This window comes from Mya arenaria, chromosome 12 (genome assembly GCF_026914265.1).
Source record: "Mya arenaria isolate MELC-2E11 chromosome 12, ASM2691426v1".
Classification (NCBI taxonomy): domain Eukaryota; kingdom Metazoa; phylum Mollusca; class Bivalvia; order Myida; family Myidae; genus Mya; species Mya arenaria.
In genome coordinates, this window is record NC_069133.1 from 23,205,849 (window position 1) to 23,350,027 (window position 144,179).

Genomic DNA, 144,179 nt, shown 5'->3' on the forward strand with positions numbered 1-144,179 from the left:
TTTAGAAATTGACATATTGACGAAGAAACACTGCAAGGAACCAAATAATTGAACCCACACCATTGTAAACTACATAAATCTTTCTATGTCCCATCAACTATTATATATTTCCCGCAACTTCAGAAAACAACAGAGACCCTCTACTTATCAGGTAAAGTCTATATGATGTGATACTTTAAAGTTATGTTTTGGGACCATTCTGATTGTATTATTCGTCTTTTTTTCGGACGAAAACATTCTTTGTGTTGTGATAGGGACATTTTCTATCTTCGTAGTGCTTCAAAAACTTTGCTAAAAAAAGTTTAAAATATTCAAATGAAACTTGCTACAGGTGTTTCCTTAGCCAAGATGCTCATAGCAAGTCCCACAATTCTGGTTTTAATAATTGTCGAGTTATGCCCTTATTTGACTGAAATAAAAAACAACAAGTTTCTGTTAACCCCAAAGTGCTCTTGTTAATTTACTGCTGGAATGTAACGCAATTGTTGGCATTTTATGTATCATAACTTTACATGACAAAGAAGTTTTATTAAAGGTAATCAATCACTTATATCATCAATATAATTAAATAAAAGGTACACAAGTTATTTAAGCAAAATAATTATTTTGTGTATAAGCGTACACTTTGTTTTTACATAAAAAAGAATTTTAATTATTTAAGTTTTAATCAAGTGCAGTAATCCACAGGGGATCGTGATACTAGTAACATCATCATTAGCAACATCATGCAACCCCTTGGCATTTGATGGGAAAAACAACAAATTAAGATGTATGTATATGTTTATTATCGATTGTGATTGGACATGATTTGTTTTGATTTTTTTTTCATTTTCAGATATGTTTACTGTCATCCTCAGTGCTGATTGTGTCAGAGATAAGAAAACGTATACAGAACGTTTGAGACAGGCGAAGGAAACAGAGAAACACGGAGGAAGAATCCTACTTCTTTGTTTGATGATGGAACACTAATGCATTAAGGTCTGAGGAAAATAGTTCCCTGATTCTCATTACTACTTTTGAAAATGGGGGCAGGTAGGCAGATTTTCTTTTGAATGAAAACCTATGTGGTATTTTAAAAATGTTTTTTTGCTAGTCTGGGTTTTTGTGGAAAAAAATACAGCATTGTGTTTGCCCTGGCGTATCTAGTAGGTGATTAATAATATATATAAAATATATTCAAATGAAGCATGTGAACAAGGGTGGTCTTGAATGAAAAACTGACAATTATTTTCTCTGACCTCTTCTCATACATAGTATGTCATTCCAAATGAAGTTGCACCTCATAAAAACGATCAGGACAATTTTAATTTATTAAATGTTATTTTTCATTTTAATAACATTTGGAGACTTTATCATACCTATGTTTTCAATTATTTTTAATAACCACAGCTGAAATAATTTCATGCTATATTTCATGTGTTATTTATGACTTGATATTTGTGGCTATTTATAAAGTGTACTGGTACTTTTAAATGTAGACATTTCATAGAAATGCTATTTATATTTCAGTTTCTACGCGTACTTTTTTGTGAATCAATGCTCAATTTTCTTAAAATGTTTATTAGAAGAAACAGTGCTGTTAATTTAATGTTAGCTTTTATCCAAATGGCACTCTTTTCAACAGTATTCAATTAAAACTACCATATCAAAAGTCTATTGAAACGTTTGATGTTCATATAGATTACTGCAGCACAAACACAAATCCCTAGCAGACAATTGAATAACAATGGATAAGATGTCATGTGGTTATCTTTTGAATAAACTCGTCAAAAAAGCATTTCAATTGGTCGTCAATAATTATTGAATAAATACTGACCAATCAATACTCATTTCGGATAACTTTAACCAAATCAAAGGATTAACCTTTTTTATATAATTGCCTGCAGGCGTACAACTTAACATGCTGCTTTAACGAGGTTTTCATTAGAACGTTAAAATGGAACAGTGCCATAAAATCATACAATATATTATCATGTTCGCACTTTTACCATATTAAGTGAAATGTTAACGTTTATACCGTACACAAGGTGAAATATAATGACATCTTACTCTGAACAAAGCTCTCTTTTCTGTTTATGTCATGCTTTTAATTCATTAAAAAGATATTTAATTGGAAATTGCGCTTTATTTTAGCCGAATAAAGTTGTGCGCTAAAATGATATCATAACCGTAATTTGTTACTGATGTGTGTGTTGTTGTTTTTTCACAGTGAAACAGCATACATTACATTCAAATGGTGACTTTAACAGGATATAACCACAGCTAAATTTCATTAAATCAAAGAAAAACATAAAATAAATTGTACATATTCATATGTATATATTATATTAAGGTGTGCCTGCAAGAAATGATAACTGTATTATGATTGTTAATTATTATTTTATATGTATATTTTTTTATGAAATTAACACATAAATAGTGCTTACTCATTTATAGTACTAAGAAATTTTATATTAGTAAATGTTATCTTACTTAATTATATGTAGTTTAATTCATGATTAGAATATGTTTTTGAGGTTTCATGATTTGATATGAAAACATGTATTCTTTGTCCCATTTCTATTCATTTAACGTATGTAAATCATTTAATGAAAGTTTATAAAGTTAAATAAAAATATTTAACTGATGCAAAGCTATTGAAAGATAATAAATGACATATATGAAAAAGTTATACCTTGGCTTTGATCTGCCTAGTTTTATTTCCATTGGTATTACTGACTTATTTTTTTGTTTCTTACCATTTCAACACAAAGAATGTCATATTTTAAAAAAACAGGACAGGCCCCTTTTCCTTGCAGAGCCATGCCGCTTTTAAGTATAGAATTATTATATTTCTGTGTCTTTGGAAATCTTCAATTTTCGTTCTTGATTTTAAAAATAATGTAACACCAGCAATCATCTATTTCTCTGGGAAAGCCATCATAAAAGTGCCATGCAGCATTTCAGAATAAGCAAAAATTATTTTTTATTCATGTTTATGTTAGGTTATTATTCAAATTTGTTGTTCTTAGACCAAGGGGATCATTATTTCTAGCCACAGTGATAATATTGGCATGTAGATTTATTAGTTTACTATTTATCACAGTTCATGATGCTTATTGTAGAAATCTCTATTTAGGGGTATAATTATAATGGATATCTTTCAATAAAATACAGGTGTTTGTCGTTGACCCACTCATTGTCGGTGTGCATTGGTACATTTCATTCCTTATTTTAATGGTTATCAGTTAAACTGAAAATATCCACCTCTTTTTTAATTATTTATTCATATGTTTTGTATGTTGATAGAATAATCAAGTAAAACGTAACTAACTGTATCAGAGTCCTTAAAACAAAAGTCAATATCTATTTGCCATCCAATAAAGTAAGGGTACATTACAACTATCACAAATCCACATGCAATACATATCGCATAATACAGAAGACCGTATTCCACTCCAGTCCAATACAACCGTATTAAACTCTGCTGATGTCATTTCAAAACAGATATCGTTGCGCGATGTTAAAATGAAGTTAGAAAACGAAATAGTGCGTCATCAAAATGACATTTATTATAAAAACATGTGATATATCCAGTAATGTTTAAAATAAAAGGGTTATAAATAGTGCATTTTGATCCTGAATGTTGTTTTCGATTTTGATTTATCTCGGCTTGGAAAACCGAATGTGCAAATATCCAGTCGACAGTTGCCACACTTGATTTCGTCTTATAAGAAAGTGCATTTTACAAAAACATGAGCGAGCCTCGTTAATTATTAACATCCACATACATTGTGTCATAAATATATTAACAGTATTTTTGAAACATTTTAGAACAATATATCCTGATTATTTGATTATAAATGCATAATGATCAACATTTAGTCATCTGAAGTCTTATGAAGTCACTTATCATGATGTACATCAATGGCTTAGAACAACACCTGTAATGCCGTCTTTTTTACTTTATTGAGTTACAACGTTCTTGCATTAAGCCTGCGATTTGATATGTTACTTTCAATCTATTCTCACTGGCTGTTTTGAAAATATTCCATAAATCATGTGATCTATGTAAGTGTTAGTTATACTTCATGCATATCCACCCAAACAAATATGTCAGACACAATGCAGTCACTGGCTGTTTTGAAAATATTCTATAAATTATATGATTTTTGTGAGTGTGTGTTATACTTTATGCATAGCAACCCAAACAAATGTGTCAGACACAATGCAGTATTTAAAGGAGCTCGTCCACATTTTATGAAGGGTCATATGCAAAACAGTATGAAATGTGAAGACAATGTTTTTTTGATGATAAAACCAAAATCAAAAGTTCAGATAGAGTTATGTTGTTAAATAATTCATGAAATGTATAAGCATAAGTCACGGTATTGGAAATTGATTGATTTTATGATTTTGCTTTTGGATGATCGTTATTTAAATCAAGTAAATTAACTTAAAGATCATGATTTATGTATCGCTATCTAAAACAAATACTGGTTAAACCAAATTTACTCAATTACAGCAACATTTGGAAACAAAATAATGCCACAATAACATCTGTTAACAAGACCCTTTAGACAGAAACGACGCGCGGAAAAGTATATAGAATTTCCAGTTGAAAATGGAGTAAAAAATTCATTTGGAGGAATCGCCATAGTACGAAAAATAAACTCGACCCGATAGTTTTTACCATACACATTGTGATAGAGATTGGTGTACTTTCGCTCAAGAAAGTAAGCGGACACTGTTTATTCTGAAAAAAAAATCAATTCAAAGACCATCTTGTTCTTGTAAGAATGGCTAAGTTTTTTTCCCTGATCGAAAGTGAATATTGGTGTAGAAGAGCGGACAGTTGTTTAGGACACCCAACAGCTCATCAGTACGACCAAAGCGTTTGTTTCAAAAATAGAAAGCTAAAAGGATAATTTTAGTACATAAGGTGAACGATAAACATCTCAGGAGAACTTTATAGCGACAAACAGATTTATATACAGTTAACAAACCAGAACATATCAACAAATTCCATCTATTAAGAGTCTAAGTTCACCATATTATTTGATCATGATATTGAAACTGATAACTTCTTAAGGATTATACTATGGCACCTAGAGCTATACCGGAGGGATTTAAAAATGGGAGAAGGGAGAGGTAAGATAAAAAGAAAAGGGAAAAAAATGATGAAGGAAAAGAGGTAGTAATATGGGAGATGGAAAGAGGAAAGGGGGAGCGAGGGTATATGGAAATGGATGAGCGGAGGGGTTGGGGGTTGGCGGGCTTACAAGGGAAATTGGGAGAGCGAGGGTATATGGAAATGGATGAGCGGAGGGGTTGGGGGTTGGCGGGCTAACAAGGGAAATTGGGAGGTAGAGGGATATTAAAAGTGAAGGAAAAGAGGGGGGGTGGGGAGAAGGATAGGGGAAAAAATGATGAAGGAAGGAGTGGAGTAGTAATAGTGAAGATGGATAGGGAATGGGGGACTGAGAGGGTTATGGAGATGAGAGAGTGAGAGGGAATATGGTGAGGGGAAGTGGGAGTATATGGTAAAGAGAAAGGGAAATGGATATGAGGAGTCGGAAAGTGAGAGTATATGGAAATGGGAAAGGGAGGGTGAGAAGGGAGATGGATATGGGGAGTGAGAGAGTGAGAGTATATGGTAATGAGAAAGGGAGAGTGAGAAGGGATATTGATTTGGGAGTGGGAGAGTGAGAGTATATTGTAATGTGAAAGGGAGATGGATATGGGGAGTGGGAGAGTGAGGGTGTATGGTAATGAGAAAGGGAGAGTGAGAGAGGGGATGGATATAGCGAGTCGGAGAGTGAGAGTATATGAATATGGGAGAGTGAGAAGGTAGATGGATATTGGGAGTGGGAGAGTGAGTATATATGGATATGAGAACGGGAGAGTGGGAAGGATGATCAAAATGGGGAGTGGGAGAGTGAGGGTACATCAATATGAATATTGGAAAGGGAGAGTGAGAGGGTAGATTTATATGGGAAGTCGGGGCATGTGGGAATGAGAGAGGGGAGGTAGGGTATGGCAATACAAATGTGGAGGTAGATGGAATATGGATAGGGGTAAAATAGAGTAGAAAGGCAGAGAGGAAAATGGTTACAGGAAAGGAAGTGTCACATTGCGGGCGTTTTGGTATGGGGGGGGGGGGGAAATAGGGATACAGAGAGGGGAAGATAATGATATGAAAAGGGGAGATGAGAGAACTATGGGAAATTGAGAGGGGGAGCGAATAGCGTTTTGGTAGATGGACATAGGAAAGGCAGAGTGATAGAACATATTAGAATGGGCGGAGAGGAGGTGAACTGGGAAGTGTAGAATAAACGGGTATGGGAGAGAGGCGCATAGAGAGATGCGTCTACCGTTCGATGTTGATACAAATGGTGTGGACTTTTCATATAGCTTAAAGCTGCACTCAGCTCAGAAATACTATTTTTACAACTTTTTTATATTTTGTTTTGGAAGTGAAGCCCAGTGAGATTTTAGGTATTTACAACCTATCACTTCCCATTGTCCAATTATCTCCCTTTTTGTAAATTGACCAATTACTCCAAAACCAGTTTTGGTTGGACACAGCTATTTTTATAAAACCAGTTTGCTGAGAGCCTTTGTCCAGAACAGGTCATTGTTGAAGACATGTTTGTTTTATAAGTTTTTAATAAGGATCTTGGATCATTTTATATTTGGTAAGTATTTACTTATGATTTGATATTATCATAAATGATAACCATTGTGTTGCATTTATTCTGAATTTGTGTTTTGGACATATCCAACTTAATTACATATTTCTTGAGATGGTTAAAATGGCAATTACTTTGACACCCAGTTTCGTGCATGATTTGGTTTATGCAATGATTAACTTGCAGTCCATAACAGCACTGTGAGAGATTTAGCGTGGCAGTGAGAGCCAGAGATGTTGCTGTGCTGAATTGTTGTTGATGACATTTGATTCCATAAATCTGTAAGTAGGCAATGTTTATTGTATTGTGTGATATGAATTGTAATCTGAATCGTGTTTTATTGTTTTATCCATATTTATGTTAACTGGCCACTAGACACATAAATACATTATTATGAGACTATTGAATATAAGGATGTGTAATAACTGTTATTAAATAACAACAGTAAGATATGTCAAGTATTATAATTCTCATTTATTTATTATTGTATATTGTCTATTTTCAGTGTGTTGACTATTCGACTACGACTATTTGACGATTCGAGTGTTTTATTACTGCGTATACTGTTATAACATACACACATTGATTGGACATTAAATATATGTGAACTCTGGACACCTTGTGTGACTTTTCCCCTTATAAGTAACTATACATATAAGTGCTGCGGGCCAACAAAGGTTATAGAAGGAGAAAATGTTTGCGCAAATATCTGCAAGCCAATGATTAAAGATTGCTGTCAAAAGATCAGATTACAGGTTTTCATATTTCCGTTCGAAAATTAATGTTTTAAGGCTTAAACCGTTTCTAACGGTTTAAGAACAATGCATAAAACATCAATTTTTGAATCTAAATTTAAAAAAAATCTGCGATCTATTTTTGTCAGCAGTTTTATGGTTTTTAACTGGTTTCCATTGATTTTCGCAAAAATTGGCTCGTTCCAAGACAAAATATAAAACAAGTTGTCAAAACTTTCAATCTGTGAGAGTGCAGCTTTAAGAACAGTTCATGCAATTTATAGCTGGTTACTTTTACGCAACACGATTTTCACTCCTGACTGGAACAGATATGCTGAAATTCGTCAAATATGGTTGTTTATCATGAATGTTTTTTAAGTAAACAGCCATGTAGGAGTATCTGGAGCACGACGTCGACGGAGTCTGTTGCCATATGGTGTGCATGGTTTCTAAAGTGTGACTGCAATTGTGACTGCAATTATGCTTCTTTAGAGCCAAACATGTGTAGCTCTAATTAAGCCTACTCAGTTTCCTAAAGATACACATTTGGCAACCATTAAGCCCATTTAGAGCCAAAGAAATTCATGCGCAGCTCTTAATAAGCTCACACAGTACCCATTAGACCACATTTTGGCAACTATGAACCCAATTTAGATAAAAACAAACCCTTGTGCAACACTGAGTAAGCCTACTCAGTGTCAAATCGACCCAATTTTGGAAATCATAAAGCCCATATAGATCAGGCATACACTTTGCCCTTAAGTCCACATTTTGGAAACCAGCGAAGTCCATTAAGATCAAAACAGTAAGTCAGTAAGTAGGCTACTCAGTCTCAAAACGACCACATTAAGAAACCATTAAACTAATGTAGAGCCATTCAAACCCATGAGTAGCCCTTAGTAAGCCTACTCAGTGTCAAATAGACCACATTTGGAAACAATAATGCCCATTTAGAGCCAATCAAGCCCATGTAAAGCTCTAAATAAGCTAACACAGTACCCATTAGACCACATTTTGGCAAATATAAAGCCAATTTAAATCAAAACAAACCCATGTTCAGCACTGAGTTAGCATTCTCAGTGTCAAATAGACCCCATTTTGGAAACCATAAAGTCCATTTACATCCAAACAAATCCATTTGAAGCTGTAAGCTTACTCAGTGTCAAATAGACCACGATCTGGAATATACTATTGACTTAGAGTGTAACACTTGCACAATTTGCTTTATAATTAAGACTCTTACAGCAATATCAACATTGAAAAAAACTTTGGCACTCTGTAATTTTTCGGGTACATTTGACCTTCAAAAACATTTGACCTTGACTTTGAAGTAGTTAAGGTTGTATGTCAATTTGAAGAACATTATCAGAGAAATTATATCCACGAGAATTTTTCTCCTTATATACAAAAATTACATTTTTTACTCAATTGGCAATTTATAATAGCCATCTGTTTTTATCATTTTTAGCTTATTCTGAATATTGACTGTTTGTACGCCATTTTGAATATCTCCATGGTAACACCATATAGGGTGCATTCAAAATAAAGTATTGAAAGAACATACGTAGCAGTTAATTTTGGTACATATATATAAGATTGATACACTTAATATTTTTTAAATGAAAAATGAAAGAAGCCAGTCCGATAGTGTATTGTTCTCAAAATAAGCAGTTTGACCTCTAATATAACCTTCACCTTGAAAACATAAAATGTAAATAAACTTGAATCTGAACAATAGTGAGTGTATGTATATATTTAAAAGTGATTTGGTTTAAATATTCACCTCATAATATCTGAACAACCTATTATTCAATTATTTCTTATATTACAAATTTTGGCGGTAATTTTGAACGCCATCTTGAATAAAGCAAATTCGCAAGAGCCGCCATGTGGCCAAGGTCACTTTTTATAAACAATAAACATTCTCCTAACACAACATATAAAAGTAACTTGTATAACATGCTGAATTTTTTTTCTCAAAAATGAACCCTTCGAACACGGACTTCGGGGAAGCATCGATTTCAACCAATTCTTCATTTAAGAAAGTGATGTAACATGTTTATGACGAACTGAAAATGAAAAGCGCGTCATTGATGACGACAGGAAGTTGACGTTATAGATTTGTGAGCTTAGTTGCATTCCCAGGCAAAACCTGCAAATACTGGGCGAGAATGAAATTTGAAATACAAACACAATAAAAGAATGTTACCTTAACAGCAAGTGATATTCCATGCTATTTCTAGTAAGCTCAATTGCGATAAAAATGTAGAATTACCATATATATCCCAACGCTAAATATCAAGTAAGGAATTAATGAATTACCTACAGCAATGCATTCAAAACGTAGTGTGAAAAGTATGATGGCGTAAGTTTCTCGTGGTTGAATATTGCGATTGTTGTATTGTTTATCACGATATAACGGATAATAATGACTAAAATGATGATTTTGCTGGCATTCTTACGTTTTTGCAATTTCAACAACCATAAAAAATAAAACAATCATCACACACTATTTATAATATACTAGTTGAGAATAATAAAGTTTATATCTAGTATTTAAAATAAAAACCAAAAACAGATCCATTCTGTGCCATCTGTGTTTCGAGATTTGAATAACGAATAAGAGTATTTAATTTCAAAATGTATATCTACTTATTGATTTGTGTTATATGCATTAATTCATAAGGTTCGGGGTTAATTATTATTATTATTATTATTATTATTGTTATTATTATTTTTATTATTATTATTATTTTTATTATTTTTTATCATTATCATTTTTCTTCATTGTTCAGAAAAAGTCCCGAGTCGGTTTGAAACAGTTCCTTTAATGTTGAATAATCATGTGAATCGATACAAGGTTATCTATGCAAATGCGCAGTGGAAAATATCAAGGTACTTCCTTGTTGGTTTTGAAGATCAACTCAATTCTAGGTAAATGTTGCTTGTATTTCTTTATTGTTTTGTTTGATATATCTGATATTAAAGGCAAACTTTTATGGAACAATAACAATATAACACATTTGAAAGAATTGCAATTCAACTCTATATTAGTACTTTGATCACTACTTTCGTTTTGAAATATATACATATCAATACAGAGCATATTGCTTGTGTAAAATCCGTTATTTGACTTGATTGTACACTAAAGTTTACTTTTTCATTTTTTTTTCGGTTAGATAGATTGAGGTACCGGGAAAGAAGCGTGACCGTGACCTTGACAAAGGTTCCGCTGACGCCACAATCTACTGCCAGCCGTGTGGAGAGGGCGGTAATCGCGCTGTTGCCCAGGGCTTCTGTCAGACATGCGAGGACTACATGTGCGCTCCAAGTATCGAGTACCATACGAGATTGAAGATGTCCAGGAACCACACGTTGCTGCCCAAAGACAAGATGCCCTCCTTTAACCCATCTACAAAGAAATCAACTGTCGCCGACACGGAGTATTGTAAAGACCATCCGAAGTTGATCAAGTTTTTTTGCCCGACCCACGGCGACCTTGGCTGTGATGACTGTGTCGTACTCGACCATCGCACCTGTAAAGTTGATAACATCGCTGATGTGGCTAAAGAATTTGTTAAAGGAAATGAATTCAGAGAGCTGGAACCATCGATTAAACGAGTTGAAGATCTTCTATCCGGGTACATAAGTAATGTCAAGGAACTTTTTGGCGAGGTTGAAAACCAGTCTAAGGATGAGATGGACAGACTCAGGAAGTTCCGAGCAGAAATCAACACCTACCTGGACAGCCGCGAGAAGGAGTTGCTCGACAACCTTCACTAAATGAAGAACGAGGATGAAAACGTGCTGCATACTTTAAAAACTGATTTTTAGTTGATGAAAATCGGACTTGAGGCCTTGAAGACGAATCTAACTTCCGCTGATGTCTCGGTGAATCAGCGGTACGTGACGGCAAGGCGAGCTAGGAAGGAGCTGCGGGGGTTGCATGACGAGATGTGGAAGATGGATGGTAGGATAAAAGCCCGGAAGTACCGGTTTACTAAGGACGCGGACACGGAGCGGCTGCTGGAATCGAAAATTGGCCTTGGAACACTGGACGTGGCGGGAGAACTTCGATGGGATAGTAAGTATAATTATCACTTTACCCTAAACAAAGATTGCGTTGTGGTTATTCGAGTAAGATTCGAGATAATCTCTCAATATTTTGTCATTCAAAACTATTACTTAAATAATGGAGCAACAGTTTGATACATATATAAAACGTGCCAATACAAGTGTGCTGATCAGTAAACAATTTATGCTGGTCAATTAGGGAAACCAGCCTGGTTGCATGAATACTGTAAATAAACACAAAAGGGGACGCGGATCGAACGCCGACGCCCGTCTGTTTTTTCCCATTCCGAATAACTTGGAATATATTATAAAATCCATTATTATTGGGCTTACTATTTATGTGCATATTGTCACTTGCAACAATATGTACTGTCAGTTAAATATATACGAAGCCCGACCTTTTCGATCAATAAAACGAACTTAATATAATTATTTTCCATCTGTGTGAAATAATGTTTGAAAGACATGTGTCACCGTGTTTTCAAGGGGATAGAGATAAGTGCTGCGTGTATATGCTAAACATTTGCTTCCGGGGACAAATGGATATCCACGCGATGACAATTTGCCTTTGAGCTATGTTCTGAACCATTGAGAACAAAAGTAATTCTTATAAAAAAAATATAAATTGCTGACGAATATCGACAAGCGTATATATGTTTTTTTATATCAATTGCCTTTCCATTATTGTTTTATCTCGAATATTAATTGAAAGAAAAAAAAATAGAAATAAAACAAGGTACATGATGCAAATTTACCCCCGAAGGTATTTTTTGTGTTTGAGTTTATGTGCACACATTTGCCCCTGGGGTAAATCTGATAGAAATAAATAATGATTTGCTTAAATACTCACCCGGTTAAATATATTGCTATGTTACACGGAAACAAAACAATAATCCTTTTTATAATTTATATTTACACCGGGTGTCCGTGTTTTGTGTGTTTAATTTAAATTTACTCATTAAAATACTGCGTAGTGAAGTTGTAAATTTTATAAAAGCAAATTTGAACTGTTTTTTCATTTAAATTTATTAGATAAAAGTGAAAATGGTCTGTTTGTTTAATTTGTTTCAGTTCCAGTTCCTGACCTCTCCACTGTGACATGGAAGTATGAGGCAGACATTGACGTCAGAACGCCAGAGGACAAGAACACCTGCTGGATCATCTGCTCCGCCATGCTGTCTCCTTTTGTCTTCCTACTGGCTGGCTACTGGAACAAGACTGTCAAACTGGTGGACATTACCATCCGCACCGTCACGTCCCGCCTCCAGCTGCCACAAAACAATTTGGACGTAAGTGTGCTCCCTGATGACCAGGCCGCCGTCACTCTTCATACCATAATTCAGCTGCTGTCTACACAAGGACAGTTGTCGTGTGGAAAGACAATAAGAGTGTCATCCTTGTGTCGTGGTATTGGGTATTACTACGAAAGATTATACGTTTCGTACTTATCTAACCGGCGTATTGAAGTGATAACATTGGATGGTGATATTATAAGTACATTTAAAAAGGATGATGGAAGAGAACTTTTCCAACGCCCACAATATGTGACTGTGTCAGCATCCACACCACCGACCCTGTTCGTGTCTGATATAGATGCGCAAACCGTCCTACGAGAGTACAAGGACAAGAAACTCGAATTTCCCATGTCCGTGGTGCAGGTAGGTCCGGGTCAGCTACTCGTGTGTGGACAGGATAGCCACAACGTGATGTTGCTGACGGAGAGGGACGGCAAGATGACGGAAATACAAAAGGACGGACTGTCCTTGCCCCACTCTGTGTCCTTCTGTCCTTACACACTTACCATAGTTGTAGGGATGTACCAAAATGACTTATTGAAGGTACTTTATGCAAACTGACAGTGTTTCCTCGTCATTCGTGATGTGTCTGTCTTTGGCAGAATCAACAATGTATTAAATTGTTTTTGAAAAAAAAGAATAATAAATACAATAACATTAATTTTACAAAATAATATTTCATTATTTATTCAAATTGAAAAGTCATCGATGACATGTACATATATCTGATAAATGTTAAGGATATATTGCAGCTATGTTTAGCAAAAAATAGGATAAAGAATTAGTGTTAATATTATATTACTATCATATACTTTTTCATTCAGGATTGTTTGGTGTTTTGTAAATTTGCTTTACATGTTCAATAAATATTGTTATGATTTGACAACATGACCATAACCTTATCTCAAAATACTGTATAAAATATCATATATACGTGGATATGTAAACAACTTCCTCGTTTAAAAGTTTGAATTGGGTGTTTCATGTACTGTAGAACCATTGTTTTGGATGAAAAAGCTTTGATGTTTCATACAAATGATATATTCATTATCAAAATGGACTTAAATGTAATAAACCTGAAATCGCAAAAAATATGATTACATTTTAAGTTGAAGAAAATAATTTTGAAGTAACTATGAAGTATGTTTTAAGCGGAAATTTCCAAGAGTAACTCGACCCTCATTTCAGAGTAATCTTTCTTTAGAATTTTGACGTAATGTTAACTTGTTTTAGAAAATGTATGCAGCTTTTTCATAATTAAGACATGGAATGAATATAACTGAAACATTTTTAATTAAAAATGTTAATGCACATATGTGTCTTGAAGTGTCGGTTAAGACATCCCGTAAATATATATGATTTGATTGGGCTCTGTTATTAAGTTAAACGACCATTTTGTAATTACAATGCTATTCTTAAAGATGTTCATCTCGGTATCCATACTGTTTCCAATACAGGAACATAATTGCATTATAAACAAACATACATTTATATCTCATTCAACAATGCTCAACAATGCTACAGTTTATACTTTGTTAATGGAATACAAAATCTATGCTCTTAAGCACTTACAATGTACATAAATTTACCTATATTTTATCATTATAATTATGTGTTTAGACGATTGACCTATGAATAAGTCTTAACAAACGGGCATTATATTCTATGGCTGTAGATACATCTTATCGAAATTTCATTATTATTAAGGAGAAAATTGTAAATGGCCTGCGAAAGACAATATTACATGTAATGTTGCATAAACAGTTTCAAAATGCAATTTCCTTGGAGTACAGCTCAACTTTTCGATGAAATAAATCACATTTAAAAAAGGTAGTGGTAAAAAGTATCTACTTCTTCCCAATTAGGTTATAGTTCTAGATGGGCGATGGGGAGTCTCATTTGTTCCTTGGAGGGAAACTATTTGTAGGAATAGGGTGTAATTACTTTTACAACCAGAATTACTTTATTTTCTCCCTTTTTGTTTTATAACTTAAAAATAAACTTGTTACATCTAAATTTAAATTTGTGCTATATTAAAAAACAAGTACAGATGTAACTGTGGTCTCAAATATAGTTAGGAACTAAATCAGTGTCAATCAGGCAAAATATGATCTCTAATTGTTAAAAATTGTCAGTATCTACTTATAAAAAATGCTTGATGCAACACAGTTTTATTTTGTGTATATACATACTTACATCTTAGTTTCAAGTGATCTACATTATATTGTGTAATTTACCCACTAACTGTGACAGCCACTGTTTATAAACAGCTTCAACTGTAATAAAAACCCAGCTGACTACTGGTTAAGTAAAATAAATATTATGGAAACATGAGAAATACTGCCTTCATTGGACAAACTATCATGTTGATCCTATTAATTGGTTATAATTATGCAATTGCCAAATAAATAGGCCCAGTGTGTGACACTCTATGCACATTAATTTGGTAAATACTCACTAATAACCTCTAACTATTACTTTACAGGAACTCGCTCATGTTTTGGGACCAAACATTTGTATTCCCGGTAATTTATCTAAAAAAGACATACTCATTTTATTATTATTTCACTCCATGATATCAAAATTACAGAAAAACAACAACGTTTATGCATAGTATGCATGCAGCTAGTATAAAAAAAGGCTACCAGAAATTATGCAAAAGGGATGAAATATTTTGACTTTTTAAAAATAGATTGATAACATCACGTGATAATTTAAATTAACTAATCACGCAACATCGAATCGCTGAAAGCTGTTGTCAACGCTATTTTTTTTTATAGTATTCAAAGCCGATTTCAACATTGCTGAAGGTTTCCAGCGTTTGATATCATAGTTTTAACACTCAACTAACAAACTATGAATGCATACTGATTAACATTCAGTTTTCTGTGGTGTTTTAAAGCCCCTTATCATGATGTTTATCAATTGCTTAACACAAGAATTGTTATGCCTTCTATTTTACTATATTGAGTTACAACGTTCTTGCACTAAGCCCGCGATATGTAACTTTCAGCCTGTTCTTACTTGCTGTTTTGAAAATATTCTATAATATGTATAAATGATATGATCTTTGTGAGTGTTTTTATACCTCATGCAAAGCAACACAAACAAATGTGCCACACTCTATGCAGTATTGAAAGGGACTCGTCAACATTTTTTGAAGTTTAGAAATGTGAAGAAAATGCTTTTTGGATGATAAAACAAAATCAAAAGTTCAGATAAGAGTGTTTTTTTAATAATTCATGAAAGGTGTGATAAATTTTGCTCTATTTCACCTATAAGTATTAGGTACGGTATTGGAAATTTAATGATTTATGATTTTTTTCTTTTTGGATGTCTGTTATCAAAATCAAGTAAAATAACTCAGAAACTGTAAAATGTATACTATTGATAGCAATATGTTTTGTAATATTTGTATTCACTATATATAATTACTTTATAGTTATTTATCGGTATCAAAGCTCATGATTTATGTTTTACTATCTGAAACAAATACTGGTTTATAACTCAATTACAACAGCATTTGAAAAGTAAATGTTGCCACCATAAAAGCTGTGAAAAATCCCCATTAGCAGAAACGACGCTTGGAAAAATGTATCGAATTTCCCGAAACAGTTAAACATGAAATAAAAGATTATGTCGGAGGAATGGCGCCAATACAAAACATAAACTTATACTATATGTTTTACCAAACAATTTGTGATACAGACTGGTGTACTTTAAATTCGTAAAAAAATCGATTCAAAGACCATCTTGCCCTTAAAAGAAGGCTTAGTATTGAACCTTTTATTGAAGTACATAAAAAGTGAACGATAAACATCTCGGATGAGCTTTTATAGCGACAAATATATTAAAACACAAATTACAAATCAGAACATATCAACGCAATCACTCTTATTCAGAATCTATGTTCAGCATATTATTTAATTATGATGTTGAAATTTAATACGCCTGAACGATGATAATATGGCACCTGGAAAAAAAGGGAAGAGGAAGGATAAGAAAAGGTAAAGAAATGACGAGGAAGGGAATGGGATATGTTACCTTATAGGGGAGATGTTATGGGAACGTGGAAATTGAGGGTATATGTAAATGGAATAGCGGTGGTGAGTGTGAGTGTGTGTGTGTGTGTGGGGGGGTGACAAGGAAAAATTGGAAAGAGGTGGAGAGAGATTGATAGGGGAAGAGAGAGTCGTGGATTTAAAGATGAGTGAAGGGAAAGAGGTGGGGGAGAGGGATAGAAAAGGGGAATGGGAGGGTAGAAGTATGTAGAGAAAGGAAAGGGAGAGTGACAGGGTAGATGCAAATTGGGAGTGGGAGATCGAGGACATATGAAGATTGGAAAGGGAGGTTGAGAGGATCAGACTGGGTAAATGGGGACTGGTATGGCTGTAGAGACTGTGCAGTGATAGAGGAGATGGATATGGGGAGTGGTAGAGTGAAAGTATTTGGAGATGGCCCGGAAGTACCGGTTTACTAAAGACGCAGACACAGAGCGGCTACTGGGATCAAAAATGGGCATTGGAACGCTGAACGTGGCGGGTAAACCATTATGCTACATGGAAACAAAACAACAATAACCTATTTTATAATTACCGAGTGTTAAATATACTCCTTAAAATACTGCGTATTGAAGGTGTACATTTTCTTTATACAGATTTGAACCGTTGTTTCATTTAATTTTATGAAATGAAGGTGAAAATATTTTGTTTTTATATTGTTTCAGTTCCAGTTACTGACTTCTCTATTGTGACATGGAAGAAGGAGGTAGACATTAACGTCAGAACGCCAAAGGACCAGAAAACCTGCTTTATTAACGGCCTTGCCCTGCTGTCGCCCGGTATCTTTCTTCTGACTGATTTCGGAAACGCATGTGTCAAGTTGATGAACGTCACCACCCGCCCGTCATGTCCCGCCTCAAACTGTCAGTGGTGCCCCATGACGTATGTGTGGTCCCTGATGACCAGGCCGCCGTCACTCTCTCGAATAACTCAATTATACAGCTGCTGTCTACAAAAGGAGGGCAGTTATCATGTGGCAAGAAAATTAAAGTATCATCTGAGTGTCGTGGTATTACGTATTACAACAACAGATTATACGTTTCTTACGTATCAAACCCGCGTATTGAAGAGATGACATTGGATGGGCATATTATAAGTACATTCCAAACAGAAAGTGGAAAACAACTTTTCCAAAATCCACATTACCTGACTGTTTCAGCTTCCACACCACCGACCCTGTACGTGTCTGACTACACTACACACACCGTCCAGCTGTCTCTAGACGGGAAGGCCCTACGAGAGTACAGTGACAGGAAGCTCAAATATCCCGCATCCGTGGTGCAGGTAGGTCCGGGTCAGATGCTCGTGTGTAGGCCGGGCAGCCATAAAGTGATGCTGTTGACGGAGAGGGACGGCAAGATGGCGGAAATACTTGGACAGAATGATGAAGTGTCATGTCCCTTCTTGGTGGCGTTCTGTCCTTACACACGTACCATAGTTGTCGGGAGTACATTCTCTGACTCACTTAATGTATTTAATGCAAACTGACAGAGTTTCTACATCATTCCTGATTTTTCTGTCCTTGGAAGTAACAACCTTGTATAAAATCATGTTTGAGAGATTGCATGATTAAATCAATATCATTCAGTCTACAACATGAGCTTACAGTATTGATTCAAAATGAAAGCTACTGATGATTAATGACATGTACATACATCTGATAAATATCAAGCGCATTTTGCAGTTATGTTTAGCAAAATGTAGGATAACGGATTACCGTTAATAAAGTATTTATATTTTATAACTTTTCCTTGCGAATTTTAGGTGTTTAGTAATTTTGTTTTACATTAAAGACTCGTATTTGAATTCTTATTTAAATTATATACAAGTTATTTAAATAAACTTCAATGTGTTAAATTTGACATCGATAATTCATGACTACATTTTATTCCAAATGCTCAGAACTTTGCTAACGTTAAGAACGTGATTGACGACATCGTTGTTAACTTTCAAATTGTAACCGACTACAATGACCAATTGATACATTTGTGATTTGCAGTGTTCCTATTTTTCAAACCAATGCTCAATCTGTACTTGGTTTGGCTTTTAAATATAGCATGTCATCATCAAATATTTAATTTCTTTAAAGTTAACAACGATGCCGTTAATCACGTTGTTAATTGAAAAAAGTTCTTAACAATCGGCCCTTCAAGTTAATGAAAACAAGATTTAAACGGAAATGTGCAATAGTAATTTGAGTCTCCTGTAAGAGTGTCTTTCTTTGAAGTTTGACGAAATGTGAACTTGTTTTAGAAAATGTATGTAACTTTTTCTTAATTTAGACATGACATGAATATAACCGAATATTGTGAGCGTCTTATCAACAATAGTTAATCGTATCGTATTTAACGATCGTAAACACAAGTTACGAAACTTGCGATTTTAAGTTGCGACTGTCTTATCAAGCGCATCGTAAATTCGATAGTAGATCGTAACCTACTATGTCGTAAACAGAATAGTACGCATGCGCACTGTATTTGTTTTGATCTTCAAAAAGGAGGTTTTACAGCAAAATCGTTATCGTCTGTAAACAATCCCAATGGCGACATCAAGAAAAAGGTCACAGAATTGGACTGAATTAGAGCGAAATGCTTTAATCGACATGATTATGTCCGCGAAGACTACGCAGTCGGTATCATGGAAGGAAGCGGCTGAAATGTAAGTCCTTTTCATGTAAAGTGAATTCAAAGTGATAGGTAAACTTAATATGTGATTTCATCCATTGTATGTTTCGAATATTTTATACAATGCCTTAAAGCTGCAATCTTACAGACAATTTGATTTCTGGAAACTAGTGATACAATACTAGTGATATATTCAAACATATATGTTATTTGGTTTTAAATTACCTATGATGTTGGGTATCCTGCACTTCCTGAAAAATCCCACTTTTGTCCTTAATACCTCATCTCTTGTGGATGGTAACCTGTTAAATATTTTTGAAATGTATCTATACATGTACAACATTATGACCATATTCATGTAAGTAATTTGGAAAACTGTAATTGTTACTTTGTTTAAAGCTGCACTCTTGTAGATTGCCAGTTTGGTAATGTTTGTTCTTATGTTTTGTTCCAGAACCAGCTGATTTTGGCATCAGTGCATTTAATTCAGTCATAGGCAAAGCAATCACGATAGAGTAGATCTGATTTGTTGGGAAAACTGCTTAAAATTCGTAGAGCTAGTAATTAATGCTTTTAGCTGTAAAAAAACACAGTTTCCAACGTTAGTATGGAAAACTGCGCCCTGATCATTTGTCTGCAGAATTATATCACTAGAATTTGCACAAAAATTGGCTCATTTGAAGACAAGAAAATAAAACATTTTTGAAAATATAATATACTTTTTTAAAAATGATCTGTGACAGTGCAGCTTTAAAGTGTCTCAATCAGATAGTTTATGGTGACTGCAATGTATAAGATTTTAGTTTCATTTTGTTTTAGACAATTTTCTAACAAAATATGGTACCAATTTATAGCCTATTTACTATTTGTAGCAATGAAATAAAACCTTTTTTCGAAAATCCATGTCTAAAACATTTTACAACCATTATGAATAACAATAGAAATTCAAATAACTGTATCCTAAGAAATATTTATCAATGTTATTGATAATCACTAGTGTTGATGATGTTTTGTCTCTGAACAGATAATAAACCTTTAAATGTGGCAGTGGTTACTTTCTGTTATTATATGTTCAATCCATTCCTTATGTTATAGACTGCATTAGCTTCAATGAAAATGTCAATATTACAAAATTACAATTACAGAAGAGATTCTCATATTCTTTGAACTAATAGAGTGTATATATAATATACAGCTTGATCAGAAGTTCCTGATTTCAATATCCATTTGAAGATTTGTAATATATTCATGGTTTTCCTAAATTTTAACCCATATATTACCTTACATTTCCAATGTTTCTGATAACTGCATCCAGAAAATCATTAAACACCCTTCCAGCTGTAGCTTTTGATATGCCATGAATGTCTGCAGACTCTGACAAAAAGTTTCCTTTTGAGAGCATCCTCAGCCCTACAAGGACCTGAAAACTCCAAACATATTACATATGTATTTGACGGTTAATTTTAGTATTTTAATAATGGTCAACATGCCATATTTAATAGCTAGATTGAGCTGATAGGTAAAGAAATGTAATTCAATACAATAAATATTTTTGCAAATAAAGTAATACTGTCAGTCTGTGAGAGTGCAACTTTAACCAAGTGCAATGTAAAGACAATGAAATGAAGAAATATAAAGATAATTATATAGCACCTGCTCAGAAATTACAACCATTTACACAATTATTTACTTGATAACAGAACTTAACCAATTTTACCTCACACACACACACGCACGCACGCACGCACGCACACACACACACACACACAGCCGACTTCAAACAAAATAAACAAAATCAATCTTATTTAATTCTACAGTACATTTAGTACTATTGATATCATGAAAATACTATATGGTTATTCACCAGTCAATTGTAACCACGCACCGCCCCCCAGGTCCGGCGAATAGCAAGGACTTTGACTTTTGGTCCAGCCAACCCGGCTAAAAACAGAGGGACAAACAGATGGTAAAATTCCCCCCAAATGCCCCTGCACCCCAGGGACACTAGGTAAGGCCCATTCCCCGCTATATTTAAAGCGAATACAAACTACCGCATTCACCCGGCACTGTGGGGCCACCTGAAAGGTAAAAACACGGTTCATTTCCCCGATGTATACCCCGGACCTGGGGGGGGGGCGTGGTTACAATTGACTGGTAAATTACTTTAATTGAAAACAGTTATCACTTTCCTTTCTGTTATGACATAGTTTTATGTTCCATCTGTAGTACATGCATAACCATGAGAAATCATGTTCATAGTAAAACATGTTTTTTCGTGGAAAAGCTTTTAGATCTACTCCACAGAATTTCCACTTTCAGCACAGTATTTTGTTCAATAACGCCATTTTTTCCTGTGTTTGCCTCCATCTTGGTGTCATGATATGTCCATAAGATAAATGCATAGGCGTTTATCAATATCCATCAAACACATACACTTAATAATTATCAGAATATTCGACCAAGAATATTTAACAGTGTTTAATATTAAACTTTCATGTTTCAACTCTTGATCTGAAGACAGTGAACTGTGACATATTAACTCAAACGTATGTTACTGTAGTAAATTTTTAGTACGATGACAAGAAATATTTTAATTCCTTCTTGAATAAGCACATCATTTCAGGTATAAACATATTTAATGTTAAACCGCCCAACGTTAAACTTGTTGAACTTGTGATGTTTACTTTCTTTTCACTGACAAGTTAGGTCAAGGTCACTGGATGGTACAGTAAAAAGATAAAAAGGTTACATTATACTTTTACATAATAATATAACGGAGAGATACCACTATATACAGTTGGAAGACCCGTTTGTTAAAAAACAAACATTTTTTAAATTATAATATACCTTCGTCATTGATGACACTGACATAGTTCTATTCGTGGAAGGCTCCAAATCAGCGTGCAGTGCTGCCTCCAGCCGTAAAATGGCGTCTTTCGTCAACCTGTAACGCCCAACGCATTCCCAATCGGGCACATCGGCGATAGCGACCACCCTTTCCTTAAAAACTCGCGGTCGTCGGGCATTTTGTCTCCTCGCAACGAACAGGGCGGCCATTTTTAATATACTTACGACAAGGCTAACCCAATCGTAAAGTTACAATCGCAAGTTACGAAATCGTAACGTTACTATTACTTACGATTCTTAGTAAGACGCTCGGAAAATCGTAACATGGTGTTACGATGCGTTTACGATTACGATTTACGCTACGACCGTTGATAAGACGCTCCCATTGTTATTTCTTAAACATTTTTAATTGAAAATGTAAATGCACATGAACATGATGTGTCGGTTTAGGCATCCTGTATATATATGTGAGCTGATTGGACTCTGTCACTATGTTAAAGAATCACTCTGTATTTGTATAGTTGTTTTTTTTAATCATTCATCTTAAACATGTTCATCCTGGTTCCTTACTGTTTTCTATACTGCAACATCACTGCATTATAAACAAACATATAATAATATTTCATACAGCAATACTACAGCTTATAAATTGTTGATGTAATACAAAATGTATGCTTTTCCGTTTTACAATGTACATACATTAAAATAATTATATGTGTTTAGACAATGGAGATATGTATAAACGGCTATTTTATTCTATAACTGTAGACATATTTTATCCAAATTTCATTTATGATTCAGGGCAAAAAAAATGTCAATGTCAAACAAAGAAACAAAATATAACATTCAATTTTACATGCATAGTTTCAAAACCTTTTTCGCAATTGTGTCGGAGTGTAGCTAAATGATTCGATGAAATAAATTATATTTAAAGCTTGCGGTAAGAAGACTAAGGTCGTATTTCTAGGTGGGGGGGGGGGGAGAGGGAGTCATTTATTTCAGTGATTGATGGCAATTGTAAGGGGCAGGGAGTCATTACTTTTGCAACTGCTTGTAGGTCACCGATATCATTATATCCTCTTATATGTAAAATATTTCCCCCCTTCTTTTCTCCACAAATTGCTTTCCACTAGTGGATCCAGGTTGGGGGTGCGCCCCTTAGATATGCCCCCTCCTACGTCTAATTCTGGATCCTCACATACTTTTAAGATATTCTACCCAAAACATGTTTTATTTTTCATTCTCTTTCCTTTTATTTCATAGAAGTGCTGTTTATTTGTCGGTTTAACATGTGTTTTGTTTGTGAATCATCTTAACAGTTTATTTGAAAAAAATGTTTTGCTGTGAATTATATGTTATTTTTTATCCAATGACACTCTTTTCAACGGGATGCAGCTAAAAACACCATATTAAAAGCATGTCATTTCTTGTTACTGACCGTTCCAAGGCATTGTGCTGTTTATGGAGTTTTGTGCTGTTCTTCCATGTTTCTTGTTTGTGATTTTTTGTTGCTGTGTTCTATGTCTTTGGCGTGACCCAGTGCCATTAAATCAGGTTTATGTTTTAACATTTTGCTACTGAGCTTGTTTCTGTAGTTTTTCACATAAGTTTTAGTATATGTCAAATTCAAAGCCCATTGAAACGTTTGATGTACATATATTTTAATTACCTGCAGCCACTCGCAGATCCCTAGCAGCCAATTGTATAACACTGGATAAGATATCTTAAAGTTTTCTTTTGGATAGTTTCCACAAAAAAACATTTTGATTGGTCGTCAACAATTATTGAATAAAATATCGACCAATCAGTAGTCATTTTTTTGCCAACTTTAACCAAACCAAAGAATTAACCTTATACAATTGCCTGCAGATGTACACATTTACATGCTGCCTAACTAAGGTTTTCAATGGAGCTGTAAACTAAACATTTACATGGAATTACACAAGTAAAATATGTACGTTTGTTGTTGACAATATGAAATATATTGACATCTTACACTGAACAAAAAAATTCTTTGTATTTCATGGTTTAAATGTACGTCATTGATGTGCGTTTATGATTTGTTTTTCACAGTGAAACAGGTTGACATAAGAAAAAGACCAAAATTTTATTTAAACGGTTGCTTTATCAGGATATAATACACATGTTACTATAAATAGTAACATTTTGCTATAGAAATTCGTTCCCGCAATAATGATTATCGTCTCCGCCCGTGAGATTATCACGGCACGGCAGGGCAATTATGGCATAATTGCCTGACGAAGACAAAAACGTGCACACTCACGTCATTTTGACAAAAATAAAATGGCCGCCGTAGTAGGCAAACATTTAAACATTAAGAGCTTTAAATTAAAGGGATTAAAATGGAACTATCGGTGCAATAACAGTGAAATAATGACATCATCCGTGTTTCAGTAACGAGTACTACCCGAAACCGTACCGGATGTTTACATTCGGTAAAGGTCATAAGGCAGTGAGACAAGGAAATGTTTTGTTGAAACGATTTGTTTTACTTTATTCGCTGAGAAATGTTAATTGTTCCAGTGAAATGGCTAGGGTCATTCAAGCCGAGATTCTTATGAAACTGACCTATGCTTGATCGACCCTAGCTGTGCTCACCTATTGAAATAAACATCGAACATCACAATCAGCTGATGTAAAACAGGAAATATTTGAAGAATGGAAAAATTGCAGGCTTATTCCGAAAACACGTGAAAAAAAGGTTTGCTATTTTGATTTCCAGTCACTCGTAATATTTCGCAGCTAAATGTCATTCAAAACCATTTTGTTATATCTCATTTTTATGAGTTTCAGACTGCATGCTAATTATATAAAATATCCTTCATTACTCCACACAATCATGTTTTTAAATCCATTTGAAATCATTGACAAATGACAAAACATTTGTATTATACAGGATAATACATGGTTGACCATGGCTTTTGGTTGATAATTGCCCCAGTGAAAATAATTGCCCTCGGGGCAAATATTCCTTCCACTGGGGCAATTATTAACTTAAACTTCCGACACAACAATGTCTGATGCATTAAAGGGTAAAAAACTGATAGTTTTCAGGCCCGGGTCTTTCGGCCTTGCAGAAACAACACTTCTCTAAAGCATATATATTTTTTTTGTTAATTAGTAAATCATTTACATTGAATAAATAATTATACACTAACATATATTTATTTACCTGATGAAGACACATCAACATGTGCCATGCAGCATTTCAGAATAAACAAAAGTATTGATTATATCATGTATATAAAAGATCATTTCTGGTGTTCTTAGACTAACAGTGTCAATATTTTTATTAACAATGAATATAATTAAAACATTAATATATAACATTCTTATTTTAATGGTATAGTCAGCAAAAAAGAGGGTATCCCACGTTTTATTATAACTTATTGATGTATTCTGTGTGTTGATAGAATACCAAATTTATAAAATGAAACGTAACTAATTATACCAGGATGCTAAAAACCAAAGTCAACTAGCCCTCCCATAGCGTCAGGTTACATAACTCTTTTATGTGTAAAAAAGAATCACTTATTCAACTAATTTATTAAATCATTTTGTATTTGGCCTTAAAGTCACGTACTAGTAATCTGCTTTGACCTGTATATTCTGTTTATTTCTGCTTCTTACGCAATGAATCACTGACAGCAATTAGGCATCTTCTTTTAACCTTTGGACTTATTGCGAAACATGTCGACAAACGGAAAACTGGTTTCAAAAGTCTGTTCGAGTAGTTTAAAGAACATAATCATCATGCAAATTTGAAAAAAGCAATTTTCGCTTAAGTCTTTACCAATTCTCCAAATTTTAAAATTTGTGTTTACCTAATAAAATTAAGCCATATGCAGTCATCTATCATGGTGGTGCGGTAAAAATGGCCCCTGTGTGCATATCCTGATGCGATCCGTGCTGCCGGCACAACATTTTTATTTATTTAGTAATTTCATTTCTTTTTTTGTAAATAATTTTATGAACTTATTTTCATAAAACAACATATAACATTGATTTGTTTTTCCAATTTTTCAGATAAATTTTGTGTTTGATTTCATCCAAAATGCAGGGAAATGACCTTTTAATTATATGTCCAACACAATATTGAAAACATATTTGGCATTGTATTGGCAAGTTTTATGTTGAGTTTATCAAAGCAGAAATGATGTAGATTGGATAAAAAATCTCATCATACTTTTGGTATTAACGAGGTGAAAGATATTGCTATCCTACACTAAAACACACTATTTTAACACTATGCAAAAAGTTCATTTATAATAACAATTTTATGATATTGAATAAAAAATCCGGGCCAAATATTATCCAAATAAAGTAATGTTGGAAATAAAATCCGTGAAGTCGGCAGCCTAGCAGCCCGGCAGCGTTAATTAAAAGCACGACAGCATGGCAGCTTGGCAGCGTGAACATAGAAGCATAACAACTTAGCAGCCAGGCAGCGTGAACATAACAGCATAGCACCTTGGTAGCGTCAAGTTAGCAACCTAACATCATGGTAGACTGGCAGCGTTCAATTAGCAGCTTGGCAACCTTGCAACCAGGCACCGCAAACACAGCAGCATAGCAACGTGACAGAGTAAAGTAAGCAGCCTAACAGCATGGTAGTCTGGTAGCGTGAAGTAAGCAGCCCAGCCGAATGGCAGTCTGCAGCGTGAATGAGCAGCCTAACAGAGTTTTTAGCAAAGATAAGATGTGAAATATTTCATTACACCAAGTTATTTTCAAACTTCTTGAGAATCGGCGAAACTAATGGCCCAATTATTAGTAAATGCAAACTTATAACCTTTAACAAATACTACCTTGAGTATTTACATTTACTTACATTGGGCCGAATGTTCAGAACTTCGTTAAATTTAACAAAATTGCTACTACTTTAACATCTAATCAGTACACATATGTTCACATATTGACCCATTTGGTTATTTATTTCAATGGTAATATAGCAAGATGAAGTTCATTGGCATTATGCATTATTGTTGAAGATCTCAAATTTGGTTTGTAAGATATTCCATCTATTGATACCTTTCCTGTATACATGTTGAATCAAATTCTTCTGATCCACCGATTCCATCCATGGCACAGCCATCCCTGCCAATAACATCAATGACAGCATTTGTCAAATCTGACAAGGAGGCTGTATTTTGGCCATTTCCTGAAGAAAATAATGTTTTGCTTCCATTAACATTTGATAAATTATTTGTGACTTTTGTACAGTATTATCATTTCTATTTTTAATTACTGTTTGTATATAATATGAAAATCACCAAGTGTGGTGGAAATAATGGCAAGTTGAGAGTTGAGTTGAGTCATTACATTTCATTTCAATTAATTCTTAATGTAATCAAGAGTTCATTAAGAAAATATTTATGTACATACTAAGTATGTGAAAGTGTCAAAATTCACTTTTTAAATTTATCAATATGTCTAAAAAAGGGAATCAGTATGTAGTTATAATATTAAAATTACTATTGAAACTGCAGTACAGTTGTGATCCTAATTGATTACCTCATTTAATAAATAAGATGAATTGATTTAACTTTTTATTTAATTTCATAGATATATGTAAAATGAGAAAAATATGAACCTGTCAGATGAAGCTGCCTTTTGTAGTCCATGAACTTAGGGCGGTGGACTTGGGTCAAGTTGTCCCACTTCTTAGTTAGAAGGTCTACAGTTCTATGTATTCCTGTAGATTGGACATTGAAGCTTCTCTCAACAGTCTCCCACATTTTTCTTTTCGTCTCTGAGGTGATTCCTTAAGGACAATTTGTTTTATAAAAAAATGAATTAACGGTACATGCATGATTTTTCATTATTAATTATCAATAAATCCAAATGTCATGACCAGGAATCAATAACTAGGGGAGAAGGAGGAAGTTTCAGGAGCATAAAATATTTGCATGATTATCTCCTTTTCATTTACAAATTATATTGACATAGAAATTATTTTAAAATGCCTATAATTTCCGGGCAACAGTGTTTGTGTGTGTTGGGGGTTTTTTTTGTTTTTTTGTTTTTTTTTTTTTTTTTGGGGGGGGGGGGGGGTCGCACGGGAAAACCTGCAACTGGATTACTACAACTAGGCAAAAAATTTGTTCCAAATAAATAATTTGCATATATATAATTAATCTATCGTTCTCTTTTATTTGTAATGTGTTCAACGTAAAATGAATATCAATGAGAAAGCGTGATATTGGTTATGAATGATCATTTTTTCTTCATTTCAAGGATAATTTTATCTTTAGTTTTCAATTGCTTGGCAAATAACAAGATGTACTTACTTGAAGTATAGCCTTTCTTATATAAGGCGTGTTTTGACATGCCGTGGCCACTCTCCCCCCCCCCCCCCCCCCCATCAGCTTGCAAATTAACAAACATTCTTCTTTTGAAAAGTTTGGATTTCTCTTTTTCTCGTTATTCGCGGCCATCTTTGTTTACATCGTCTGCATAACTTCTACAACGTCCGCGCATTTTTGTTACTATTTTTAACGCTGGGAAACTACAGAATATCTATATTTAGAACCGCGTGCTTGGGAACGAATCTGAGAGTGGTTCTAAGAGAGGATCTTAGAATAAGACTTAGATTTCGATCTTAGTTCACATTTTCAATCTAAGGACCGATCTAAGATTTTAAATTAAGATAAGGATGAATCTAAGAGAAAATCTCAGATAGGTATTGAATACGGCCCCTGAGCATCTTCTCAGGCGTTACAGTAATTGTATACGTATTTATAGTGTAGCGTATTAAATCGCAACATGAATTTAATATGAAAGTCGGATAAATATGAGCACATGACTAAGTTATAAAAAGTGCATAACATAATTATCATACATGTAGTTCGTAATGTGGACGTAAAATTTGATAGGGGTTGCAAGACTAGGGCTTGGCCAAAATTTAGAGTCCAGGCCGTGTACTTGTCAAGAAAAAAACTTGAAGGTATTCACTAATAGTGGTATACTGTTTATCCCTAGATAGTATGGATTACCGTCCGTCATTCCGTCCATCCGTCCAGAGTAAAAAATGTATGGAATTTGGTGAAACTTATAATATGAAAGTGTTCAGTTTGGACGATCTATAGAAAATGTAACCGGGTGCAGTGATCAACAAAAAAAACATGAAATAAAAACACAACAACATAAATTCTGATTGATAATTATATTCCTTATAAGATGCGGAAGAGACATGCTAATTGAGTTTATGTTGATGGTTCCTTTGTACAATGACATGCTCTTCGCGCAAAATATCCCTGGATTGAATCATCCACATACTATTTATTCCCGGTATGTTTTGATGTATAATAATATTGCGCTAAACCCATGTCACTCGTGGACAACGAATTTATATTAGTGATTTATCAATATGCAATAGGCTCAAGACACTTGGCTGAAATTACTGAGATAAACTGCACACAATTTCTGTTCCATTCAGCATTACATTACTCTACTCGCAAATTGTAGCAGGTCGAAAGCCTGTCGACGCTTTAGGCGCTTGGATTTTAATTCTGTTAGTAGTGATGAATATGTATTTAGCATGGGTTAAAGGCTGTTAGTATGTTAAAAGAAAAGAACATGGTTTAATGCGATAAAGTCGCCTAATTATTTATTTTTGTAAGTAAATACTTACAATCTTATTTTAGATATTTCAAGTCAGAACTGAGTTAGGCTATTTTAAACAAATAAACTATTTTAATGAATTTATCAATAACAAGCACCAAAAACCTGATCATAGAATAAAATGAAATTTCATAATTTCACTTAAAACAATTTGGTTTTGATATATTACGCCAAATGAGCATTTAGATGCATCTGCTATACGATCCATGTTTTTTTTCGGGTTTTAACGAGTTATCAAAGTCCAGAAAATATACCTGCCCGAGTCTAATGACCCAGATTCTATTATAAACCAATAGTTTCTTGTTCCCCAGCCACGGCCAAAATGTAAACACAGATATATACATGTATTTATTTTGATTCAGTACGCGTTTATTTTAAAACTATTTGCAGATGTTGTTTTTTATATTGCGTTTTGTAAGTCGTCGATATTAAAATAATTCCGTTTTCTATGATGTCAATTGCATAATCATGAAAAAACCAGCTTATACGCACTATTTTAACACAATAACATACCATGAAAACTCATTACAGCGCATTTTTAGCAAGCTACTAAATACTCAGAACGAATCTCCGTAGCTTATAGAGCAGATTGGCAACTAGGTAAATAAGATGTAAATTAGTTCCACCGCAGTTCTAACTGCGCTTGGATTGATACGCCCGTCATTTGATGTATCGATGTATGGTGTTTGGCCGTATGCGCCATTAACCTTTTAATAAATAAATGTACTATTTTATGTATTATGCGAGGTGGATGTTCGTTTTTTATTAGTACTGCGTTTTGATCCGGGAGGACTCCATGACAGTCGAATACGAACGCCTGGATGAAAATGCTGTACTAAAACCCTTTTATGATATACTTAGTATATTACCAGGCCTCAATTTCTCGAAACTGCTTAAGCTTAACAGGCTTAAGTAGCTGAATTCACTTAGCCAAAATACATACTTAAATTTGATTTTGATGAATGGAAATTTGTTTATTGTGACTATCATAAACAGTATTCCTATTTAAAGTCTAAAAAATCTAACACAAATATTATATAACACAATTTTTAGGGAAGATAGTGAGATAAGCTTAATCGTGTTATAAATGACGTAAGAACTTTCGAGAAATTGGGGCCTAGTTTAGTCACATAAAATATATTTTTATTTCATAATAAATTTCATTTTAATGCCAAACTTTTTTTGTTTTATAATGTCATGTTTAAACTGTTGTAACTTGACAACTGGAATACGGACAAACGATGTTTGCGATATGTATTGCTTGCAGATAAATGATCTGCATATACGAGGGGTGATCAAGAATTAACGGGATTGAGTTAATTCCTTTTTTTTAGAGATGCAAACGAATGGTAAAATTGATATTCGAATATTCGGTAATTCTTTCGATCGAATATTCGAATATTCGATAACCAAAATACATCTTTTCAAAGTTGTATTAAACTATTATTATCATTCGCCAGTAATAACCAATTCATTTTGATCCTTCTTTTTCGTAGCAACTACGCACGGCGGACCCTGATTTCCCCATATGAGTCTCTGAAATTCCCCATTTTTATATAGAAAACGGTAATTCATTATGAACAATCAAAAATCAAAATCGAATAATTCCGCTGCCTTCATATTGTGAAACAAAGTGATGGATTCCTAATCATATGGCGTAATGAGCCAATGGAGGGTCTTTCCGTAGGACGAGCAGTCTCGTTCTGGGATAGACCTCTACCTTATATACCAAACCAACTCGAAACATATATGAATTTGATTCTTCTACATCAATAGGGGCAATATATCCTAAAACGCTATACTATACAGTAACATTTCAAAGCAAGAACAGTGCATCGAAACATGGAAAACAGTTAACAGCACGTGTATCTGCATTATTGTAGCAAATGCCCTACATAGTATCACGGCAATTTGAGCAATGTTGCATAGCTTAATCTGCAACCAAGACAGCGCATTAGTGTGAAGGCCGTTTCCTTAAATCCTTAATTGGCAAAGGCATTGGTGTCACTTGTCCAATAGCAAGTTGTAAAATTACAGGGACTTTTTATAGCACCCGGCGATATGTCCCTAAATGACAAATGACGCTTGTTTAGTGTATTGTCATCACATTCACACCTCTGGCATTAGGGGCCAATCATTGTAAAAACATGACAAAAGAACTAAATACACAATTGCAGCCTTGTAGGTCAACGGTTTTTTTATTTTATTTATTCAACATTTTTTTCGAATATTCGAATACCGATTTTGCCATTCGAATACCAAACGTTTGATCGAATATTCGAATATTCGAATATTCGTTTGCATCCCTACTTTTTCTAGTATACGTGCGAGGGTAAAGAAATTCGTACAGTTGTATTAACAATCTTTACTGGATTATATCCGAAAATTTCAAAAGAATATCACAATAAATATTCATATTACGTTAATAAACATAATGTATACCAGCAACATGCGTGGACAGTCAACGTTCACAAATGACGTCGTCCGGCGTCGTGTAACAGGTGGTTTCATCAATCATTTTTCAATATAATCTTCCTTGACGGAAATGCATTTTTGATGCCTTGAGATCCATTGGTCAAACATGTCTTTATACCTCTGAGTATCTAAATCCGAAACAACACGATGTACTGCATGTGACAGTTCAACAAAAGTATCAAATCTGGTACCCTTTAAGGTAGCTTTTACCACTGGGAATACACGAAAATTCATCGGAGCTAAGTCCGGAGAATAAGGAGGGTGTTCCACTGAATCGCAACCAAGTATATTTATCTCCAACCTGGTGGATTCTGCCGTATGAGCGGGGGCATTGTCCTGGTGTAACACTATATTATCCATGGTAACGTCGGGCCTCTTCTTCATCAACGCACGTGGCAAATCTATGCGCAGAACCTGAATACAGAAAACATCAATGTCTTAGAATAATTTTAAAATCTACTATTTATTTGACTACTTTCATATTGAGTGCCTATAATTATAATATTTAAATAGTGTGTTATGATTTGTTTTAAATATTGACCATACCATTATTAAAGAAATACTTTTTATATTCTTAATTCTCAACAAACCTTTCCATAGTAAGCAGCTTTAACCGTCTGTCCAATCGGCACTGTGTGTTGTAGAATCATCATATGGCGGTCGGCAAAGAAAATGTACATTTGCTTGCCTGCTGTTCTGATAACTTTGGCCTTCTTAGGTGTCGGTGATCCCGGAGTCTTCCACTGACGAGACTGCTCCTTAGTCTCAGAATCAAACAGGTAAATCCAGGTCTCGTCACAGGTGATAATGCGGTTCAAGAAAGCCTCCCCTTCCCTTCGATAACGTTGTAAAAACTTCCTGGAGGCATTAATCCGTTTTGTCCGGTGTTCATCTGTTAGTAGGCGGGGTATCCACCTAGCACAGACCTTTTTCATGTTCAGTTGTTCAGTAATAACTCTCTGGACTGTACCGAAACTATAACCAGTTATGTTACAAACATCTCGTATTGTTGTCCGCCTATTTCTGTAGATGACGTCCTTTACGGATGCCACTAACGTTGCGTCTACGGAACTCTCACGACCACGCCCCTTTTCATCTCCCACAGACGATCTGCCGTCACGAAAGCGCCGATGCCAATCAAAAACCCGATTCCGAGACATCTTCAGTCCTGCAGACGTCTTCTGTATCATTTTATAGGTTTTCGTCGGCGAATAACCAAGCTGACAGCAAAATCTAATGACAGCGTGAGTTTCTAGCGGATTTTTTGACGCCATAATTTTAAACAGGTAGTTACGCTTGAATTGCTGTTGTTTTTAAACGGAAACAACAATGACGTCGAAAATTTGTCAGATGACGTAAACTACGTCTAACGTTAATCGTGCAATTTGGCGCTGAAATATCTCTCATTATTATGAGGAAAATGACTTGCACATTTTGTGCGATTAGTTGTTAACGACAGCGTCCCCGGTTTTACGTCACTTGTTTGCTATAGTGATAAATAATATGGAACAACATAAATCTGCAATAAAAGTAATTTCATAAATATCGTTGCCGTAGATAAAAGAGTGTATTCAGAATTTTTTATATTTTTTTTAGTAAAATAAAGGAAATATAGGGACAGTCCCGTTTATTCTGGATCACCCCTCGTATATGATAAAGTTGTTATCTTAAAAATTCATATCAGGCCAATGACGTTTTCTGGTTGTATCATGCCAGTTTATGTGGCAATTACCCGCAAGTGGAGGTTCGAAAATGATTGGCAAAAGCGCAAACAATAATAAAGTTAATTTTTGTTCCGCCGGTTGGACCCTTTTCGTCCAGCTGCTTGAAGCATGTCCGCCCCGACACTTAGATGCTTTTTAACCAGCCATGTGGTGGCCATGAGCCATTTTCACATTCTCGTCCTTTCGCCGACAATTTGCATAAACACGTCGAAATGGCATGAATCACGCATCATATATTACAGCCTATGCAACAAAGTGAAATCAAAACCACAATTGATAATTACGTTATGCAACTCAATTATTAATTATAAATTGAACGTGCCTTGATTGATGGCCTGTATGACGCAGTTATCTTATGTATTAATATGCGGTTCTAAGCATCTCCTATGACGTTACAGCTCTCTTGTACTAAACTGTAATCATTGCTTAATATATTAGTCAATTACATGATCTTACCGCGGATTTTTTTTATGAAAGCCGGATATACATGTGAGCTCATCGCTGCGTCATAATAAGCGCATATTACAATTATTTTAGATTCGAAATGTGGACGTATATGTTGATAGTCGTGGGGCTTGTAAGAGTCGGGCTTGGCCAAAGTTTGGAGCCGGGCCCGTGTAAGTGGCAGGAGACAAACTTGAAGGTAAGATATAATAACTCCAATTCAAATATTTTTTTTTATTCCCTAGGGGGGCGGGGGGCGACTTTGTTATACCATCAGGAATTACATCAAGCCGTTCGGAATTTGGTGTACTCTTATCATATTTAATATGCATTACTATAGAATTTTGATGTACGCGCGCGTTTTGTTCGAAAAGAGTCAATAATTTAAAATAATATTAACTTGATTATCAAAGCAAGTAATGTTGCTTCATCCGTGATTTGAGAATTTGTGATGAACGACACCATGGCCATGACAATACTTGGACTTTCTACCCAGACCCAAACAGACCAGTTTAAGTAATATAATTATAGTCTCCGTTACCCGAGTTCTTAAAATTATACACGTGCGTGGAGAGCGGGTTTTTTAATTACCGTTAATAAGTAGGCGGATACTAACAGCGTAAACACTAGCGTGGAAAAAAACAAAAACGTTTTATTCGCACGAAAGTTGAATTATTTCCTAGACATCATGGTACAAAATACTAAGGTTACCCCCAACACTAGAGGTTTAAATTATGCAGTGTATATATTTATTGAGCATGTTGCATATATATACGTATAAATCACTGATATAAATTAATTCATTTTGTTCAGAAGTGACATAGGATGAGGTCAATATTTAGATACATCAGCACATTAAGGGAATAAAAAGTACGTGCGTGATTCGATGCTTAGGAATTTTGCGCGATGATCCTGTCATCAAAGAAAGAAACATTAAACATAAATTTAATTAATATATCCGATGCATGCTAATGAATGAATAACAATCACCAAAAAAGAATATACCATTAAATGAAATAATATTATTTCATTTAAAACAGATTGATTTGATATGTTACGCCAGATGAACATTTAATTGCATCTTCAATACGATTTTTTTCCGGGTTTAATCGAGTTCTCCAGTTTATTAACTTATTATCAGGGAATAAACCTGTCCGAATCCGATGAACCAGATTCTTTTTAACCGATAGTATCTAGTTCCCCGACCGCGGCCAGAGTGTAAGCACAGCTATAATTTAAACCTGTATATATTTTGATGATGTACGCGTTGATTTTGAAACTTTTTGTTTATTATGCTTTTATTATTGCTTTTTGTAACTCGATTTTTAAATAATTGCGTGTTTACTACATGCTTTTAATTACGTAATTGCGCAAAACGAATTTTATTTGCACTATATTAACTGCATAACATATTATGAATACTCATTACAGTGCTACATGTAGCAAGCTACTTAATATGCAGAACGCAGTTACGTAACTATAAGAGCACATTGAAAACTAAGTACACTACCAACCGCACGTATTTTGCACAAAAAAAACGCATTGCCACCACGGGAGAAATTGCGACATCGCGAGAAATCGCGGTGATGTATTCCACGGTAGCCATCGCCGTGTTCATCTGCTGCTATCGCGTACGACTTCGGAAAATCATTCTCGTTCAAGAGAGTGATGATACTATGCGTATCACATTTTAAATAATTTAATTTAATTTATATATTATTTATTTACAATAACACAAGCTTAACGAGAGCATTCGAAATTTAGAAAAAAAAATTGGAACAAGGTTACTCTAGCGTCTGAGTACTTTTACAGATGCAAAGCATAATTTTCAGGGAACAAACTACCTTTTGACTACGAACCAAGATTTGTAGATTACGGTTCGAGTGCGTATGAAGTTAATAAAACTGACAATAATTATATGTGTAGGACGAGAACACAGAAAAAGCCTTCAGAGAATTGACAGCTACCTTAACTACCGTTAATTATTACTCCGGAACGCCGCGTATCGCGGGGACTCGACGTGGTGGTGGAACGCGGGGTAAATTATAGGCATGCAGGCGATGGGCAGTATACTTCAATCGCGGCGTATAGTGAAAATTTGATCAAAAAGATAACGTCCGGGGTAAAGAAAAATCGCGGCCTTGTGCGAAAAGTGCAAAAAATAAAACGCGTGGTTGGTAGTGTAATTATGATGTAAATGTAAATTAGCTCGTTGACCAACGCAGCTTTTAACAGGGCTGGTGTTGACACGCCTGTGTGCGCATTAATTCGTCAAATGTCAAAAATGTTATGTCGATCTGCCGATGGTAGATTCAGATTTAATGTATTGGAAATCTGCTGGCCTATCGGTTTACAGCCTAAAATAGCATTATATGGGTCATCAGTTTGGAACAAGTTAATACCCGGCAATAAACGCAGAAATTACATGGATCGGGCTGAAGATGCAATTAAATGCTCATTTGGCGTAAGATATCAAATCAAAAAGTTTTAATAACCATTGAGAAGTGCCGTTGTAGTGGTTGTATATACTGAGTCATAATTATTACGACCATCGCGATCCCACACTTATATTTCTCAATTGCCCATGAAGATTAAAACGCGACATCTGTTTGTTACATTTTCGCATCTTTCATTTCAAATTGGTAGTACTTTAAATAGGAAAACATTATTGTGTGTTTTTGTTTCATTTGATATTTGATTAAAAAGATGCGAGGCTTGGCATTTACTTTATTTGGTTATTTAAGTCTAATTTATTTCTGAATTGGCGCAATCTTTTATTAACTAAAACGAAAGGTTTAATTATGTAAAGGACTTAATTATTAAAAAAAGATGGCTCTTATAGGAATCCGAACAAACGTTAATGGCAATAAATTTGCAATCCTTAAGCGACCCACGTTCACCTCGAATTGTTTATGTAAACTTCCTGGGACATGTACCCTTGTCATTTGTCTATTGTTTAGTACAGCATCTTTAGATTCCACAAACATGAAATACTGGTTTATCCATGTACTGATTTTTTTTAACACAGATTGTTGAACGACTAGCTATCCTTGAAACGAAGCAGACATTTCTCAAAGAGACAATATCCAGACAACAACATTTTATCGATGGTAAACATTGCTTCCAGTAATATTTTATTACAACTACGGTACTATCAAAATTTCATTTCTGTTAACATGTCAAAACACACTATATTTGAATATTTAGTTCAGTTTGGTATAAAACTCGCAAAACTTGTTCTTTCGGCCATTTTGCAAATTTAAGGTTTTTGATTGGTTAATAGTTATTATTGGATAGATATTGGCAAATCAAAACGTTTTGGTTAACTTTGACGAAACAAAAAATATAGTAAGGTATAATATAGTAAAAGATTATACAATCAGCTTCAGGTTAACTAAACACTTTTCATTTCACGTTTGAGCTCTTTAGGTGAAGTGTCTATTCAAGTTAAAATGATATCTTCTTTTTACACCAGATTTGATTAACATTGTTATGAAGCAATGGGGATCTTGGTCGGAGTGGAGCGCATGCGAATTCAAGTGCAGTGGAAGTGACGTAGATAATGGACGCACCCAAACCAGAACGAGGCTACTAATAGAAGACAATGTCGTCATGCAAAATGAAACTGAACGACGGCCGTGTAACGCTGTGCAATATGCAGGTGCGTAAGCTTGTAATTCCATATCTTAGATCTAACTTAAATAATTTAACTTATTTAAACACTGTTTAGGATGTTGTGTTTTTCAAAATACTTTTCCTTTTTGCATTTATATGTGGGCAAATTACAATTGCGAATTTTCAAATTTTCTATTAGTTAATTTGGCGTAGATCAGTTCTGACGAAAGCACCATAAAAAGTCATTGTTTTTTCAGTAAGTCTAGTGTTCCTTTAAAGCTTACTAGTTAAACTAGTGTCAGTATTAAAATGTAGTGGTATTTCTATGTTTCCGGATATGATTTTTATTAAACTGAATCCGCTAGAGTGGACAGTCATGTCGCTATCGGTATGTCCGAGATTTGAAAGATCTACTAAGAATGTTGTTGATTGCTAAAAACGCAGGAAATTTATAAATTATACATATAAATTATATTAAAAAGGATTATATTCAGGATGTGAGGCGTCGACCGGTCCAGACGACCAATACGGTGTTGCCTATGACTACCGTGACCAGATGGCTCAGGCAACATGCACCTCGTTAATGGAAAAAGGCGGGCATGTGTACGCTGTAAGGCGCGATTGTTCTAAGCTGAGTGTCCCTTGCACAGAAGTCTGCTCAAGCCTCAGGTATTTTTTTTTCAAATTTGAGGTTATTGATTTATTTATGTTCAAGATGTACATGCTAACTAAGTATTACCATGTGGTTAGAACTTTAGGTCTGAGAAAAAGTTAAACTGCCATCAGTCGATAAATATATATAATATAACATATAAATATATGTATATAACCCTCAAAACAAAGTTGATGACCATATACAGAAACAAAGACATGTTGATAAGTATAGGGAGTTTTTCGTTACACTTGAATTAGTTTCACACGTACAATATTCTGCAAAGCATTTACAAACGAACAATAAGAACAATAACATACCTAGATACTACAAATAAATAGTAAGTGCGCATAATGTCGCTAAATCGTTAAATTTTTATTTGTTCTAATCTCACTGTGTGTATGCAGTCTCTTTGTTCTTTAAAAGCAAGGTATTTTCTTTGCTCTAGTCGGACTTTTTCAACTGCATGAGTGCATTTCCTTGTGTTCTTAAAGGGGCTGTCTCACGTATGATAAAATAGCGAAAAAAAGAGAAAATTGTCGAAAACTGACATAAACTTGGCGTCGATGTGTACAATGCATTGAAACTTACTAACTGAAGTACCACATAGTTTACAATTTGTTTAAGTTTAGCCGTTATTTCGTATTTTTCCATTAAAAAAGATTACTGTGTATGTCTACCAGGTAGAATTCATTCCTTGTGCGTGAATGGCTAGTCGGTGGTATCACGTGATATTACCGAGGTATGTGTATAGCTTAATTATGTCATCCGATTTGTGTAAGCCTTTGTAGCTCAGTTTAATAGTAAGACGCCGGTCTTCAATTTTGGCGCCGCGGGTTCGTACCCGGTCTCCGACACATTTTTTTTTTACATTTTGGTACTTTTTTACAATTAAGATATCAAAGCGTAACACATTCTATTAGATAATTGTCCTGAGATTCGTTACGGAAAAAAACTTTTTTTGGTGCCAATCTGTGACACAGTCCCTTTAAATACAATTACCTTTTTTATTCTAGTCTAGACTTCTTTCATATCACTGCACGTATTCAGTCCCCCTGTTCTTGAAAAGCAAACGAGTTTTGTTCTGGTCTGACGACTCGTTTCAATGGTTCCACGTATGCCTGTGAATTTCAATTACAATATACATTTGTATGTTCTGTGTTCTAGTCTGACCTGTTTCAACACATTGCAAATGCGCAGTCCCTGTGTTCTTTAAAAGCAATGGATTTTCTTTGTTCTAGTATGACCTGTTTCAACACACTGCGCATGCGCAGTCCCTGTGTTCTTTAATATTAATGTATTTTCTTTGTTCTAGTCTGACTTGTTTCAACTCACTGCGCATGTGCAGTCCCTGTGTTCTCTAAGAGCAATGCATTTACCTGGTTCTAGTCTGACCTGTTTCAACACACTGCACATGTACAGTCCCCTGTGAACTTTAAAAGCAATGTGTGTTTTTTTTTCTTTGTTCTAGTCTGACTTGTTTCAACTCCCTCCACGTGTACACTCCCCAAACTTGGCTACCATGGGGCGTGACGGGACAGAAAAGTGCCCATGTGTATCGTTACAATGGCTGTGGTGGAGGCTGTGGACCAAACTTCTGCTGCTGCTGCAGCTCATAAATAAGAATCGAATGGATTTTTTGGATATGTTGGTGCAATCTTTTATTTCGAAAGAACTTGCTTTTTTATTCGACCCACACGCTGCAGCGTCTGTGCGCGCAAAATGAATAATAAATTTAAAAAAATGTTTATATTACATTTGTTCTGTAGTGTTATGGCTATACATTTCTCTGATATTAAATAGAAAAATACAGCAAGTCGGCTAAACAAGCCTAATGCACGCTACTGAGAGCCTACACTTCGGTCCAATATCACGCTACTGAATCTCTACGCTTGGTGCTTAAAACATGCTTATTCAGCCGTGCGCTTGGTCCCCTAACACGCTACTGAGTCCATGCGCTTGTTCCCATATCATGATTACGCTTGGTCAGCTAACATTCTACTGCGTCCATATCTTGCATCTGCGATCGTGCACTTTGTTTAATATCATGCTGCTACGTCTCTGTGCGAGGTCCAATTTCATGCTACCACGTTTCTGTGCGAGGTCCAATTTCATGCTACTACGTTTCTGTGCGAGGTCCAATTTCATGCTGCTACGTCTCTGTGCGAGGTCCAATTTCATGCTACTACGTCTCTGTGCGAGGTCCAATTTCATGCTTCTACGTCTCTGTGCGAGGTCCAATTTCATGAATCTACGTCTCTGTGCGAGGTCCAATTTCATGCTACTACGTCTATGTGCGAGGTCCAATTTCATGCTTCTACGTCTCTGTGCGAGGTCCAATTACATGCTACTACATTTCTGTGCGAGGTCCAATTTCATGCATCTACGTCTCTGTGCGAGGTCCAATTTCATGCTACTACGTCTATGTGCGAGGTCCAATTACATGCTTCTACGTCTCTTTGCGAGGTCCAATTTCATGCTACTACGTCTATGTGCGAGGTCCAATTTCATGCTTCTACGTCTCTGTGCGAGGTCCAATTTCATGCATCTACGTCTCTGTGCGAGGTCCAATTTCATGCTACTACGTCTCTGTGCGAGGTCCAATTACATGCTTCTACGTCTCTTTGCGAGGTCCAATTTCATGCTACTACGTCTCTGTGCGAGGTCCAATTTCATGCATCTACGTCTCTGTGCGAGGTCCAATTTCATGCTACTACGTCTATGTGCGAGGTCCAATTTCATGCTTCTACGTCTCTGTGCGAGGTCCAATTTCATTCTACTACGTCTCTGTGCGAGGTCCAATTTCATGCATCTACGTCTCTTTGCGAGGTCCAATTACATGCTACTACGTCTCTGTGCGAAGTCCAATTACATGCTTCTACGTCTCTGTGCGAGGTCCAATTTCATGCTTCTACGTCTCTGTGCGAGGGCCAATTTCATTCTACTACGTCTCTGTGCGAGGTCCAATTTCATGCTTCTACGTCTCTGTGCGAGGTCCAATTTCATGCTTCTACGTCTCTGTGCGAGGTCCAATTTCATGCTTCTACGTCTCTGTGCGAGGTCCAATTTCATGCTTCTACGTCTCTGTGCGAGGTCCAATTTCATGCTACCACGTTTCTGTGCGAGGTCCAATTTCATGCTACTACGTCCCTGTGCGAGGTCCAATTTCATTCTACTACGTCTCTGTGCGAGGTCCAATTTCATGCATCTACGTCTCTTTGCGAGGTCCAATTTCATGCTTCTACGTCTCTGTGCGAAGTCCAATTACATGCTTCTACGTCTCTTTGCGAGGTCCAATTTCATGCTTCTACGTCTCTGTGCGAGGTCCAATTTCATGCTTCTACGTCTCTGTGCGAGGTCCAATTTCATGCTTCTACGTCTCTGTGCGAGGTCCAATTTCATGCTACTACGTTTCTGTGCGAGGTCCAATTTCATGCTACTACGTCTCTGTGCGAGGTCCAATTTCATTCTACTACGTCTCTGTGCGAGGTCCAACTTCATGCATCTACGTCTCTGTGCGAGGTCCAATTTCATGCTACTACGTCTCTGTGCGAAGTCCAATTACATGCTTCTACGTCTCTTTGCGAGGTCCAATTTCATGCTTCTACGTCTCTGTGCGAGGTCCAATTTCATTCTACTACGTCTCTGTGCGAGGTCCAATTTCATGCATCTACGTCTCTGTGCGAGGTCCAATTACATGCTACTACGTCTCTGTGCGAAGTCCAATTACATGCTTCTACGTCTCTTTGCGAGGTCCAATTTCATGCTTCTACGTCTCTGTGCGAGGTCCAATTTCATTCTACTACGTCTCTGTGCGAGGTCCAATTTCATGCTTCTACGTCTCTGTGCGAGGTCCAATTTCATGCTTCTACGTCTCTGTGCGAGGTCCAATTTCATGCTACTACGTCTATGTGCGAGGTCCAATTACATGCTTCTACGTCTCTTTGCGAGGTCCAATTTCATGCTTCTACGTCTCTGTGCGAGGTCCAATTTCATTCTACTACGTCTCTGTGCGAGGTCCAATTTCATGCATCTACGTCTCTGTGCGAGGTCCAATTACATGCTACTACGTCTCTGTGCGAAGTCCAATTACATGCTTCTACGTCTCTTTGCGAGGTCCAATTTCATGCTGCTACTTCTCTGTGCGAGGTCCAATTTCATTCTACTACGTCTCTGTGCGAGGTCCAATTTCATGCTTCTACGTCTCTGTGCGAGGTCCAATTTTATGCTTCTACGTCTCTGTGCGAGGTCCAATTTCATGCTACTACGTTTCTGTGCGAGGTCCAATTCCATGTTACTACGTCTCTGTGCGAGGTCCAATTTCATTCTACTACGTCTCTGTGCGAGGTCCAATTTCATGCATCTACGTCTCTGTGCGAGGTCCAATTTCATGCTACTACGTCTCTGTGCGAGGTCAAATTTCATTCTACTACGTCTCTTTGCGAGGTCCAATTTCATGCTTCTACGTCTCTGTGCGAGGTCAAATTTCATTCTACTACGTCTCTGTGCGAGGTCCAATTTCATGCTACTACGTTTCTGTGCGAGGTCCAATTTCATGCTTCTACGTCTCTGTGCGAGGTCCAATTTCATGCTTCTACGTCTTTGTGGGAGGTCCAATTTCATGCTTCTACGTCTCTGTGCGAGGTCCAATTTCATGCTTCTACGTTTCTGTGCGAGGTCCAATTTCATGCTACTACGTCTCTGTGCGAGGTCCAATTTCATTCTACTACGTCTCTGTGCGAGGTCCAATTTCATGCTACTACGTCTATGTGCGAGGTCCAATTACATGCTTCTACGTCTCTGTGCGAGGTCCAATTTCATGCTTCTACGTCTATGTGCGAGGTCCAATTACATGCTTCTATGTCTCTGTGCGAGGTCCAATTTCATGCTTCTACGTCTCTGTGCGAGGTCCAATTTCATTCTACTACGTCTCTGTGCGAGGTCCAATTACATGCTACTACGTCTCTGTGCGAAGTCCAATTACATGCTTCTACGTCTCTTTGCGAGGTCCAATTTCATGCTACTACGTCTCTGTGCGAGGTCCAATTTCATTCTACTACGTCTCTGTGCGAGGTCCAATTTCATGCTTCTACGTCTCTGTGCGAGGTCCAATTTCATGCTACTACGTCTATGTGCGAGGTCCAATTTCATGCTACTACGTCTATGTGCGAGGTCCAATTACATGCTTCTACGTCTCTTTGCGAGGTCCAATTTCATGCTTCTACGTCTCTGTGCGAGGTCCAATTTCATTCTACTACGTCTCTGTGCGAGGTCCAATTTCATGCATCTACGTCTCTGTGCGAGGTCCAATTACATGCTACTACGTCTCTGTGCGAAGTCCAATTACATGCTTCTACGTCTGTTTGCGAGGTCCAATTTCATGCATCTACGTCTCTGTGCGAGGTCCAATTTCATTCTACTACGTCTCTTTGCGAGGTCCAATTTCATGCTTCTACGTCTCTGTGCGAGGTCCAATTTTATGCTTCTACGTCTCTGTGCGAGGTCCAATTTCATGCTACTACGTTTCTGTGCGAGGTCCAATTTCATTCTACTACGTCTCTGTGCGAGGTCCAATTTCATGCATCTACGTCTCTGTGCGAGGTCCAATTTCATGCTACTACGTCTCTGTGCGAGGTCAAATTTCATTCTACTACGTCTCTTTGCGAGGTCCAATTTCATGCTTCTACGTCTCTGTGCGAGGTCAAATTTCATTCTACTACGTCTCTGTGCGAGGTCCAATTTCATGCTTCTACGTCTCTGTGTGAGGTCCAATTTCATTCTACTACGTCTCTGTGCGAGGTCCAATTTCATGCTTCTACGTCTCTGTGCGAGGTCCAATTTCATGCTTCTACGTCTCTGTGCGAGGTCCAATTTCATGCATCTACGTCTCCGTGCGAGGTCCAATTTCATGCTACTACGTCTCTGTGCGAGGTCCAATTTCATGCATCTACGTCTCTTTGCGAGGTCCAATTTCATGCTTCTACGTCTCTGTGCGAAGTCCAATTACATGCTTCTACGTCTCTTTGCGAGGTCCAATTTCATGCTTCTACATCTCTGTGCGAGGTCCAATTTCATGATTCTACGTCTTTGTGCGAGGTTCAATTTCATGCTTCTACGTCTCTGTGCGAGGTCCAATTTCATGCTACTACATTTCTGTGCGAGGTCCAATTTCATGCTTCTACGTCTCTTTGCGAGGTCCAATTTCATGCTTATACGTCTATGTGCGAGGTCCAATTTCATGCTTCTACGTCTCTGTGCGAGGTCCAATTTCATGCCTCTACGTCTCTGTGCGTGGTCCAATTTCATGCTACTATGTTTCTGTTCGAGGTCCAATTTCATGCTACTACGTCTCTGTGCGAGGTCCAATTTCATTCTACTACGTCTCTGTGCGAGGTCCAATTTCATGCATCTACGTCTCTGTGCGAGGTTCAATTTCATGCTACTACGTCACTGTGCGAAGTCCAATTACATGTTTCTACGTCTCTTTGCGAGGTCCAATTTCATGCTTCTACGTCTCTGTGCGAGGTCAAATTTCATTCTACTACGTCTCTGTGCGAGGTCCAATTTCATGCTTCTACGTCTCTGTGCGAGGTCCAATTTCATGCTTCTACGTCTCTGTGCGAGGTCCAATTTCATGCTACTACGTTTCTGTGCGAGGTCCAATTTCATGCTACTACGTCTCTGTGCGAGGTCCAATTTCATGCTTCTACGTCTCTGTACGAGGTCCAATTTCATGCTACTACGTCTCTGTGCGAGGTCCAATTTCATGATTCTACGTCTTTGTGCGAGGTCCAATTTCATGCTTCTACGTCTCTGTGCGAGGTCAAATTTCATGCTACTACGTTTCTGTGCGAGGTCCAATTTCATGCTTCTACGTCTCTTTGCGAGGTCCATTTTCATGCTTATACGTCTATGTGCGAGGTCCAATTTCATGCTTCTACGTCTCTGTGCGAGGTCCAATTTCATGCTTCTACGTCTCTGTGCGAGGTCCAATTTCATGCTACTACGTCTCTGTGCGAGGTCCAATTTCATGCTACTACGTCTCTGTGCGAGGTCCAATTTCATTCTACTACGTCTCTGTGCGAGGTCCAATTTCATGCATCTACGTCTCTGTGCGAGGTCCAATTTCATGCTACTACGTCTCTGTGCGAGGTCCAATTTCATGCTTCTACGTCTCTGTGCGATGTCCAATTTCATGCTTCTACGTCTCTGTGCGAGGTCCAATTTCATGCTACTACGTTTCTGTGCGAGGTCCAATTTCATGCTACTACGTCTCTGTGAGAGGTCCAATTTCATGCTTCTACGTCTCTGTGCGAGGTCCAATTACATGCTACTACGTCTCTGTGCGAGGTCCAATTTCATGCTTCTACGTCTCTGTGCGAGGTCCAATTTCATGCTACTACGTCTATGTGCGAGGTCCAATTTCATGCTTCTACGTCTCTTTGCGAGGTCCAATATCATGATTCTACGTCTCTGTGCGAAGTCCAATTTCATGCTACTACGTCTCTGTGCGAGGTCCAATTTCATGCTTCTACGTCTCTTTGCGAGGTCCAATATCATGATTCTACGTCTCTTTGCGAGGTCCAATTTCATGCTTCTACGTTTCTGTGCGAGGTCCAATTTCATGCTACTACGTTTCTGTGCGAGGTCCAATTTCATGCATCTACGTCTCTGTGCGAGGTCCAATTTCATGCTACTACGTTTCTGTGCGAGGTTCAATTTCATGCTACTACGTCTATGTGCGAGGTTAAGTTTCATGCTACTACGTTTCTGTGCGAGGTTCAATTTCATGCTACTACGTCTCTTTGCGAGGTCCAATTTCATGGTACTACGTTTCTGTGCGAGGTCCAATTTCATGCTTCTACGTTTCTGTGCGAGGTCCAATTTCATGCTACTACGTTTCTGTGCGAGGTCCAATTTCATGCTTCTACGTCTCTTTGCGAGGTCCAATTTCATGCTACTACGTTTCTGTGCGAGGTCCAATTTCATGCTTCTACGTCTCTTTGCGAGGTCCAATTTCATGCTACTACGTTTCTGTGCGAGGTCCAATTTCATGCTTCTACGTCTCTTTGCGAGGTCCAATTTCATGCTACTACGTCTCTTTGCGAGGTCCAATTTCATGCTTCTACGTCTCTTTGCGAGGTCCAATTTCATGCTACTACGTTTCTGTGCGAGGTCCAATTTCATGCTACTACGTCTCTGTGCGAGGTCTAATATCATGTTACTGCGTCTCTATGCGAGGTCCAATATCATGCTACTGCGTCTCTGCGCTAGGTCTAATATCATGCTACTGCGTCTCTGCTCTAGGTCTAATATAATGCTTCTTAGTCTCTACTACTCACTACTGCGTCCCTGTTATTGGTCCAAACATATTCGTTTCTGCGATTTGTCCCACCATATTATGGTACTGCGTCCGCGTCCATGCGCTCCCTACTCTTGGTCCCATTGCAAACTACTGCGATTGGTCCCATATCTTACTACTGTGTTCATCGGTATTTTCCCGTAGTATGCTTCTTTGTCCATTCGCTTGGTCCCATATATTTCTACTGTGCTTCTGCGAATTTTCCCGTAGCATGCCACTTTGTCCCAGCGTTTGGTCCCATATCTTGCTACTGTGACTCTGCGAATTTTCGCGTAGCCTCCACTGCGTCCTTACGCTTGGTCTCATATCTTGCTACTGCATCCTTGCGAATAGTCCCATAGCATGCTACTGCGTCCCTGTGGTAGGTCCCATATCATGCTACTGTGTTGCCGATCAATCTAATTACATAAGTATGCGTCCCTGCGCTTGGTCTTTTAAAATACTACTGCGTCCCTGTAATTGGTCCAATAGCATACTTATTCGATTTGTTCCATATCATGGTACTGATTCCGTGTCCCTGCGCTCCCTGCGCTTGGTCCCATAGCAAACTACTGCGAATGGTCTCATATCTATCTTGCTGCTGTGCTCCTGAGAGTTTGCCCGTAGTATGCCACTGCATCCCTGCACTTGGTTCCAGTTTTTGCAATTGTGTTCCTGTGTATTGTCCCATAGCATGCCACTTTGTCTTTGCACTTGGTCCAATATCTTGCTCCTGTTTTCCTTCGGCACGGCGGCGTCCCCGGTGCCCGGCGCGAGCGCGTGCCACTGCACGGTGGTTAATTCTAGGAAATGTATCAATCTCAAAACCATCACGTTTTACTTTCATTTGTCTCAGTCTTTGTTTGAATATGCGTTAACACACAGAGTCTTGTAAGTAAAGCTTCTTTCTTTATAAAATTAAATACCTATAATAATAACTTTATTTAACGAAGGTTACATAGTAAGTGTACAATCATTAAAGACATACTACTTATTTCAGCATGGTCTTCACACAAAAAGTATTACAAAAACACATATACTTACTTACATATTAAGCAACATACAAAACATACAATCACACTATCACTATCATACTTTTCTCATGTAATTCAACACAATTATACATGTATTCAACATTTCATCGACAAACACAACTCAAATTAATATGATGATTATAAATTACAATAATTTCATCCTGTAAATAAAGTACTGTATTCAAATTTATAAGTAATATAAAATCACATATATTTTTTTCTTAATACAGAAGTGCAAAGCGAAATATATAGTTTGGTCCCTGAATGATGAATGAAGCGTGATCCTTAAATAATATTTGAAATCGCTCTTTTGATAATCTATGGCCATATTTCCAAGATTTACACATGGGTATGAAATATGGGGCGGAATGATGTTAAAAAAAAATAAAAGAACATTTTCATACGGGGCCGAATTCAAATGTCACCTAAGAAATGCGTTGAGATATCAAACAAGTGTTTAAACGAATGTTTATTTGTGCTGAATAATAGTGTAGCGTTTTTAAATGCTTAGTTATTGTTTTTAGTGTCATCGCTTTTGACCATATCGTCGAGGCGCTTATCAACTCGACCAATATTTCTTTAGGAAGTCAAGTAACTTATGCATGATTTTTGAAATGCCCTTGTCTAGAGAAGCAAAGTTAATTGCTTATTACAGTGAAACGTGTCGACGACATTCATCACTAAACATAAAAAGAGTGGTATGATGGTTAAAGTTTCTGCCTCTTTATCAAAAGGTTGTGTGTTCAAGACTCTACAGGGAAACTTTCTCTTGATTTGTCAAAAAAGGACAGCAGATCTGTTTTTTTCACCGAAAACGGACTCAATAGTGATTCATAACAGCTAACAGTTGTCTTCGTAATAGAGCTAATATTAAATCGTTTAACTCAACACTTCATACTACATTTAGACAACAGCTACCTCCAGCCGGCCAATCATAGGCCTGCAAAAGTGTTTGATAAATCCCACACACAACTGTTTTTTCTGTCGGATATTTCAACTGGTAAATCTCGTGCAAATCGTGCACCTACTTATGTTACAAGGACGTTCTTAATACTACAGAAATATTTGTTTCCTGTGCTTTCCTGACATTTTTCTCATTCAAATGTATGGTATCGGACTGAGAAACAAGCAATAAACTTTCTGTTGTCTAAATCGGATAGCTCGCTGATAAATTCCATATCAAACGGCTACTCGTAATCTATCCTATACTTAGCACATAGCAATGCTTTGTACGGTGGCATAGAGGTGACATGTGTGATTCTGTCTCGTTCCAACGATTTAGTATGTCATGGACTCAACTTACTCTTTCTTTATCCAACGACTTAAATATATCATGGCCACAACTAAGTTATTTTGTGGCCACGACTAACTGACTTGTTCTCAAAGGGATACCTTAATCGTGGGAACATGATGGTAAGTTGTAGCGACGACATTCTAAGTCGTGGGAACTAGACGTCTCAAAGAGATAAAGAACCACACATGACCCATCTTTTCACCGTAAGTATAATGTCGGACTTATATATGCATGCGTTGTTAATACTCATTTAGAATACATCCTACATGACCAGGCAATGAAATAACAGATAGGTACTACGCTCAATCATTAAAAAATACAACTTTCGCGGGCGTCAGATTTTCTCTCGGCAAGGTGTCAACCAATGAGGTTGTACTTTAGGTCTGTAAGATGACCTAAATTTAAATCTAATTAATGAAAAGGGCACTTTAGCTACGATCACTCCGCTCATTCTTCTATCATTACGATCGTTATTCTTGTCATCGAACTATAACTGATTTAACGCTGCCAGGACGTCAGGTCTGTAGGAAGATATGTTTGTTCCAATGGGGAGGTACATATTGATAAGTTTTATTTATGTTTGAATAAGAGAAATTAAACAACTATTCGCTTTGTTTTCAGTTTGGCTGGTAGCCAGTTATTCGAGTTCGTTATGTAATAAATATTTTAAATCTTTCTATGAAAACGATATATGAATTATACGCTGTGGTTGTAAGTAAGCCTTAAAAAGTATACGGGCGAATTCTGAACAACAGTTTCTTTATTTGATACAGTGCCAAAACATGAAAATAATCGATCAATTTAATTTAAACTGATTATCCAGACCGAATTGACTAGACACTGAATTTTATCGGTAGTATGTATGTTTTCTTTACAATCATCCGAACATCATTCCGCCCCATGTTTCATACCCATGTGTAAATCTTGCATTAGGGTTTTTGTTGTTGGTAGTGGCGATGGTTGTTATAATGCACCAGTCAATTGTAACCATGGCCCGGGGGTATACCGGGTATAGCCGGGTAAATGGGCCGTGTTTTTAACTTACATGTGGCCCCGCAGTGCCGGTTGAATGCGATGGTTTTGTCTTATTTTGTCCCCGTAATAGCGCATCCCGGAGACGAAGTATCGCTCTTTCGTCGTGTGATGAATGCGTCAGAGTTCGGATAATTTCGTGTTTTTTCGGAATGTTTACATGTAACAACTTTACAACAGCTTAACTGTTTGACTATCTAGGGATGTTCACAAAGTAAGGTTGCTATGTTACAACTTTACAAAAACTTTACTGTTAGTTATTCAACTCGTGAGTTCCCTCATGTGAACATCAATAAATATACATTAACATTCAATAAAACCCATTCCGCCGTTGCATCAACATTCGTCTAGTATTTGTTATGTAACATTGTATTAAATTGTGCCAATATATGCCTTATCGTGGTCAAGTACTTTAAGTTCATCTTACACCACAGTGTTTGCATTTGGCAAAAGTTCTATCATGATTTTAAAGATAGTGAACAGAAAAGTGGTTCCGTCTTTGTAAATTAGGAAACACAGATATCATGTGAAATCGGACTTCGTTTTTTTCTTGCTCATATACACTCACAAAAATTAATCGGTATCGTGTCGACGAAGTGCTGTTGTGGCAATATGGCTATTATTCACACTGGTAAGATTTCCGATTCATACTCTTCGTGTTGTTCTTACAATAAATTTTGGACCGGCTTGTTTTTTAAAGCATTCTTTCCTAAATATGAATTCGTACCATATGGCTTTTTTTCAACAGATCACGAATCTGGTTATAGTTTAAACTTTAAATTGATATTTTAACCCCCCCCCCCCCCAAACGATCGTTAATTTGTTACTTAAATGAATATTAGTAACAAAGACAACTTATTAAAAGATACAGGTATTATGTAACTATAATACTATTCCAAAATATTATAAAGACGAACAATTAAAATAAATGTTAATTTCATAAATTCATATTGGACGAATATCGAAGAGTTTAGTTTTGACAGGCATGCTCTTGTGGGTAGTTCTGGCTAGTCTGTTGTCATCGGTCTTTGCCATTCACCATCAAGGTAAGACTTTAATTCATACATGTACATAGAACCACGTCGTTCATATTGTGTTGACAAATTTCATATGAATTGTCATACAACGGTATGCGGTGTCATTCAGTATGTTTTGCTAATTGGTTAAAAGGAACTAGACACCAGATGATGAAATTGCAAGAAAAAAAGACAAAGGTAAAAAAACTTACATAGAATTGATATCGCTGTGTACAGCGCATTACATCATATATGTAAAATATACACATATCTGGATGACGTAGTGCACAAGGAGGCCACGTGTACATGTACCTGTACAAGTAGTGTTACACAAACTCTATTTTATCTCGCTATAAAGAGTAAGTTAGAACCTTTTAACCGTACAATTTGTGTCACACGAACTCTATTTAGCTTGTTATAATGAGTTAGTTGGAGCCTAACAACCGTACAAGTAGTGATTTACACATTTTATTTTATCTTGTTTAAACGAGTTATGATCGTGAAACAGGTATATAACAACATTATATTTCACTCTCGTTGGCATGATGTTACGTGTGGTGTTGTGTTGTGAGGGAAACCACAGTACCCGGAGAAAACCCACTTGTCCGTCTTGGTAACCACAAACCAAACTCACATGCGCTAAAGCCGGGAATCGAACCCGGGTCTTAGATAAGCTAGTGCGCTTAAAACTTCGCTAACCGGACAACTCCAGAAAACCGTCTGTTGCGTAAGGCTAAGACTGATTTCCGGAAATTTATGTGCAGTAAATGGTGGATGGGGAATGTGGACGGCCTACCAGGCGTGCACGGAGACGTGCGGGACGGGACAGAGTGCCCGCTACCGCTACTGTAACAGTCCCCGGCCCCAGGACGGCGGTGCCCAGTGCCCGGGCGTCAGCTACCAGACTCGCTCATGCTTTACCCAGGAATGTGCCGGACACTTGATTTCGAGTGAGTTATAAGTGAACTTTATTGATCCCGTCGATATATGTTCTGATATTATAAAGGTTTATATGTGAATGTTCATCTTTAACTTTAACTTGCAAAACTTGGTCAATCGACATAGAATTGATATCGCTGTGTACAGCGCATTACATCATATATGTAAAATGTACACATATCTGGATGACGTAGTGCACAAGGAGGCCACGTGTACATGTACCTGTACAAGTAGTGTTACACAAACTCTATTTTATCTCGCTATAAAGAGTAAGTTAGAACCTTTTAACCGTACAATTTGTGTCACACGAACTCTATTTATCTTGTTAAAATGAGTTAGTTGGAGCCTAACAACCGTACAAGTAGTGATTTACACATTTTATTTTATCTTGTTTAAACGAGTTACTTAGAACCTTACAACCTTACAAGAAATTTTATACAAACTCTCTTTCATCTCGTTACAACGAGTTAGTTAGAGTCTTACAACCGTACAAGTAACTTTGCACAAACTCTCTTTTATCTCACTTTAACGAGTTAGTTAGAACCTTACAATCTTGGAAGAAGTTTTGCAGTGTTTAACAAACTCTATTTTATCTCGCTATAACGAGTTAGTTAAAACCCTACAACCGTACAAGCAGTGTCTCAAAAACTCTCTTTTATCTCGTTATAGCAGGTCAGTTGGAACCTTACAACCGTACAAGTAGTGTTTCACAAATACTGTATTATTTCGATATAACGTGTCAGTAAGAAACTTATAACCTTACAAGAAATGTTTCACAAACTCTATTTTATCTCGCTATAAAGAGTTATTTAGAACCTTACAACCGTACAGGTAGTGTTTCAAAAACTCTCTTTTATCTCGTTAATACGAGTAAGTTAGAACCCAGCAGCCGTACAAGTAGTGTTTCACAAATACTGTATTATCTCGTTATAGAGAGTTAGTAAAAAACCTTCTTTTACCGATGAAGTATCTCGTTTTAATGTCTTTACAACCAATCTCGTTATAACGAGCATCGAGTCAAACCTACTATATCGATGAAACGAGACCCCAAGCATATTTCGAAATGACAAACTGTATGCTCAAACCACAGTGTGTGTATACCGCGTGATAAATTGCGTCATAAATGCTACAACGGAAGGCAACATCTTTCTTTGAATGAAGACTTGAAACAAAGATAACTTCACTATTTCTTCATCATTTTAAATGAAACATAGCGCAGTCTACGTCGCTTAAGGAGCCCCGCCTTCGATATTTTACCAGAGTTTGATTGAGAGTGTAGTTTTTTTTAAAACACTTCGACAAACCGTTTCACAATACGGCCGTCTGACGGAGCACTGTGAAAACATTATTTTGGAAACAGGTTTGTCGAAGTGTTTGATGAAACTAATCACCTTATCAAACTCCAGTAATAAAACGAAGGCGGGGCTCTTTAAGCGGTGTAGATTTCCCTTTGTTTTATTTAAAATGGTGTAGTAAAAGAAAAGATATCTTTGTTTTAAGTCTTCATTCTAAGATAAAAGCTGCCTTCCGCCGTAGCATATATGACGTATTTTATCACGTGGTATACACACACTTACCCAATAAACTATTTTATTTCTGCAAACGGAATAGACGGTGGGTGGAGCCTGTGGACGTCATACACCACATGTTCGCACTCGTGTGGCTCCGGAAGTCAGGACAGATGGCGTTATTGCAACAACCCTTCCCCGGCCCACGGGGGAGCGTATTGTTCGGGACCACAGCATGAGTCGCGCCCCTGTCATGAAAGAGGATGCCCGGGTTGGTTTTCATCATCCACTTAGGTCTTTTGTTTCTTTGCAATTAATACTTTATGTAGCAGTTTAAACACATTCACTGACAGTCATATCAATTACAGCCGAAACGTATAGATTTTTTTCTGTACTATTCACCTGTTTAACTTTAATGTGACAATTCACTATCTCTGACTGGTATTGACGTCATGATATAATTCTATTAAATGTTTCACATATGTACATCCACAAACAAACATACCGAATGATATGATAGTCCTTGTCCCACTTCAGTCCAATACAGCCTTATGGCTTATGGCATTCTGATGACGTCACATCATAACAGATATCATTGCGCGATGTTAACATGGCGAAATAAACGAATTAGTTCGCCAACAAATTAACGTCTATTGTGAAATCATGTGTCTTTAAAGTGATTTAAACCTGTACTGTCATATATGTTCTAAATGGTTAATGGTACTGCGTTTTAATGAAGAATGTCGTAGTTGACTCCCTCCTGTTTTTTTCAAGATTTTGATTTCACTCGAGAAGATCATCGGAAAATCATAATCTTTAAAAATCCACAAGAGTCGCACATACCCCCCCCCCCCCCCCCACACACACACACACAACCCGGATAAAATCACAGTGCTAATAACCTATTATATCAAATACTTCTGTTTTATAGTTCCAAGTTGTATTCTACAATGATCGTGAAACAGGTCATCTATATAACAACATTATATTTCACTCTCGTTGGCATGATGTTACGTGTGGTGTTGTGTTGTGAGGGAAACCACAGTACCCGGAGGAAACCCACTTGTCCGTCTTGGTAACCACAAACCAAACTCACATGCGCTAAAGCCGGGAATCGAACCCGGGTCTTAGATAAGCTAGTGCGCTTAAAACTTCGCTAACCGGACAACTCCAGAAAACCGTCTGTTGCTTAAGGCTAAGACTGATTTCCGGAAATTTATGTGCAGTAAATGGTGGATGGGGAATGTGGACGGCCTACCAGGCGTGCTCGGAGACGTGCGGGACGGGACAGAGTGCCCGCTACCGCTACTGTAACAGTCCCCGGCCCCAGGACGGCGGTGCCCAGTGCCCGGGCGTCAGCTACCAGACTCGCTCATGCTTTACCCAGGAATGTGCCGGACACTGGAATCCGAGTGAGTTATAAGTGAACTTTATTGATCCCGTCGATATATGTTCTGATATTATAAAGGTTTATATGTGAATGTTCATCTTTAACTTGCAAAACTTCGTCATTCGAATAAACCAATTGAAATGCAATCTTATTTTGATGTAAGACAAAGTTAAAATGAACAATGAATATGCTTATGAAGGCTTAACAACGTACAATGCTTGTCATGATCAATGAAAACTAATGTTTCATCTGTGCTTTTACGCCGCTTTGAAGTTGACGGAGAGTGGGGCCAGTGGTCGTCATTCTCAACGTGCTCGCATTCCTGTGGAGGCGGCTACCAAACCAGTCACAGGTAAATGTCTTGGATATAATCTTATTCGCACCACCAAACCTGTCACATGTAAACGCCGTGGTTATCGTTTCAATCGCACCAACAAGCGAGTCACTGGTTAACGTCGAAGATATCATTTCACCACTCGTACCACCAAACCAGTCACAGGTAAACCTCGCAGATATCATTTCACTCCTACCACCAAACCAGTCACAGGTAAACGTCGCAAATATCATTTAACTCGCACCACCAAACCAGTTACATGTACACATCAACGATATCATTTAACTCGCACCAACAAACCAGTTACAGGTAGATGCCGCAAATATCATTAGACTTGCACCAACAAACAGGTAACGAACAGATATCATTTAACTCGCACCACCAAACCAGCAACAGGTAAACGTCGAAGATATCATTTCACTCGCACCACCAAACCAGCCGAAGGTAAACGTCGCAGATATGATTTTACTCACACCACCAAACCACCCACAGGTAAACAACGAATATATCATTTAACTCGCACCACCAAACCAGCCACAGGTAAACATCACAGATATCATTTCACTCGCACCACCAAACCAGCCGAAGGTAAACGTCGCAGATATCATTTTACTCACACCACCAAACCACCCACAGGTAAACAACGAAGATATCATTTAACTCACACCACCAAACCACCAACAGGTAAACAACGAAGGTATCATTTCACTCGCACCACCAAACCATCCACAGGTACACGTCGAAGATATCATTTCACTCGCTGCACCAAACCAGCCACAGATAAACATCGAAGATATCATTTCACTCGCACCACCAAACCAGTCACAGGTAAATGTCGAAGATATCATTTCACTAGCACCACTTAACCAGTCACTGTTTAACATCGAAGATATTATTTCACTCGTACCACCAAACCAGTCACAGGTAAACGTCGTACATATCATTTCACTCGCACCACCAAACCAGTCACAGGTAAACGTCCAAGATCTCATTTCACTAGCACCCTCAAACCAGTCACTGTTTAACTTCGAAGATATCATTTTACTAGCACCACCAAACAAGTCACTGTTTCAATGTACATGTACACATCAACGATATCATTTCACTCGCACCACCAAACTAGTTACAGTAAGACGTCGCAGATATCATTAAACTCGCACCACCAAACCAGTCACAGGTAAACATCACAGATATCATTTAACTCGCACCACCAAACCAGTCACAGGCTAACATCACAGATACCATTTAACTAGCACCACCAAACCAGTCACAGGCTAACATCACAGATACCATTTAACTAGCACCACAAAACCAGTCACTGTTTAACGTCGAAGATATCATTTCACTCGCACAACGAGCCAGTCACAGGTAAAAGTCGAAGATATCATTCCACTCGCACCACGAGCCAGTCACAGGGTAAAGTCGAAGATATCATTCCACTAGCACCACCAAACTAGTTACAGGTAGACGTCCCATATATCATTAAACTCGCACCACCAAACCAGTCACAGGTAAACATCACAGATATCATTTAACTCGCACCACCAAACCAACCACATGTAAACATCACAGATACCATTTAACTAGCACCACCAAACCAGTCACTGTTTAACGTCGAAGATATCATTTTACTCGCACCACGAGCCAGTCACAGGTAAAAGTCGAAGATATCATTCCAATAGCACCACCAAACCAGTCACTGTTTAACGTCGTAGATATCATTTCACTCGCACCACGAGCCAGTCACAGGCAAAAGTCGAAGATATCATTCCACTCGCACCACGAGCCAGTCACAAGTAAAGGTCGAAGATATCATTCCACTAGCACCACCAAACAAGTCACTGTTTAACATCGAAGATATCATTTCACTCGCACCACGAGCCAGTCACAGGCAAAAGTCGAAGATATCATTCCACTAGCACCACCAAACCAGTCACTGTTTAACGTCGAAGTCACCATTTCACTCGCACCACGAGCCAGTCAGAGGTAAAAGTCGAAGATATCATTCCACTAGCACCACCAAACCAGTCACAGATTAACGTCGAAGATATCATTAAACCTGTACCACCAAATCAGTCACAGATTAATGTCGCATATAGCATGTAACTCGTACCAACAAACGAGTGACAGAATAACGTCGACGATATCATTTGACTCGCACTACTAAACCATTCACAGGTAAATGTCTAAATATATTGACTTGCAACCCCAAACAAATTAGGTAAACGTATTGGATATCACCTGACTCGCACCACCTAAGTAATTATTTTATTCTTTTCAAGACTGTGCAACAGCCCGAATCCGGCGAATGGCGGCCACGGCTGTAGCGGAAATTCCGTGCTCACCCAGTTGTGTCACACCGAGGCCTGCCCCTGTGTGGGCTCCAACTGTCCTGGTAAGTTTTAGTTTGGTTATGAATACAACAATATACAATACAATATATTATACAATGCAAATACCATACACGTACATGACAACGTACACTACTATATACAACACAAAAAATACAATAAATAATACAATAAAAACTGCAATGTACAATACAATATACACTATACAATACAAGGTACAATACAATGTACAAAACAATGTTCAATACTATATACAATACAAAATACAATACAATACAATATAATATACAATACAACAAACAATATACAATACTATATACAAAAAATATGCAATACAATGTACAATACTATATAAGATACAAAATACAATACAATATACAGTACAACAAACAATAAACAATACAATATATTATTCAATACAATGTACAATAATATATACAATTCAACAAACATATACACAATACAATATACAATACAATATGCATTACAGTATGCAGTTCAATTTAGAATACTTAAAACAATACAATATGCAATACAATAAACATATATACAATACAATACAAGAAAAAATACAACATACAATACAAAACACAATACAATACAATAAACATATATACAATACAATACAATATACAATACAATATACAATACAATATACAATACAATATATAATACAATAAACAATACAATGTACAATACTATAAACAATTCTATATACAATACAAAATACAGTATTTTATACAATACAAGAAACACTACAAAGTACATTACCATAAAATATAATATGGAACAAAGTTTATAATACACGTAATAATATATAATATACAATATAATATACGCTTTACAATGCAATGTACAATATAACATACAATATGAAATGCATAAATATCTAAAAAGATAAGAAAGTTCCCACTTCTACAACGCGTTTCGACGTTATTTAGTCTGAAATAAACAACGTCATGAAAAAACTGAGTCAAGTACGATATACAATATATGTTACACAAAATACATTATAATACGCAATTCCGAATTGAATTCATATACAAAACCATAATCATATCCTGTCTAAGAGTTCTTTTTGCATAAAAAAGAATGTTTTTATGATATTTTATATTTCAATACAAACGTTTGTACGGTGTGTCATCACATGACCAGAATGTAAGGATATTATGTTCACGCTGATTGAACACAGTTTACAACATAATTTGTCCTCAAAACGGAATTTTGAAGAACGATGCAACAACGCTGGACAAGGATTACATAATTAAAATACAAGCAAATATAAAATATTTCACACGTGTAGAAGATGAAAATAGCATATGTTTTATAGGCTGTGAGCTATTTTCATATCTTTTCTGTCAAAGTTAGAAATTAACGTCACTTACTTGTTTGTTTACATCGGTTGTGACCCGTGGTGACCCATGTGAGAACCCCTTTAAGTCACGTGATTCCTCACCCTGTAACCTTTATAAATACAATAAATATCCTGCGGGTTTCAAGAAGCTATTCGCGTCCACTTGCGTTCATACATCATGACCACAGTAGCAAATGCGACCAATCTTTTGTGGCACATTGTAAATACTACGTTATAAATGCATGTTCAATGGTTTGGTATTTCAGTGAACGGCGGATGGAGCCTGTGGACGGACTATTCCGTGTGTTCCCGGACCTGTGATCTCGGTACCCACACAAGGTACAAGTGTCCCCCTCCCTTCTCACTTCCACCCATCCCCCAATACCCCACCCACACTCTCATCCATAATTATCCCTCCAGATACCTAAAAACATATTGTCAAGGGCAGCTAAACCATGTTGAAACGACCATTTTCAGTGTGTGGATACCACGTGTTAAACCGCGTCATAAAGGCTATGTCGGATTGCAATAATTTGCTTTGAATGAAGACTTTAAACAAATTAATATTTCTTCACCTTTTTAAATGAAACATGGCGCAGTCTACGCCGCTTATGGGGCCTCGCCTTCGATCCTTGGCCAGAGTTTGATTTAGAGTCTTGTTTCGGTAAACACTTCGACAAAACCTTTCACCCCCCCCCCCCCCGCCCCTGGAGCCCTGTGGAAACCTTTGTTTGGAAACACTGATCAAATTGCGGCATAAACCGTTGCACTTTGTTTCGATTAAATTTGTGAAGAAAAAGATATATATATTTTTGTTTTAAGTCTTCATTTTAAGCAAAATGTTGCCTTCCGAAGTAGCATTTATGACGTAATTTTTCACGTGGTATATAAACTGATTTTACGGTCTATTGGCGTACGCCAAGATGTTGCCATGGAAATACGATTCAATCATATTCAACATTTGAAAAACGTAGTTTGACTAAAAATGACATATTGTTTCAAATAATCTATACCAAATAAAAGTGGAGCATACGTTATTCAACATCCGGATTCCAGGTTCCGCTACTGTAACCATCCCCATCCTGCTCACGGAGGCAAACAATGTGTTGGCGACGACTTCGAGACGCATGGCTGTTATGCGGCTGCCTGTCCGGGGACCAATGGTATCGTTCCAATTTAAAATTAAACGAATTTTATTTTTAAATTAATTATACATGGTCTGCACCTGTTAAAACAAATTGAATTTCGCTGCGCTTCTATTTTCGTCCATCGATTAAAAATAGAAATGTTGTAGCTTGAACAGACATCAATGGGTGAATATATAATTAAATTAGGAGCATCCTTTTTAAAAGTATGCTTTTTATTTAAATTTAAAAGAGAGTTACGTTTAATATCTTAAGCTGGTATTTAAAAGTACCTCCAAGAGATACCCCTGACATCTGGTAGCACATCTGTAAATGGAAAAGGGACTTCATAGGAGTCTCAAGAGAACAAAACCCTACAACACTGAAAGAGTCGGACAGGTTTGGTGAAATGAGCCAGTCATTACAACTCGGCCATCTCCGACAAGCTTCGGTATCTTACTTGCTGGATAATGGCCGATGTGTTCCGACTGGAATATGGGGCGGATAAACCAGTATAGTCTGACCAATATACACGTACCAAACAAAGTATTTCAAAAACTTATTGTTGTCGTACAGTGGTGGTAAATGGCGGATGGGGACTGTGGAGTTACTACACCAGTTGTTCCAAGACGTGCGGCTCCGGCACACAGACAAGGTAGGGAAGTATGCGTCACCAACAAATGACCCTTCCAGAAAACAACGATTAGAAATATTGATATTTTCATTCATAATAACAAACCGTTTAAACGCAGGAACAAGAGGTATGTCTTATTTTTGGCCTTATTAACATTTTGACGTTACATATACAGTGTGTGCATACCACGTGATAAATAACGTCATATATGTTAAGTCAGAAGGCAACATTTTGCTGAAAATAAAGACTTAAATTAAACTTTCCTTTTAATACACCAATTTAAATAAAACAAAGGGCAGTCAATGCCGTTTGAAGAGCACCGCACTCGTTTTATTACCGAAGTTTGATAAGGTGATTAGTTTCATCAAACACTTCGACAGACCTGTTAACAAAATAATGTTTTGACAGTGCTACATCAGACGGCCGTGTTGTGAAAAGGTGTTTCGAAGTGTTTTAAAAAACTTAACTCTAAAATCAAGTAATCCGTAATCGTCGTAAACTGCGCTATGTTTCATTTAAAATGGTGAAGAAATAGTGAAATTATCTTTGTTTAAAGTCTTTATTCGAAGCAAAATATTGCCTTCGTCCATCCAAAAATCGTACAGTTATTTGCTTAATATTTTTTCACCCCAGATACCGCGTGTGTGACCATCCGACGCCGAGCGCCACCGGAAGTCAATGTTACGGGGATACCCATCAGTCACGGTTCTGTCACACGGAGGCCTGTCCCTGTTCCGGGACTAGCTGTCCTGGTTGGTTAAGCCACTCATTTGAGTGTTTGTAGAACGATGCAACGCTAAAATATTTGCCAAGGATTGCATCATTAAAATACACGAAAATCTAAAATAGTTCACATGTGTAGAAGCATATTTTGGCATAGTCTTTTATAGGCTAAAACAAATATCTTCATAGCTTTGCTGTCAAAATAGTTAGTTAGGAGTGAACGTCACATTCGTGTATGTTTACATCGGTTGTGACCCGTGGTTATCAATGTGAGAACCCCTTTATGTCACGTGATTCCCCAACTTGCATAAAATTGCAAGAATCGGGCTGGAGAATGAGTTTATAGGCCAATATTTATATGCGAAATGTAGCCCTATCGATCATTCAGGCTATTCATTTATTTTCTGTTTACCGCTAACAGTCGCTAACGTGAGCAGACAGTTTTTTGTGTGTCCCTGTTTATAGGAGTTAAGATGCTTACTATACTTTACATACAGTTAATGGCGGATGGGGCGTTTGGCTTCCGTTCAGTGCCTGCTCACACACGTGCGGTACCGGAAGTAAATCGCGGTGGCGCTATTGTAACTCCCCGCGGCCATCAAATGGCGGGACGTTCTGCCAGGGCAGTTCTACGGACATTCAGTCTTGCCATGAGGCCACCTGTACTGGGCCATCTCCAGGTGGGCATTTTCTTTGGTATCTTTTCGGTTTCCCAACCTATCCTATTTTTTGGCGCCCGATCGCAATTATTTTCTGACCATTTATTTTTTCTTCTCCTTTGTGGATACATTTTGGTAGTTCCTTGAACGGTACAGTCGCGTAAATGAATATAAACATACACGAGAGGGTTCTGGGAGTAATACAGCTATTTTAAGTAACAGGGATAGTAGGTTATGCTCTCGAACCCTAACATTGTTTTCTTAGCCCCGAATATCCCATATCGGGGTAACCTACTAACCGACGAAGCTCTTACCCGATACGGCTTTCTTTGCCACGTTTATCCCATATAGGGTTAATTACTAACCCCGTAACGTATATATCACATCCACAACCTGTTAACACTGATCAAGATATGAGAAATGTTTCATTTATTTACCCGAATCGGAAAATAGACGCCATTTTAGTACATATAATTTTGTGACCAAATATGGAAAACATGGGGTGACCTCGTGACCAGTCCTGGACCAATAGCATTACGTCATTCATGTTGGAGGTGTGATATAAGATTCAACACACCCTATGTTATAGTCTTATTATATGTAAGAAATGATGAGTTTCTTTGAAGGTTTTGCTTGCAATAGGCTGCCTATTGAAAGTCTACTATAAGTTAAATAATTCTGAAGAAGTATAACTGCTTTTTAACGATATAATGCTGTATGTCAGATATTATAACTCCCTTCTAGTGGACGGAGGATGGGCAACATGGGGCACCTGGAGCTCGTGCAGCGCCACATGCGGGACGGCCGTTCACACGCGCAGTCGCACGTGCACCCATCCGGTCCCTGCCCACGGCGGAAGCTATTGTCCAGAGGCGTCAAGCCAGACACAGACCTGCTACCTTGCCGCCTGTCCCACAAGTGAGTTGTTAGATGTGGTTGTATTTATCCAAACTTCATGAATATGATTTTATATAAGGCGTTCCGGAAGGCTTTTTTGGTTCTTGGGTCGTGATATTTGAGTATTCTATATGCAATGTCGGTGCTCCTATCTGGAAACATTAGTTTTTAAATAACCTGAGGGTATGAATTGACCTCTAATATAATTCCCATTTAAAAACAATAAAATATCTCTTTTTGTTAACATTACTGGTATCTGTTTTTTCTAAACATTACTGATATCTCTATTTTCTAAACATTACTGATATCTCTAATTTCTAAACATTACTGATATCCCTTTTTTCTAAGCACTACTGATATCTCTATTTTATAAACATTTCTGATACCTCTATTTTCTAAACATTACTACATGTATTACCTTTTATCACTAAACTTTATCGATATCTCTTATTTCTAAACATTACTGATATCTATATTTACCAAACATTACTGATATCTCTTTTTTCCACAGGCACTTGTGGAACTACCCTGGTGACGGACACCAACACCAAGATCGTTGGCGGGACATTGGCCAAGCATGGGCAGTTCCCCTGGCAGGTAACCATGCTAAACTACTGGGTAGCACACATAAGCGATTGTGATGGGAATGACCTCCTGGCGTCGGTGTCATATGACTTGTTAAACATTCAGTGGCATTTAACCTTAAATAATTCTAAACTATTATTTTAAAAAACGAATTTGAACAAAGGGGTCACTCAAGATTCGTACAACGCTCTGTCAACGATCTGGCAAAAAAAAAACTATGGCTTACTTCAGTTTAACAATTTCAGAAAATCTCTATATTTTGGCATTTCGTTATTTTCAGACAATGTTAAAGCTGCTCTCTCACAGATTGAACGTTTTGACAACCTTTTTTTATTTTTTGTCTTGGAACGAGCCAGTTTTTTTTTGCAAAAATCCATGGAAACCAGTCATATAAGACTGCTGACAAAAAATTAGATCGCAGATTTTTATATTTAAGGTCAAACATTGATGTTTAATGCATTTTCTTAAACCGCTAGTCCATAAAACATTAATTTTCGATCGGAAATATGAAAATCTACGATCTGATTTTTTGTCAGCAATCTTATTTTATTGGTTTGCAGATATTTACGCAAAACATTGCTCTTTCGAATATAAAAAAAAATAAAAAAGTTGCAAAAAATGGTATATCTGTGACAGTGCAGCTTTAAAGTGAAGAAAATCATTGTTGTAATATGCTAGATCGTTGGAAAGAGTGGCATCTTTGATAAATATGAAGAATAAATAAAAAAAATCGGTAAGAGATAACTTGACATTTTACAAGTCATATGGCACCAAAGCAGGAGGTGATCAAACTACTGTGCCTTTGAATCCCGTTATTCTTCTAAATATACGACATAAAAGTATACTGGATGGCGAGGAAGAGCCCAACGAATACACGTCGAACTAGAAAATGACGTAGAATAACATGACGTCATAATTGAAGTAAAAAGTTCAGGGGAAATAAGCCACATTACTGATTTATCCATGGGTATAAGATTGGGTCAAATATTCCTACCTAACACTATATATTACAAAGCAAAACACCATGATTCGTACCACACTAGCCATATGTGTATGAGTAACCTGTTGTTCCTGTTCATTCAGAATTCTCTGCGCCATAAGGTTGGATCAAATATTTCTATCTAATATGCATTACATAAAAAACACCATGTGTAACATAATGATATTATTCAGGTTATTTTTATGATATAATTAACGTTTATTAAATGGATATTTTCTTCATACTGAATGTTTAGGAATTATAGGGCATATTTGATTGTCAATTAATACGGAAGTGGTTGACCGCCGACATGGTACAAATGCGCTTTGAGTTGTTAAGCTGTCACATTTGCCTCATATTCATAGTATTTAAGTTGGATTATTTTCTATGCGACGAAGAAAGGACCGGGGTCCTTTCTGGACTTGAGTTAGGTTTTGGGATGATATTTAAACGTTATATTGTATATAGAACTGTAATATTATATTTAGAAAGAACGTTTTAAAATAAAGAATGAACATTGAACCCATTATTGGTTGATAACTTAAAGAGTTCTATAAAGTTCGTAGAGTACAGTAGTGTTACGCTACACATGTTTCGTGCCAATCTACCCGCACGCGTACCCTTTTGTTCCTGTTGTAAATTCAGATCTCCTTACGCTATTGGCACCAACATATCTGCGGCGGCACGCTCATCTCCGACCAGTGGGTCGTCACCGCCGCGCATTGCTTCGAGGAGTATGACACAATGGATATCACTATTTTTAATACTTTACAATCATTTTTCGCTCGTATGGCTCGTACGAAAACCCCAAACTTTTCACATAATGTTTTAGAGGCAAAGCTTGCCACATATTATTTCGATTTGCGGTTTTAATATTCCTTTTTCTACAATAAAATGTACAATGATATAGAGGTGACAGGTGTAAACAAATGTTGTTTTTTTCTCGTGACCTCGACTAGCTATCTCGTTTAATAACAACTAAGCTACCTCGTGGTAACTGGTTAGTTGTGTATTGTTATGTATAACAAGTGTACACACAAGTCGCAACTTGACCACCACAAAAGAGCGCAGTATATCTTCAACCATATAACATTATTGTGAACTACAACAACTCGTTCATTAACAACTCGTTCATTAAGAAAGATGACTAAATAATGATAACAGTATATACGACCTGTCACTGCAGTTTGGGTACGCAGACAAATCAATGGACTATTGGGGTGGGGTTGCACGATCAGAACCACGTGTACGGAAGTGACGAGGTGCACGTGTCGCATGTGTACGTGCACGAGCAGCACAACGGTAAGATCCAGAAGAACGACATCGCTCTCATCAAGCTCAGCAAGAAGCTTGACATAACTGGAAGGTAGGGTTACTCTATGAAGCAAAAACTACTGTTTGCAAATAAACTTAGCAAAACTCTCAAGTCAAATAGTTAAAATCGTACGGTTTCAATGCCATTTTGCACCGAGAGACAGTAAATTTGTACGTTCTCTGTTACGATTTTGGCACCTCATTGAGTTTCGTTTCATTGTGTGTATACCACGTGATAAATAACTTCATATATGCTACGTCGGAAGGCAACAGTTTGCTTAAAGGGAAGAATTAAAACAAAGACATTTTTTCTTTAACTAAATTATTTTAAATGAAACAAAGGGAAGTCTATGTCGCTTAAAGAACTCCGCCTTCGTTTAATTACCGGAGTTTGATAAGGTGATTAGTTTCATCAAACACTTCGACAAACCTGTTTTCAAAATAATGTTTTGATAGTGCTCCGTCAGACGGCCGCTTTGTGATAAGGCTTGTCGAAATATTTTAAGAAAGTAAACTCTCAATCAAACTCTGGCAAAAAACGAATGCTCCGTCAACGTTTTCAAAGTTATTTTCAACCAAATAGTATTACAATAATATGACATATGTATATGTATGCAACCTATAATGTTGTATCTGTGTAAGGTACATCCGACCGGCTTGTCTCCCGCATCCTCAGGACAGCTTCCCCTCAGACCAATGTACGGCTTCCGGCTGGGGCGCCGAATATTATGGTAGGTATGGCTTATAGCTAGTATTTTCGTCCATAATGATCATGTATTTATCAACTTTCTGGTCCATTTGACTTCAGCGATTCACTGAATGTGAATCTTTATGACTACTTAGTAATTATTGATTGAATATCGTTTATGGCACATTCACATGACCTGTCGCTGCACTCTGGGTACGGATTTATCGATGAGAATACCGCCTTATCCGGCGATAGTGGAGTTGACAATGCTGCGCCAATCACTGTTTTAAAAAAAACCGAGACTGATATAAACAGGTCATTAGGGGAGTTGACGGTGCTGCGCCAATCACTGTTTTAAAAAAAACGAGATTGATATAAACAGGTCATTAGGGGAGTTGACGGTGCTGCGCCAATCACTGTTTTAAAAAAAAACGAGACTGATATAAACAGGTCATTAGGGGAGTTGACGGTGCTGCCCAACCACTGTTTTAATCGAACCGAGACTGATATAAACAGGTCATTAGGGGAGTTGACGGTGCTGCGCAACCACTGTTTTAATCGAACCGAGACTGATATAAACAGGATATTAGGGGAGTTGACGGTGCTGCACCTATCACTCCCGTTAGCGAACAGTCACAATATAACCAAGACTTATGTAAGCCGGTCATTAGGGGCGTTAACAGTTTGGCGCCTACCATTCCTTCCAACTAAACTTCTCAATAAAACCGAGACTGCTGTAGGCCGGTCATTAGGGGCGTTCACAGTCTTGCGCCTACCATTCCTTCCAACTAAACTTCTCAATAAAACCGAGACTGCTGTAGGCCGGTCATTAGGGGCGTTCACAGTCTTGCGCCTACCATTCCTTCCAACTAAACTTCTCAATAAAACCGAGACTGCTGTAGGCCGGTCATTAGGGGCGTTCACAGTCTTGCGCCTACCATTCCTTCCAACTAAACTTCTCAATAAAACCGAGACTGCTGTAGGCCGGTCATTAGGGGCGTTCACAGTCTTGCGCCTACCATTCCTTCCAACTAAACTTCTCAATAAAACCGAGACTGCTGTAGGCCGGTCTTTAGGGGCGTTCACAGTCTTGCGCCTACCATTCCTTCCAACTAAACTTCTCAATAAATCCGAGACTGCTGTAGGCCGGTCATTAGGGGCGTTAACTGTTTGGCGCCTACCATTCCTTCCAACTAAACTTCTCAATAAAACCGAGATTGCTGTAGGCCGGTCATTAGGGGCGTTAACAGTTTGGCGCCTACCATTCCTTTCAATGAAGAGTCTCAATAAAATCATGACTGGTGTAAGCCGCTGATAAGGAGCGTTCACAGAGTTGCTGCTACCATTAGGACAAAAACTTTGATAAAAAAAGAATAATAGTATAATTATTATAAGACTAAATATTAAGGTATCATGTGTGGTTTTCTTCCAGATGAAGACGGTAATGCGCCTGTCACTCGGTAAGAAATGGTGTTGTTGTTATTGTTGTTGTTGCTTTGCTGTTATTGTTGTAAGTTTCAGTGGTGGTGTTGGTAGTGGTGGTGGTGTGACTGTTGTAATTGATGTTGTTGTTGATGTTGTTGTTGTTGTTGTTGTTGTTGTTGTTGTTGTTGTTGTTGTTGTTGTTGGGAAAGTACCTTCATATAGATTGATGCGGAAACTTGGCTCATTCAACAGCAATCACCAATCAGCTCGACATTCAAAATGTCAGCTTGACGGTCGAACTTGCTCATCATTCAGCTAGACATTCAGCTCAGTTCGATATTCGGACTTTCGAGACATTCGTCGCTAAATTTCGAGCTGTAGTTCCTGTCAGGTCGACATTTTGATTTTGAAATTTTGAATGCTGAGCGGAATGCGGAGCTAATTGACCTCATCCAGCTCAACATTTCGACTTCGTCATTTAGATATTGAGCTGATGTTGAGCCAAATTTCTCGCTTTTGATATGGTTATCGTTTTAAAGTAATTACTTCTAATTACAATTTTCATAAGCTTGGATTTAATTCTTTGTATTTTTCCTTATTCAACTCGACTCATATTGCGTAACAAGTTTCAGTTGACATAATGTATGAATATAAATGGAATATAATGATTACATTCTGCCAATTTCTGAAACAGAAAACGATTTCTTAGCAGCAATTCTTATTTAAAAAAGTAAACAGTGTGCGATTTAATGTGCCTCTATAGTTACTTGATGTACGTGAACCTGGACACGATCTCCAACTACTACTGTAAGAATCTGATGGGCTGGAACAGCATCTTTGACTCGAACATCTGTGCCGGAGCAATACAGGGAGGCGGTAAGGACACTTGCCAGGTCAGTATATACCTACTTTTATGACAAAATATATTTTCATTGTCCACAATTTCGATGATGTCATTACTGCTGTGTGACTTATCTGGTAGTCTTAGAAACTCATATTTGGTGTACAGTAAAACTGCGATCGCTGGAGGACCCCGGAGCCCGAGCTTAACCCTCGATTAATCCGATGTGTCGAACGACCCAAGTTATAGTTATATTCATTATAGTCTATTACGAAATGTCTTACAATGTTTGTTCTTTTTATGTTTGAAATCGTCATTCCGATTGTTTACTTCGGCACCGAATATGTATTGCGTTGTGTAAATCGCTCATATGTTCAAAGACTGTATACTAAATGTGAAAATGTAAAAAGAAAAAAAAATGGAGATAAAAACCAATAATAAGTGAATGAATAGAAAAGTTTTCTTTTTTACAAACAAAAACACATTATCCAGACAAGCAACATTGGAATATGACAGTGCATATTATAGAATAAGACAGATTTAAGTGTCGCAAAATCAAGGATGGATAATTGGCGCATCTTGTCTGTCTAGCGGAACTGTTAAATCACAATATGCACCCGATCTAGCTATCCTCCATAATAACTCATCTACATTTCTCACAATGAAATTAAAATTATCATCATAAACTTCTCTTCAATATTCCATAAATCGCCTGTTCAAATGATCGCAGTTTTACTGTATGTACAATGATCATAAAGAATATCATTTCACTTTATGTAAAAATCATATTTCAAATTTACTTAACAGACACCGCACGTGAAAAGCCATATCATGTATCCACCATTAAAATCGACTTGATTATTGCCTAAAACTCTAAGATTATATATTCGAATGAATCCAGTGTCAGTTACTATTCAAAATCATGTTACACATTTCCCTCCAATTCCATCGCCAAATTTCGTTAATATTGCCAAATGTATGATAAATCATTATTTATATTCTTTGTATTAACACCAACAAATGTATTCTTTATATTGGCACGTTGTAGGGTGACTCTGGTGGCCCGCTGGTCTGTAACAAGCATGGAGTATGGGAGCTGGCCGGTGTGACCAGCTGGGGGTCCGGGTGTGGGGACTCGATGAGCCCCGGGGTCTACACGCGCGTGACTTCCTACATCAACTGGATACACCAGAAGATGAACGCAGCAGGGTAGAATATCCACCGACTTAAATCATTGTTGTTTCTCATGTGGTTGTTTGTTTTTCAACAAAGAAAGATACAACGGGTGTTTATTATTATTGCTTAAATAATTAACCTAAATATGTACAAATTAAATCCATATGCGTAATTGTATACCGTATATATCGCAGTTTCCCATAATTCACCCTCGTACAATATACGAGTAAACTTTGACGCCACTTGTATCGTAAACTTTTGGATACAATTTTACCTTATACTTAGGCGACATAAGTATTTCAAACAAACATGCAATTTAACTTAGCATTTTGACTTTTTGATGCATTGAATGAGCGTGGCCCAAGTTCGCTCGAATCCGAATAGTGACTTTCAAATCAAGTGCATCACCTAGAATAGCCTGTTGGGCGACTTCCCTCATTAAATGAAATCGACTGTAGACATCAGGGATTTGGCATATTAAAGGGCTGTCCGGAGAGTTTTGAAGCTGTGTTTACAGAGAAAAAGTTATGAAACAATCTTCTATTTATCATCAGGGTTATTGACGCGGTATTTGTCGGACTAGTATTTAAACATTACTATATTTTAGACCAGTTTTCATGTTTGAGAATTTATTGATTTCAAAGTGTCATGTGAGACGCTAAATGGCTTGCCATAGTTACAGTTTTTTTCCATGACTATAACAGAAGTCAATTTTAAAATCAGCCCTAAAATGTGATGAATAATATATCTACATTGCGGTAATCTTAACTTTCTGTTAATAATAGTTGGTAAAAAGATATATCCCTAGTCTTAAAACTTTCCGGACAACCCTCGTACGTTAACGTATCACAGAACAAAACAGAACAGAACATTTATTTCAAAGAAGGCCATCTGGCAAAACATGCACATATACTATTGCGACAAAAAACAAAATAATAGTTTTGAAGTTTTGTTTACAGTTGTAAGGAGTGCAATGACGTTAACAACGCTTTAAACTTTAACAAAGTTCGGATCAATCAGCCCCCGATGTATTTCAGACTCACATGTAGGGCCGATTGTTCAGAACTTTGTAAAAATTAACGAAGTAATTAACGTCATCGTCATTAACTTTTGAACGTGAGCTATTTCATGTTGTGCTCGCATATTTAAATATAAACAAGTATAGCTTTAACATCTGTCCATAATCTTGTAAGAAATACGATCACAAGTTAATTCATTTAACGTCCAGTGCAAATATGATTTTTAAGTTAACAACGATGGCGTAAACAAGGTTGTTAACCTTCAAAAAGTTCTCAACATTCGGCCCGTACTATGTTTTTTGCCCTTCTGAGTTCATATCCGGGGAGAAACTTAACCTCTAACCATCGATTTACCATTTTAATTTAAGAGCATTCCACAATGCAAAAGTTAATTTGTAGTACCAAAACATAAATGGTTAAAACATTATTTCTTTTACATAGTTTTGCTTCATTTAATTTCGGACTGTAGTGTATGTACTTTGACCGTTTCGATGATAATGGGTAAACTTAATTGAAAAACAAAGAGTCTTTCAAATTGCTACTTCATCTACATTTTTCATTATGCTTTATGACAACCATTAAAGTTATTTCCATTCAGCAATGCATTTTATACATGAAGTCCTTATGTGTTATAAACATAGGCAAAACCATGTTATTGACACAACAATACGTACACCTTTCTGAATTTGCTTCACGAATTGTTTTGTTTTTTTTGGTTGATGGTTTTTGTTTTGTTTTGTTTTCATTTTTACTGATAATATGACTAATTTGATGAAGACAGTTCAATATAATTCATGTAACTGCGAAAACATACACATTGAATAAGAAGTCGATGCATGCTACCAAATAATTTTGTACGAGTATATTTTGTGCTGAAACATATCTTTAAAATGATAATGCCTTACGCTTTTGTCTGCTATGTTTTGCATTGTATTCCTCTACACTCTTATAATATATATATTCACATATGTCCAAGAGAAATAAACGTACCAGGATATGTACAACAGGACGCCCAGTCTAAAAATAGCCCCAAAAGTAGCATGAAGGAGAGGGTTTTCCAAAACAGTGAGCACGTGACTGAGAGGAAATAGGCCAGTGGTAGGGGGAATTGTGGGATATGTTTTTGTTTAGTAAATGTACACGGTACAATAAATTGAATTCGGATGAAATGATGGATTCAATTAAAGCAAACGATACACTTCTTTTCACTGAAAAACATTGTTCAATGATTTGTATAAATGTAAGATAAAATACATATTTTCATATCATGTAAACAGGATTAGTCCGCCCGGTTAGCTCAATCGGTAAAGCTTTGGACAACCCTGGTTTGATTCCCGGGCGGAGCAGGTCACTTATGTTGTGATTGGTTATGAAATCCTTTCTACGACCATTCGCACTGTATCTACCACTGCCCCTGGCATGTACAGAGGTTGTCAGTTCCTTGCAGAGGTGAAGGCACCTAGTACTGGTTAACCGCCCAGGATAGGTGTGCGGTGGTTGAACTGTCACTCTGGGACCATTCAATGTGCTAACGCCGGGACCCACCACCAGGAAAAGTAAACAAAAGGTGGCAAACGGTATATTGGCGGGGTTATTATATTAACATGACAAATTAAAACATTGTGTTGAACTTTTTAAGACAACAGATGACTGTAAAGTATGGCTAAAACTAAGCAAGCATTTGTTAAAATGAAATAGAGATGCGTGTTTATGCTTAGCGTACAATGCGCAAAATGGCAGCAGCAGCTAATTTTATGACATAAATATATTTTATCTAATTATGAGTGACATGCATTATATTGAAAATAATTCTGAGAATTGTCTTTTATTTATTTCTGGGGACTTCAACGGGAGGGTTAGACTTTGTCGAAGACGAATACCAGCACAGATTGGATCTGCTGCCTGATGACTATGTTCAGGATGACAACCAGAACAAAATTGTGAATAAACATGGCGGATGCTTGCTTAAATTTTAGAGAAGTAATCAAACAAAGACATTTATTTATGATAGTAATCAAACAAAGACATTTATTTATGATAGTAATCAAACAAAGACATTTATTTGTGATAGTAATCAAACAAAGACATTTATTTATGATAGTAATCAAACAAAGACATTTATTTATGATAGTAATCAAACAAAGCCATTTATTTATGACAGTTATCAAACAAAGACATTTATTTATGATAGTTATCAAACAAAGACATTTATTTATGATAGTAATCAAACAAAGAAATTAGAGTGTTCTAAATTTTCAAATGCTAAGGCATATTGGAAATCTTACAATGAAATGAAGTTAAACACTATTCCTCGTCAAAGTTAACAACTAATTACATTTTGAACACATATTATATGTATATGTGAACTGAAACAGAAGCTGAAAAACGCATTTATTATTAGCTAGTAGGTATTAGTACCTGGTACGAAATTACACACGTTTTATAGGTTGGCATTTGAAGTTTGTATTTTGTACAAAAGATAAGGTTTTACTCCAAATGACCTTATTCTCATTTCAGTCTGCACTTTATAATTTAATGTTTGTCAAAATATAGTACAGCTATTTGAAGAGGTAGAAGGGTTCTTAGCTTTGTTCAAATCTGCATGCTCAAGATATTTTATGAATACTCTCTTAAAAGTATGAGTTGAGTTCATTTGTTTCGAGTAATTTACAAACCAGGATGGAAATTGAAAAAATGTCATTTATTCACATTAAATGACGTATATCGTTACAAACGAACAATTTACATGGCCGAAACAAAGTTGTCAGATTGGTTGAGATTCCTGGTACATAGATTAGAGACTGGAGTTGGGGGCTCTTTCTATCCTTTATGTGCTATTTCTATTCAGAGACTGGAGTCGTGGGCCTGGTATATAGATAAGAGACTTGAGTTGTGGGCTCTTTCTCTCTTTTGTGTGGTTTTTTTCTATTCAGAGACTGGAGTTGTGGGACTGGTACATAGATAGGAGACTGGAGTTGTGGGCTCTTTCTCTATTTTGTGTGCTATTTCTTTTCAGAGACTGGAGTTATAGGCCTGGTACGTGGATTAGAGACTAGAGTTGTGGGCTCTTTCTCTCTTGTATGTGCTATTTCTATTCAGAGACTCGAGTGGTAGGTCTGGTACATGGATTAGAGACTGGAGTTGTGGGCCTGGTACATGGATAAGGGACTGGTGTTGTAGAACTGGTACATGGATTAGAGACTGGTGTTGTAGGCCGGGTACATGGCTTAGAGACTGGAGTTGTGGGCCTGGTACATGGATTAGAGACTGGAGTTGTGGGCCTGGTACATAGATAGGAGACTGGAGTTGTGGGCTCTTTCTCTATTTTATGTGCTATTTCTTTTCAGAGACTGGAGTTATAGGCCTGGTACGTGGATTAGAGACTACAGTTGTGGGCTCTTTCTCTCTTTTATGTGCTATTTCTATTCAGATACTGGAGTGGTAGGCCGGGTACATGGATTAGAGACTGGAGTTGTGGGCCTTGTACATGTATTAGAGACTGGTGTTGTAGGCCGGGTATATGGATTAGAGACTGGTGTTGTAAGCCGGGTACATGGATTAGAGACTGGAATTGTGGGCCTGGTACATGGATTAGAGACTGGTGTTTTAGGCCGGGTACATGGATTAGAGACTGGTGTTGTAGGCCTGGTACATGGATTAGAGACTGGTGTTGTAGGCCTGGTTCATGGATTAGAGACTGGAGTTGTGGGCCTGGTACATAGATAGGAGACTGGAGTTGTGGGCTCTTTCTCTATTTCATGTGCTATTTCTTTTCAGAGACTGGAGTAATAGGCCTGGTACGTGGATTAGAGACTAGAGTTGTGGGCTCTGTCTCTCTTTTATGTGCTTTTTCTATTCAGAGACTGGAGTGGTAGGCCTGGTACATGGATAAGAGACTGGAGTTGTGGGCCTTGTACATGGATTAGAGACTGGTGTTGTAGGCCGGGTACATGGATTAGAGACTGGTGTTGTAGGCCTGGTACATGGATTAGAGACTGGAGTTGTGGGCCTGGTACATAGATAGGAGACTGGTATTGTGGGCTCTTTCTCCATTTCATGTGCTATTTCTTTTCAGAGACTGGAGTTATAGGCCTGGTTCGTGGATTAGAGACTACAGTTGTGGGCTCTTTCTCTCTTTTATGTGCTTTTTCTATTCAGAGACTGGAGTGGTAGGCCTGGTACATGGATAAGAGACTGGAGTTGTGGGCCTTGTACATGGATTAGAGACTGGTGTTGTAGGCCGGGTACATGGATTAGAGACTGGTGTTGTAGGCCTGGTACATGGATTAGAGACTGGAGTTGTGGGCCTGGTACATAGATAGGAGACTGGTATTGTGGGCTCTTTCTCTATTTCATGTGCTATTTCTTTTCAGAGACTGGAGTAATAGGCCTGGTACGTGGATTAGAGACTAAAGTTGTGGGCTCTTTCTCTCTTTTATGTGCTTTTTCTATTCAGATACTGGAGTGGTAGGCCGGGTACATGGATTAGAGACTGGAGTTGTGGGCCTTGTACATGTATTAGAGACTGGTGTTGTAGGCCGGGTATATGGATTAGAGACTGGTGTTGTAAGCCGGGTACATGGATTAGAGACTGGAGTTGTGGGCCTGGTACATGGATTAGAGACTGGTGTTTTAGGCCGGGTACATGGATTAGAGACTGGTGTTGTAGGCCTGGTACATGGATTAGAGACTGGTGTTGTAGGCCTGGTTCATGGATTAGAGACTGGAGTTGTGGGCCTGGTACATAGATAGGAGACTGGAGTTGTGGGCTCTTTCTCTATTTCATGTGCTATTTCTTTTCAGAGACTGGAGTAATAGGCCTGGTACGTGGATTAGAGACTAGAGTTGTGGGCTCTGTCTCTCTTTTATGTGCTTTTTCTATTCAGAGACTGGAGTGGTAGGCCTGGTACATGGATAAGAGACTGGAGTTGTGGGCCTTGTACATGGATTAGAGACTGGAGTTGTAGGCCGGGTACATGGATTAGAGACTGGTGTTGTAGGCCTGGTACATGGATTAGAGACTGGAGTTGTGGGCCTGGTACATAGATAGGAGACTGGTATTGTGGGTTCTTTCTCCATTTCATGTGCTATTTCTTTTCAGAGACTGGAGTTATAGGCCTGGTTCGTGGATTAGAGACTACAGTTGTGGGCTCTTTCTCTCTTTTATGTGCTTTTTCTATTCAGAGACTGGAGTGGTAGGCCTGGTACATGGATAAGAGACTGGAGTTGTGGGCCTTGTACATGGATTAGAGACTGGTGTTGTATGCCGGGTACATGGATTAGAGACTGGTGTTGTAGGCCTGGTACATGGATTAGAGACTGGAGTTGTGGGCCTGGTACATAGATAGGAGACTGGTATTGTGGGCTCTTTCTCTATTTCATGTGCTATTTCTTTTCAGAGACTGGAGTAATAGGCCTGGTACGTGGATTAGAGACTAAAGTTGTGGGCTCTTTCTCTCTTTTATGTGCTTTTTCTATTCAGAGACTGGAGTGGTAGGCCTGGTACATGGATAAGAGACTGGAGTTGTGGGCCTTGTACATGGATTAGAGACTGGTGTTGTAAGCCTTGTACATGGATTAGAGACTGGTGTTGTAGGCCTGGTACATGGATTAGAGACTGGAGTTGTGGGCCTGGTACATAGATAGGAGACTGGTATTGTGGGCTCCTTCTCTATTTCATGTGCTATTTCTTTTCAGAGACTGGAGTAATAGGCCTGGTACGTGGATTAGAGACTAGAGTTGTGGGCTCTTTCTCTCTTTTATATGCTTTTTCTATTCAGAGACTGGAGTGGTAGGCCTGGTACATGGATAAGAGACTGGAGTTGTGGGCCTTGTACATGGATTAGAGACTGGTGTTGTAGGCCTTGTACATGGATTAGAGACTGGTGTTGTAGGCCGGGTACATGGATTAGAGACTGGTGTTGTAGGCCGGGTACATGGATTAGAGACTGGAGTTGTGGGCCTGGTACATGGATTAGAGACTGGAGTGGTAGGCCTGGTACATGGATAAGAGACTGGTGTTTTAGGCCGGGTACATGGATTAGAGACTGGTGTTGTAGGCCGGGTACATGGTTTAGAGACTGGTGTTGTAGGCCTGGTACATGGATTAGAGACTGGAGTTTTGGGCCTGGTATATGGATTTGAGACTGGAGTTGTGGGCCTTGTACATGGATTAGAGACTGGTGTTGTAGGCTGGGTACATGGATTAGAGACTGGTGTTGTAAGCCGGGAACATGAATTAGAGACTGGAGTTGTGGGCCTTGTACATGGATTAGAGACTGGTGTTGTATGCCTGGTACATGGATTAGAGACTGGTGTTGTAGGCCTGGTACATGGATTAGAGACTGGAGTTGTGGGCCTGGTACATAGATAGGAGACTGGAGTTGTGGGCTCTTTCTCTATTTCATGTGCTATTTCTTTTCAGAGACTGGAGTAATAGGCCTGGTACGTGGATTAGAGACTAGGCCGGGTACATGGATTAGAGACTGAAGTTGTGGGCCTGGAACATGGATTAGAGACTGGAGTTGTGGGCTCTTTCTCTCTTTTATATGCTATTTCTATTCGAAACTGGAGTTGTAGGCCTAGTTCATGGATAAGAGACTGGAGTTGTAGGCCTTGTACATGGATTAGAGACTGGAGTTGCTTTATTCACTATGTTTGAAATTAATTTTGTCGTTGTCAATGATTGATGTCAATTTCAATTTACTAGTCACTGATTGTTTCTACATTATGTCCAGATTGTCACTCTCTTATAGCGAATGAGTTGAGGTTGGGGTTTCTAATGGCGTTTTATTTACCTCCAACTTTGTTTCGGCCATGTAAATTGTTCGTTTGTAACGATTTACGTCATTTGATGTGAATAAATGACATATTTTTTCAATTTTATCTTGGTTTGTCAATAACTCAAAACAAATGAACTCAACTCATACTTTTTAGAGAGTACTCATAAAATTTAATTTATTGTCTAAGAAATAATTTTATTTATGATACTTTCAGGGGATATAACTCGTTACGTAGTAAATTATTAGTACCGAGTTTACAATTTTGATAGTATTATTTAACCGTCTCATCTTGCGGATAACACAACGCAATAATTACACAGATAACTTATGCTAACCTGAATTACGCAGTATTTTCATAAGCTTTTTATCCCACCCTACCTCACCCAATATATAGGCCAGTGCGTTTTACTTAACATACCTAATAAGGTCCTTTCCATTTTCGCGTATAAGCCATGCCTGTTTGTGTTAATATTATTTTTCTATTATCTTTTTACTTATTGCTTTTATGTTATCTTACATTTGCTATACTGTTATCTTACCATTTGTCTTACATAATGCATTTTAAAGCAAAACTCTATTTTTAGTTGCGTTCTGTCAATAACAGAAACATAGAAAATGGAAAGTCAGTGTACGCATGCTCATAAGTTTAACTTAAGTTGCAAATTGAATGCAACCAAAGGGGCTGTATGTAGTAACATCTAACAAGTGTCAGGCTATGACCTTCATACTTGTTGAAGTTCCGAGTGGACTCTTGTCCTAGTGATCTCTTGTTTCACTGACGTTCCAAGGCGGTAATCCCATCATTTATCGGTCAAACTATTGTGATGCGTGGGTGGCCTGTTCCTGGTGTTTGTAGTTGTGTATGTGGTGTGTTTATAGATACGTTTGTGGATGTAGTTCGATGTCGTTCGGTCCCTTGCCAGGTGCCTCTGAACAAAGTTTATTTTTAAATCGGTCAAGCTATTTTGATGCGTGTTTGGTCTGTTCGTGGTGTTTGATTTTTTGTGTGGTGTTTATACATTTGTGGATGAAGTTCAATGTCGTTCGATCCCATATCTAGTGCCTCTAAACAAAGTTTATTTTTAAATCGGTCAAGCTATTTTGGTGCGTGCGCTGTCTGTTCCTGGTGTTTATATTTGTTTATATTGTGTTTTTTTACGTTTGTGGATGCAGTTCAATGTCGTTCGGTCCCATGCAAGGTGCCTCTAAACAACGTCTTTTTTAAATGTTCGACTATTGTGCGTGTCCATGTAATCCCTTAGATTTTGCTCCGAACATTATGATCACGCTAACTATATATAGGTATGTTGTTTATCGTTGTTTATCATTTGAACACTTCTTACACTTCAATTAAACCAAATTAGTAATTAAATGATTGTATTACGAAATGCATAAGTGGTGGCAGTGGTTAAATGAATTAAATCCTTTTTAGATTCTAGATTAATTATAAGGCTAAATAACTCAAGAAGTCAAGCGGAAAATTTTTATAAGTTATTTCGTAACTTCAAAGTTTCAATTATAACAACTACGTTGACATAAGATTAAAATGGCGGTTTTGAAAAATATTTTCTTTCTCATTTTAAACATAGGTAAGTTTCTTTTTTTATTATTTAATTTTATTAATCTATCTTAAGTTCTTATTTTAAACAGGTACTGGATTAATTAAAGTTTCGAGTCTACTATATGATCATATTTAAATTGCATTTCCTTGTTGCATTTCGTTGATATGTATATACTGTAATATGAAGTTGCCTGTGATTGGCTATTTCCTATTTTAAAGCCTAATTACTATTCAATCAATTAAGTTACCGCATGAATATGAAAACTATTATTTTATTATGTCTGACTTTTCAATCAATGTGTTCACCATTCATCCTTGCCATAGGCCATGCCAATTCGATTCTATGTTCAGAGTCACCTGGCTGGTAGGTTTTGGACCATCCAAACAAATAAAACCCTCTTTTTAAAAAGTAACAACGAAGGAAACTGCATTTAAACTGTTTCATGAAAAAAAGATAAGAAGTAAAACAAGAGGGCCCTGAAGGCCCTGTATCGCTCACCTGATCCAATAAAGATCATCAAGAATAACATTCTGATCAAGTTCCATGAACATTTGGTCATAAATGTGGCCTCTATAGTATTAACATGCTTTTCCTATTACTTGACCTTGTGACCTAGTTTTTGATCGCACATGACCCAGATTCTAACTTGGCCTAGAGCTAATCAATATGAATATTCTGACTAAGTTTCATGAACATGCTGTCATAAATGTGACCTCTAGAGTGCTAACAAGCTTTTCCTATGATTTGATATAATGACCTAGGTTTTGACCACACATGCCCCAGATTTAAACTTGACTTAGAGATTATTAATATAAACATTCTGACCAACTTTCATAAAGAAACATTTATGAATGTGACCTCTTGATTGTTAACAAGCTTTTTCTTAAATTTGACCTGGTGACCTAGATGTTGACCGCACATAACCACGATTCGAAGTTGGCCTAGAGCTAATCAATATATACATTCTGACTTAGTTTCATGAAAATACAATCCTAAATGTGACCTCTAGAGTGCTAACAAGCTTTTCCTATGATTTGACCTGGTGACCTAGTTTTTGAGAGCACATAACCCAGATTTAAACTTGACTTAAAAATTATTAATATAAACATTCTGACCACTTTTCATGAAGATACAGTCATAAATGAGACCTCTAAGGTGTTAAAAAGCTTTTCCTTAAATTTGACCTGGTGAACTAGTTTTTAACCTCAGATGACCCAATATCGAACTCGTCCAAAATTTTATTGAGGGTAACATTCTGACCAAGTTTCATTAAGAGTGTGCCCAAATTGTGACCTCTAGAGTGTTAACAGTCTAACTTATGTTTTGATAGTGCTCAATCAGATGCTACGACGCGGAAGGCAATATTTTGCTTTGAATGAAGTCTTAAAACAAAGATAACTTTTATTTTTCTTCACCATTTACAATGAAACATAGTGCAGTCTTTGCCTCTTAAAGAACCACACATTCGTTTTATTACTGGAGTTTGATCAGATGATTTGTTTTCTCAATCACACCGACAAACCAGTTTCTAAATTTATGTTTTGATAGTGCTTAATCAGGCGGTGGTTTTGTGAAACGGTTTGTCGAAGTGATTTAAGAAACTATCAATCAAACTTTGGTAAAAGATCAAAGGCGGGGTTCTGTAAGCGGTGTAGACTGCGCAATGTTTCATTTTAAATGGTGAAGAAATAGTAAAGTTATCTTTGTTAAGTCTTTATTCGAAGCAAAATAATGGCGTCCGACGGAGCATTTTTGGTGCATTTTATCACGTGGTATACACACACTATCACTGGGAAGAGAAAAATAGAAGAATACAATGGCATTAAGCTAATTCTTGGACATCATTATAAATCAGCAACGATACATATTCTCCTTGGTAATCATGTTGGGCAGTGTGTTGGCAGAAACTGATTAGGTACAAATACGATGTGAATCACTTTCACTTTTAAATAAGCGGCCCTTTCCGTACTGCATTGTAGGTCCGACAAGATAATGTAATTGTTTAAACCTGTTGTTTGACAATGGTGATAACCGCTATTAAACGGTTTATTTTTTTTGACTAACCCGTCAAAAAATGTGGTCGATCGTTAATCTAAAAATTTAATGGTAGGACAAGTAAGAGAAAACGAATACAGAGGTGCATGTTCTTTACCCGCCTTAAAAATAAAATATGAACTGGATGTTAAACAGGGGTCCCATGTGTCAGAGGTATAAAATGCGTTCTTGAATGATCCCTTATAAATTAACTGTTTTATACCAACCTCAACAATATTTCGTTCAACACGGCTTTCTTTACAGCCTCAGTCGTACTCGGCCCGTGCTTAGATCTAAAAAAGAGAAGTACTTTGCATAACCCGAAACAAGCTCCTCGAAATCACTCAAAGTCCAATTCTGTTTCCGTTCTGCCCATTACAGTAGATCGTCTGTCAAAACTGTAAACAAACAGGTACTCGCTGTGATGCTGTGACGTCATTTCGTAGACTGCGTATCGCAAATTATCGATAGAGCAAAAAGTCAAGTTTAAAGTTTCAAGTTTTTATTTATATCTTTGGCATATAATATGCATGAGATGATAAAATAGAAACGAGATTAAAACGGTTTAAACAATGGGCAGTGTAACAAATATGAGTAAGCTCTATTTCTTGCGACTTGCAACCTTGCTGGATTTGCGATGAGACCATAAATGAAACGGAGCCCTGGGTCTATGGAGGCCATTCGTTGCCAAATGTCCAGACGTGTATGTGTGTATTTTGGGTTTGTAACATTGATGATTTACCAATTTACATTTTACAACCGCCAACTCATCGGTTGTATGTTTACATTTTACACTGCACATTTTCATTTTTCATTGTACCGCTTGGAGTTTTATTCTCGTTGCATCTATTCAAAAGATGTTTCAGTCGTGTTTATAACGTTTTGTATAGTAAACACACGTCATTCTGTGAAAGTCACATGCCGAGTTTTACATTGCGGTGTGTAAAAGACAGATTTCAGTTCGTAGTTCTACAAAGTACATTGTATGGTGGTGACTCTTCATTCGCAGTTGAACATGTTTACGAGATGAATTTAATTTAATGTTTAGATAGCTCCGCCTTAACCATGTCTTAGTTCCTCCTTACGTCTTTCGGAAATTTCCGCTATCACTCGGCTCTATTTAAACCAATTATGGATACTTTGGACCATGGACATTGCGAACCTTATTATGGACATTACGAATCATCTATATTATGACACTATGGACTATGATTTGGAAGCAGGATGGATTATAAATTATTTCATGTCGAATAAAATAATATATGATATTACAACATGTTTTTGTCTATATAATGGTAATTAATACGCACATATGACATGAAATGAGATGTATGTAAAATGATACTTGACTCAAACACAACAAAATGTAAGTCATTAGCATTAAATTATACTTCAAGAATGAAAAGTGCTATTGTCTTATTCTTCTTTAAAAGCTGCACTCTCACATATTGACCGTGTTGACAACTATTTTTTATTTTTTGTTTTGGAATTAGTCAATTTTTGCGTAAATGTCTGGATACCAGTGGTATAAGACTTCTGACAAAAGATCTGATACAGTTTTTCAGTTTTACGTTCGCAAATTGATGTTTTATGGCTAAAAGTGATACTACAGTAACGTTTTAAAAAAAAAATGAAAAATGTCGGCAGTTTTCCAAACAATTTAGATCCGTTTTATTGTGAGTTATCTTATTATTTATTTAGAAAGCATTGCTGCCAAAATCAGCCGTGTCTGGGACAAAAAAAAGGTTGTCAAAACTGTCAATCTGTGAGAGTGCAGCTTTAAATGACTATAAACACTATTTTAAATTCTACCATTGGAGGACACTTTCTTGCCTTTTTGCAATGTTTAAGATTGCAAGTAATATTAGATAATTTAAAATTTATGAAGAAAAAAATCTAAATTTTCATAAAGTTGACATTATTCACTAAGATGCCCCAGAGTTTTAATACCTGGTAGCTGGAACTGTATGGATAAAATACACTAAAATTACAACTTCATATAACTCGTACATTATACTGTAACGAATATCATTTTATAAGTAATTAATAAAGTATTTTAATGGTGAAGTCAATGGATTGCTAATAAACAATTATTACTTGCTGCTACCTTTTATACCCCACCCACACGCAACAGTCAGGGCTTTTTTCACATTTAGGTGAAGCGGCCCTAGCCCTTTTGGAGGGGAAAAATCGCGCGTTTGTTTTTCTAATCACGATATCTATTTGTTCATGTTCTTGAAATCCCCCCCACCTTGATTGTTATGGTTCACAGTGGCTAATCCCGTAATTCATAACTGGGGGACACAAGTGGGTTGGAGGGCTGTTCTTCCATCCACATGGATATTTTGTTTCAATGATGTATTGAAATAACACGTTTACACCATACATGCTTATTAAGATAGTAAATGTATAACATCAGACAAAACTAGGTGGATATCATTATGATGTCCATCAAAAGTTTCGTGGGTTTGCTGGAGCAGGTTTTGAACAGGGATCTGCGTTAGAGGGGCGTTATTTAGGTGCACAACTTTTTGGACATGATCCCTCGAGTGGGCATGACATTGATATGTTTAAAATGTGGGAAGTGGGGTTTAGGGGTACTCCCCCTAGAATATTTTAAATATTTTTAGTCTGAATTGGTGCATTGTGGCGTAATTAAGTACTTTTTTCTGAGAAATATTGACAAAAAAATTAACCTTTAAGTAAGAGATATTTAGTACGATTAAGAAGCACATTGTGTGAATTACACGTCTGGACGTTTGGCAACGAATAGCCTCCATATGGGTCTGCCACTGACCCGGGTCATTCTGACGTTGTGCTATGTTTACAACACCGATACTCTGATTGGGCGTAAAATACCTTATTTGATTAGATGGAGACTTCGCAATGATAACTCTGTGTTTCAATACAGTATATTTGCTGTAATAGCTTTTACAAACTTCTATTTCGCTAAACTTATGTTTATATATTTATTTCAGTCGGCTTAGTCCGGTCTTACGAACCTTGTGGGGAGAGTCTTTCTTGTGTAGTAGGCTACTGCTGTGCAGACAATACAAAGTGCTGCTATACTGAATGGTAAACCACCTAGTTTGAACTCTCCTTTACTCATGTTGTAGGAGACTTGGATTGGTCAATGAGAAAGAATATAAGTATCTTTCATGGCCGAGAGTGTAAGATAGGTTCTTTCCGACCCGAGCGAAGGGTGTTTTGCGGAAACGAGGTTTACCAAGTTACGCAAAACACCCTGCGCGAGGGTCGGGATGAACCTATCTTACACGAGCGGCTATGGTAGATGCTTTTTCTCCCACCTCAGTTAAACAAAATTAAGTAAAAATGTAGAGGGGGGGGGGGGGTTGCTGGAACTTTAAAAAGTCAAATCGGTCTTTAAGTAGTTCTAAGGAGAGTGAGGCATCATTTCTTGAAAGGTGCGTGAAAACTGTTTTATAGTGACATTTGAAGCGAGAAATAATGAATTAGCATTCTCAGTCGCATCCTGGTTGTACGATCTTTAGTTGCATTACATTCTGAATGTACGAACTGCAGTCGCATTACATCCTGGATGTACGATCTTTAGTTGCATTACATCCTTAATGTATGAACTTCAGTTACATTACATCCTGAATGTACGAGCTTCAGTTGCAGTACATCCTGAATGTACGAGCTTCAGTTGCAGTACATCCTGAATGTATGAGCTTCAGTTGCAGTACATCCTGAATGTACGAGCTTCAGTTGCAGTACATCCTGAATGTACGAGCTTCAGTTGCAGTACATCCTGAATGTACGAGCTTCAGTTGCAGTACATCCTGAATGTACGAGCTTCAGTTGCAGTACATCCTGAATGTACGAGCTTCAGTTGCAGTACATCCTGAATGTACGAGCTTCAGTTGCAGTACATCCTGAATGTACGAGCTTCAGTTGCAGTACATCCTGAATGTACGAGCTTCAGTTGCAGTACATCCTGAATGTACGAGCTTCAGTTGCAGTACATCCTGAATGTACGAGCTTCAGTTGCATTGCATACTTAATAAACGACCTACAGTTGCCTTACATCCTGAATGTGCGAGCTTCAGGTGTATTTTACACTGATTGTACGAACTGCAGTTGCGTTACATCCTTAATGTGCGAGCTTCAGTTGTATTTCACACTGATTGTACGAACTGCAGTTGCGTTACATCCTTAATGTGCGAGCTTCAGTTGTATTTCACACTGATTGTACGAACTGCAGTTGCGTTACATCCTTAATGTGCGAGCTTCAGGTGTATTTTACACTGATTGTACGAACTGCAGTTGCGTTACATCCTTAATGTGCGAGCTTCAGGTGTATTTTACACTGATTGTACGAACTGCAGTTGCGTTACATCCTTAATGTGCGAGCTTCAGGTGTATTTTACACTGATTGTACGAACTGCAGTTGCGTTACATCCTTAATGTGCGAGCTTCAGGTGTATTTTACACTGATTGTACGAACTTCAGTTGCGTTACATCCTTAATGTGCGAGCTTCAGTTGTATTTCACACTGATTGTACGAACTGCAGTTGCGTTACATCCTTAATGTGCGAGCTTCAGGTGTATTTTACACTGATTGTACGAACTGCAGTTGCGTTACATCCTTAATGTGCGAGCTTCAGGTGTATTTTACACTGATTGTACGAACTGCAGTTGCGTTACATCCTTAATGTGCGAGCTTCAGTTGTATTTCACACTGATTGTACGAACTTCAGTTGCGTTACATCCTTAATGTGCGAGCTTCAGTTGTATTTCACACTGATTGTACGAACTGCAGTTGCGTTACATCCTTAATGTGCGAGCTTCAGGTGTATTTTACACTGATTGTACGAACTTCAGTTGCGTTACATCCTTAATGTGCGAGCTTCAGGTGTATTTTACACTGATTGTACGAACTGCAGTTGCGTTACATCCTTAATGTGCGAGCTTCAGGTGTATTTTACACTGATTGTACGAACTTCAGTTGCGTTACATCCTTAATGTGCGAGCTTCAGTTGTATTTCACACTGATTGTACGAACTGCAGTTGCGTTACATCCTTAATGTGCGAGCTTCAGGTGTATTTTACACTGATTGTACGAACTGCAGTTGCGTTACATCCTTAATGTGCGAGCTTCAGGTGTATTTTACACTGATTGTACGAACTGCAGTTGCGTTACATCCTTAATGTGCGAGCTTCAGTTGTATTTCACACTGATTGTACGAACTTCAGTTGCGTTACATCCTTAATGTGCGAGCTTCAGTTGTATTTCACACTGATTGTACGAACTGCAGTTGCGTTACATCCTTAATGTGCGAGCTTCAGGTGTATTTTACACTGATTGTACGAACTGCAGTTGCGTTACATCCTTAATGTGCGAGCTTCAGGTGTATTTTACACTGATTGTACGAACTGCAGTTGCGTTACATCCTTAATGTGCGAGCTTCAGGTGTATTTTACACTGATTGTACGAACTGCAGTTGCGTTACATCCTTAATGTGCGAGCTTCAGGTGTATTTTACACTGATTGTACGAACTGCAGTTGCCGTACATCCCGAATCCCGAATTTGCGAGCTTCGGTTGTATTTCACACTGATGGTACGAACTTCAGTTGGATTACATCCTGAATGTGTTAGCTTCAGTTGCATTACATCCTGAATGTGTGAGCCTCAGTTGCATTACATACTGAATAAACGAGCTTCAGATACATTACACACTGAATGTACTAGTTTCTGTCACATTAGACACTAGATGAACAAGTTTCAGTTGCATTACACACTGGATTTACGAGTTTCTGTTACATTACGCACTGGATTAACGAGTTTTTGTTACAGTACACACTGGATGAACAAATTTCAGTTGCATTACACACTGGATTTACGTGTTTCTATTAATTTACACACTGGATTTACAAGTTTATCTTACTTTACACACTGGATTTACAAGTTTCTGTTACATTACACAGTGGATTTACGAGTTTCTGTTACATTACACACTGGATGAACAAGTTCCAGTTGCATTTCCTACTAAATGTTGCACTGTTTCTGAATGTACATGCTATAGTTGCATTACATACGGATTTACTTGGATTACATTTGAATATACGGGATTCAGCTGCATTATTGAATAATTTGACCTTAATTTCTTTGAATGACAAACCAAGACCCAGCAAGCAAGGCTAAATATGTCCCATATGGGCTGAATCTGGACAAAAAGCCCATATGGGGCCCATATAGGACCCATATGTTTGAGAATGCCCAGATGGGACCCAGATGGGACCCATATAGCTGCTCATCTATATTAATTGGATACACAAAGGGAAACGAAGATCATTGTTATAATGAAAATATGTAAACATCGATACTATGTGAAAAAAGTTCATTATTTCATGAATCGGCTTTACATCTTTTGCCATGATATGCCCCAGATAGGTCCCATATGGGTCCCATATACTCGGCATTATCATTATAGTAGGGCAGTGTAGATGGTGAGGCACGATATTGTGGCGATGATATTTTTCCGTATTTTCATTTTTTATTACTTCTCAAATATAAACCTTTTGCAATTGTGTTTTTAGTAGAAATTCAGTCACAAAAAGAAATAATTGTCACGTGACATTTTATCGACGCGCGGATGATGAACGTGATTGAGTGAAAATACAATGGTTCAACTCATCTTTAAAGAAAAGGTAAAGGTTCTTATTTAACTTTTAAAGCAACTTGTATTTATATTTATAGTAATTTGATGTTAAACAAGTGAATTACTGATGACTTTCATGTAGAAGTATTGTTTGTGCTACGATTTTGTATTTTGTTATATAATTTCGTGATAATATATAAATTATAAAGTAAAGGCATTCGGGATGGCAGATGCCAAAACAAAACAAAACTAAAAGAAATATCGGCAAACAAATGGTTAATGCAGCTGTGGGGAACCTATTTACATATAGACCTCCAAAGAGACTTTAACATATTCTTTTCTCATGAATGGATTCTGACAATCATTAATCTTTTATCCAATTTAAAAGTGCACCAAGCATCGAGGCTGTACGAGGATATGAGCCAGGGTGAACAGCCTGCCACTGCTGCTAATGGTGATGATGAGGATGATGGCCCTGTTACAGCCAAGACCAACACCCCCCAACATTCCAGCTACCCGTTCATTATTCGATGCTCGGTAGAGCAGAATCCAAGAAGGTAAATAGAAAATTTTAATGGAATGTAAAGTGGTTTTCATAATTGAACCTTGCATCTTTTTATTATTATAAACATTAACAAACAGCCAATCACATTATTGGTTTAATGGTTCTGTAGTGTCTTGTTTATTTTTTTTATTTTTTGACAGAATGTTATTTGTTCCAGATCGGGACACCTGGATCTTTGTGATTTTAGAAAACCAGCAGGAGCAATTGCGACAGCATACGCAGCCTGCTCCTGCGTTTCATCCTGGCGAGAGGTTCAGCACAAGATGCAGTTCCAAGTGAGTTGGCAGAGGGGGTATCTTTCCCCTTCAAAACTGTGGTAGATTTGGCAGCGTTCAATGAGCGAAAGGCACAAGCGAATGCTGCAACATCCGTTGTAAGTTTCCCAAACATAGTTAACTGATTTTTTTATGAGGTGTCTTTAAATTTAAAAATGCATAATTTGATCTTTAAAATTACATTTTGAAGTGACATTATTCATTCAAGTTTGTTTTTGAAACGTGATCTGATATTATCAATATAAGGGCAGGCACACAAACTGAGCCAGTATAGGGGGCGCTGACAGTGCTTCAAATGTTAATATTTAATTGTACCACATTGAGTGTGATACTATGGATACTATGGTTCTGCTTAAAAGTTTTTGCTGTTTTGCATTTATATGTGGATTTACAGGCATTTTCATCCACAACTTTTTGTTCAAGGTAAAATACTTTGCAGAATATGGTGGGAGTGACACAGTGAACACGGTTTCCCAGATAATGAAGACGGTGTTGACAACAAATCTGGCCCGCCAAAACAACCTTAAGGAAACCAAACAAAAAAAGAAACTGTACAGACTCCACTTGATAAACATCTTGTTCAGTAGGTGGTTTTGTTATTGTATATATTAAGGTGTGCTAAATGAAACTACCTATGCTGTGCATATACATCAATGGATTTTTTTTAAAAATATACCTGAGTATTAGTGTTAAAAAATGACAAACTTTTTAAGATACCTATCTAAATTTATCTGCCTAGCTAAAATTACCATATATAGTTGACGATAAATATTCTCAGATATTCATCTATCCACTAACACTATTTACAGGATGTCTACAATTAAACCCAGCAACACGCTTTAGAACCGCAAGGAAATGGAGGGGGCCATTTAGAAGTGGCTTTCCGAGTCTCGAGGTCGTGAGGTTGGCCGCAAAGACCGAGCAAGGGTCACCCCGATGCTTCCTGAGTAGAATGTTGACTTATTTACTTACCAAAAAAATTCAGATTTACGACTCAGAATTAAACCAACAAAAATTGTCAGAATATTTTTCAAATTGATTATGTACAATATGTATGCTTCTATTGTTTTATCATAAACACATCAATGTCGTGTGACATGTTATGTAGTTTGTATGCAAAATGTATCACGATAATGTAATAATGAGATATCTCCAACTTTTTCCCTAAATTATCATATCGTTAAGGGTTGCAAGAAGAGCATTTCTTATCTATATTTATAGGCAAATCCATGTTGCTTTTACTTTTTTGTATAAACATAAGACAAACTGTCCATGACAAATGAGAGAACCATCAACAAGACCAATATGTATAGTTCACATTTGGATGATTGTTCTAAAGAAGACTCTTAAAAAGCGAAACCTGTTGGCATTGAATAATTATCATAATATCACGGAATGATGTCGGTTTTTGTTTTACTATAATATTTTCTTATCCTGGGTACACCATTTTAAACTTTGATACACTCACAATAAACTTATTTTAAGATGAAGTAAGAAATTTGGCTATATGAAATAAGCTACTTAAGGGTGTTACGCTTAAGAACTTTCGAGAAATTGGGGCCAGATGACTTTAATTATATCAACCCCATTTATTTCCCTTGTGATAACAGTGATCCCAGATTTGTACATGGTAGATACATTTTTTTAACCTATGGATTGGGTGTGTATATATTAATTAATCCTTCTTGATATACAACAATGAATCAGGTCTAAATGATAAAATTTTATTATGTAAATATTTGTTATAACTTATATGCTGTTGCTCTTCTTTTGTTTAATATGTATTTTGTAATGTAACTCTTCATACATCGAGGAAATAAGGATATATATGTTTTAACATTCAGTCATGTCAGTTCACTAGTCAGTATTACAAGGTGCATTAATTGTGTTAGTCAATAGCTGTGGTTTGTGTTTAATTTTCTCTCCTTTTAAATTCTTTTTTATTTTGCATGTATGATTTTTGTTATTGAATCCAATGTGCCAATTAACCTGAAACTGTTATTTCATTTCTGGTTTGAAACGCTGCTTTATGTCTAAGCAATATTGTTATACTTGAATGTGTAGATGCACTCCATGCTCTGTTTATAAGAGTTGTGCGTCTTTCGATTTGTGTATGTTTTTAAACACATTCTTTAAAGCATTCGGAGCTCCTCGGCCATTTTTATCGAAAACAACCTCGGATGTAAGCCATTACATCAGTTGAAGTAGTTTGTAAATTTCTTAATTATATCATTAATTAGATGTAGGGTTTTAGAGTTGTATTTATTGATCTAAGTTTAAATTGATTGCCAGTGAAGTGTATTATTGCAAACATAATTAAGATTCCCAAGAGTTAAGTCATAAAGTTTAACTGCTAAAAAATTTACTACGCGATCTACTTGCAGCGGAATTAAACGTTCCTCTTTTTGAGTATGTAAACCGTCCAAATACATCAGAGGTTGTTTTCAAAAATGGCCGAGGAGCTCCGAATGTTGTTAAAGCCTTTAAAAAGTGTGTTTTGTTACATGTAATTTTTGACACGCTTTTTCAATTTGACAGCTTTAACTGACAGATACAATCAATAAAACAAAGTTTTCACTTATCATTAAGTTATTAATCAAATAACCATATAAATGTACTAGATCTTTTTAGCTTGGTATTGTCAAACCAAACTGAAAAAATGTGTCATAATTTCAGTCACATTTTTCTTGTGTGCCACTTATATTGCCAGTATTACGCAAAATCTAAACATTGTCAGTATGTAATTTTTGTTGACTTTTTTAGTGTACATCTTGTTTTACATTTCTAATGTTTTCATGTTAATAAACTTAATAAGATTATTGCTATCTTTGTTGTGTAATGAAATATTATGTTGACATTATGTCATTTGTACTTCGCTACATAGCTGTTTGTCTAGATAACCAAAGAAAGGATAGTAATGCAATAGGTGAACACTCAAGATCAAATATTTTAGGTAATTGGACTCAATATATTATAACATGTAATAACAAAGGTAACGGTTTACCCCAAATATATTTCTTAGGTAGGGCATATACAGCCCACATATACCATGTTGGACCCATATGGGTCCCATATCAAGCCCTGTTCAAAAACCCATGTGGGGCTCATATGGGTCCTTAATCGAGCCCTGTTCCAAAACCCATGTGGGGCCCATATGGGTCACACATTCAGCCCATATGGGTTGCCCATATGGGACCCACATGGAGCCCTGTTGCAAAACTCATGTGGGGCCCAGATGAGTAGCCCACATATGGGACCCATATGGTAACCCATGTGGGACCCAAAAGGGTCCCATATGTTTTGCTGGCTGGGGAGTTCTGTAAGTAGGCATCAGTGTACATTTCCCATTACGCTCCATGACTTTATTTGATTGCTTGATGTATGAAATGGAAATAATCTGTAAAAAGACATGGTGTACGAGCTAAATCAGTTGGATAACATTCTGAATGAATGTGCCCCGGTTGAGTTACACACTGGATGTATAAGCTTCAGTTGCATAGCATACTGAATGCCCCTCGTACTGATAAAACCAAAACGTGATCGTTACCACCACCATTAATTGATATTTAAAACACAGAATTGTGTATGATTTAAGCAACTTCTATTTTCAGGAGCGTAGGCCTTTTTGTTATGCTAGGATTTAGTATCGTCATCTTCCTCTGCGTTATTGCTGCGGTTGCCTGCTTTTACAGGAGACGCTCCTACACAGGTCAGTCAGTATACTTTCAGCATCCTTTGCCCGGCGCCAATGTGGTCATGGTCAACACATCAACAGGTTGGCTAAGGGGGCTCTTAAACAACGAAAAGCCGGTTTTAGCATGCGTCAGCGCAGTTGCCACGCATGACTAGGTTTTGAAAAGAATGGTTTGGATTGGACAATAATATTGTTCTACTCAGGATACTTATATCTGTTAACTGGGAAAGCCTGGTGTTCGAGTGTTTAAACTATGTAAAGAATCAGTGAAGCAGGAATAAATTACTGCTATGAAATACCCCCATTACATAAAATGATTGTTTACCATGTGTTTCTGTCTCTTGTCCAGTGGCGCCGTTTCACCAATGTGCGCCAGTACAAACGGGATACATACCCCCTGCCCCGACCGGACAGGCGAGATTTGTCAACCCAATGGTGGAACAGATATATTACTCTCCGCACTGATATTTTACCTTCACAACTTCAGCTTTTGCCATTCTGCCCTGATATTTCACCTTCATAACTTAAGCTTTTGCCATTCTTCTCCTGATATTTTACCTTCACAACTTAAGCTTTTGCAATTATGCCCTGATATTTTACCTTCATGTTTTGCCATTCTCCTCTGATATTTTACCTTTACAACTCATTTTTTTGCCATTCTGCCCTGATATTTTACCTTCACAACTCATGTTTTGCCATTCTGCCCTGATATTTTACCTTCACAACTCATGTTTTGCCATTCAGCGCTGATATTTTACCTTCTCAACTCATGTTTTGCCATTCTGCCCTGATATTTTACCTTCACAACATTCTCCCCTTATATTTTACCTTCACAACTCATGTTTTGCCATTCTCCCCTAATATTTTACCTTCACAACCCATGTTTTGCCATTCTGCTCTGATATTTTACCTTCACAACTCATGTTTTGCCATTCTTCCCCTGATATTTTACCTTCACAACTCATGTTTTGCCATTCTCCCCTGATATTTTACCTTCACAACTCATGTTTCGCCATTTTGCCCTGATATTTTACCTTCACAACATTCTCCCCTGATATTTTACCTTCACAACCCATGTTTTGCCATTCTGCCCTGATATTTTACCTTCACAACTCATGTTTCGCCATTTTGCCCTGATATTTTACCTTCACAACATTCTCCCCTGATATTTTACCTTCACAACCCATGTTTTGCCATTCTGCCCTGATATTTTACCTTCACAACTCATGTTTTGCCATTCTGCCCTGTTATTTTACCTTCACAACTCATGTTTTACCACTCTGTCCTGTTATTTTACCTTCACAACTCATGTTTGCCATTCTTCTGCCCTGTTATTTTACCTTCTCAACTTATGTTTCACCATTCTGCACGTGTTTCACGAAACTTTTACCAACCTTGGCATTTTTATCAAAATTGTGTGTAACACTAAATACAATATAACTCTTCTCAGATTTGCTTCGTTATTCTGTTCACTATCATGCAAACATATTGTATTAAAATTGCCTGTTAGTTATTATTTATTCACTATTGTTTGTACAGGTATAAAAAAAATTATAACCAAGACTTCAAGTTTAACTTTGTACGGAACGGTTTATAGTTCACAATACACATATACTCGTATATATATGTTTACATTTTTGTTCTTCCAAAACAATCAAAGCAATACACAGCAATTAACTTTAGTCAGTTAGCAAATAAAAGGCAACTGCTACCACCAACTTGTACCAAGTATATATTCAGTATATAATAAAATATTCAATTATTAATAGAATTATAATTAGAAACCAATCGAATCACTTTAATAGTAAAGACTCGTAACTTAAAGCAGCCTTTGGATATTTCACCATGTTTATTATCCCCCGCCTATGCAATAGGGAGGGGGATATTGAAATGGCGTTGTCCGTCCGTCCTTCCGTCCGTCCGTCCGTCTTTCCTTCCGTCCGTCCTTCCTTCCGTCCGTCCGTCCGTCTTTCCTTCCGTCCGTCCTTCCTTCCGTCCGTCCGTCCGTCCGTCACCTGCGTTTTCTCAGTAACTAGCCGGTATAATTTCATGAAACTTAAAATAAATATGAACCAGTATACTGGAATGATGCCCGTCCAAAAAAAATTCGATTGGTCAATTGTCCTTGGAGTTATTGCCCTTGATTTTTTGAAAAATGCACATTCACAGCCATTTCTCAGTCACTAGCTGGCAGAATTTCATGAAACTTAAAATAAATATGAATTACTATACTGGGATGATGCCTGTTCATTTATTTTTTTGGATTGGTCAATTGTACTTGGAGTTATTGCCCTTGAATTTTTGAAAAACTCTCATTTACAGCCATTTCTCAGTAACTAGTTGGTAGAAATTCTTGAAACTTGAAATAAATATGAACCAACATACTGCGATGATGCCTGTTTATTTATATTTTGGATTGTGTAATTTCTATATGAGTTATTTGCCCTTGATTTATTAAAAGATCCATGTTTGCAGCCTTTTCTATGCAACTAGCTGGTAGAATTTCATGACACTTGGAATAAATAAGAACCAACATACTGTGATGATGCCTGTCTATTTTTCTTTTGGATTGGTCAATTTTCCTTAGAGTTATTGCCCTTGATTTATATTAAAAAATCATTGTTTTCAGCCGTTTCTCAGCAAAACCAATGTGCTTATCTTATTCTTTCTGAGATTTTTTTAACCTTCAAGCACAAACAAGCCATCAAGCACAAACAAGCCATCGTTGGCGGGGGATATCTTTCACTGAAAATGCTTGTTTGATTTTTATGCTCATAATATGTCACATTCTCTGCCTGATATTTTTAACATGAGAGGTAATTATTGTGTAAAACCATTGCTTTTCTTAAGTCAAACTCAAAGTATTCTTATTTGAAACATTAAAACTAGAATAAGGTTACATTTTATTTCATTATATTGTTACAAACTGACAGAAATAAACTTTAACAAAACTGTTGTTACTGTTGTTTCAAATTACGTTTAAACTTTTTTTGTATACTGTAGAGTTTTATGTATGGTTTTAACATTTTAACTGTAAAGAAATCAAACTTATGCAAGTTTATAGGAGCGTAGCTTGACATATTTGAAAGTATTTGCACATTTAAGAGCATCCAGATACATGCCCCCCCCCCCGCCCCGTGAATGGCACGTTTGGCGTATATTCGGTATCTTTCTAGTCGTCACAACGTCACAATTGCGTTTATTATACACTTAACTAAAAACATTATGTTGTTCTTTTACTAGTATGTATCTATGTAAAGCTAAACTGTTTTCTTACAGGCCCGCCGTCGCCATGTTAAGAATGGTGCGGTCAGAAAGTAAGTAAAAATCCGCCGATGGAAATGTGTGCGGGGGCATTCTCCTCCGGTGAAATATTTAATTTGCGGAATTGAGTGGGAACGTTTTCGGGTTTTCGGGTATATTTCAGATTAAACATTCCATATTTTAGAAAAGTATTTAAATGCTTAAGCTAGGCTGTTCAGAGTAGCTAATAGATGATTTATATGAAAGTGAAAACACTGAGGGTTGCTCTAATTAAGTACTTATCAAGCAATTGTTTAGGCCCTGTGTCATTGTGGTGCGCAGACAACGTTTCGACTTCAAAAAATATTTCCTTTCCAGCTGTAAATTCAGTCTGTCGAGATCAGAAGCCTAGTAGTTACACACGGCGTCAAATTCCTCAGATTCTGGTCCAGCAGATTTTGTCCCTACGTAAACCCAGCTTGTTTCGGCCTGGCACATTCTGCCTACGGAGCGGGAGGTCGTGGGTTCGATCCTTGGCCGCGTCATACCAAAAGACGTTAAAAGTTGGTACAAGTATCTCCCTTGCCTAGCGCTTGGCATTAAAAGGGTAGTGCTTGGAAAAGTGTTGTACTCGGTAGTGGTTTAACCAAGGAAAGTTGTACCCTGTGTGTCGGTGCTTTACATCGAGCACTTAAAATATACATACATACATACATACATACACACATACATGCATACATGCATGCATGCATGTAATGCATGCATGCATGCATGCATACATACATACATACATACATACATACATACATACATACATACATACATACATTTTTATGATCCAAGGAACGCCTTCGAATCAAATGAATCGGAATGATTAAGTTTGTTTGACCAAAAGTAGGCATGCGAAATATACATGTGTTAAGTTTATGTTGCTGTGGAGAGAGTGTGCCGTTTGCAAGGCCGACTTAAACTTTAGAACTATGATTTAGCGTTTTATGATTTTTTGTTTTTCACAAGGGCCTTTTTCATTCAAATTTGCATTAATAAACTGATAAACAAAATAATTATCATGCGCAAGTCCGTTCATTCATCCATCCACCTATCTATTCATCAATATATTATATGATTTTGTTCACGATTATATCTGGATATGAGCCATTACACATACGAATTTCGAAAGTTGACTGAAGCAAAAGCGTTTATGATAGTTTTACTTATGAAAGTTGAGGAGGCCCATTTATGATAGCTTCTGTGTTCTATGTTTTATATGAGTTTGTATGAATGTATATATGTATTTTATCAGTTTATAATATAAACAATTTGAGAACATTCTTTACAGTCATGCACTGTTCATTTTGAGACACATTGTGGTTTCCTTTTCTGTTCTGGTTTGTAGAAAGATGTTAATCATATTTAGATATCCCCCCGCGCCCTGAATCCACTAGTGTACTTGAACATCATTTTATCCTTTTATCCCTAATGAACCCCTACACAATTTGCACCAAACATTCGTCCCGTGTAGAAGAACCATATGTTTTAATTGTGCCCTTAAACTTTGAGGTCTCAACCTGCGTCCAATATTACATTATAACAGTTCGGTTAAAATGGAAAGACACGACAGTATTACCTTTAGCTGTTATATAAGTCATCTCCCTCTATGGCAAAAGGTATCAGCGACAAAAAAACTAGCAAAATGCCTTTATAGTTCAGCATGTCAATATCCTATTTGTTTCAAAGTCAAATTAAAAGAAAAGTATTAATGTTTTTAACATGAAAGTTATTGTTTTTGAATCAAATCAATGAAAATAAAGTTTTCCAGATATTATGAAGTTATTATATCATATAAGAAATGAGATACTTTACATCATCATCATCATCATCATCATCATCATCATCATCATCATCGTCGTCGTCGTCTTCGTCGTCATCATCATCATCATCATCATCATCATCATCATCATCATCATCATCATCATCATCATCATCATCATCATCAATGCTGCTGAATCATCATCATCAGCATCATCATCATCAGCAGCAGCAGCAGCAGCAGCAGCAGTAGCATCACCATCAACAGCATCATCAGCATCAGCATCAGCATTGTGGTCGTGATTTGACATATCTTATGCACAAAGCGACTCGAAACAATTTCAGTCAGTCCTATCCAACTGTGATTAAATACATGTTGGATGTCATTAACAAATACCGGATAAGAAAGATTTAAAAGCTTTCACGTAAAAAAACAAAGTTTTTTGTTTTCTACATTTAAATCCTATTTAGATGGTAGCAGCATTAAAGTAATTAAAAATGTCTTTGTTAGATTTAAGTCAAAGGTACGGCTCCGACACACTATTCTTTTCCTCTTCATTTGAATTAATTTGTATTTTGAACATTTATCTTTCTATGTCAGAAAACAGACGGTTCTTATAACCTTTTTTGTGGTGTGTTCTTCTTAATTATTCATATTTTGAATTCAAGTTCTGAATTCCCACACCGGATTTTTCGCTCTGACACATTGCTATAAAGTGTTGTCTGCTACGTTTTTTCGCTTAAGTTGTTGTGTGCTGCCACAAAAACACGGAAGTAAACCACCGAAGTAAATAGCGACAAGAAACAGGTATTCTGTTAAATATTTTTCTTCTTTTTGCCATTTATTTTTCTTCATGATATTTATGATCAATGAAACAACTTGTAAACGACAACATGATATGTGGTGGTTTAAATGTAAATGGGATCCTGAGTTTATTTATGTGTTTATTTCGTTATCTTTATTCTTCATATAATTTCGGACATTTTTGTTCGGATATTGTAAGTTTTATGTTATTTTAATATTTCCATTCACGTACGATTTATTGTTCATTGTTTGATTCAATTAAAACATGGTTAATTTAAACTAAACAATATCCCTGCAGGAAAACTTACTCTTAACATTCATTCGAAAACATGGTAATACTTAAATTTTACAAAATGTCTTTGATATAACAGGCTTTAACACAAGATTTGTAAATGATTGATGAACCAGTTATTTGCTGAGCATTATTGCTTTTTTTGGCAATTTAATTATACAGTACTCTTAAAATTTGCACAAATTAGAAACTCAATCTCAAGAAATTAATTAGGCCCATATTTTTTCGAGAAAGACCCCAATCTTCAACTTTTTTTGAGAAATAACAATTATTAAGTAAAATCTTCAATATCTAATACCCTAAAATAACCAATTTGTGAACCTTGAGGGACAAGAGTCCAAGCTTATACTTCTTATGCACCAGTCAATTGTAACCAGGGCTTCCCAAGGTCCAGGAGTATACTGGGGATAGCTGGGGAAATGGGCCATGTTTTACCTTCCAGGTGACCCCGCAATGCCGGGTGAATGCGGTGGTTTTGTGTTCACGCCAGATATAGCGGGAAATTGGCCTTATCTAGGGTCCCTGGGGTGCTGGGGCATTTGGCGGGGGTTTTACCAGCTGTTTGTCCCCACAGGGCGGAGATTTTGCCCTGGCTTGGCTGGACTGAAAGTTTTTTCAGTTTTTTAATAAGTTCATCTTAAGATCCTTTTAGATTTCGATCAAGATTAGTGCCGACATCCCATTTTTTAAATGTGTATACTGTATATATGACATCTGTATTTATGTCTTAATCATGTGCTAATTCACTATTTTTGTAAAGTACAATTTCTTTAATACTTAAAATATGTTATATAGATATATGCTTGTTATAATATATATGTAGTCGGTCAATAGCTATTCATTGCTAATGTTTTTTTATGCCCCCGAAGGTGGGCATATTAAAATCGCACCGTCCGTCCGTCCGGCTCTGTAACTTTCTCTTGTATGGACAGATTTTAAAATAACTTGCCACATGTGTTCCACATACCAAGACGACGTGTGGCGTGCAAGACTCATGTCCCTACCTCAAAGGTCAAGGTCACATTTAGTGTTTATTCACAATGGAGTGCTGCATATAAGGACATAGAGTATAGGTTGTCGTGTCCGGGCTGTAACTTTCTCTTGTATGGACAGATTTTAAAATAACTTGCCACATGTGTTCCACATACCAAGACGACGTGTCGCGTGCAAGACCCGTGTCCCTACCTCAAAGGTCAAGGTCACACTTAGTGTTTATTCACAATGGAGTGCTGCATATAAGGACATAGAGTATAGGTTGTCGTGTCCGGGCTGTAACTTTCTCTTGTATGGACAGATTTTAAAATAACTTGCCACATGTGTTCCACATACCAAGACGACGTGTCGCGTGCAAGACCCGTGTCCCTACCTCAAAGGTCAAGGTCACACTTAGTGTTTATTTACAATGGAGTGCTGCATATAAGGACATAGAGTATAGGTTGTCGTGTCCGGGCTGTAACTTTCCCTTGTATGGACAGATTTTAAAATAACTTGCCACATGTGTTCCACATACCAAGACGACGTGTCGCGTGCAAGACCCGTGTCCCTACCTCAAAGGTCAAGGTCACACTTAGTGTTTATTCACAATGGAGTGCTGCATATAAGAACATAGAGTATAGGTTGTCGTGTCCGGGCTGTAACTTTCTCTTGTATGGACAGATTTTAAAATCACTTGCTACATGTAGCATACGAAGACGACGTGTCGTGTGCAAGACCCATGTCCCTACCTCTAAGGTGAAAGATACACTAAGTGTTTATTCACAAGGGAATTCTGAATACAAGGACATAACAGTGTAGGTTGTCAAGTATGGGTGGTATTTTTTTATGTTCAGAGGCAATTTAAAATAACTTGCCATATGTATTTGACACGTAAAGGCATGATCAACTTTTCATGTACTGACCTTGTTCGTAGGTCAATGTCATAATCGGGGGCATTCGTCACATACTGTGACAGCTCTTGTCTGTTATAAATATCATACCGACTGAAAATAAAATTTGATTTGATTAATGATTTGATTTGAAAGTCCACACTTTTCCTGGACCTGAGGGCCGTGGTTACAATTGACTGGTGCATTAGGGAAGAACCCTGAAAAAGAAAATACCAGGTTACTCAAAATTTAATAAATTTCATGTATTCATTTCACAGGAAATTGACTTATTGCTTACCCTGATATGATATTAATCAATCAATATCTGACAAAAATTGACAATGATCAACTAAAATTGATTTACAAATGGTGACTTTCTAGTCATGGCCCTTGTATGATGCGGCCTGCCTGAGTCATACAAGCAGATATTTTGCTATCCGCCATGAACTCTGACAATCTGCACATTTCACCAGCAGTGTGATGCACTGTTTGTCATTAATTTATTATGATAAACTAAGAAAAACAAACGCTTAAAATGACAAAATGTCAGGGTTCCTGATAACACTCACCATTGTCATCATTTCATTTGCGACCAAATTGTGAAAGTGGCGACAATTTTTCAAATTAAGTGATTTTATGGCAACAAAAGTTTTCAGAATATTTTCTTAAAAATGTTTGTTTCTCATTACTGAGAGAAAGTTAAGACCATGAAGGAAATACAGAAATATTCATGTTTACACTTAATGTTGCTCTTTTAATGCAATTTTTAGTATTTGTTTGAAACAAAATTGACTTTAGTAGAATAATTTCATGCTCTTAATGTACTAATAATTTAATGTAAGCATACATAGTATATAGTATATATATAGTTAGTCTAATAATTGGAAATACATGTATATCATAAAAATATCAAGTACTTGAAATCAATTTGAGTGCATAATATACGATTTTTCGAAATTTGCCTCGCTCATGTGCATAAAATGTAAATGCTTTTAATTTAGTTTCCTAATACTTATAGGGAAAAAGACAACTGGCTTAACAATAAAAATAATCACATATTTGAAATTTAGATTAAAGATAATACAGAATTTTCATCTACTTGAATGATGCAAATCAAATTATAAAACATATATATATATATATACATCGACTAATTGCTATCTACGTCGTGTCAATTCTCTACCCTTAACAGTATATTTTTTCAGGATTGTTGTAAATGAAGAAAATAATCACCAAAATGGAACATTAAATGGCCAGAACAGAGGCATTTTCTTTCTACTGTAGTATGCTTTCATGATAATACAGGCATATTGAATGGGATTATATTTTTTGTGACATAACTCTGAATTCTACAATTAGTCATGAACAACATCTTGTAATAAACATTTTTTTTAGCAAAATTTCTCTTTTGAAAGGCATCATTCAACTAGAGCCAAAAGGCAACACTAAAGTATAGCCCTAAATCTGGCAAGGCTGCTTTGATCTCTTTTTTTTTTCTTTTACACCACCATTGCAATCTGAACATACTTCACAATTTTATAAGCTCAATTACATTTACAATATTGAAATATACACCACTCGGCACTTGATAAAAGAAGAAACCCCATAAATTTCATGGTATTCTAAAATGCTGTCACTATATAAACATGCCAGGGGCGGCTCGAGGATTTCACAATAGAGGGCGTACACTTAATGGGCCCACTGTGGGCTCAAGCGCCCAATTTCCCTGGATTCTCCAGAATAGACTGTCTTAAATGGTGCATTTTGGTGTACTTTATGTATAATTTCTCTAACATATAAACATGAAATGTTCGCTGCTTGTAGTTGATAATTTGAGCCCCCAAAATATCCCAAGGAATCCTTGAAGAATATAAAAAAATTTACACACGAAATCATGGGTCAAATTAAACCTTCAAGGTCACTTTCCGAGGTAGCCCTTTCTATAACCTTTTTCTGTAGATTGCCAAAGTTGGTGTTTGTTGACACTTTATCAGAATCTATCTATGGAAAAATAATGGATGGAAATTTTAAAAACCCCTTGATTTTTGTGATATCCACAACATTGAAGATGCATACAATATCAATAGTAAATGCAACTTATTGGACTGTTTTCCTATCTTTATGATGTTCATGTAAGCTCTTGTTGCTATTTTACAAACATGACATCTTTTAATTAATGTGTTGCTTATGCACCAGTCAATTGTACCACTCCCCCCCCCCCCCCCCAGGTCCAGAGAATAGCGGGGACATTGACTTTCGGTCCAGCCAATCCCAGGTAAAATCCCTGCCCTGCGGGCACAAACTGCTGGTAAAATCCCCACCAAATGACCCCACACCCTGGGGACATCCTAGATAAGGCCCATTCCCTGCTATTTTCGACACTTCGATACACCTGGAAGGTAAAGAACGACCCATTCCCCCCGCTATCCCCGGTATACCCCCGGGCCTTGGGAGAGGGGGGGGGGGGCATTGTTACAATCGACTAGTGCATTAGGAACTGTAATAGTTAGAGAATTGAGTCACATTTTGGAAGTTCATTAGTTCATTAAAGACCAAAACAATAAGCATTCAATTTAACTTTATTTAATGTGTAAACAATATTATATTATCCTATTTCTATTTTGACCTGTAGAAAAAAGACTCACAATGATAAGTATGTGAACTTGTAAATGAAATCTTACAGATAGCATATCAGTACATTTGTGAATGTATAAAGGTCAGAGTTTTGTTTTCTAACTTTAATAATATTTGCTCAAAGTATTATTTACCTGAAATTGTATAGATATATATGATATTGGCATGACTTTTTTGAGTACAAAACACAATAAAAGCCAATCAATAGTATTATACTTATAATTCTACTAACATTTTAATACATCATTCACACACACTTGATCAGAGATAAGCTCACTGTGTCTATCCTGAAACTAAACTATTCACATTATGATCATGTATGCAAATTGTATTGTTTGAAGGATGCTTTAAATAAGTGTGTAGTAGACTGTAAATGATAGATCTATATACGCTTTTGTTTTCAGTTGGACACATCAGCAAGGCTGTTTGAACCATACTGATAGTGTTATCGAAATATTATATGACTTAATTCTATTTTTGTTTTGGATTTAATAGTGTAAAAGGTACACGTATTGTTCTTAACCATTGCACTGAATGTTTTATGTCATACTAGATGTATGCTATACTACCGGGAAAAGAAACTGAGCATAATACTAAATTTGTCGTAAATAATATCAAGTGGTTTCTTTAACTCGGTTGTTTTGATACGGAGTGGTACTTTCTGAGAGCATGTATCCATTTTCAGAAGTAATTCATTTTCATTTAAAAAAACAATATAAAATTAATATGTGCTGGGGTTATTTAAGACCCGGCATATTTTAACATGCAATGTTTTTTTTATTCCGCTGGTATACTACTGATATTTGGCCTAAGGTCACGAGAGCACACGTTCTTGTTTGATTGCATTTGTTTTTGTATGTACATGCATTCCTCTAACGATTTATCTACATTTGATTGCGATTGTTTCATAGATGTTGTTCCCAAGTGAATCCACATGCATCTGCAATCTGTGTCTGTGGTCTTAATCGCACTTTCTTGTAGAATTATATTTTAAATGCTTCAATAAATTTGAAGCAATATGGTGTCAAGGATTTAAAAAAAAATACATGTGTATTACGTTTGGAAGTTTTCTTAGTAATATTGTGTAATCTTTTAGAATTGCTATTTTATTTGACTCGTCAATATTGTATAGTTAGCTATATAACAATCATTGTAGAATATAATAGATTGTTTGTTATATTTCAGGGGATGAAGGAAAAAACAACCACGGTTTCTGTTGTTGAAATCATATATAAGAATGCAGGACTCATTCAGGTGTATCGACACCGCAATGTATTCCCTCTATGATTTAAACATTGAATGTTTTTTAGTCATGTTATTCCACAGTGAGTTGCATGTACATGTACGAGGTACATTAAACCATTCAAATTTTAGTATAAAAATTATGGACATGAATGAAATAATTTTATGTTTTCAGGCGGTGCATGGCTGCCGTTAAAATGTAACACTTCAGCAGTCAATACAAGACACAGCGCCATCTCCATTCGGACACTAAGCAACTTGCACTGAATTCGGAAGCCTCGCCATTATGAAACAAAGTTTGACATGGACTATAAAAGAAGCTCAAACATATACAAGCTTGGTTTGAACTCACTGTGAAGAACACTTATCGGGAGTCTTTAAACTTAAACATCATTTCAAAAGTTGACAGCATATCAACTGAAAGATGAAGGAAAAGTCTAGGATGCAAAATGGTGGGCCAGTTGTTGGCATCCCGATTGATGTTGCATATGGCTCACTATCTTTCTTCACCACTGTTGTACACAACATCTTCCTGCTCTACCACGTTGACATGTTTGTCTCCGTGTACAAGATCGACAAAGCCTCGTTCTGGCTCGGGGAAATGATCTTCCTTATCTGGAACTCGCTCAATGATCCAGTGTTTGGCTGGATAAGTGATAAGCGCTACCTTTCATCCGCAGGAAACAATCACCAAAGTGTTCAGAGTATAGTCTTAAGAAGGCTTGATGCCTTGCTTTGGACTGGACCAATGTTTGCTGTCTCATTTTTAGCCTTCTGGGTGCAGTGGGCGGCCCCAGGTCTGCAATTTGTAATATGTTTATGCCTGTACGATGGCTTTTTGACGATGATTGATCTCCACCATTCTGCCTTACTGGCGGACCTTGCAATATCAGCTAAAGCTCGGACAAAGTTGAACTCAAGATCATCGTTCTTTAGTATTTTAGGGTCAGGATCTGTTTTCCTTTCATATGCGGTTTGGAATAAGGATAACTTGCGGACGTTCAGGATTTTTTGTCTAGTCTTGTCGCTTATTTGTCTTGTTGGATTTGGGTTGATGACAAAAGTGCTCAAAAATATATTTATACAGAACTCTGATAAGATGGTGCTTAAAGAATCATCACATGAAAGGTAAGCCATTTTATGGCATGTATTATGTTTAAATGCTTCAGTCAAACGAGTATATAATCTACATGTCATCCATTTAAAAGGTTTATCCATTTTAAATAGAGTGAATATTCTTCAGTTCAAAGATCTATGTAAAAAGGACAGCGGTTGTATTCTTTAATTGCTCAACTTAAAAAAATCTGATCAGAGAGTGTAACTTTTTCGTGTTTAATCCGGGTTTTTTTATGTTAATGCAGTTGTTTAAACGAAACGCTTTTCAACTTTCTTGTTTTAGGTTTGAACCAGTCAAGAGCGAGGGTCGCAAGCTGGCTTCATTTGTACGGGAAATTTCATCGCAGTCCAATTTTTTATGGTTTGCTGCAATGAATATTATACAGGTAGGTGTAGTTGTCCTAGAAAGGGGTTTAGCTTAAGAGATATTGGAGGGTATGCTGCACTTAAGCATTTCTCTGCCCTCATGGAGACCAACATACGCCAAAACATGCTTCCTGCCTTCTGATTATTGGCATTCTCGTACAGTGGAGCCATGGTTATGTGCGTTAGATTTATCATTATCAGATGTCTGATAATGAAATTGATAGTTGAATGCTTTAAACGATCTCCTATGGAATTATGAAAAGCTTATTATATGATACTAAAAACATACAAATTGTATGTATATATGACAGTTGAAACACCAAACAACTTCCATTATAAAACATATTTCTAACATTGTTTGTTTATGCATTTATATTGCATTTTACCAGTATAATTGTATCTCTTTAGATCCTATAAGACATTATTTTGCGCAAAAATGTATGCTATATTTTGACGTTATCAACGTTGACGTCATTTGATGTTGACGTCATTTCCTGTTTATTATATACATACAACCTGATGAAGGCCGAATGGCCGAAACGTTGTTTCATAAATAAATAATTTGTGTTGAAGTTGGACTTCTTTAATTATCACCATAACATTGTTTGTCAAATATATAATATTTAAGTTCTTCAAAACTCAATACAGTGTGCCGTTTTCATTCTAGCACCCCGCCCTCTATTAAATCTGGCTAAAACACCAAGCACATTTATAAATGTAGGAAAATACGATGGATATACTTTTATTAAGTTGTCCAGAATATCAGAACAAATTATATATTTTAGAAATTATTTCCGCCTTGATTCTCTTGTTTAAATCATTTAAATATATGCACATTACATTTCTATTCATCTACTATATCATTTAGTAGATGAATAGAAATGTAATGTGCATATATTTAAATGACTTAAACAAGAGAATCAAGGCGGAAATAATTTCTAAAATATATAATTTGTTCTGATATTCTGGACAACTTGATAAAAGTATTAGTACCTCTAAATATAGAGAAAAGTAAACTCAATTCAGATATAATATCAAAATACATAGAATGCACTTTCGAGTTCAGAATTTCTTCTATCCTCCTAAAAAACCATAGCGAGATCGATTTATTTGTTCAAATGTTCCACTTTTAAAATATATAACTTGCACAATTTCAATTAAATGTCAAAATACATGTGACGCACATTCTATCCAAAAATATTTCCACCCACCTTTCCATAACAAAATTTGTTTCTAGTATTCCACTTTTAAACAGTATAATTTGCTCTGACATACGACTTCAAATAAAAAGTTATTGGTATAGAAAATGTCTTGCATGTTATGAATTTGAAGATTAATTTCATCTGGTTTAAAAATGTCAATTTTATGAAGATTTGAGAAAACAATATTTAAAAACTATTATTATACTTGTCCAACTAAACCTTAATTTATTGCATTACATAAATCAGAAAATGTTTAAGGAAACACGATTTTCTGTTAAATATTACTTCTGGGTTACAAATTAGGTGAACCCTTTGTTATTTCAAAATAAAATAAACGTGGCAAAAACTGACCAATGGAGCTATTAGTTTCGAAATACATGTAGATAGTATATTTCAGGGATGATAAAATTCCGGATTAATCCGGAATTCCGGATTTAAGGCCTCACGGATCGATTTTGAGATTAATGTAAATCCGTTGAGTTTTTTTCTAGGGGGGAGGGGTACAGGGAGCGAATCGAGCTCAGTTCGAACAATATGGGTACGAAAGGTGAGTTTTCCGGAAGTGTAAAGCCGGAAATTAACGAACCTATTTACGTCTTGGCAATCGAGCTATATGATTGGTTAAGATAGCATCCGGTGATTACGGAAATTACCGATGGGACTAGAAGACAGTATCCGGATGGTCGTATCCGGATATGACAGACGACGAATAAACGGGTATTGGAAAATTGGAAAAAAAACGACCACCACCAACTTCGAAACATAGATTCGTCGATTTAAAGGGTATATTTGCCATTTATTTTTAAGAGAAATTCCCGAAACGTTTCTTTTTAAGTTTATAGAAAGTGATCAAACTAATAATGAATTTTGCGCATGTAGCATTATTTCGGACATCCCGATTCGGATTGTGTCATAATAATCGATTTTTATTTTACAAATTTTATTTGGCTGATTGAAGTTTACGCTGTAAACCGTTTCTTTATTATTCTCATAATGTTTGAAGCATTGTTCTCAATAAGAAGTGGCTGTTGACCACAATGGGAGGTTCAAATGAAAATTGGTTTGGTTCAAATTAAAAAAAATATATATATATATATATTTTGTAGTAGTAATACATATTACGTAGAGGCAGTCATTTTATTTTCTATTTGAGACAGTTCAACAAAACTTCTTGAGGACCCAGTTTGAGTGAGATTTAAATTATATAGTTGTAATTTGTATTTCCATGTATGTTGATGGTTACAAAAGTCAGGGATGAACAGATACCTCAGCCAGTGCATCCAGTTGTTCCTGTCAATGACTGACACTTCAATCCAGAGGCCATGATACTTGGATTTATGACTGAACATGCTCCCTGGCACCACAGTAGTGTGTCTTACTTAAGACACTTGCCAACGATACAAAAGCTCTCAGCGAATTAAAACTTCAAAGGTGTACAGCATCATACAAGATGACTTGGCTAGCCATTTCAATGATGAACATGTGGAGGAGTTAATGGATCTCGGTTTTGTTTCAACTAAGACAAGTCAACAAACACAATGAGAAAACTGTTTCAGCTATTTTTCTGCTATAGAGAAAGAAATAGTGTTGAGACATTTGGCCTCCTTAAAAATGACAAGGGCTGATTCTGAATCAATTTTCATTGAAATTGAAAGCCAGTTTGAGAGACTTGAACTGCCGTGGGACAATCTAGTTTGTGTGCTACTGGACACGTTTAACACCATGAGGGGAAAGAATCTGGCTTAGGGACCAGAATATGTCAAAGTCCACCATGTCCACAACAGCTACGCTGTCAAAGCATTTAAGTCCCGTTTGGATATTACTTGGAATAATATATATAATAATTAATAACATTATATTCTCATCAAATGTGCAGAAAATGGAATAAATACTCTTTATATGATACATAAAAATTGAATAATTAACACTTACAATAAACATTTGCAAGCATGATAATCGATATGTTGTTCATTATTATAAATCAAACATCCCAAAGTGTAGACTGTTCATACACAGCCATTTGATCATAGCCAGTTGAGTTTTATGGGAAGTGGACAACTGAACCAAAATGTCAGGTACATATCTAATGCCTGTGACTTCAGGTAGAAAAAAGTAAATTTAACTTTGTTTAAAGACAAAGGTGTTAAACTTCACTGCTAAGATTCCTGATAATTGTTCTGATTGTGGATGTCTCGTGTTGAACATAATTATATCTACCAAACCGAAAGGTGTACTCCTTGAACACTATTCTAAGGCAAAAAAGGGTATTAGAATCCCTGAAATATGGGAAGCTTCGGGGGGCTTCGCCCCCCCTTGTCCCCCCACCAGGGCTTTGCCCTGAACCCATCGGGGGCCTTAAGCGGCCCCCTGAACCCCACGCAGACATTTTCAGGATTGGCAACTTGGCTCTGTTATCATCCCTGTATATTTACTCGGATATACTAATCGAAAAAGCGATCGTACAATAATTCCGTTGATGAGATTTTCCTGAACGATTTTTCGTGTATTACGGTTGAGGGCAAATTTCACCAATTCGGAAGTGCCTACTCATTGTTACATGTACATGCCTTTTTGTGTTTAATTAACATTACACACATGACACTGTATAAAAGCATGGTTGTATCATCTCTTCCATCTGAGACCATTCTCTACCTCCATATTTATAGGCTTTAAAGCAGAATGGTTTGTGATTTCCAAAACAGGTCAAACATGCTGGATGTCCTTGATCTTCTTTTTATTGTTTACATTTTTACCACATTGTTTGTCCTCGTACACCGGATATTGTCATTTTTTACCGAATACACAGTGGTTACGTTCAACAACAAGTGCTATTTTGCATGCATATTGGTCAACTGACTATAGAATACATAGGAAAATTTATTTATTGGCGTCAGATCTTAATGCTGGTAATTAAGAATTATTTTCATCTTCCTACCCATTAACGGGATTGGCTTATTTGTTTCAGGTGTTCCACTGCCATTTCAACAGCAACTTTTTCCCTTTGTTCCTGGAGAATTTACTCGGAGATGCAATAAGCCCCGGACTCGGATCTGTTCTTATAGGTTTGTTAAAAAATTGTTGAACACCAAGTTGTTTACATGAGACCTTTGAAAATGATATTAGAATGTATGGTCATTCGATTTGAAAAAGACAACTGTTTTCGTTCCTATGACCAGTATAGAATCCACTTTTGGTTTAATGTTTTTAGCTCGACTTTTCGTCGGCGTCGGCGTCCGCTTAAAGTTTTAGGGCAAGTTGGGATTTTCACTTATAAGTCCAATACCCTTCATTCAATTGACTTAATACTTCACACAGTTGTTCAGGGCCATCACATGATGAGGTTAGATAACTCCATATTATTCTTTACACATATTATGGCTCATGATTGACTATGGAAATTAGGTTAAACTTTTAGGGCAGGTTGGGATATTTATTAATAACTTCTATACCCTTTGTTCAATTGACTTAATACTTCACACAGTTGTTCAGGACCATCACACAATTAGGTTACATAACCCCATATTATCCTTAATACAAGTTATGGCCCCTGATTGACTTAGGTTAAAGTTTTAGGGCAGGTTAAAGTTTTAGGGCAAGTTGGGATTGTCACTTAAAACTCCAATACCATTCATTCAATTGACTTAATACTTAATTAACAACACACAGTTGTTCAGAGCCATCACATAATGAGGTGAGATAACTCCATATTATTTTTTATGCAAATTATGGCCCCTGATTGACTATGGAACTTAGGTTAAAGTTTAAGGGCAGGTTGGGATATTTATTAATTACTTCTATACCCTTCATTCGTTCAGGACTGTTACCCAATGAGGTTACATAACTCCATATCCTTAATACAAGTTATGGCCCCTGATTGAATTAGGTTAAAGTTTTAGGCAAGTAAAAGTTAAGGGCTAGTTGGGATTTTAATAAAAAAAACTTCTATACTGTTCATTCAATGCACGTAATAAAATTCAAAATTATTTACGACCATCTTACAACAAGAAACATAACTCCATTTTACCCTAAATACAAATTATGGCCCTTGATTTCTTTTGAAAGGCATATTTTTATATTCTTAACCACATTTTCATAATGGGAAATTTGAATGATTTGCGTCATTGTTCGGGCGGACTGGTGGGAGGGCAGCATCAAAGTCACCTTATGTATCGAATGATTTTAGTTAGGTTTGACATAAAGAGACTAAACTTGGTAATATTACATCGTTATTGTATTCACTTCTAAGTCAAAGCGGCGTAGTCGAGCGCGCTGTCTTACGACGGCTCTTGTTAATATATCTTGTCTTTAATATCATGACCTTATCTGAATCAGAAATTTTATACTGGTATAAAATGAGATATAGAGCACATGTTTTTTCAGTGTTGTGTAACATTCAATAACATCTTTTCTTTCATTATTTAAACTGATAAATGGGTTTGTATTTCTCTTAGATTGATGCCAATGGCTTATGAAATGTTATTTGATGAATTATTATGAACCGTACTAATATTTTTACTCCGGTCACTCCCCCGAAACATTTCTCGCGTAACAGCGTTCGTTTGAGCTTATTAATACAATAACTCCTTCTAAAATACATACATGTAAGTCTAAACATATTCCCATGAAACTCTGTTTACATATTACACGTGTGAATGCGCACATGGCAATACCAATAAAAAAATTAACATGAATCGCAGTATGCCCCTTAATAACTAAATTGAACATATGGACCTTAATTGGCTTTAGTTACGTGGCGCGCTTGTTTTCATTTCGCCCCAGTATATCATTGTCTAAACCTCAGGTTGATGCAACTATCTCTTCATAATGTGTGTTTTTTTGTGCTCGCAGGTATCTCCTTTGTTGCCCCACACATCAACAATCTATACTTCTTGTCGCTATGTCGGCGGTGGGGTGTGTACTCCGTCATACGACTGCTGTTTGTCGTCAAGCTCGCTATCTCCCTTGTCATGTTCCTGGCTGGACCCAATCATGTATGGCTGTTGTGTGTGTTCATTGCCAGGTATGAAAGATTTTTATACCTATTGGTCAGTAATGAGTTTTTCAGAATAAGCGAGTAAGTAATCTACACTGTATGTCAGGTGAAATATTACTTTTTCTAGCACACCGGATAGGCATTTCCGGTGAATTTAGCCGTGCTGGAAAACTCCATCTGGCATCCCCCCATGCCAGATGAGTCACGCGCTGTGACGTAATAATTTCAATTTCTTTTATAATACACTTTATGTAATCATTATTATGAGATTTCAATTGATGAGTTCGATTAACATTAACATTACAAAAATATTCCTTAAAAACAAAACAAAATAACCCTTAAAAGACGTGATATCGAAGGAACTTATTGACGTATGCGGTGAATACAAATTACTGTGCGTCATGACGTCAGTAAACATCATCGCACGCGCTTTTTGGTGAAATGTACAAAAAAACGCGCTTTCTTATGTATTTTCTTCACCAAAAATGTAATTAAAGGTATGCTAGAAAAAATATCTATCCGACACTCGTCAAGCCTCGTTACCTGGCAACGCAGGTGCCCTCGGGTCGGATTTTTCTATCCGGAACGGGAACACATGACAGATATTATTAATACCTACTAGTGAATCAAATATTAAGTTTGTCAGATTAAGCGAGTATTTGATAAAAAAAAAACCTGACTGGACACCAACAAGAATGCAATCATGGTTGGCGTTCATTATACAGCATAAGTTTATTTTGTGGTCATACATCATTTACTTCATTCACTCTATTGGTCAGTTATTAATATCAAGTACTTCGATTAGCTTTATCGTTCTAATTAGATTCAATAAAGACCAATACTGAATTTCACGATATACAAGATCTTAAACAATGTTTAAATATTTTTAAAAAGTTTGATAAAGTTATCAGAATCATGCTTGAAGTAGTGCCTCCTTTAATATATGCCATGCGTCCCATGTTTTGTCAGTTTTAATAAAAGTGTATAGAAACAAAATACAAATGTGTGTAAACTTTCAATGTCTTCAACTTTGTGTTGCTGTTTTAGTGTTCTTAAAACGGTAAGTATTAATTTGATGTACGATTGAAGGATTGTTATGGGTATGATATAATACACTATATGTAAACTTACTATCCCCCATAAATAATTGTCTAAGGACTACTGTTATCACCTTTCCTGTTACATCAGATTGTATTTGTTTTCTCTGTTTTAACTTACAGTAACCGAGTGTTCACAGAAGGTACCTGTAAGCTGTTGAACCTAGTAATCAGCGACCTTGTGGACGAAGATTTCGTGCTTCACCACCGGCACCAGCCCGTCTCCGCCCTCATGTTCGGCACCGCTGCCCTGCTGTCTAAGCCGGGCCAGACCCTTGCGCCGCTGGTCGGCACATGGCTTCTGGCAAAACAGACAGGTAGTTTGAGAGTTTGCATTTTAAATGCGGTTAAGTCAGGTTTTAAAAACTGACAGAGTGCTACAAAAAGGGACAAGGTGAAAAGAATTAAAAGTGAGCATTGTATTTGGCATTGAAGAACTTTATATTATAAATTAGACAATATTAGAAATAATTTAAATTAAGTAGTTTTAGATTTCTACTGCTAGATATATATTAAAGTGACACTCTTATTCAAAATCAATGAATACACATGTATAACAAACATAAACTTTGAGTGATAAACATTCAACGACTTACTTAATTACGCATTTCTAGAAAATACTTATTACTGATAACAAGATTGTAACTGTGCATTTAATAGCAGAAAACCCAAAAATTATTATACGATTAGTGAATGCCAAAAGATTTACTGTGATCTACTATCGTCTCATAAGAAGAAATACTGTGTTTTCTGCACATTTCTTTCAAATTACACTCGTAATCCTTCATAAGAACCATTGTTTATTAATTGTGGTATATCTTATTTGGGAGTAATAGTGCATCTTTAATCATATATTTTTTATCATAATAAAAATAAGCTTTGGAAAACAAAACAAAGGAAGTAATTTGATCACCAAAGGCATTCCATTCAATGCAAAGTGCAATTCCTGGTCTCCAAGAGGTCACAGGGTTGCTACCAAAAAAGGTCATGGTGCAGCACCCTCGTATAACTCATAAGCCAGAACCCAACGTTGTATATTGTGACTCAATGTAATGTTGAGGACTATCGAAAACCGTTAGTTAGATTTATGTGGGTTATTCACTATAGCATTACTCAATACAGTCAATGCTCATCAAGTTTTACAGTTTTCTCCCTTTGAAAGACTTTTTACATTGTATGATGAATTGAAATCACATATGTCAATACATGTTTCAATGTCATTTCAGGGCATGATATATTTGAATCTGGTCGTGCGGCAGGGTCCATCAAGATACAAGGTGGACTCGACTCTGCTCAGCAGGAAGAGTATAAACAGGTATGGACATACTTTTATTTGATTGACATGACTTCAGTGCCATCTTGGGTGTGGTGTTTGTTTGAAAGGAAATCTGAGCATCTGTACCGTATTTAAAAAGCAAGTTAGATTGAACTTAAATTATGATAAGCGTTTTTGATTGTCCTGTATATTAAGCTGACCAATAGGCAGAATGGAATCACTGAGGCATGTCTTAAAACAAGGATAAGATCAGTATTCAATACGGCCCCAGTTTTTTTTATTTTATGTTGTCTTTGATTGAAAGGCCATCTGAACATATGAATTTAAAATTCCATTCAAAGGTCTGTTGTTTTTATTTTTATTTCCCTATTGCAAACCTGAATAATTTGATGATATATACTGGTACCATAAGGAGACATGATGATTAATCGATCACATGACATCGTTTCAGGGCTGCTTTCATCTTCTAGTCTATATACCTGTGGTCTGTGCAATTACTCAGCTGCTCGTGTGGACCCAGTTCTCTCTACGTGGCAAACGGCTCCGTATAGTGAAGGCTGCAAGGGAGGGGGCACTGTATAGCCATGTGTGATATACTTAAATAGTCATCAGATGAAAATGATTTGGTTAAAATTATATTAGAATGCAGGTGTCAGAAGTTTTCAGCAAATTAAGCATTTTCATTAATCTTGTTTATAATAATTATTAAAAATGTTCCAGTTTTCAGCAAATTTAGCATTGCATTACACATCAATGTACTTCGTAGTTATGCATGTGATAAGCACGGGTTTTTAAGTTCAGGAAAAATCCTCAGATCAGAATTGCAATATTTCACTTCAGACTATTGTACAGCTGTTAAGATTTTTTTTCTCAGAAATGAACGTTAAAAGTTATAATTTTTATATAAATGACTTCGGAGAAACTTCAGCTTGAAGGGGTCTAAGCCCATTAATCCTGCTTTGGACATGAAACCCTCATACTCAAACACGTCCCCAGCTATTTTTCGACAATTATCAGCTGTTAGAACCCGTTTTTAGTACATTGTAACTCGATGATCCTTTCACCACAACGGGTACAGTAAAATGTGCAAACTTGCCGTCTTGAATGCACTTTTGGAAGTTTGCATTTAAGCTTATGTTTTTTTTATTCATTTGGTTTCTTCTTGGAAACTACAGTGCTGTTTCAAAGTGTTCTTGTTATTTTTTTGTTATTTTAAAATATGCCAGGAAGATTGGTGCTATTTTTCCTGCATTTATCAAGAGCTGAATGAAGTCATCAGTAATGTATATCTTGTAAGGTAATGAGTTGTTTATTTGCCAAAGTTGATTTTACAAATTCAACCAAATATTTTTATACAATTGTATCAAAGTTGTATGTATAATGTATGTGTCAAATCAGATATAGGAGTTACTTCTCTGTGATCGCAAATATTATTGATTTTGAATATATCACAACTGAAATGCTTTTATCACCCAATTCTGTTTTATTCATTTTAATAAGGTGCAGTTAAATTTTATAGTGAATAGATACATATAGAATATTTATTTTTGAGCCAATTATTTGCTATTGAATTGGTCAGTTTAAATTTTTCTCTTCAAAATGTTGTTTTACTTATATGTGTATAAAATTGTGATTTTTTAATCATTTCCCCAGTTTGTTTCAATATTTGTAAGTTATAATGATAATCATATATATGACATTTATTACACGCTTGTAAATGGTATTTGAACACTGTTTATATCGTCAATACTAGCTTGGTTGTCATATATAGTAACATATTGTCGGGTATTGTCGTCCAGTAGTCAATAGCGGATATAGAAGGGCGGACCCTGCATGCTCCCCTTCTTCCATTGTCCAAGTTCAATTCATGATGTTTAAATTATTTCAAAAGAGTTAAAATCAAATTGAATTTGGACTAGAAAAATAAAAATAAACTTAATTAATAGCATAAAAAATATTTTCTATCATGATGTGACTGTAATGCTCCCTTGGTATAAACAATATCTATTTCATTAAGCATTTTAAATTTCTAGAGATAAAACGTTCGAGCATAACCAAATGATTTACTGTTGCAATAATACGTAAAATAGACACAAGTATATGTGCATAAAACCAAATATAATCACTACTGTATTCAGATCGAAGCTTTGAACGCCCCATTAAAACGGGATTTCTGGGTCCGCCCTCATGTCCGTTGTTGTTCACCGTGTCATACATACTTGTCCCTCTGAATACTCTTTGAATGCTCATGTAATGTTCTGCTCAAGTACAGCAAGACCATCAGAATTGCTTTCTGTGATTCTTCAGTATATCTTTTTTAACTTTCAAATTAAGTGCCTTTTGTACTTAAAATGACATTATCTTGCTCTGACATGTTGGGCTTGTCTTTCATAATGTGTGAAAGCTTTAAATAAAGAAATGATCACATGTGTACATAAATAAATTATGAATTATAATTCTGGTTGGGGTTTTGTTTCGAAGTATATTCTGACCTGCAGTATCCAAAATAAATGCCTACTTTTCATTAAAATCAAAATGCTCTGAAGATCTACTGTCAGATTTTGTAAAAACTGACTGGATGACCGTAAGGGAATGTTATGGGTTGTTTGAAAAAAGTAAATTCTAAAATTCACGTGTCTGAATACATTTTTTTAAATATTTACGTTATTTGACATTTTAAATGTCATATGTCAAAGTCGTACCAGTCTTGTCTAGAAATGTTCGTTCATTGCTCCGGAGCAAAGCTGATATTTCGCGACATACCGCTTGAAAAATAGTTATAGGGATTATTGATATTTTGTGACATTTATACCATTGACATGACAGCAATTTTTAAAGGCATTTTTGGTCTGAACTGCTTGGAGTGTTTTCACTCGTTAAACTCGATTGTTGAATGCTTTGAATAAATAAACTGATATTATTTTTATTGTGAATACATTTGTCAACTCTTTCTGATAGGTATATGTGATATGTTATTATGTGAAATTACAAATATTTTTTGTATATTGTTATGTTCATATCAATAGCCCACCGCTGACGTAATCTATTCATACAAAATGAAAACCAAAGGTGATATCTTTGATTTTTTAAACCAAAAAAAATGTTAAAACATTTCAAAACCATTTCGTTGCTACAAATATTTATTGTATTAGAATTTTATTTTTATCATTGTTTTCATCCCAAAAGATATTGTTACCACACATCATTGCCGTTGTATATGTAACTTTTAAATTGGTATTATTCATACGTTCATCGGGGTGTGTCACACTTAACATCGTAAATTCAATAAGTTTACAATATAAACATGAACTACAGTTTGAAATATGAACTTGAAATGTAATCAATGTTGTTGCTACAATTATTTTTTTCAATGCATCATCCTTGAACAAGTCTGGCAAGCTTGTGCTGGTCCTGAAACCTCCCCAGGCCTTACGATTTAGACGTGTCATGAAATATTGTGGCCAATCAACATTTCAGAAATCTGTTGTTGTTTTTTTCAGGTGAACAAGTGAACATCAAATGTTTCGTATTATATAATTTTTAGAAATATTAACTAAAATGACCCGTCATCGATGTTTGTACAAGACAGTGGCTCTATTTCTTTAAATAAATAAATTGTTCAAACTTAAGTTGAGTTCGAAGTGTTGTTGTCCTGGTCTTAACATAAAACTTATATACAGAACAGAACAAAACATATGATTGCACGTGAACCTTACAGTTGTTTGGGTTACATTTACATGATTTACAAATATATTAACAATTAAACACTTTAGTGTCATTTCTTATTTATTTATTTTTGTTTCAGACTTTTGCCATCAATGCATTAATTAATTCAGTCATACAATTGAACACATCTATATTGTTAAAAAAACGGCCGAACTTTTTTGATTTTTTAAAGCGTTAGTAACTCTTTTGGCCATAAAACATAAAATTTTGACAATAAAATTAAAACTGCGAAATAATCTTTAATCAGCTATCTAATGGCACAGGTTTCAAGAGATTTACTCAGTGTCGCTCATTTTAAGACAAGAATTAAGATGTTGTCACGGTCAATCTGTGAGAGTGCAAGTTTAAGGACAAATTATAATAAACGCACAAAGGTTGTTGATTTTGATAACGATTTAGTAAAATTGTTGACAAATTTATGAAAAATATGTTATCTCCGTCTGTTATGTCAGTGATATTGATTAATTATTGAAACGGCTAGTTAAACCATAAATGACAATTTTCAAATCAATACTATTTAACTCCGTATTTTAGAAATACAAATCGATATCACATCGGATTTCGTAAACATATTTAAAGGTTTAAAAATAGTATGACACCTGTCAATTACCGAACACAGAGACATATCGCATATTTTACAAAACTTCCGATCAATATAGCCCATTCAAACTACAATTAAGATTTATTTTGATTACACAATATAACAACATGGAAGCCTTATGTCCGAAAAAGCGTCCAAATAACATCAAATTCGACATACTGCATATTGTTTTTCAAAAACTGTGCTGGTGATAAGCTATGAACCCATAATACAATGGAGTCGACAGGGACAATTCCAGCCGCCGACATACTGAGATCAGGTTTAAAGGAAATATGGTTTATGCCTTATAGAACCACAAGACAGTGTTATATTTGTATTTACAATGTGTTTTTGTTTGATTTATGATACCCCCATTCGATTATTATTGACTGAAGCCAATGTTAGCTGTTGCGATTCATAGTCCTTTTTGTAATAAAGGTTGTTGATGTTGTTGCTGCTGTTATTTTTGTTATTTATTTTAAGCAATTCATTTTGGCCAAATGCTTACTTGTCAAAGGGAATTGTTTCTATGGTTTATCGTTGTGTCACTTCACAGACGAGACAGAAGTAAACTATAAATCTTGCCATGTCCCAAAATGTAGACACACATCTACTCCAAAATGGCAGACTGGTTAACCACATACTGCTCCGTCTGTTACTTTCAGTTTTGGCAGGGTGTGATCATATTTTGCGAAAGGTGCAGCATTGTATACTTTGTTGATGTTTTGACCGCTCACATTTTGATAATTTGACTCATTGTTTTACGTTTCTATGATTGGCTTAACTTAACGAGCAGTTTGCTCAAGTATTTCATGAAGTGTAAAACTGTACTTTCCCAATGAAAATATCTTATGAAATAAAAACAAAAATCCGATTAGTAGACAGCGCCAGTCACTGAGTCACTTGACGTCCCGAGGACTTGTACAAGTCAACTGACTGAGGTATAAAACCGCGAACAGACTATAAATCATGTAAGAAGGGATAACGCGTTGGTATCTATCGCTCCGTCGTTGACGTTAGGACTAGTGAGGAACAGTTTAAGTCGAGTAGGTAATTACTTTCATCCTTTCTGTTGTGTTTGGAAGTGAACAGTGTTTTTAATGCAATAATAAGTAACTGGATATTCGATGTTTCTTCAATAAAATTAACAACTGGAATTACTGAAATAAATATTTTGGAACTCGATTTAAATAATTGATAAGATGATTTGATGACGGAATCGATATCTTTAGAGAAGACAAAACATAGAATACAAAATAAAATCAATGCGACTTCATTCATATCCAGTCTGATGTGTTTAGAAATGAAATTAAATGCTACATTCAAATATAAGGAAACAAAACAAGGACTCAAACATTTCTTACCAATTACTCTTTTTTATTTTGTATAATTATTTTGAAACGGATATATAAAACTTCGTTTATTAGTTGGCTGATGAATTGAAATCGAATTCATATAAACTAGTTTACTGCTTGCTGCGATTTGTTGCATCTTCAAAATAGCAACAATCATGTTGTGTTGTAAGAAGGAGCTAACCACCTCAGCTTAATATACCAAGAAAACACGTTTTATCTAACAGTTTTTAGTTCCTTATAAAAAGGACCGAGCTAAGCATGCTATTTTTGTTTTGGCCTATTTTCTCATTTTGAAAACTGCCGAAAGTTTAAAAAAAATGGAGGATAATCATATTTTAGAAAATTATGCTTAAAAAATTGTAACAAAATTAAGACAAGCGCCTTGTCCAATTTTTTTTTTGAGAGTTGAGCATCTTAATTTATGGAGCCAAATTTCTAATTTTATCTTTATTTTACTAAATAGAAATAGTTTATTTTGATTAGCATAAAGTTAAACGTTACAGAGCAGAACAAAACACAGAAAATACATATTTTTGACGTATACCCTCAAGGTACATACATGTAGTCTTTGAATATAAATACTTTTTTTATTTTTAACGTAAATTCAACATGTCACATAACAGATAACAATATGTAGATATGAAAAATATATGCAAAATACAAAGTATCAGTATGAGTTGATAAAAACTACTCACTACTCACTGTGTAATGGAAGATTTATGTTTGAGTGATAATTTTATATATTTGGATAGTTTATTAAACAGTATTGTTGTTTTCTGATTTTCGCAGTTCTAAAAACTTATACATGCTTGGTCTGACACAAAATATTTCTTAAGGTATTTCCTACTGATAGCAGTTAAACAAGGATATTTGAAGTGTCACCAATGATACCAAAATGGAAACGTTTTGAAATGAGCATACTCTTTGTAAATAGAATTTCAGATGTTAATAGATTTTGGAGTCTGGATCTCAAGAAGATCTCAGCTTGGAGCGTAATGTTTACTTTCTTATTGCAGATCATAAGGGAAAATAGTCCCGGATTGTTCGTTAAACTTGTCTTATACTACAAATTAAAGATAAAAAGTAACAATTTGTAGATAAATAGAATTATGCAAGCTGCAGTTTGCGATTATGGCATTCAGAGTTGTTAAAAATATCGAAAAATGCATACATTTATGTAAAAAGCAATTCCATTAGACATAGTGTTTATGATTCACCTTAAATTTCGCATTATTCCACAGAAATGGAACACTGTGGAGTTCTTCTGATAAGCCTGGTCCTGCTGGTGGGTTATGTGACAGCTGGGAAAGATCATAATCACTCCCCGAAATACCCATCGTATCCGAAGCACTCTCCCCCATCCTATCCGTCATATCCGAAGCACCCTCCCCCGAAACCTTACTATCCGCAACCTCCACAGCCACAGCCTCCACAAAAACCATACTACCCGCCAGTATACGGATATCCGCCCTATCCATACCCACCAGTGTATCCACCAGCACGTAAGTAGTCTTACGATATATATTTAATTGCATGAAAACTATCTTATAATTTGCTATCGTGTTTTGAAATAAATAACTACATTTGAAGAGTCAATTTGAGAAACTTGTATTCGAAATCACTTTATTTCATGATAATTTTGGCAAAGTTTAAATAAATTTAAAATCATATGCGTTTTTTATCATTATTGTCAAATGATGTCAAATATGAAAAGGCATTAAAATTAAAAAAAAATATATATCAACATATTTTGTGCGCCTTTCATCCTTAAACAACAGAATAAAAACTAAACTGAACCATTATCCACTTACTTGCAGCCGCATCATGCAAAGGTCAGTTCATGTGTGTCGACCTTAATGAGGGCGGTTACCCTCACTGCGTGCATATAGACAAGTGGTGTGATGGGTCCAGGGATTGTGCAAACGGTGCTGATGAACAAGATTGTCGTAAGTTAATTTAAGTTGATTTTGTTTTTTGGCAGGCGGTGGCGTCGACATCGTAGTTGTGTAAAAAGCTTAATCATTCGTTATAACTAAAGAACCGTTTAATGGATTCAAATGAAGGTTGGCACATAATTTGCCAAAGAAAAAGTTTAAATCTCCTGCGCAGTGAGCTCCCCAGACAAGCAGAACCGATCTCTGCCACCATGAGCGAGTATAGCTGGATTTCAGTTTCATAAACCCCTTTATAAAGTAGTTTTCCTCTCTATCTTTTGGAGTTCTTATAAAACTCCAATTACTTAAGGTACATTTAGGTATAAATACAAAAAATAAAAGTTGAAAATTCAATCTGAACATGTGGTATTTTTTTAAGTATCTTTGATATCTATGGTCACGTGATTTGCATGGTGACAGTGTTTACTGTACTGTCGAGTTAAGCCCCTTGTTTGTAAAACATAACCTATATTAGTTTTCAATACCAGTTCGATGGCATTAATTAAAATCTCAATGGTTAAGGATGAAGGAACGTGCATCTCTATAAAATCATTAGGATATTACTTTAGGTCATCTAACTGACGTAGAATACAATCCCATTGGCTTTTAAATTGGCGTTGCCATCCATTCGATATACACGTCCTACGTCTAATTCAGCATATATAACTTGACGCAGGGAGTGTAAATGTAATGGGTGGCAGTAGGGCGGACCTTTAAACATCCGCGAAAGTTGACATTCTTTATGATTGAGCTTAGTACTTAATGATTTCCTAACTGCAAGTTTATTGTCTGATATTGTAGGTTGTATTCTAATCAAGAGTAGATTCTTCTCATTACCATACGTTTAAAATATCAATTATTGATCCTGAGACCTATACATAATACATTTATAAGTAAGTGACTGTGTGTAACATCGTTATTTAAAATAATAAAATGAAACACGGTCATACCCAAAACACAAAGGCAACCGTTCGTGTATATATGGTAATATAAACTGTTCTTACCTGATTAGTTATATAAATACAAATCTGCTACTTTGGCTGTTTTACGTGAAAACTACCGAATTATCTTGTATTGAGCTATTACCCGGTCAACAGTATGAACTGTTTCACTCTCGCGCTATGACGTCATTGGAATTTTCGTATTTCTTCCTAGACGGTATATCATTAACATTCGGATGACGTAATTAAACGCTTATCTCCTTTTTGTTTAGATAATTTTTTGATCAAGTAAGAAAAATGTAATTTCGCGTGTTTTAGGGATAACAGTCAAAACAAACCATTGTCGGGGATGACATGCTGATCCGTCACCCAAACAACATGAAATAACTGTATAATAATGACATTGGCATTGCAGCCCCGGACTGTCTCGCCCAGAGGATGATGCCGTGCAACGACAGAAGATCGTGTTCTGTGCCTTGTGATGGATTCACGGATTGTCCAACCATGGAGGACGAACGCTTCTGCAGTTCGTACATTTTATTTTGATACAAAGAGTATTACTTATCTTTCATACAAAGAGTATTACTCATCTTTCATAGAAGGAGTGTTACTCTTCTTTCATACAAGGAGTGTTACTCATCTTTCATACAAAGAGTATTACTCATCTTTCATAGAAGGAGTGTTACTCTTCTTTCATACAAGGAGTGTTACTCATCTTTCATACAAGGAGTGTTACTCATCTTTCATACAAAGAGTATTACTCATCTTTCATACAAGGAGTGTTACTCATCTTTCATACAAAGAGTATTACTCATCTTTCATACAAGGAGTGTTACTCATTTTTCATACAAGGAGTGTTACTCATCTTTCATACAAAGAGTAGTACTCATCTTTCATTGAATATCGTTCTTTTTCTAAATAAATGTATCTCCAATAACCACAGGGCATTGTTGATAGGGCAGTCTGGAGATTTATTACACAGAAACATATTTATATTGTTATTCATGTTGCTATCTCTGTCCGGTTAAGCTTCGTTTGAAATAAGTAATATCCCATTTGTAGCAAGGTAAGACGAAAAAGAATATCGAATTTGATAAGTATTCCAGTTTCAATGTTTGATGCTACGCAAAAATAAAACAAAAATCCTTTCAATGAAACATATTTATACGTTATAAACATAAACATAGCAACATTTTTAAGAAGAAGATTCTATCAGATGTTGACTCGAAAAGTATTTGCAGATTTATTTTCTGAATAGTCGTTTTGTTTGTGTGTAAATGTATTCAAAACAACCAAATCGACAATGTCTTGTTGCTTTGTTGTGGTTGCTTTTATTTAAAGACGTATGTTTTTGTAACCAGAAAGAAAACGCGCTAAATTTGAAATAAAATCTGATACGTATCTTCTATGGTAAAACTGTTGCGAACGATGTTATAATCTTAGAAAGAGCGTTCTTGAAAACTAAATATGCCTGAACTATTAAACCATTTTAATGTGTTCTTCTATATGTTTAATACAGAGGGTACGTGTAAATGCCGCCCCGGTGAATACCAGTGCTTGGATGGGCTGACATGCATCAGGGCATCCGACATCTGTAACGGGCGATACGATTGCTCAGACAGAGACGATGAAATCGGATGTGACTCTTGTAAGTAAAACGCAATTTTTGTCGCGGGCTTATTCTAAGATTGTTTGGATTATATTTACAAGAAGTCAATGTAACCATTTAGTTCATACGTATTTATTTAGCTCCATTTCGATGAAGCTGTAACTGATAAGAATCACCCTCAAATCCTTTTTCTTGGTAGAACCAAGTACAAGTGTCCTATTTCAGAGTTCAAGAGAAACGTACACCACTATTTGAGATATAACCAACAACCGTTAAGTTGAGAGGCGGACACAACAAGTAGTTGATGCGACTTTTTAAGTACGTGAGGGTTCTACATCGCATTCAGCTTGTTTACTTCTCCAATTGTGTCCTCTCGTTGAAGGATTGTATTATAATGGGCACCTAGCCGCAAGCACGAAAATCTCTGAATTAAGTGCGCATACACATGCACATGTACATGGATTACATATCCACCCTTTTTGAACCACACATAAACATGTACATATACATTGATTACATATCACCCCTTGTTTAACCGCACATATAGATTGATTACATATCCACCGCACATACACATGTACATGTACACTGATTACATATCCATCCTTGTTAATCCGCACAGACACTACTTTTCCACCCTGATTTATCTGCACAGACACTCATGTTCACCCTGGTTAACCTGCATCGATTCTACATGTCGGCCCTAGTTTGACTGCTGAAACAAGTCCACCCTGGTTTAACTGCGCAGGCATTACATATTAATCCTGGATTAAGTACACATAAATTACATGATCACCCTGGTTTAACTGCGTAGACATCACGTATTACTCCTGGATTAAGTACACATACATTACATGTCCACCCTGGTTTAACTGCGCAGACATTAAATATTAATCCTGGATTAAGTACACGTACAAACATGTCCACCCTGGTTTATCTGCGCAGACATTACATTACATGATCACCCTGGTTTAACTGCGTAGATATTACGTATTACTCCTGGATTAAGTACACATACATTACATGATCACCCTGGTTTAACTGCGCAGACATTACGTATTACTCATGGATTAAGTACACATACATTACATGTTCACCCTGGTTTTACTGCGCAGACATTACGTATTACTCCTGGATTAAGTACACATACATTACATGTTCACCCTGGTTTAACTGCACATACACTACTTATCCACTCTGGATTAAATGCAAAGACACTACAAATCCACACTGGTTTAACTGCACATACACTACATATACTTCTGATTTAACGTCGCATACACTACATTTCCACCTGGGTTTAAGTACACAGACATTTCATAGCCAACTTAATTGAACTGCACAGCAAGGACAGGTCCAAGTTAGACACGGACCAATGTATAGACATTGATTAAAAGGCAACACATTAACAAACCTTGTTTTCGACAAGTCATTCAGGTCATTACAATAAGGCAATAGGTAATCAATAAACAACTATTCGTATCACATACCACGAAGTGTCAACTGCGAATATGCATTCTGTCAATGTTGTTTCGCAGCACCTACACCTACGCCACATGAGTGTCCGTGTAAAGAAGGGGAGTACTGGTGCAAGGGGAACAAGTTATGTTTACCGGCAAGCAAGGTCTGTGATGGGGTGAAAGACTGTGACTACGATGACGATGAACGAGATTGTGGTTCGTTATTCTTCATTACCTTCTCCTTGATATGTTCTGTTTATTATACTTTATATCATCTCAATAAGTTGAGTAATGGTGAGTTGGACCATGTGTGATAGTGTTTTCTTTTGTTTTTGATCTCAACATTCACTCCTTTGGAAACGGTAACGAGTAGAAAGGGCGTACCCGTTCTGTATATAACATGCTGATAAATTACAACTTTATTCCACGGAATCCTATTAGGGTCATTGCGATCCCATTCCTCGCCTTTTGAAAATGGCCAAGAAAAACAAATTATTTGCTAAAATGTCGCTCCTTTTTTGTACACTACTTTATTTTATAAAACCTCTAGGAATTTAATGACGAAGATTGGCCGTTGCTACAATGATTATCGCGTTTATTTCCTAGAAAGATGCACCGAAGTAATGTAAAATATCTCATTGATTATTTTCAATTTGTTCAGTACTTTAAATAGTTAAATCTAGGTAGTAAATGAAATAAGATTGTCTGAAGCAACATATCGCGTTTTTTTCCCAGAAAAGACTAAATGTAAATGTCAAATCTCGCATCTTTTTACCGAATTACAAATGAAAAAAAAAGTTCACTTATTGAAAGTACTACGAATTTGAAAAAGATGCGAAAATGTAACAAATAAATGCCGCGTTTTTTTCCTGATCTTTTTTAAAAGGCGAGGGGCGGAATCGTGGTGGCCCTAATATGATTCCGTACTTTTCACTAATTTCGCACGTTATTAATTAACGTTGTCTTTGACTACAAGGTACAAAACATCACCCGCAACGATCTTAATTGAAATTGCGGTGGCTCTAAAATGGTCGAGAATACTCTGAATAACTCTAGTTGTTGGTCCCATAGACATTGCTTATCTCTTTCATTTGTTGTCTTTATTATATCCTTTTTGTTTGTTCGTTTTTTTCTCTTGCTGTAGGTATAAAAATGTTGCTACCGGTGGCTTGCATGGCATGTGCTGTTTTGTAGTATTTGGTTGCTTTGGTTGATGTTGGGTGGAAAACTTAATTATTTAAGGCCAAAAAAATAAAAAGTGGTCTTACTTGAATCTAAGAACGATGAAGCTTATCGGTTTGCTCGGAATAAATTACGGACTTATAAATCGAATGGAGTCAATGATGTATGGCCATAAGATTGACCGAAGTTGCATATTGAGTACCACCCCTGTTCGGTGTATCGCAAATATGTGCATGGTCTTACATACTCGGCAACTTACTTATTTCAACTATTAGCAAAATCCTACAATGGAAAACATGATGTAGTTGCGCACAAATAGTACAATGCATAACCAAGTGTGAATGTTTGATGGAGATCATCTCGTATAAAACCCATTGGAAGTAGGTACACGCACTTTTGCGAACACGACAAGAGGTGAGTAGAGGCAGGGCCCATATTGACCGACGTTTTCAGACTGAAATTGAGACTTTTCCAAGCCTGAGTCTCACACTTTGACTGAAAACGTTTGTAAATATAGGCCCAGGGTTTTTTCCATTTCTTTTTTCATTCTTAAAAAAGAACACCCACTTATGAACTTCTCTCCACTTTCGTCTCTTATCAATATTCACAAAACTGTTTTTAACGAACACAAACTCCAGATGCTCAACTTTTCAAATGACATATAAAGCTGATGGTGATTTTTATCTCTTTGTATATTAACTTGCGGTTTCTCACATATTAATGATAAACAGATTTTATTTAAATGAAGTTTGAAGCACTGCAGCACTCTCTATTGACTGACCTTAAACGGCAAATCGTTCAAATGGAAAAACAACTATCTGTTAGGTTTGCTGGCTATCAAAGTTTTGAGCAACTGGAGCATCTGTATATATTGCGCACATCTAAACTTCAGGAGTTTCATTACACCACTTCATTTGGAATGTTGATGTTTTCGGGGTGCACTGAAGGAATTAAGTAGTTTGGTATCAACTTAAATTGACACTCTTATTCAAAATCAATACATACACATGTAAAACAAACATACATTTTGAGTGATAAACCTTTACCTACTTACTAAATAATACATTTATGGGAAAAAATACTGATAACAATATTGTAACCGTGTATTTAATAGCTGAAAACGCTGAAAAATATCAAATGCTTGGTGAATGCTAAAATATTTACTGTGATTCTCTATAGTCTCATAAGGTAGAAATGCAATGTTCTCTGCAACTTTGTTACATATTTAACTCGGTATAATTCATAGGAACCATTGTTTTCGATATTTATTCATCCTTTTTGGTATATCAAAACAATTGTATTAACTGTGGTAAATCTTCTTTGGGAGTAAGAGTGCATCTTAAAACGGTAATATAGAATCTCAACGGTCTGGCTCCAATATCACAGTCGATTCTCCTCTCAATCTCAACTCATTTTACTTCAGAACCGCATAGTATCATTCAAAATTGTACGACTAATACGCAATAATACGCAATGGCGAATAAATAAGAAAAATATACACTAGTCTAAGCCTCCGGGCTTGTGTCACAAACATTCCTACTCCAGTATTTGGACAATTTTTATAGCTATTAAATATTCGATACGGCCCTTATGCAACTTGTTTTTATAAAGGTTTGCCATTTGAGGCCTGAGATGGGTGTGTAAGCTTATTTATTCCCGCACATGGACAAGACCCATTCTGCGAGTGCTCCGATAACATAATTAGTCATTTAAGGTTTTTAGAGCATAATTCACAGCCAGAATGTAACTCTGGTTAAAGATAACTTTGTTCTTTAACGTGCACCAGTGTAAAGCACTGTCATACCTGACCTTCATTTAACGCCCCTCCCGGAAGACGATTAGCATGTAATTGGTGTTGTGGGGAGTCGAACCACCTACCATAGGATTGTCTGTCAAATGCATTATCACTAGACCACGGATCCGTCGCTTGTATTCAATAAATTTCTTGTTCTGATCTGAGAATGGTGTAGCCAAATGTATTGTTATAAATAACATACCTATAGTGAATGAAGTCAATGATGTATGACCATAAGATTGTTTTAAGTTGCATATTGAACACCTTCCCTAGGCCCCAAAATTACAAAATAATTAAGTCATTTCTCTAAATCTCAACTCGTATGACAGAGAATAGCAAAGGAACAAAACCCAGTTACCTGCACAACTTACACAATATCCACTTGGTATCATTTGAAAGGCATTAAAAGTTTCTCAAACATAAGCCGCCGTTGACTTTTCTTAAAATGACACTCTTATTGAAAATCAATACACACACATGAATAACAAGCATACATTTTGACCGATGAACCTTTAACTACTTACTAAATAATGCATTTATGGAAAATATTTATTACTGATAACAAGGTTGTAACCGTGTATTTAATAGCTGGAAACGCAAAAATATTAAATGATTGGTGAATGCTAAAAAATACTGTGATCTACTATCGTTTCATAAGGTAGAAATACCGTGTTTATGCACATTTCTCTCAAATTAGACTCAGTATCCTTTATAAAAACCATTGTTTTCGAAATTTATTATCCTTTTTTGAATATTAAAACAAAAGTATTAATTTTGGTAAACCCTTATGTGGGAGTAAGAGTGCATCTTTTACATGTCACGCTAAAATACTCAGTTAAGCTTTATACTTCGCAGCTCCCGGATGCAAGTGTCACCCTGGACAATACCTGTGTTTGGGCGGAGAAAAGTGTATAGCGAAGGGCAAATTTTGTTCCGAGTGTGGCGACGATGATGCAGATGTTGATTGCGAGATGGGAGAAGACGAGGATAAGGACATGTGCAACTATCCGAGCACGAGCGGTTGTGACTGAAAAAGAGAAAGTAAATACAGCTCGTTACAAAATTCATGAAAAAGTTACGGAACAATTCTTTTTAAATAAATAAGATAATACAACAGAAAGCTTTATATAATTGATTATCTTTTGCAAAGCAGATTTGGCATATTTTAAATACATATTTGGTAAAGTCCTATATTTTAATGAAATGGTCGAATTTGAATAAGAATATAGTTTTTGTTTAGTAGTTCATATTTTTATTTTTCGCAATATGTATAAAATTGATCAAACAAATAAAAGTAAGCTCATGATAAATAAAAGATAATCTATGCAAATTTAATCCTATTCTAAAAAGAATAATTGGTGAAGGCTCCAAATTGTCCACATCGTTTAAAGCACCATAGTGGTTATAGCAAGCATCAAGAACTATTAATAAAAAAAATAAAAAATAAATGCCTTTATGCTTCGATATATTTGTAAATACATAGTAGATTGTTGCATAGAATAAGTTTGGTTGTTTTTCTTTTTAAACAATAACTGTACATATTGTCTGAAGCCTAACTAAATAGATCAAAGTTGTTCTACAGCTTGATTCTTTTATTTCTTTGTTTAAATTAAATATCAATATATGAATTTTAAAGTCATGGAGTGTACTATTTGTATAGACTTGTACACGAAACTAAATTCAATGTGTGTATGTGAGCTATAAAATCCCAAAATTATCATTTGTAAATGTATATATATGCACAAACTTTTGTTCTGGATGCTGAACGTTTATGGCTCTTTTTTATAAATTGCATATTGGTAGAGTTTATCATAACGAACTTCTGACTATTTTAATGAATTTCGTATTCATCTATTAATTGCAATAGGTATTTGTTTTGTGAACTGTTTTGTCTAATGTTGATTCAATATTTAAATACAGCGTCATATACATGCAAATAACATGTTTCTAACTTTTATTACGTGTTTTAGCTTTCGAATGTTTATTAACAAAACCTTTTATTTCATCACAAATCGTAGATTAACGAAATGAATCAATCAAATAGCCTAATTGTTATCATCTCTCAGCGTGCACTAAACTGATACAAGAAAAACTCGTGCAATTGAACATTTATTTGCAAGCTAATCATATGTATCATTTCTGTTAAAAATATATTATGGCATAGTTATATTTCTTTATTGCTTACCAAAACTTTTTTTTAACTCGCATCTTTGTTGCTGAAAATATAATGTTATACATATAGAAATATCTTGTTGTATCGTATAATGCTGTACTGTGACCTTCCGCTGAATAAAAAGGGTTTGATCGATATGTTTTTGTTCTTGTTATACTTATTTCTTGCAATGAGACCGGCCAATTCAATATGATATTACTGACGTCATATGAAGTTATTATTTGTGTTGTTCATGTATTTTTCTGTTGGTGGCACCCAGCGTGATTATAAAGTTATTTGCGAGTTGAAGTCCAAACCACCAATGTGTATAATTTATGCCGACAACACGTTCGGAGCTGCTCGGCCATTTTCTACGAAAACAACCTCGGATGTAAATAGGTACACGTTAACTACGGTGCAAGTAGATCGCGTTGTGATTCCAATTTAGCAGTTAAATTTAATGACTTACCTTTTGGGAATCTTAATTATGTTTGCAATAAAACACTTCACCGGCAATATATTTAAATTTAGATCTATAGGTAAAAGCTGAAATACTACATTTAATTGATGATATAATTCAAAATTTTAGCATCCGAGGTTTATTTCTGTTAAAATGGCCCAGGAGTTCCAAATGGCCGACAATTCAATGGAAACACAGTTTTCCCTAACGATGTAGCGCATATATCATTGTAATAAGCCTCAACGAAATGATTGTTAAAAAAAGGTATTAGCAATTGGTGGAAGCTGATAAAAGACACATACTTTGACGTAGAATATACATAACGCTTTCTGTTTTATGTATGTTGCATGTTTCGTTACCGTTATGTTTGCCATTTGCATATAACCAGCTTAGAGCTTTCTCAAAAACATGGCTATTTGTTTTGAAAGAACATTGCTAGAATATTATATGTACTCGCTCCATTTGTCAGTGGTTTAACTAACTCAAAAGATGAAATAGTTGCGTGTTGGAAGCCTTTCAGAACGTAACGGTAACATGCAGTGTCCTGGAGAATATTCTAACCGCATGGTGAGACCTAAAACTTCATTTTACACTTCTATTAACTTGGATAGCAGAATGCTGACCGGACTTTTGTAATGTTTATTTGTATGAGTTTGTATGCTTTCGTTTTGTAAATTTTATTAATGTTTTGAGCATGAGTTATATTGACCTACAGCAAACAAATATATGTATATATACAAGGCATGAATACTTTACTTATTCATATCTGAAACTAGAATAGAACCTACATTTTAAGCCAATGAGATTACAGACAGGGGACCATTAAGTAGTAGACTTAATCCTTAAAAATTGTAACTTTCGCGCGTGTTTAAAGGTCCGCCTACTGCCAATCATCCGATACGCATTCCCTGTGTTAGATTTTGCGTCGACAATGTATCAGCCAATGAGGTTGTATTCTATATCAGTTAGATGACAAGAAGTGAATTCTTTATGATAAAGAAGGACTCGTTCGCTACGTTCACTCCACCCAATCTTAATCATTAAGAATTCACTAAATGTCATCTAACTATTACTGACTTAAAGCTATCCATGGTTCGTTAATAACAGTTTTAATTAAGATATGGGTTAATTAAGAGTTAGCTGTATCAGTATTTTAACCCTAAGTGGATGTAGAGGTAACTATAGCTTAACATGTCTTTAGTTATTTTCGATACGGCCGCTTATGATTTAACCAACAATTGTCATCAAGCCAATGGAACTTGATGTATCTGTACACCATATTAGAAAATGAAAACACATAGAAACATAATGAAACCTATTTTAGCTCCCGGCTGCAAGTGTCACCCTGGTCAGTACCTGTGCTTGGGTGGACTAAATTGTATACCGAAACGTGACTTCTGCTCCGAGTGTGGTGACGACGATGAAGACGTTCAGTGCGAAATGGGTGAAGATGAAGACAACAGCATGTGCAAATATCCGGGACAAACTTCTTGTAATTAAGAGCAGATTACTGGGACATTTTCAACATGTCAGATGTTTTATGTTAAAAAGTTTCGAAATTATTATGTAAATGAGAATATAGTCGACTAAAACTATGTTTGTTGTTGTTAAGTAATATTTGTGTTTGTTTGTTATCTTGGTGTTTTATAAAACACATGAATAGTGTTTCAATAGTTGGTCTTTCATGAATGGTGTTTCATTAGTACTGATGGGTTAGTTAATCAACAGGGCTTGTATTTATTAACCATCGAGAGTTAACTTTTAAATATTAAAATCCAAGTGTTTTGATTGGACTGTAAATGTAACTGCCCAATACACTGATTTGAATCTCTGAGGCGTGACTGAGGACAAGGATGAGAATAATATTGAATACTGTGCCAAGTGGGTGGGGTGATAGACAGTGTGTGGTAATGAGCGGCTAGGCCAGGTCAGGTGGCAGCCACTTACATGTCGAATCACTGATTACATAGGCAATAGATACATACAAATAAATATAAATACAAATATACAATATAAATTTGAATTCGAATACCTTAACAGAGCTGTCTGGTCAGGAGTGTTACGGATGTGTGTTTACGTTGTGGGGATAAAGTGATTTCCGGTGTGTTGGTTTCCGGTTGTCATATATGTATTCTGTTTAATTTTCAGTTTAACATTCAAAATTCAACCTTTAAACGACACATTATTTATAAAATAGAAAATAGTTTACCGCATCTTCAACTGAAGTAATTTCTTAATCAAAAATTCCGTTACATCTGTATAAAATGTGATGTCAAAGGGCAGTATTGGCAGGTATATGACACGACGCCACATGCCGGAAACGTTCACCACATGTCAGTCTATCCTTTACTAACGCTCCCTCTGGCAACTCGAAATTATCTAACCAATAGATTGATGAATAGTCCAGCATTCGGAATGTACGACTGAATCAAATATAGTTACATATGTAAACAATTTAGTTAAACTTTTCCTTAGTGGGAACGAAATTGTATATATAATTGAAAAATGATTCATTTTAGCTAGGATTGGCAAACAAATCTGAGTATCTGCCAGTTGTTGTTTGGTGTTTATTCCTAAATAATTACAACTGTGAGCAGGTGCGAGTAAATGCATAAATCATATTGGATAAGACAATCCATGTGACATTCATTCATTTCTCCATGAAGCATTCGTGTATGCAAATCAGCTTATTAATATTCATTACCGGGCTACTTTCTATTTCCAACCCTATGACGTCACGCCATAGAAAGAAATTGTTTACATGTGTATGTACCTTCGGTGTTTATGCAAATTAGGTTTATTTTTCCGACACTTTATACATCAATGAAACGCAGAAAAATAATGTTCAATTCTTAACAGTAAGACAAATAAACCCATTTCAACATGTTTGAAATAAATTGTTGCCAACATGAAATCTTTGAACGAGTTCCTTAAAATGACACTACATACCGGACAGCTTGGTCCCAAAATAAGGGGGGGGGGCAGATGGAGTGGACCAAAAACAACAATACCTATACAGAACACCATAATCCAACTTAGCAAAAACATGAGCCATTACAAGACACCACATAAATAATACAGTAGAAACTACTGGAACAAGCCCAGTAGCAGACGTTTAACGTTGACCTTGTAGCAGACGTTTAACGTTGACCTTGTAGCAGACGTTTAACGTTGACCTTGTAGCAGACGTTTAACGTTGACCTTGTAGCAGACGTTTAACGTTGACCTTGTAGCAGACGTTTAACGTTGACCTTGTTTAAAAAGGCTCGACCACCACGATTAATAGGGTCAGACACCAACATTGCTAGTTTTGTGTGAAATATTGACACTATGATTATTCCAAGGATGTCATATCAACTAAAGTTTCAATTGGAGAAGATGATAGAAAATGTTTTTATTTTGCGGAAAAGCGTAAGAAACGCTTTTGAAGTTTGAACGATTTTAAGCCTGATACTACCAGAGACAAACAACTAGATACACAGACGTCACATGACAGCTTATATAAGGACACAACTGATATCAAAACATCAACAACTCCTAGATTACTGTGTCTTTGATCGATGTTTTCTTAAAGAGCATACTAAAACATAGCGGATAAACGATTCGATTCCTAGCCTACGAGCATTTGAGTTTTGTTAATGGTCACCATGCCAGACAACGGCCAAGTTGGTTTCCCCCCTCCGTGTACTCCGCACCCCCCCCCCCCCGCCCCTCTCCACAACACAAGACCACACTCTAGCGTAAAATTGTGCCAACGGAAGTGATTGAGTGTTATTTCATTAATTTCTTCACAATCATTGTAAAATATATAATGGTTCAACTAACAGTCAAGAAAAAATAGAAAACTGACAACAAAGCCCAACGCCCGCATGGACTAAAAGTAAAGCACAGTCTGAATAATAGTTTGACCTTTAAGCCTTTTGTTGAATTGCGTTAATAACGCTACTCAAATGGTGGACTTCAAGGACAGTATTTGCGCACATACCAGCATTTGTTTAAAGGTTGCCTGGGGCGGATCCAGTAAGGACGTAAGAGGGGGCGTACATTGGACATGCCCTCTACCTCAGAACCTAAATTAAGACAAGAATTTTTTAACAATTCCAGTCGGAAATGGTGCATTTTGAGCGTGTGTTAATAACTTTTCATTCTGCGATATTAACGTCAAAGAAAACTTGGCCGATTTCACGGGTGAGCGAGCGCCGGGTGCCTCCCCCTTGAATCATATAGTGGTTGCAGTGGTCAGCATCCTAAGTTTTAACACTCCAAATGATTTGCCACACTTTATTCCGTTACACAAACATGAGCGAGTCCCTTTAAAGGCAGAAGGGGAGGTTACACATATACTTAGGCATGTGAGAACGTGCAGTAGGATGCAAAAGGATGCGTAACCTGCGACAAGTGATGTCGCGTTAGAAACAACAGCGCGATATACCTCCCTTTTATGGCTGAGTTAAAATTATCATTCGGTTAACTTCGGCCGTTTTACATCGAAAGAAACTCGGATGTTTATGGACGGCGGTTAACGATGTCAGAGATCTTAACATTTAACTTCTCTTAGTAGTCGATCGCGTAGTAATTTCAACTAAGCAGTGCACAATGTCACAAGAACTTAACATTGTAAAACATTTCTAGATATTGCTTAAAAGGAAAACAATATTGTAAAGTTTCTTTTATCAACACTTTTCAAGATTTGTTGGATGACATTTTGTGGGTTTGACTGAAATCTGTGTCTATCGTCAGCATAATTATTCATTCGAAACCTGTTTGCTCTATATCGCTTGGCTCGATTTCCTTGTTGGCTGGAACTGGATGTAAAGGACCGATTTTGATTAACTCTTTGTTATCATTTACGCTTGGCTCGTATTCGTGTGGTTCGATGTAGTCAATTGACCGGTCCCTGGGATATCGAGCAAACGGGTTTCGACTCTTCCTACGAACGATCACCCTTTCTAGAACAGCTTCACCAATGAACTCTCCGTTGTAATTGCAATGACTTATCGGGTATATTTCAAAGTACATTATAAAATTAACTTTGTGTTTCAGTTTCGTTTAATATCCTTGTTGCTTTTAATTTGCATGAAATAAGTTGGTGTATCTCGGATAAGTGATTCGGAATGAACCGAGGTGAACCGGCGTAGACCATAACGACACCATGGACCACCAAAATGTTTTAAATATCCCAGGGCCATCGGGAGCAACCAGGAACGATAACCTTTTTCGGCATGCAATAAGTTGGGATTTCCGCACTCTCGTACTTACGATATGGATTTGCTCATTAACGATATGGACTCTAGTAATAGTAGTTCATCAAAATTTCAGAATAGCATTAAACGTTTGTGGAAATTAAACATGTTAAAGGGAAACCAAAACACGTTCACCAAAAGCACCATGTAAAAATTCCGCAGGAGATTTGGTATATAATTGTTTACCTTGTTTTGAAGCAAATTCGTTAGTCACGTGAATAGATTGTTCAAAGACATTGTGAGCAAGAATCTGGTTGCGGTTGCATCTCAACCCTTATATGTTCCGTGATATATCTGTGTCACCTATTTGTGTAAGAAGTATTATCACTTGGTCTGTTTGGTCCGCATAACAAATACGCGGTACGTTCTTATTGGGTAACACATTGCCTTTTGTTATAAATATTAACATGCCTTACAGCTTGTGTTCATAAATGGTTAGTTATCAGTGTGTGTATATACCAATAAATTACGTAATAAATGCTACATCGGAAGACAACATTTTGCTTAAAATGAAGACTTAAATCAAAGATAACTGATCTTTTACTACACCATTTAAAGTGAACTTAGGGCAGTCTATGCCGCTTGAAGAGCCACGCCTTCGTTTTATTACCGGAGTTTGATAAGGTGATTAGTTTCATCGAACACTTCGACAAACCTGTTTCCATAATGTTTTGACAGCGCTCCGTCAGACGGCCGTATTGTGAAAAGGATTGTCTAAATGTGTTTAAAGAAACTCGCAATCAAACTCGGGTAAAAGGCCGAAGGCGGGGCTCCGTAAGCGACGTAGACTGCTCTATGATTCATTTAAAATGGTGATGAAATAGTGAAGATATCTTTGTCTTCCTTCGAAACAATATGTTGCCTTCCGACGTAGCATTTATGACTTAATTTATCACGTGGTATACGCACACTGGTTATGCTTCGACTGAAAAAAATAACTTGTTCTTCAAGATACACTCGTACGCCGCTTCCCGTGCTCGGTGGGTGGCATGATAATGTTCAGCTGTGTGAAGTAAGCTAAACATACGACATTGGACATTGGACATTCAAGACCGAATGTTGTGCCAGAACGACATTGGACATTGGCCATTCAAAAGTGAATCTCGTGCTAACACGACATTGGACATTGGACATTCAAAAATGAATGTCGTGCCAGCACGACATTGGACATTGGGATTTCAAAAATGAAGCACGACATTGGACATTGGACATTCAAAATCGAATGTCGTGCTGGCACATTCAAATTTATGTATGACATGTTTTATGAATGAATGTTTTCTACCGACTTTAAATTAATTTGGATGGCATGCAATTTTCGGTATTTTTTTTTTTGAGCTATTGTCTTAAAATTATTTGAAAAGGGTTAGAGATCACAAAAGCAATGAACCATTATAAAATTTATTAACACCAAGAGAGCATTGTCATTACGATTCCATCGCAATATTTGAAACTCACGCATGATTCAGATATATATGATGTCACATATGCAGAGAAAGATTCAAATGAATATACTTATGAATGGTCGTGAATTATATGTAGACAAACAGTGATAATGCTTTCAAAATGGCATATTTTTAATAAGCTTAATTGTTTACACACCACTGCTACACATCCAGTACCATTTATAAACGAAATGAAGATAATTATATTCACAGTATATAAAGACATATGGAAAATATACACATGCATTCCAACAAGTATACATGTAATCGTTCCTATATCTATTTTGAATTTGAATGTCCAATGTCCAGCTTTAGTGTTCTGTGATGGTTCCGTTTACAATATGCATTAACTTGACTACCTCAGACATGCTTGATAAAGTTCGAGTAATCTTTTAGTCTCACCCGAGTTTTAGCCATTGTTTTGACATTGTCAGCTTCTAATTTGAAGATTCCCTATTCACTCTATACTAATATTCTACTAAATAGTCGTTTATGAGATGGTAAATCATCGGTCTTAAATTTTGTGAAGGTTTTCAAATAACTCAAACCACACGAATTGGTATAAATTACGTGACTGTTAAAATGCAACATAAAAAGCAAAGTTTTTTACACAAATAATATGTACGTGTACATGCTGACTACTTTTTACATTACAGATGCAATAGTATACCCGTTTAAGAATGTAATTGATATTTCAAGTTCATAAACATAACACAGGAGTGTTATGACATATCGAGTCAAAATGTCAAGTCTAGTACTTAAACTTCGAAGTAATGTATTTAATATGCAGATTGGAATATTTTAAAGTCGCTCACTTTTGTGCAATTAAATCTTGCATAACAGATTTATAGAGTTGTGATAAGAAAAGTAATCTGTCAATAAATCTTCTCCTGTTTATTTCAAAATTGTTTGTACCATACTTGTACAAAGTAACGTATTATACATGCACATTTATCGGAATATGTTATCGCTATTCTATTTTTTGAAGTTTGCATGAACAAGGATCATTGTATAGATAGGATTGCAAAATGACAACAAATGCTTACTGTAGGCATTATTTGTTTAATATGTAGAAAACATGCAGCATACATTTCTTAAGCTGTATCGTAATATACATGTGAAAGTTTAACTTGGCATTATGTTTTATTTATCAGTGAGCCATGAAACATCTTTTTTAGCTGAAAAAATATTGGGTGTTTTTAATTATGTCATATATATATATAATTGAATTAAAACAGTTTTCTTTATTTTTTCTTTGGTAAAACGGTATAATTTTAAAATTATGTTCGAATGCTGAAAAAATATTTGGTAACAAATTTTAAAATGCTGTAGTTTCCAAATCCCCCAACAAACAAGGTGTTAACATGTCTTAAAATGTTTATCAGATGATACACTTTCATAAAATCATGGTCTACAAAATTGCCCCCTCATAGTCTCTTATTTACAAAACCAATACACTAAGCTGCAAAATAATCGAGCGATTGCAACCGGTTTAGTTTGCGACGTATTTAAATGTCCTATTCTACATTGACCATGAATATTCAGCAGGGTAGTTAAGACCACACCTTTACTCAATGGCTCGAACCTTTGAAATAAAGTAAACATATATATGATAAATGAGGTGTAGCCATGATCTAGACGAGTAACTGTGCATTCACAAACATGATTGTATTCATTATTTACGCCTAAATGATATCACATTTCACGTACACCCACATAGATGTACGCTGATGATGTAATCAAACGCAAAAAAAATATGATTAAATTCCCGTTAGGTTAATGAGTATTGTTAATATCTTTTCAAGCATGTACACTGATGATGTAAGCAAAAGTATGAATTCCAATTTTGAAATCAGCTGTGTTTTCACTTGGTGTCGGTGTAGATGCTGTTAGTGTCTACTCAGATATACAACTGGTAAGTACTTTTCATATTCATGACCGATGGTATACATGCCAATAAGTATTGTTTTGAATATAAAGGATATTATGAACAGTGTTTAAGACTCATGAACTTTGTAACGAATGGTTCAATGAAGTCAATAACTATAACAGACGTGTTGTGGCCATCCTTAACCAAAAACTTTTTATTTGTAATATAACGATATGAGGATCTAGGACTTTGCGTCTGAGGTTCATCTTGGTAATGAAGGGTTTGTGCACGTCCCCCTCCCCTACCCAAAAACTGTTTTCTAGTATTACTAGTGCAGGTGTATTGTTTTTGTGTGTTTTCTTTTTCTGACATAATAAACAAATTCACTTCGACAATTTAACGGGGTATATGTGTGTGAGGGGGATCTCACCCGGTGCACCGATACACTGCTAGCGATAGCTGTAAAGATTACTAATCGTAGATTATGTAAAAATTGTCATGTAGTTATTATTTCAATATAGTATATATAGCAATTACCGCTGTATCTGGGATCCCATCAGCATCATCATCATCATTATCATCATCATAATCATCATGATCATCATGGTCATCATAATCGTGATCATCATCATTATCATTATCATCATCAGCAGCAGCATCATCATCATCATCATCATCATCATCATCATCATCATCATCATCATCATCATCATCATCATCATCATCATCATCATTATCATCATCAGCAGCAGCAGCAGCAGCAACAGCATCATCATCAGTACACTCGTATTCCATTTTTCTTTTGCAGCTTGGTTATCATAACTGCTGGAAATGACTTTGGTAAGCTCTAGTTTCGTTTTACATGCGTTTTCTATGTTGACTTGATAGTTTCTATTTATCTTTTTGTTATTTCGTAAAGACGAAGGGCATAATCTTTACATGATGAAGACATACTCACATCTTTTTTTTAATAAGCAGGACTTTTCACAAAAATCTTTTAAATTATGATTCAGTGGATGGCCTAATAATACAAACTAGGCAAAACACACGTTTAATTATTTATTAATAAACAGATGTAGAGTGTTGGTGTTAAACCCATATTAAATTAAAATATACTTAATTTGTATCCTTTAAAGCCGCCGAAAAAAACATTTACAAGCGACAGTGAAAAAGTCCAAGAGAAAATAAAGGTAACATATTTAAGGGGCGGCCGCAATGCAAACGTCGCTAAAGGATCAATATTTTTTTATTTTTTTTTTGAGGTTAATATTTTGCAAGCATCTTTCATATACCCGTTGCAGCATGTGAAGTTGTATTAAGGAGTTGAGCATTTATTACAAAAGAAGATTGTATCAGATTGCCAATCTTGAACTTGAACTTTTAGTCATATCAAGGCATACAGTATGCATGTGATAACAAGAGGTTCAAACAATGATGACACAGCCAATGTCAACAAATATGATTAACTATTTTATATCGTAGTAACACACATATGACATTGCCACATCGAGAGTTACTTTTAACTTTTTATTCATATCAAGGCATACAGTATGCGTGTGATAACAACAGGTTCAAACAATGATGACACAGCCAATGTCAACAAATATGATAAACTATTTAAGATCGTAGTAACACACATATGGCATTGCCGCATCGAGGGTTACTGTGAGCTTTTTATTCATATCAAGGCATACAGTATGCATGTGATAACAACAGGTTCAAACAATAATGACACAGCCAATGTCAACAAATATGATTAACTATCTTATATCGTAGTAACACACATATGACATTGCCACATCGAGGGTTACTTTTAAATTTTTATTCATATCAAGGCATACAGTATGCATATGATAACAACAGGTTCAAATAATGATGACACAGCCAATGTCAACAAATATGATAAACTATTTTAGATCGTAGTAACACACATATGACATTGCCACATTTGTACAAATTAAGGTTAAACGAATAAGTATACTGTTATTTTTACATTTCATAAGAATATTAAGTTTGATAGAATTGGGATGGTTTTGTAATAGTATTTTGGTATAAGCTCCTTCCTTTCTTCAATAAAATGATCCCACTCAAACAAGTAATGGAATTTATCACCAATAATATTTTTACTACAGAGAGTATAGAATCTTTGATTATGGCCTAAGTGGCGTCCTTTTTATATTGGCATGGAATGATAAATAGATCTAAATTTAAAAAAAGAGTTTCTTAGATATACAGGCAATATATTTTCAAAACAATATTCAGTCTTATATACACGATAAGACATTTTGGGGAACTATCTATAGAGCTCCTCCATTGTTGACAGAATGGGTCAATCAATATTTTCTTTACTACAGTTTTAAGATAATCAGACATACCTAAAGTATTAATCAGCAGTTAATGCTTTTGAATTTAGATTTTTGCCTAGATTTAACTTGAAATATAACATGAGTGATACACAACTCTCCATTAACCATACAATTAGAAGTTGATGATTCCAGTCCTAGAATTAATTTGCAAAATTTCAATTAAAATGTTTGAATAATATCCAAATTTTCGAAACCCCAGACTTCACTACCATACAAGAGAATACCCTGAATCCAAACATAAGGAAAAAAAACTGAATCCAAAACAATGTTAAATGGTTAACAAGTTAGTGAAGAAAAGTTTTCATTATCAGCATCTTCCAAATACTCATTCAAAATCAAATGTGGATGGACTTTTATAATTTTTCAGATTCTTACTTACTCTCTTAATTTCCTCTACCATCAAAAAGTATGAACGCTTCCCGGAAATAACTTAATACAAAATGAAAACATTCTTGAGTAAAAATTATCGACCAACTTTCTGAACAACAAGGTCTTGAGGCTCTGTGATGATTCCAGCTTTTAAAAAAAAAAGATATTTGCATTTTTGTGACCAGGAAATATTTTCATCCACTATTTTCATTTTTTAATAACTTTCGTATTTGACAAGATGTCATCAAAAACTTTCAAGACATTGTTGATTAGGTAGTCTTAGTATTTTGACATAAAAACAAAGTAATAATGTCGACAGACCTTTCCATAAGAATGTGAATGCTTTTAACCGGAAGTTGATAATATCTTCTTTTGTAAAATTTGTTTCCCCGTAAACATGTCACCAGGAATGTATGTTTTACTCCAAAATAAAATGTAGAACAGTTGCACGCAACATACAGCTGTGCTATTTTGTACATGGGCCAAGTACTAATAGCGTCAAAACTACTGGTGCCGGATTATTAAACTTATTATTCTAAAGAAAAAACATTGCAAAATATTTTGAGTTTGAATTTCTGGTGCCAGTGCTACAAAACCATGATAAAATGTGTGTTGTATTATTTTCTTATACCAGCAACTAGTACCGGCCCTCGCGGGGATGTCGGCTTTGTTATCAGAACTACAAGCGGATCAGGATGTCCA

At 36.3% G+C, this 144,179-nt stretch overlaps 7 protein-coding genes and 2 long non-coding RNA genes across 12 annotated transcripts in view; 8 read left to right on the forward strand and 1 right to left on the reverse strand.

Moving 5' to 3' along the window:
• The first annotated feature begins 10,288 nt into the window (after window positions 1-10,288).
• Window positions 10,289-13,371, forward strand: LOC128210229 (uncharacterized). The gene is made up of 3 exons (XM_052914438.1): window positions 10,289-10,339; window positions 10,585-11,489; window positions 12,551-13,371. Exons 2-3 carry the CDS (start codon window positions 11,243-11,245, stop codon window positions 13,333-13,335), a joined length of 1,032 nt encoding a protein of 343 aa, XP_052770398.1. The 5' UTR covers window positions 10,289-10,339; window positions 10,585-11,242; the 3' UTR covers window positions 13,336-13,371.
• Window positions 13,372-27,329: 13,958 nt separating this feature from the next.
• Window positions 27,330-28,661, reverse strand: LOC128211221 (uncharacterized). The gene is made up of 3 exons (XR_008257238.1): window positions 28,618-28,661; window positions 27,921-28,091; window positions 27,330-27,488 (listed from the first exon to the last, which is right to left on the reverse strand). It is a non-coding gene; the product is annotated as an uncharacterized LOC128211221 (long non-coding RNA).
• Window positions 28,662-34,515: 5,854 nt separating this feature from the next.
• Window positions 34,516-40,608, forward strand: LOC128212283 (uncharacterized). 2 transcript variants are annotated; one of them, XM_052917660.1, is made up of 5 exons: window positions 34,516-34,792; window positions 37,622-37,703; window positions 38,069-38,254; window positions 38,703-38,877; window positions 40,176-40,239. In XM_052917660.1, exons 1-5 carry the CDS (start codon window positions 34,694-34,696, stop codon window positions 40,222-40,224), a joined length of 591 nt encoding a protein of 196 aa, XP_052773620.1. In that variant the 5' UTR covers window positions 34,516-34,693; the 3' UTR covers window positions 40,225-40,239. The 2 variants fall into 2 exon arrangements, with proteins under 2 accessions (XP_052773620.1, XP_052773619.1); XM_052917659.1 differs by lacking the exon at window positions 40,176-40,239 and adding an exon at window positions 40,332-40,608 and having other exon boundaries at window positions 34,518-34,792.
• A 6,527-nt stretch (window positions 40,609-47,135) lies between these two features.
• LOC128212442 (coadhesin-like) lies at window positions 47,136-70,608 on the forward strand. Its single transcript, XM_052917904.1, has 20 exons — window positions 47,136-51,192; window positions 51,545-51,607; window positions 52,342-52,527; window positions 54,128-54,295; window positions 55,251-55,436; window positions 55,688-55,766; window positions 58,031-58,143; window positions 59,720-59,792; window positions 60,510-60,616; window positions 61,154-61,232; window positions 61,845-61,963; window positions 62,432-62,614; window positions 63,338-63,511; window positions 64,002-64,087; window positions 65,700-65,788; window positions 66,241-66,420; window positions 67,011-67,099; window positions 68,489-68,516; window positions 69,245-69,374; window positions 70,371-70,608. The coding sequence occupies exons 1-20, from the start codon at window positions 51,174-51,176 to the stop codon at window positions 70,533-70,535; spliced, it is 2,316 nt and encodes a 771-aa protein (XP_052773864.1). The 5' UTR covers window positions 47,136-51,173; the 3' UTR covers window positions 70,536-70,608.
• Window positions 70,609-79,644: 9,036 nt separating this feature from the next.
• Window positions 79,645-96,009, forward strand: LOC128211422 (uncharacterized). Its single transcript, XM_052916195.1, has 4 exons — window positions 79,645-79,888; window positions 84,874-84,970; window positions 92,971-93,068; window positions 93,403-96,009. The coding sequence occupies exons 1-4, from the start codon at window positions 79,846-79,848 to the stop codon at window positions 93,516-93,518; spliced, it is 354 nt and encodes a 117-aa protein (XP_052772155.1). The 5' UTR covers window positions 79,645-79,845; the 3' UTR covers window positions 93,519-96,009.
• LOC128211423 (uncharacterized) lies at window positions 87,487-92,114 on the forward strand. 2 transcript variants are annotated; one of them, XR_008257284.1, is made up of 5 exons: window positions 87,487-88,568; window positions 88,908-89,076; window positions 89,242-89,457; window positions 89,783-89,942; window positions 90,169-92,114. It is a non-coding gene; the product is annotated as an uncharacterized LOC128211423 (long non-coding RNA). The 2 variants fall into 2 exon arrangements; XR_008257283.1 differs by having other exon boundaries at window positions 87,487-89,076.
• A 2,858-nt stretch (window positions 96,010-98,867) lies between the features above and the next one.
• LOC128211424 (transmembrane protein 180-like) lies at window positions 98,868-119,752 on the forward strand. Of its 2 annotated transcripts, none has more exons than XM_052916196.1 (8): window positions 98,868-98,913; window positions 105,119-106,071; window positions 106,343-106,445; window positions 110,593-110,689; window positions 112,476-112,647; window positions 113,841-114,034; window positions 114,944-115,032; window positions 115,445-119,752. In XM_052916196.1, the coding sequence occupies exons 2-8, from the start codon at window positions 105,368-105,370 to the stop codon at window positions 115,583-115,585; spliced, it is 1,500 nt and encodes a 499-aa protein (XP_052772156.1). In that variant the 5' UTR covers window positions 98,868-98,913; window positions 105,119-105,367; the 3' UTR covers window positions 115,586-119,752. The 2 variants fall into 2 exon arrangements, with proteins under 2 accessions (XP_052772156.1, XP_052772157.1); XM_052916197.1 differs by lacking the exon at window positions 98,868-98,913 and adding an exon at window positions 104,098-104,204.
• Window positions 119,753-120,290: 538 nt separating this feature from the next.
• Window positions 120,291-131,864, forward strand: LOC128212335 (SCO-spondin-like). The gene is made up of 7 exons (XM_052917734.1): window positions 120,291-120,345; window positions 121,896-122,156; window positions 122,472-122,600; window positions 123,945-124,055; window positions 125,049-125,177; window positions 126,677-126,814; window positions 130,431-131,864. The coding sequence occupies exons 2-7, from the start codon at window positions 121,898-121,900 to the stop codon at window positions 130,604-130,606; spliced, it is 942 nt and encodes a 313-aa protein (XP_052773694.1). The 5' UTR covers window positions 120,291-120,345; window positions 121,896-121,897; the 3' UTR covers window positions 130,607-131,864.
• An 8,873-nt stretch (window positions 131,865-140,737) lies between these two features.
• Window positions 140,738-144,179, forward strand: part of LOC128212341 (uncharacterized) — a 7,713-nt gene continuing 4,271 nt past the window's right edge. Inside the window, exons 1-3 of the mRNA XM_052917744.1 lie at window positions 140,738-140,787; window positions 141,551-141,582; window positions 144,112-144,179. The exon at window positions 144,112-144,179 is cut by the window's right edge and continues 323 nt beyond it. Of these exons, the coding sequence (XP_052773704.1) occupies window positions 141,574-141,582; window positions 144,112-144,179 (77 nt within the window). The 5' untranslated portion in view covers window positions 140,738-140,787; window positions 141,551-141,573. The remainder of the gene's footprint in view (window positions 140,788-141,550; window positions 141,583-144,111) is intronic.

What these genes read in the sequence shown, in the direction of transcription:
- LOC128212442 (XM_052917904.1), top strand. An exon ending in TGTGGGCTCCAACTGTCCTG is followed by an intron (nt 58,144 to 59,719) that starts GTAAGTTTTAGT and finishes TTGGTATTTCAG; the next exon opens with TGAACGGCGGATGGAGCCTG. An exon ending in CTGTACTGGGCCATCTCCAG is followed by an intron (nt 62,615 to 63,337) that starts GTGGGCATTTTC and finishes ACTCCCTTCTAG; the next exon opens with TGGACGGAGGATGGGCAACA.
- LOC128212283 (XM_052917659.1), top strand. Translation starts at nt 34,694, where the DNA reads ATGTGGACGTATATGTTGATAGTCGTGGGGCTTGTAAGAGTCGGGCTT. An exon ending in TAACGCTGTGCAATATGCAG is followed by an intron (nt 38,255 to 38,702) that starts GTGCGTAAGCTT and finishes GATTATATTCAG; the next exon opens with GATGTGAGGCGTCGACCGGT. An exon ending in GAAGTCTGCTCAAGCCTCAG is followed by an intron (nt 38,878 to 40,331) that starts GTATTTTTTTTT and finishes TCTTTGTTCTAG; the next exon opens with TCTGACTTGTTTCAACTCCC.
- LOC128210229 (XM_052914438.1), top strand. Translation starts at nt 11,243, where the DNA reads ATGAAAATCGGACTTGAGGCCTTGAAGACGAATCTAACTTCCGCTGAT. An exon ending in GGGAGAACTTCGATGGGATA is followed by an intron (nt 11,490 to 12,550) that starts GTAAGTATAATT and finishes AATTTGTTTCAG; the next exon opens with TTCCAGTTCCTGACCTCTCC.
- LOC128211422 (XM_052916195.1), top strand. Translation starts at nt 79,846, where the DNA reads ATGGCGGTTTTGAAAAATATTTTCTTTCTCATTTTAAACATAG. An exon ending in CTTTCTCATTTTAAACATAG is followed by an intron (nt 79,889 to 84,873) that starts GTAAGTTTCTTT and finishes TATTTATTTCAG; the next exon opens with TCGGCTTAGTCCGGTCTTAC. An exon ending in CAGGAGACGCTCCTACACAG is followed by an intron (nt 93,069 to 93,402) that starts GTCAGTCAGTAT and finishes TCTCTTGTCCAG; the next exon opens with TGGCGCCGTTTCACCAATGT.
- LOC128211424 (XM_052916196.1), top strand. Translation starts at nt 105,368, where the DNA reads ATGAAGGAAAAGTCTAGGATGCAAAATGGTGGGCCAGTTGTTGGCATC. An exon ending in AAAGAATCATCACATGAAAG is followed by an intron (nt 106,072 to 106,342) that starts GTAAGCCATTTT and finishes TTCTTGTTTTAG; the next exon opens with GTTTGAACCAGTCAAGAGCG. An exon ending in GCTTCTGGCAAAACAGACAG is followed by an intron (nt 114,035 to 114,943) that starts GTAGTTTGAGAG and finishes ATGTCATTTCAG; the next exon opens with GGCATGATATATTTGAATCT.
- LOC128212335 (XM_052917734.1), top strand. Translation starts at nt 121,898, where the DNA reads ATGGAACACTGTGGAGTTCTTCTGATAAGCCTGGTCCTGCTGGTGGGT. An exon ending in GGAGGACGAACGCTTCTGCA is followed by an intron (nt 124,056 to 125,048) that starts GTTCGTACATTT and finishes TGTTTAATACAG; the next exon opens with AGGGTACGTGTAAATGCCGC. An exon ending in TGAAATCGGATGTGACTCTT is followed by an intron (nt 125,178 to 126,676) that starts GTAAGTAAAACG and finishes GTTGTTTCGCAG; the next exon opens with CACCTACACCTACGCCACAT.